Source organism: Chelmon rostratus, chromosome 5 (assembly GCF_017976325.1).
Source record: "Chelmon rostratus isolate fCheRos1 chromosome 5, fCheRos1.pri, whole genome shotgun sequence".
NCBI classification, from domain to species: Eukaryota; Metazoa; Chordata; class Actinopteri; order Chaetodontiformes; family Chaetodontidae; genus Chelmon; species Chelmon rostratus.
Window position 1 is genome coordinate 25853654 of NC_055662.1, and position 140767 is coordinate 25994420.

Sequence of the window (140767 nt, forward strand, 5' to 3'; positions counted from 1 at the left end):
TAGTATTATAGTATTAGTATTATTTAGGGTACAATGAAAACCAACAGGGGAAAAAAAACAGTAGAGCTAGAGTGAAAACTATAAATCTGAAGAGAAGAAAATGCTAAATGTCACACATAGAAGCATTTTGTAAGAACAGTATGTCGGATATCTTGTTGTCATCCACTACCTGGACCACCATCATGCAGAAAGATGACAGCTGCTCTTCCAAATGTCACGCATGGAAATAATGAAACGCATCCATGTGCTGTGGCAGTGCCATCACATCCATTTTGCTGTGGTTATTACTGATCTGTGGCCTCCAGGGAGTCTGAGGTCAGGCCCAAGGACTCCGCTGACTACTCATTACTGTGATACTACAATCCACGGGGGGATTGTTGTCCATTTGATGAATGCAGTCTGTTGTGCCAGGAGGTAGGATGAAAGTGGTTAGGGTATCTGTTCCAGTCACTCTGGGAAACAAGCAGCTGTATTTTCATCTACACTAACTGACATCTGAATACAGTTTGACCTTTCCACAAGAAATATTTGTTTGTTTGTTTGTTTTTTTGCCATCGTATAGAAATAATTTCAGCACTGGGAACGTCTGTAATGAATTGCTGGAGTTAATTTGAACGGCTGGTGTGCTCCCACATAATTTGATGGTAAAAGATAGGAAATCCAATCAGGAAAATTAAAACCATGGATAAAGGAATCGGCAAAGTGCTAATTTTATTTCCTAAACCACTGAAGACATAATAAATGCGGCACCAGTGAATGATACATATTGCATATCCAGCTTCTAATAGCACACATGCATACATCTGTTATTGATGACATGGTATTAAGGCACATTCATCTGATTTGCTCTCATGAATTCTTTATGGATGCAAAGATTTAAAGATTGAATAGATGAGAAAGCTGCTGCAGATAGAGACTGAAGCGGCCTTTGCGTTGACAGTTTGCCCTTTGGGACGGTGAACTCAGGGTCATCTCTATAAACTCTGTTATCACAGAGATGGTCAGCAGTTTCTCACTGATCTGATCAAACATCTGAAAACAATTCAACTCTGGGGTGAAACAGTTAAAAAAGACATAAATTGGTTTCTCTACTTTTCTCTGTGTTGAACTTCTGCGATAATTTAGGTTTTAATTAATTTAGATTTTATAAACTGTTTATCACTTTTAATCAGTTATTATTATTTTATTTTTTTCATGCAGTATCGCCACAGTTATTCTACTTTGCTCAGTTTGACACAGGGTACCACACATGCTTAGTCAAGACAGTTTTATTCATAGAATCCAAAATTACAAATTAAAATCTGCCACAATCGGATTATCTGTCTGCTTAAAACATCACTGTGATCCAGTTCATCAAACAGACCTGCGTATTGCTTCAGCCTCTGACCAATCATTCTTATTTTAAAGACATTTATTTCCTGAATATACCCTGAGTGACAACTTTGAATGTGTAACTTGTAATCAACAGCTGGTTATGTCACATGACAGTTATGATTCACACGGATCTGTTTCTCCACGTGGCGGCAAACTCTGCCCAACGACTATTTTAAATGCACGATGAAATGCACCGTTTAACATAAAACCATCCATCTGACACAGAAGCCAGCGGGTGACTCGTCCTCCGCCAAACGTACTCTGATTTACTCAAAGTCACTTCCCCATTCCTGGAAAAAGTCTTATCTTCCAAAATGACTGTGCCTGTTTACTAACACAGGGAAAGCGTTCTAGCTTAGTGTACTGTGACCAGAAATCATTTAAAAAAAAAGAAATGGGGTAAAATGCTCCCCTCTTCTGTCTGTACGAAGCACTCCACCCTTCACTAGAGAAAAGAGGAACATTCCACAGGAAGTTTACCCGCCGCCTCTTCCCTTCATCCCTCACTCTTCCTGCCTCCACTGATCTTAACTGATTACTGTTGGCTGGGTGGGCTGATAAGAGATGCTAATGAGGAGAGGAGACCCTTAGACATTTAGTGGTGTGAAACCTTTAGATAAGCTATGAAAAAATTGCTAATATACATATTATATAATCAGAGAAAGATAATATATAAAAATGAGGATGGCATTTTATATGCTTGCAAGTCAAACAATTTGAAAACACAAACAGGTCACCAGCCCGTCTCAAAGCCTCATACCACACATCCAGACTCCATCCAAGGGTTAGAGATTTAATTTTTTCCCCACAAAATGACTGTTATAGCAGCTGCCATCATATAGCGTGATCACTCCGGGCAGGTCGGCTGTTTGTCACCACGGCCATCAACGCCATCCACTCCTGGTCAGCACACCTGCTGCCACTACAATCAGAAGACTGATCCAAAAGCTGATGCTGCATTGTCTGTGGCTGACAGAATAGCTGCCTGTCACCACAGACAGGCAGCTATGAGAAGAAGGATGTGAGAAGTGGCACGTCCCAGTGCCACAAACCCTATTCGTGCACTCAGTGCTTTGCTGCAGAGCAGGTGAATGTGTCCTTTACACTGTCGCTGACACACAAACATGCACAGAGTTTAATTCAGGGGAGTGCAGCCATCATCCTGGTGGCTCAGGGGTGCAACGTGTCTGCGTGGCTTCCCTCTGCTAAATCCGTGCATGTCAAACGAGTGATTATCTATCTGCGATGGTGTTAACACAGGGTTTTCCAGCCTGCTGACCCCTGTTAGTCAGGCAGGGCTGTAACCAGGATTTTAGAAATACTACTGCACGTTCACAGTGAAGATGGGCAAGATTCTTGAGTGATTTGCGAGTGTTCACGCAATCAAGACGGTTGTATGATTACACACTCAGTCATGAGAGGATTAAAATACTGTGAAATGACAATTAAACATCAAGTCTGTTAAGTTTAATTACATTGAACAACGGTGGGGAGGGTTTGCTTTGGACTAACCCTATCATATGGACTCATCTAACAGGCAGCTGCTCAATGGCAGCTACGGCGCTGACACCAGTATGCAGTCAGAAGGTTTAGGATTCAGCCACGTTTGATTCTGAATAGAAATGGATTGATCAGATTTATATATCCTCCAGTTTAAAAATATATTTGATCTTAAATTTGCTCTTCAAGGGGAATGAAAAGGGGATTAGCATGTTTTGGCTGATGATAAGGCATTACAAGAGGCTTATACGCATCACAGCCAAACTTAAATGCAAAAAGGAAATCTGCTCCAAATTTTCTGCACTGTTACTTTCCGTGTTTCCTTTTGCAAAATTAAATTGGTGCAACACGGATCAAAAAGGGTGGAAAATTAAGTGAGGACAATTTTCACTCAGTCACACTCAAAGGGCCCCAGCAATGTTGCTGGAATGGGCTCCTCCCTATGTTCCCAGGGCTCTATGCAAATAGCAAGCGGAGAGAGATGGACGTCTCAAATGCAGTTCAAATGATAAAAATCTGTTCAGCCTCTGTGGAGATATCAGTGTCTAGGTCAAGAAAACTTAACCACAAATGAGGGTGTAGGTTTCAAGGAGTATAACATCAGTAGGCTATGAGCTGTAGGTGGAACATACATTTAATATGAGCTATGGAAAAAACATTACTGATGAAATAAAATCATTTGCTCTCCTTAATGTCTCATATTAAGAGGATATTGAGCTGTGTATCTATGCCTCCAGGACCCTGGAGGCATAGATACACTCCCACTGGAACTTCAGGAAATAGACCCAGCCATGACTAAAGTGCTCGAATGTGTGGCTCTAATGAAGGTTAGAAGGTGAAGACTGAAGCAGGGAAAGCAGGGACAGATTGTGTTCATGTTAAAAAAGCAAATATTCTATGATTTGAACCATGATGTGCACCAGGCGGCGGTTTAAAGGAAGTGATCATCTTATTCCTCTAAAATTTTCCTTTTGATACTCAAGATGCACTTCACTGCAGAGTGTCAGTAATTTTTGAGCAGCCAAATTTCTTTCAAAATGCGCCTGTTGGGCTTCCAGAATCTCTATATAATGTCAGAGTTTGGACCATAAGTATAAAAATCTTTACACTTTTGACAAATGGGTTCAAAAATTAAGGCTTGGACTTCTCCATTGCTGAATCCCAAAAAAGTCAGGAGTGTTTGCTCAGGTATGTGATGATTGGCTTTCTCTAACAGGGGGATGAGATCCAGATGTGTGGTGTGTCTGCCACTGGAGTGAAAGAGGGCACTCCAGCTTGCACATTTGGGTATATTATGTCTCACACACTCCAAAAGTCTAATAATCAGCTACTCTAAAATAGTAGCTAGTGCCAAAACAAGCAAGCAGGTAGGAAGGAATCTGATGGTCCCTCTTCTAACAATCGTGTGAGATTTGTTTTCAAAAATAAACTACCATCCATCAGGAACTGGGATCCAGCTGCTTTGATTGGGATTGAATATACATGACGACTTTCTTCTGCTTTCAGCAAGCTTGATGGAATAGCTAATCAAAATCTGGATGCTGGCTGGAGTGGCTTTGATTACCTGCTGTAAATGGCGATGCTATATTTTTCTTGTGTAATGTGATTCTACATTTATGAATAACATTGAAGGTCAAATTACCATCAAGGGAGAGTTATATTTGTATGTACTGACTACATTAACCGTCATGGAGTCACTACACCATTTGGCTGCAACACCCAGTTGTGACAGTTAGACAATGGACAATATACTGTATGACATTACCCTCAGAGCAAGGGAGAGATAATGAAAGGTCATTCAACCTGAAAAAAGGCCATCTTGATGAGAAAGGCTACCTGGAATTGAGGAAAGATAAAGGTCAGGCCATGTCATTAACTGTAAGTGGTTTCATTTTCTTTAGTGTGCTCAGGAGCACAAGCAATTTCAACCAAAGCTTGCAGTATTTGGGGACCGAATCATTCTTATAATTCATTTCAGGAGGCTTTGAGGTGAAGTTGAGGCAAAAGTGTAGAATTAATCATTGTTTTCGCTCTTGTTATTTTGAAATTATTGTAGTAAGAAAGGGGGCAAAGAAATGAAACATGAATACTACTTCAGCCTCCCTCTGAGAAATGTTATTCTGTGTTGAATCATTTAAAGGATGATATCAAGCATGAAGAAGAAAAACCTGCAGTTGGGAGGATTCTTGGCCAATTATTAAAGGGATACTCCACCCAAATCTCTTGCACTATCTTGTGATTCTGCTGGAGCCAGTGGATTTAATCAGATTTTTACAAAACTAGGACTGTGTGGAGCTAAATGAGGGTACAGATCGACACAAGACAAGTGGATAATGGCACAAGAGTGGTTTGAGAAGTTCCTATGTGTGGGTGCAGTGATACTTTTCTTGGAATTCAAGCAGCCCACTGGTCTCCATTGATAATGAAAACTGCAAACTTTTTACAACTTTGACAGAAAGAAAAACCTTCCACTAGCTTTTTCTGAAGAGTTGTACCTCTTACAGAGGGTTTTATACTGAAAAGATAGATCCTGGGTAGAGTGACATTTTAATATTTTGAAATCTTGGATACGTCAGGTGTCAGAGGTTTATTAATGTGACCACAAATCCACTATGACACACAAAAATAGTTTTATATCACAGTTAATGAGACCTTTTCAAAGTGACAGGTCCAACTTCTCTTATGACGTAGCTGCAACTCTACTCAGTTCACAGACACCATTAGACTCTGTTCTAATACTTGCTGGTATGCATATGTAACGCTTGCTTATTTGACCCTGCCCTTTTCACATTATCTAAATCCAGACACCAAATTGTAAGGATGTTTTGGTTCTCAGGGGACCACACAAAATGAGAACAAAGTATGTTTACCTTCAGCTTTTGGGTCAGCGGCGATCTAGCATATTGTAGATGAACACAGAGGAAAGAATGCATCAAAGCTTTGTCATTTATCACCACAGCACTAACAACTCTGCAGCTAAAATGGCTTAATGGCTCAATTATTTTAGCAAAATGGTCACCACATGTTAAAAAGTGTGGCTACACTGATTCCAAGGCATTAGCTGTGCTAGAACAAATGTCCTGTACTCTGCTAACAAATAATCATGCATACATACATGGTCAAACAGAGATATGAGAGCATAATATGAATCAACAGCCATGTTTCTGTAAGAATGCCATTATGCGTTAAGTATGTAAACCATTTACAGCAGAAATGCTAAACACATGTACTTGGCGCTTGATTAATTATCTGTAATGCAAACACTTTAGTTGGCACTGGTAGTCAGGAATTTGGGAATGAATAGTGAGTAATTTAAGTGGCTCCTGTGGAATTTAACATGTCCACCAATTAAGGTTTATGAAAGAGTGAGAAAAGTCTGTTGTCAAACTTTGTCCAAAGCCTAATATGTCTCCCCCAAAGCACACACACAGGCAAACACAGCTCTCCTATGGAGATAAGGAATGATTATAGGTTGCACTCTGTAAAGTTGGTGGAAAGTGAAAAAAAGCAGTCTCTGCACATGTATTTAGTGATGAAACAGTGACCCCTGCAGGAGGAATTCTCACACTGTCATGAAGATGCAGCCAACTAAGGCATCTTACATTTATCATAGTTTCATATGATGAATGTAACTATTTTTTCGTAATTTTGATTATTGATGGAACAAAACAAATGAAAAACAGATGTCAGTCGTTTATTTGAACCCAAAGTTTCTCAGTCTTGGAGCCTCATGTTGGCTCATTGCATATCCACGTTGGCTTGAGGAAGATGACATTTGGATTTTTTTTTTGCTGCATTTTTGCTAAAGTACAAAGCAGATTTCATATACTCATTGTGTGTTTATTGTGTGATAATGCAAAGAAAAGCCAAATGGGAGTCTGTAGGACATTAAAGTGGGGTTGCGCATAAAGTTGCACATTCATAACACACTGCCTCTGCTGCAAGATTGCAAATAATAATATAATTTTACTTGATACAGGCAAGGCAGAGAAGGATTTCTTTAACTATGTCCTACCCTCTGTAGTTATCAAAGGAAAGGAAAAGACAGAAAGAACAGACAGAAAAGAAAAGAAACAGGAATAACAGCAAGGCAGCTCACAATGCAGTACAACTTGAAATATTAGAAATCTTCTTGCTAGAGATTAGATGACACAAAACTGAATTTTAATAACATTGTCAGCCCAAACAACAAGAAAGCACAAGGAAAAAGGAAGGACAACAAAAGGGTGTGGACTGTCAGTTCGTTTCATTTCGCAGACGGCCACAATGACTTGTTATCTCTGAACTCTGAAGTCATATTTGACTCTAATCTGATGATTTATAACACAAGGCTGGTAAACATGATTATTACCATCTACTTACTGTTAATCATTGCTTTCCACCACTGACAATGGAGATCAGCATGATTGCCATTACAGTTTTTCTCATATTCATAAATGTCACATTGTCAAGACTTTTGGTTTTTATAACTTTTTGACATAAATAAAATTTAATCCCCAAAATATGAAATGTGTGTTTCAAAAGCTACAACACAGTAAACAAGGTTAGTATTATAAAGACTCATTGCAGATAACCTGAAGGCACGTTACCTGGTGGAGCTGTCAATATTTATTGTGCCAGTAAAGTTCATTATTCTCTGACATTGCAGCTTGAGTGTTTCATTACCCTCAGTGATAAGCTTACCTCAGCTGCATCATCCATTCATCCATCGTGCTCTTCCTCTCTGGTGGATCCCTGCACTTTAGGTTCAGTGTGACACAGTTCCACTTCAACACTAAGTCAGTCATGGAGGGGCTCAACTTCAAACTGATCAGCGGTCACACAAAGAAAAAGGGAGAGAAGCCGTTCATTGCAGAGAAGTGGCAAAATGTAAATGGGGCAGCTGCAATTTCAAGCATTTATTGTGTTCTTCCTGTCTTAAAGTGCCTGCATTTATATACGAAAATAGCAGATTAAAAGTCCCCACTTTTCTCAATTACATGACTTTTTTTCTCAACAACCCAATGTTTATTAGCCAATGAACTAAATCTAATCTCCTATATACATTAAAATTCAAAACACATTTAGTACCTAACTAATTATTGGCTGTCTTTATTATTGCACTGCAAAAATATGCTTATCATTTTTGTACCTCTCCAGGCAACGTCAAGATTACATCTGATCCGTGCAGCACTGCTGGCTGGGTTGTTACTTTGAAGAGTGGGGGCTCCTTCGGTTGTCGTGTTTAGGGACAAGAGGAGATTAACAGGAAGTCGATGTTCTTTTGACCAATCACAACAAGAGAAGTCCAGCGGGACTGAGTCCGCAGAGGGGAGCCGGAGAGGACTCGTCCCACTAGCATTCACACTGTTTGTAGCTCCGTTAGCTCTGTCATTAAGTTAGTTGACCAGCCTTCTTCCAGCCGGCTGGACGCACAAAAGCAGTGGAGGTCTGTCATTTCTTCTGCGACACAGACGGGCAGAGCAGCGGGTGAACTCAGTAATATTTCGGGTGGAAGATCTAGGTGGAGATGTGTAATAAGCTGCATTGGACACTAAGGACCTACCTGGCTGCCAGACTATCAACTGACAGCTGTCACCGCACCTAGCTGCTTAAGCTAGCTGGCTAGGTGAGCTAACAGCTAACAAGTGTTTTTTCGGGCTCATAGCCTGGCTAATTTAGCCAGCCAGTGCTGCTGTCGGTTCGCGGAGGTAAGCAGCGACTTCTGCTGAACGTTGTATCTTATTATATTCTCAACAACATTCGACTCCACCTGCTGTTCAAACTATGAGTTAGCCAAGGAGCATCGGACAGCAGTGTTTGGAATATTTTGAGGTCCAGCTAGTTGGCTAACATTTAGCTTGAAGCTAGTTGACTGCATTCATTCAATTATTGAAAAACTGCTTAAGCGCAAATACCAGCACCTCAACCAACAGAACCTGGTTATACCCAATCATACTTGTTGTTACGACACAAATACATTTTGGACTCGAGCGTGCTTTTGATAACCTCGGGGGACATGAAGAAATTTTTTGATTCTCGTCGGGAGTTGGTGAGCTCTGGGCCTGGCTCCGGAGTCGGTGGAGGAGGCGCTGGTTCCGGCGGCGGTGGCAGCTTCATCGGACGGGTCTTTACCATTGGACGATATCAAGTGACCGTCGAGGAAATTGTTGCCGAAGGTGAATTATTTGTCTTTCTGTTGTGTGGATTCAAACACATGTCATGAAAACACGTCTAACTAGATCCACAATCTGACCTGCATCACGTCGTTGTGAGGATGGTCCGACAGGTAACACTAGTTACTGAGGGCCTGTTTGTGTTGGGCTATGGCCCTGCTAAGACACACTACAACCTTTTAGTTTATGTTACTGATGGGAAAGACAGTGGTCCTGCTTGCACACAGTACCTCAGGCAGCTCTGTTGATGTTCATTTACTTGCCAGATGTCCTTGCGCTTCAGACTTTTTTCTTTTGTGGCCTGAGCTTGTCTGCTTCTGTGTAATAATCACAAAAGTTGGAAAAAAAACAAGATTTCAAGGCTGGAATTTCATATATGGGAGAGGGTGTGTAATATAATTGACAACTGTTAAGATTGTCTTGCCTGTGCATCACTCTTTACCTTAAGGCTGGGAGGAACATTGTATAACTGGATTTTCTACTGTGTTGTAAAGGACCAATGCCGTGCTGAGTCATCTGTCTTGATATTTACAGAGGGAGTGACAAATCGCAAGTCTAGATTTCAGAAGTTTGGATCAACAATTTATTGTTGGTTAGAAGGGGATAAAGGTTATTTGGATGTCTAGCCACATAAAGCATGACCTCCTGAAGAGGTGCACTTTTCTCTGTTAAAACAATCTTGCATGACTGTAAGCCTGTAGGTTGTAAGGCTGAGAAATGGTTTGTTGGAAGCTGGTCTTAACTTGAAAGGTGGTCTTTACTAGAAAGCAGTTAAACAGGCTTTGTGATGGAGGTTTACAGCTTTTCCCATGGTCATTTGTCTTTGCAATGAGTTTCTGCCCTGCTCTGTTAGCCAAGAGCGCCTGGTACTAAATAATAGATGAAAGAAGACTGATTAATTTATCAGTACTATAGATGGACCCCATCTGTTTGGCCACACTGTGGCTTTATGAATGGGTTAGACGTCTAACCGCAGTGCTACCCTGCACTGAGACATCAGTGAAAACTTTTAGTTTAGAATTTGTTATGTTAATGAGGACTTATTATAGTTTTCTTATGAGTTATAGAAATACTTTGGGCTTAATGCAGACATTAACTTGAGAGAGGCAGCATTGAGATTGGTTGTTTAATAATTTCCCAAATTTTATAAATCTTTTTACAAAATGCTGGTTGGATTTTCTCCTGCACATCATGTTTTTTCTTGCTCATTGCTTTTCTTTCTGCTTGCAATGCAGCTCCCCCAGGTGTCACTGGACCTATTTATTCAGATGGTTTTGGTTGTATTCTGGGCTATTAGTTTCTGTTAGCCCTTTGCTCCATTTGGTAATGGTATTTTTTTCCTCCGTGTACTCCCTTTGTTATCATTGCTGAACTCTGTTGCCTTCAGCTGAAATAAACACACTTTTCACATTACACAGACAAAAGCAGTCAGAGTGACGTACTGGCTTTTGTGGCATCAGGCCCAAAGTTACATGCTTGTTGATTTTATTTTAGACATTTGGGCTTCAGGCAGATGTCTGTGATTTGTTCTCAGCTAGTTGTCTGCGGATTTTCCAGGACACAGCTTTCTATCTTTACTATCAACAACATGTGTTTTTGTCTGTCTATGCAGAGTTGCTGCTGGTAACATTAGACCTGTTCTTGAGATGTATGTAATTTGTTGCACTGTAGCAACCAAAATCATCCAGTTTTCTGTGCATAAATTCACTTAAGCTCAGGCTGGCAGTAAATGCTAATTTTGCCTCCAGTAGGTGAAACCGCTGCTAGTATTTCCTGCTGTTATTGCAGTGTCCTGTGACCTTGCAGCGAGCATGTTTGTAAACAGCATAGTAGTCTTGAGAACATGTGTAGTAGTCCTAAGCCTAAATGCTAGTTATGTAAGTCCCATTACACTGATGACAAACTGTGACCGAACACCATAACCATTCACTGAGCTTTTCATAGCAGTGCCCAAAGGCGTATTTTTGTGTGCGTTTGCTTGAGCGTGTATGCATAAAATAGATCGGTAGAATCCTGACAGACAGTTACGTCAAGAGGCAGTAGCTATTTGTAGCTGTACTTACAATTATTTGTTCACACTGTCTACTGAGATTGTAGACCACTGGCAAGTGTTTCTTAAGAAGGCTGCTAATCCCTCTCATTTCTTACAGGCATGTCAGATTAGACTGTGCGAGTCAGCGGGGGTTCAACCGTCTGAACTCTGACATACCACTGACACACACACACACACACACAGAAAACACACTTAGGGCCTGTGTTTTATGTGCACATGAAATCTGGTTCTCCGTCTTTTTTCTGATTCAGGATCAGGTCTCAGTCATTGTAATTTTGCTTTCATTGAAATCCACTTCACAAGCACATTGCTGCTCAGTGTCTTCACACTAATTACTCAGCCAAGTGCTCTGCCAGTGCCACGTCTCTTGGTGCAGCACTGCGTTCCAAATTTTTGCACTTCATTGTGAAATTTCAAGTATTGAATTTATAGTGGATGATGTCATTTGTTATTGTTAATTTGTTATTATCCAAGATGACCCAGCTCCACCCTGCTGCAGAGCACTGAAACACACATGCTTTCATAGGTGAGAGTTATTGTCTTTTTTTAACTCTTAGGGCAAGCCTGTGGAAAAATAATTCTCATTCCGGTCGCCTTTGTGTACTCCATTCATTTCTTTGGTAATATAGCTCAGAGTATTGTTGCCCAAGGCAGTCTTTATCAAACGACACCCAGACCAGTCACGTGGAGCTGTCCTTGGCTTAGTGATGCCAGCTGGATGAGTCAGCCCAGTGCGTGGCATTAACACAAGCTGTGAGAGAAAAAACTGTGAGTGGAAGAGATGCAGTAGCAACAGAATTCAGACCTTTGCAGTGAAAGCTGCTGCATGCTGTCAACATAAAATTAAGGGAGAACCAAATGCAAGCTGAGGCCTGTTCATATCAAGATGTCAGTGACGACAATAGACTTTCCCACAGTCCACAGTTCAGTGCAGTACTACAAACAAAACTGTCAACAGAATTTTTCTGCGACAATTTATAGAAATAGGAAAAGCTTGAGATGTGACCTTCATGTGTAAATATCATCTTAGCATGGCTTGACTCAGGTATGATTATTCATATCTGTTCAGATTATGTGTTTTATTCATCTGTGGTGGTTTGAGTTGCAATAGATGCATACAACCATCTCATGTTTTCCCCATGTGTCAGCATCACTGCAGCCGACGGTGGTATGATGAATTCTCTCACTTCCTGTGTCCTGTCAGGTTTGTCTGCGTCTTGCATCCTTCCCCTTAGCACAGCCGCTGACTCACACAGTGCTGTTTCAAGCTCCTCTCACCAGTGTGTCAGCCATGCTCTCTTCATAGACAGTCATACCTCGAAGCACCCCATTCTGTACCTCATCACTATAATAAAATGAAAAAAATACATGTAGAAATATATTAGTTTAGCAGAAGTCAACTCCATTGTTCCATCAGTCAGCCTCATTAGCTGCCTGATAAAGAGATGTCTGATCTGTCAGAGTCAGAGCACAGCTGAGGGACATGAAGACCTTCTCTGAAAAGTTAAATTATGGTATCTCGTGCTGCTGCCACAATCACTTCAATTGACATGCAGTACTTGTACAGGAGTTGCTCCTGCTTAAACTGCCGGAGAGCTACAGCATAGCAGCACCTGACAGTCACTACAGTGAAAAGTGAAATTAAAAATGTGTGTGTGTGTGTGGCTGCTATAGCTAAAGGTCCAAAAATGGAGTGGAACAGGATATTTTAACATAGTAATTCTGGATCACAGTGTATTGATTTGGTGCTGTACTTTCGAAATGTGTATATGCTCATTCACTTGTCCCCTCCTCGATCTCTCAACTCATTTGCAGGAGGCTTTGCCATAGTTTTTTTGGTGCGGACTCATCAAGGCCTGCGCTGTGCACTGAAAAGAATGTATGTCAACAATGAGCACGATCTGCAGGTCTGCAAACTTGAGATTCAGATTATGGTGAGTAAGACAGTCCAGTAACTGACTGCTGACTGCAGAAAACCACATTTTCTTTCTGACACCACTAAGAGGTGGTGTTGTAAGAGTGGATGTTCTTGCACTCTGAGGTGGGTGGGATGACTGACATCAGGAAAATGTAGCTAGTGTATCATAACTTTCCGCATATGGAGAAATACAGAATTGACATTTACAATTGGCTTGTTCACATTTTCTGAACATTGTGGTCTGAACATGACTAACCCTGAATGCTTGAAGCCCTGTGAGCTTCATGTACGAACACTGACATTTATGTGAAAATACTCTTTGACCTAAGAATAATGATTGTAATTAATTTCCTTTAACACGTGAAATTCTGCTGAAAATGTTGAATGGCACTTCTAAGTTTACTCAACCACTTCCCAACTAGAGTCCTTTCAGTAAATGGGACTAAGAAGTTGCAGCCACACCCTGGGTGGCGTGACTATTACTGGATAGTTATCATCATTACTTCCTGTCCTTTGGCAGAGAATCAGCACCTCTCAGCAGATAAAAATAGACTGAATTGTTGCAAACACAGATGTTTTGTATTTTGTTTTTTACTAAGCCAAATGTTTTAGGGTGGTAAAATCTCTAAAAACTATATCTCTGTTGTTTGTCATCGTTGCTCTCTGTGTTTGTTTATGCAGAGGGACCTAGTGGGCAACAAAAACATAGTTGGTTTCCTGGACTCCAGCATTACTGCAGTTGGAGCTGGCGATGTGTGGGAAGTCCTAATCTTAATGGACTTCTGTCGAGGTAAATTTGCCCACCCACCCCCATCCCTTTCTGTCTCTGTTGAATTCAAAGCTCCATTACCCTCAGCTCCTCACAGCGTCCTGCTCTGTTCGAAGGCAAATGCTCAACTGATAGCGGTCGTGGTCAATAGAACTTCTGTCTCAGTCAATATATAACTGAGAGTGGTGGTATTTATAGGAAGTTCAATTTTTAACATTACTCTGTAGCTGTAGAAGCATCTGTAGAGTCAAGTTAAGAGTACAGAAAGCAGTTCTGTTGTGTTTCAAATGAACATGCCACAAACACATTATCTGAACAAGCTCCAATGGTAATGCAGTGTTTAAGTAACCAGTTACAGTAACAAAACAATTCTTAGCAAAGCTGATGTCGCAGAGAGTGTATGCTACGTTGTTGGTTGATGTCTTTCAGAGCTTCCATAGGAATTGGCTGTTTTCAAACAATTAGTTAAACATAAGCTTTTGTATGTATTGTAGCTATAGACTAAGTTATACCTTGTTATAACCATCATCATTCATAAACCGTATATACTGCTAGCCATTAGACGGGGACAGTGTTAACTTTGCATCAGCTGACTTGTCATAGACTCTGCGTTGACCTGTTCATTTTATGTAGGTGGTCAGGTGGTTAACCTAATGAACCAGCGGCTGCAGACGGGCTTCACTGAGGCCGAGGTGTTGCAAATCTTCTGTGACACATGCGAAGCGGTCGCTCGTCTCCATCAGTGCAAGAGTCCAATCATCCATCGAGATCTGAAGGCAAGTTTGAAGTCATTTACCAATACGCACACACCGCTCACTGCATGTTCTACATGATTAACGGCCACAATAATTATTTGAAAGTAATTTCTTGCGACATTGTTGTTTACCTCATCTACTATCAGTTCTGACGAGTCTCATCTTGTCTTCCTCATGTAGGTGGAAAATATCCTTCTGCACGACCGGGGACACTACGTGCTCTGTGATTTTGGAAGTGCTACTAATCACTTCCAAAACCCTCAGACAGAGGGGGTGCCAGTCGTGGAGGAGGAAATCAAAAAGTGAGTTTTTGAGCTCTGTATTCCTTCTATCCTTTCTCTTTATTAATATTCAGGTGCTCACTGGTGTGCTCTTTAAACCAGGTACACTACTCTGTCATACCGCGCTCCAGAGATGGTCAACCTCTATGGTGGGAAGGTCATCACAACGAAGGCAGACATTTGGGTGAGAATGACTGTGTTCATTAGCACATTATAATGACTGTATAATAATGACTTGTGCATTAGTAAGTTCTGACATGCAAGAGGTGTGTTGATGCTTGTCTCTACAGGCCATGGGTTGTCTGCTGTATAAGCTGTGCTACTTCACGCTCCCTTTTGGGGAGAGCCAAGTGGCAATCTGTGATGGAAGTTTCACCATCCCAGACAACTCTCGCTACACCCACGACATGCACTGTCTCATCAGTGAGTAACCCTGCTCCTCAGAACATACACACTGCCCTACATACAGCCTGTACATCCTGTGTATGCAGTTTACGGTTGGGCAATATGTTCAAATTTTCCAACCAGCCCCCCTCAGCCCAACAACTGGCTATTGCTTATATGTTCACAGAGATATGTGTGCAGCAGCCACCCACCCTAGTTCTAGCTAATTGAGCAAAATGAACTCACAAAACGTCAAGACAGGAAATTATATTCTTACATCCAATTTTCCATATGAAACAGAAAAATGCAACCTTACACCTTCTGAAATTAAGTTTCTCTCATTCACTGAACTAAGACGAACTTAATTGCCTTGTTAATTCACAGTAAAACACAGCTATTTCAAACAACAGCAACAGCAGCTCTCACTCATTCTTCAGAGGTAGACCATTAAAATAACAAAATAAAATAACAAAAAAGAAGAAAAAACAGCCGGTGATGGATCGCAGGTAGCCAGTATATTCATCCAGTAACCCAACTCGAATGCAGTCACAGTTTGAATGTAAATTTTCATGTGTCTGAACATCCGTTTTTTGATTTCCCAGGATACATGCTGGAACCTGACCCAGAAAAGAGACCTGACATCTACCAAATATCCTACTTTGCCTTTAAACTGGCTCGACGAGAGTGCCCAGTCCAAAATGTACATGTGAGTCATGTTCAGCTCATTTTTCCTAATAATTTATGTGATTTTTATGTATCTTGCATACAGTGGTTTCAGTTGTCTTGTTACTTTTAGGGAAAGCAATCTAGGACATAATGATATTGGAGAGAAGCTATGCTTTGTTGGCTGCTCTCCATTCATCATCCTAATGCATTTACAACTATGATTCCAAAAAAGTTGGCAAAGTTGTGTAACAGGTAAATAAAAACTGTGTTTACCGACAGCAGTTTTCCTGAGTCCATGTATTTATCTCCTTTATACAATCATGTGTTCACAAAGTGGTGAACCTCGCTCAATCCTCGCTGTGAACGACTGAGCCGTTACCGGATGCCCCTTTCGTAGCAAGTTTCGTATCACCTGTTACCAATCAACCTGCTTACCTGTGGAATGTTCCAAACAGGTGTCACTGCATCAAATGCAGAATAAGTATATATTTATAAAAACCAATGAAGCTGATGAGGTCAAACATTAAATATATTGTCTTTGTGCTGTTTTCAGTGTATGTCCAAAAGGATTAGTAATTCATCACATCCTGCTGTATTTGTGTTACACAGCATCCCAACTTTTTTGGAATCAGTTGTACAAATTGGCTCAACATTTGTCTTCTGATTCAGCAAAAATTCTGACCTAATATCTGAGGTATATTTAAAGTAGCCAGTAATGGTGCATTCATGGAAACTGCAAATCAGTACTGTAGTGTAGCTGTGACACTCAAAATGTTTTCTTGATACCTCACAGGTGTACGAGATGTCAGCCTTTGGTTTGATAAGCAATTAAAAATGACGAATATCCTTATTGTTGTAGAATTCACCTATTCCTGCAAAACTTCCTGAGCCTATCAGAGCCAGTGAAGCTGTGGCCAAAAAGAGTCAAACCAAAGCCAGGTGAGTGAAAAGCAAAGCACGTGAGTGTTGTAATCGCTGTCAGAAACATCTGCATCACTAGTCAGTTTCCTCCTTTCCTTCCTTTCCATCAGGCTCACAGACCCCATTCCTACCACGGAAACCTCAATAGCACCTCGGCAACGACCCAAGGCTGGCCAGGCCCAGCCCCAGCCGATATCAGGCATTCTTCCCATCCAGCCAGCTCTCACCCCACGCAAAAGACCCAATGTGGCTGCTGGAGCACCCCAGGCCATAGGTATAAGTAGCTCTGTGATACCTCTTTGTATCAGTGACCATTCTTACTAGGTAACGTGGGCCTGCGGTCATGGTGACAGTTATCCTGCGAACAATATACTTAAATTGGCATCTTGTATTGATTTCAGTATGGTGATCTGCTCAAAAATTTGACTCTAGAGTCTACCAAGGCTCTAGAATTTGTGGTTGCATTTTAAAAAATAATTTTGATGTGATAAATGATATGTCTCTGTTTTCTCACTCTTCTCATCTTTCCTCCTTCCAGGTGTCGGTATCAGTGTCCCACCTCCAGCTGCAGCTGCTGTCCAACCTGCTCAGCAGGCTCCTGCTGCACAGGCTGCACCGCAGCCAGCTCAGACCGCCAACATGCAGCCACAGGCTACACCACAGCATCAGCAGCTCCTCATGAAGCAGCAACAAGCCTCAGGCTTCTTAAGCCCACAGAGTAATCAGCAGGTAGGCTTCCTGGAAGAGCCAGAATGGAAATACCTTTTGGTCACATTGTGTAAATTCAGGGATGCTGACAGATGGTGTGTGACAATGCTGTGCACACGTGTTGACTTGATTTTCAGGCATGACTGTCTAATTTTCATGTAAAAAAAACAGTATTAGAGCTTTTCTAGCGAGTAGTTCCATGAAAAACGGTACTAACTTGGGTTATAAATGTTCATTTATTCACAGAATATTGCTACTGTCTTCAGCACAGTCATACTTGATTTTCCACCACTTCATAAATGAGACCAACAACTGATTAAAAAGGGATGGTTGGTTTGCACAGTATTTGCAGGTAGAGGATGTGAGTCCTTCCTGTTCCCTGAAAGTTTTTTCATGGTTGAAAGCCCTGTATGTTGACCTTTGTGAAAAGACACATTTGGAAAACAGAGGGTGCTTGGCAACACTTAATGGTACATTTATTTTGATTAGCTGTGATTGACCACAATACAGTCACAGTTTGCATTATCAGTTTGCTCAGCTCGTTTTGCTTCAATTCACAATATCACTTTCCATGCAATTACATGCACAAATTGCTGCTTTGAGCAATGTTAATGAGCAATAATATAAAACATACAAGCACATGGTGTGGGCCTGCATGTTTATTTGACTGTGGTATCTGTTTATCTTGTGGTTGAGACTGTAAAAATCAGTTACTCTGATTCCTTTTTAATGTTTTTATTCTAATTTAAGTTTCCATGAATGGACCGTGACACCTCTCAGTATTCCCCATAAGCATTTGGTGGCATTTGGTGGCATGTTATCAACATCCGGCGTCTCTAGGCAACTACCTCTGATGTGGATGATGTCATTACCGAACGCCGGGCGCTGCGAGCAGCCAGCCACAACACGGCTAACTCTGTGGCGGTCGGCTACGAATACGCAATAAGGAACCATAGCTGTGCCAAACTACAGCTAAACTAGCCGACCGCCGGCTCAGAGGGGAATAGCACCAGCATATCATAACAAAATATTGGAATATGAACGAGTTTCACCGCAGATTATGCGTTTATAGAGGCTACGCACGGGTGCCCCAAGTACTCGCATTAATACGGATATACGCGCCGCTCCTCTGGGGCTAATTTCTTCAAAACGACTCCAAATGCCACCAAAGTTGTCTGGGTGAGTAAATGGTCGTATTTAATGCTACAAATAAGGTCCAGGTTGTAAAAAACAAAAGTTATCCTTTAAATGTTGTAAACATCTTCACACCCTCTCTCCCTCCTTCATATCTACCTCTGTGTCTGTCTCCCTCCCTCTGTCCTATATTTTCTCCTGATTTCCATTGTGTGTTGAAAAAAGTATGAAAAGTATTCTTAAAAAGCAGCTGTACTTGTCAAACAGCTGTAAATCATGACAAACTGGGCCTTCCTCATGCTTGGTTGTGTGGTATTCCTATGTAGCATCAACTGGTACTCACCCACCAGCAGCCAACAGCGTCTCAGGCACCTACCCTGCTGCAGTCCAAAGCTAAGCCTGTCCCTCCAGTTGTGCCCTTACAACTGCAACACCAGCAGCTGCAGCAGCATGTAGCCGCTGTCCATGAAACAACAGCTTCTCATCTGACCCCCATCCCCGAATCTGCAGCCATTGGTCCTGCAGCCGACCCAGAGGTCGTGGTAACATCCTACCGCTGTTGCCGTCGGCTGCTCTTTTTGGCCAGGGAGTTGATTACCTGCTCGTCTCTGACCGATCACATCCCGATTTTTACTTTTCCTCTTCTGGGACACAGGGGAAGCAGCAGTGCTCTCACAGAAATTGCTAAATGGGACAGTGTGAATGCCATAGCTAGAAAGTCTTCCTTTAATGTCGTCTTTATTAGAAAGCAATAACATACTGTATATCCTGCGATAACCAAATCATTTCTTTCAACTATCAGCCTTCTTTTTTTCATACTTTGGTGACCCTACTCTATGTATTTTGCATAAAAGCTTAGACTTAGCAGTTTCTTGATTCATGTATCTGTTTCTGTACAGTCTGTGCATTGGGAAAACGTTCTTCCTTTTCTGTAAAATCCGTCTTCTTTTTCAGATTTTCTTTTCCGGTGGATCTTGCTTGCTTGGTTTTTGTTTGTTTGGTGGTTGATTGTTTCCTTCTCTTTATACACTAAACTGAAATTCTCTCTTTTGGCATCAAGGACATTTTCCTCATGTTTCTGCCTCTGTATCTTTTTCTTTTCCTTATAGATGGCTGGCCGAGGGATTCACAAAGTCGGCTCCTTGACGCCCCCCTCGTCGCCAAAGATGGCCCCTAAGAGCGGCCACAGACGCATCCTGAGCGATGTCACTCACAGTGCCGTGTTTGGGGTCCCCGTCAGCAAGTCCACCCAGCTACTCCAGGCAGCCGCAGCTGAGGCCAGCCTCAACAAGTCCAAGTGAGCAGAATTAAGTCCCTTCAGTGATCTGAGGATGAACTGTCCTTTCATGGCACTCAGTGAGCTCAGAAGGCCAATAGACAGTCCATTCATATGACAGAACCCCGAAGGAGGATAAACGACCCTTTTACATCGCAGAGAATCCAGCTTAGGAAGAATCACTCAATTCAGTCTTTAAATAACTCTGTTCACTTGCTCGTATTTGCATACATCAGTAGGCCAGAGTCCACCGACTCAACGCCCATGGTCAAATTTCACTGTGCACTCTTAATCTTGTTTATGTTTTCACCTCTGTGTACTGCAGATCAGCCAGCACTACTCCTTCTGGTTCCCCCTGCTCGTCCCAGCAGAGTGTGTATCATCCGGGTGGTGACGGTGACGCCCAAGCAGGCCATACTGCACCCAACACTCAGCCCAGCTGGAACCCCTTTGGCGACGATAACTTCTCCAAGCTAACAGCAGAGGAGCTGCTTAACAAAGACTTTGCAAAGCTAGCTGAGAGTAAGATCACCTCGTTCACTGCACGCTAACACCTGCAGCACTGATAAATAAATAGTAATGTGATTTAAACTTCTTCCTCCTTCGCTGTTTCATGCACAGCTGCTGCACCAGGAGAAAAGATCACAGGCTCCAGTGAAGATCTCATTCCAGGACTCAATGCTTTTCCAGGTAAGGCTAATTCTTCTCAATATGCTGTGTCATTGCTTGGCATACATTATTTTACGGGAGGCTTCTCTGTGAGTGAAGTGCACTATCAGTCATCAAGTGGACATTTGCAGTCACACATGCTGAGGGAGGTGGAATTAAACTATTAGCTGGATTATGTCGTTGCTCTCTTGACGAATGTCTAGAGTTGTCACAAAAGTTAGCATATGCCCAACCAACGCTCTTCTTTTGTTGTTCATGCTCTCACCTTCCGTTATTTGTTCTCCCCCAAATTTATTCACTGTGTAATGTTAACCCGAAAGATCTGCAGGCATCATGAGTGCAGGTTCAGCGTTGTTGATTCTCCCGGACCATTTTAATACCCTCTCTGACACCACAGGTAATTTTCATGTCGCAACATGATGCAGAACGAGCTGTTTCTTTGATTCTCCCAGGCCGTAGGCTCTTGAACAAATATATTCTTAGAGCTTATGAGTCACCTTTTTATTTCCTGAAGTAGTTTCCTGGATATCACACTTCCCACAGGTCAGTTTATGAGGGCTAGTTTTGTGGTTTGGATTTGTACAAGGTCCTATCTTGTTGACATAGCAAGCAGCCTCACAGTGGCTCCTTGTCAGCTTCCATGAATAGAGACCGTAGCTACATCGCATCTCATTTGCAGATCTGTGCTTTCGCTGTTGCCTGGCAACGTGAAGGACAAATTCTCCTTTGTTAATTGGATTGCCTTACTGCTGGAGGAACCTGCTTACCAGTGGCCCTAAGAACAAGAGAAAGTTTAGCATGTTGCCTTGTTAAAATGATGACCCAGCCTTTTATGTTCTCCTCAGTTTAGCCTTTTGCCCTCTTGGAAGTGCATGCTTCTTAGCTGTGTAACCTCCTTTGTGCCGTTGCTGTTTCAGGCCTGAACCCAGAGGATAAAAATGTCGAGGCTATTACATAATCAGGATGTGGTTAATCTTCTCCACCCAGCCTAAGCTGTCTCTTTGACGCGCTCTGTTTGCTCACTCAAATAGGATGCACACACAAGCAAACAGTCTCCTGCTGGTGGGGCATAGAGCCCCATCTGAGCAGGATAAGGACGGCCTCGTTGGAATTCAGCAAAAAAAAAATATAGCATACTGCATAGTATTTTTAAAATTACATATGGTCTCTATTGCCTTTATTTATAAGAATTAGCTTTTTGTCCTTTAGGATTTATAAAGCTTTTCATCAGTGTTGGTCTCTGTCCTGTAGTGAAGGGGGCAAAAGGTCACATCTGCTGTGCCATTTTCTGAGCCAACACATTCCTTGTCTAAGACCCCCTACCCCATTTTGCCCCGTAGCAGTTTCCTGTAAGTATGAGCCACAGTGAAATGGTAGTAATTTGTCGTTTCATGCATGGACTGTATGTCCACTCACTAGATTTTTTTCTAATAATAGAGGTGCATAGTTTTAAGAAAATAACCTTTTTTTTATGAAGGTTTTGCTAAAGCCCATTAACAAACAAAGATGCCCTTTGCTCATTTGTCTGCACTGGTCCAGACATGAGTCGATCGGGTTGGCACGTGGACAGTGGCAGTGCATCGGTACAGTCTAATGACTTTGCTGTGTCTTGTTTTTGTCTGATTAAATGTTTGGTGTTTTGAGTTTTTATTCTAACAGCTTGACAGTTTCGCAGTGTTTTCTATTGTTACTCTTTGTTACCATAATTCTGCAGCTGAAGGCTAGCAGAGCTCCGTCCTTTGAAAGCATGAGATTTCGCTCAGCTTGCTGGTCTTGGACTGTGTGACAGTGGTGTGCAGAGCTAATGAGTCATACAATAATTTCTTATTATATTATGGTTTAATTGATGTTGCGAACAAGCTGGTGTGAAGTCATGTGTATGTAAAATTAGCTTGAAATGTTAACATAATGGACTTCATGCACCACGTTTCTGGAGTTCCATAACTCTTTAGTTTTTCTACTCCTTTTTATTTGTCTGCAAAAATCCTCCCTCATGGCCTTTTTCCCCATCTTGCCATCTGTTGCCACCGTCTTCTCTTCATCTTCTCTCTCTGGCTCACTCACAGAGAAGCTGATTGAGGGACTGAAGTCCCCTGAAACTTCTCTGCTGCTCCCCGACCTTTTAACCCCGGCTGACCCCTTCAGTAGTTCTGCAGAGAGCTCCACCAATGGTACTGGCTCTGTTTTTGTCCCCTGCCTCGCCTTAAAATTCCCCGTCTGCTCTGCATGTGTCTTCCTTGCCTTCCTTCTCCTCTTTCACTCACATGGTCTCGCTCTCGGGAAAAAAACCCGCTGGGGGAACTAGTAAAGAAGGCTATCAATTTTATCCACACTAAGGCAATCTGTTTTCTTTTAAAGTGCTATTAATGTCCTTGTATCACTGTTTTTTTCCACTCACTGGCTCGGTGTAGCGAAGGCAGAGGTGTGTGTGGACTCACTGATTCCTGGTCTGGAAGCCCCCCAGGCCCAGCGACATTCAGGCCAGCCAGAGCTCATCCCTGCCAGCATGCCAGGTTAGCGTCCTGGACCACAAAACAGGAAATCTTCACATAATTCTTTGCAGCATTTTCACCAGGGAATAATGGTTGCCAGCTGTGGTCGCTGGTCAATGCCCTTGTCGCTTGTTTATATCATCGTGACCTGAGGTTTTTATTGAGAGAACCACAGACACTGTCCTGGCAAAAGCACTAAAACAACTAATCATTTTGGCCTGTTGCAGCTAGCTTCAGGTGAAGCGCCAGGATGTAGACCATGATCCCGAGGTTTTCTAGAGTGTGAAGCAGCCTATTCTGTCTATTTCTGTGTCAGTCTAGTTCGCCCACAGTCTAGAGACTTCTGTAATGATCAGTATTGACTGTGTAGCTTTTCATAGATGTTGCTGAATGTTAAAACTAGCTGCTGTCCCTGACTTTGCAGCATATTTTCTCTGGGATTATGTTCCTCCAGAGATTAAACAGTGAACTGTCTTAACTAACAAAAGGCATTTTCCTCTGCTCTGTGAGCTAACAGTCTTCTTTTTGCTGTGACTCCTTGTCCCTTTGGCTTTGCTTCATCCTGTCTCAGACTCTGTCACTGGGGAGGACTCTCTGCTGGGCTGCCATCTATTATCTCATACTTCTCCTCATGGAAACCAGTCTGTTTCTGCTCTCCCTTCCTCCTGCTCCTCTGCTCCTCCTGGCTCTGGCTCTGGTTCCTGTCTGGAGGAGCTGCCGCCTGGTCAGACACCCTCTGGTAAGACCTCTCCCTTTGCAGCACCACCCAGCTAGCCTTATGTGTGCTGGCTGATTCGGCCCATGAAACCATCACAGACTACAGATCCTTCCAGAAAGAGGAGGGCCTGTTCAACCAGAGAAAACATAAAGTGACACGTGATGTGGAACTGAAACATGACACATTCAGTGACAGCTTCACAGACCCTTGACTCATTTGTAGAAGAGCCAAAAGCCACCTAAAATGCATGGCTTTTAAAAACTGTGACTGCCCTGGTTCCATCTATTTTTAATCTACTTGCATCCTCCTTTCTTTTAGCCCTTTTCTTTGCCTGAGTTAACTTCTTTCCCCCCTCCATCATTCCTTCACTTCCTCTTCCTTCACCGCAGACTCTGCTTTCCTCATGTCGTGTGGGGAGAAGGGCAATGACGACGAGTTTGACCCTATTCCTGTGCTCATCTCCAAAAACTCAAATCAAGGTAAGGTTAACAGAATCCCGAGATGAGCACTCACACACCTGCTGCAGCCCAGACCGCGACCCACACCGATGAATGCCTTAGCACCCAAATTCAGTCACCATAGCTGTTTCCTGTGACTGCTGATGTGAGGAGGCTTGTATGGGTGTGCTTATCACATCAAGGCTTTTTTTTTTTTTTTTTATCCCATCAAGCTCTCACATTAGTCATCTTCCTCTCTCTTGTTTTTACTGTTATACAGCCAGTGGTTGTCCACCTTGCAGGTGTTTGGCTCTTTGTAGCTTACCTTGAAAGTCTCCTCATGTTAGAATGGCATTCCCTTACTCTCCCCCCTGTAATGATGCAGCTGTATAAAGAGTATCCCAGCTCACTCTCTGCCTGTTTCTCTCTCTCTTTCTGCCCCCGTTCACGCACCTCTCTGCTCTGCCATCATCTCCCCTTCATCTCCATCAACTCCTCGCACTTAATTTCTCCATACAATCTCTGTTAATATTACTTTTGCTTGTTTTTCACTTTCTCCCTCGGCTCTTCCATGTCCATCTCTGTCTCTCTCTCTCTCTCTCTCTCTCTTTCTGCCACGTTTCAGGTGGTCACTCGCGCAGCAACAGTGGCAGTTCAGAGTCCAGCATCCCCAACTTGGCCCGCTCCCTTCTGCTGGTGGATCAGCTCATCGACCTCTAGAGGGGGTGGGAGAGGTCGAAGGGGCAGTGTGCAATCCTAACAAAGGGAGGGAGGGTGGGGGATAGAGATGGGGAAAGAGAGGCACTTAATGTAGCACCTTATGAAGTAAAACAGAGGAGCCGGCACAGATCGGTTCAATGGGACCTTTCTTTTTATGTGCCTCCTTGGCCTCAACTCCATCTCTAGTTGCCTGATAAGCTGGTTTCATATATCGCTGCTGGCCGTTGACATTCCCACACTGGTAAAAATCTTCTCATTAACGCCTGAGCATATCGTCTGCTTCTGTCCCGGCTACACCATGGTCTTCCTCATGCTTTCCTCACGTTTGCATTAATAGCCCCCATTCAGTGCACTGCCATGGTGATCGACTGTCATCGTACGCACTCGTTAAGCCGCTTGATCACAGCTGCATTGTGTTCACTTTGTGCACTTGTTCAGGGTTGAAGCTTTAGTTAAACAAGCTACCTTCAGGCATGCTCATTTGCGTCACGGGTCTGACTAAAGAGTGAGGAGTCAGAATGCTGTAGACCTCCAGGATATGCGATGCTCTTTCCTGTGAAAGCTTTGAACTAAACTATTGATCAAACAAAGATGCGCCGCTGAGAGCTGTTTGCGCTGATTGAACCGGTTTGTAAAGGAAAAATGTCAGCTTTGTTTATTCTTTACAGATTTGTGGGTAACTGTTGTACAAGGAGAATTAGGCTGCCTTTCTCAAACGTTTTGCGTCATCCAAGGAAGTCAGATCTGGTCAGTTCTGTGCTGCTATTCCCACAGAGACCAGTTATCCTCGTTTTCAACGGCTATCTATCCAAGCTAACACAGTACACCTATTAAGAGCTGCAGCTTCAGCTTAACTGTATATCGTCACCTCTATATGGATGTTAAGCAGGGTATTATTCTCCTAAAACTGCAGCTGTAAATCTGCCAGTCGTGATGATGTGTTGAAGTCCTTAAACTGGTGAAGTCAGTGTCGACATGGCCGATTCATTCGGCTCCATTGCCACGGCAGGATGCTTTCACTGTCAGCATTATGTACAACACTTCGTATGACCATTCGTGGTTTTTATGATCACGACCTTTTATGTGTAGGCTCATGAACTCACTGTCATATCTTTGACCCACTGTCAAGATGAGCACAGCAGAAACAAAGAGACATTTATTTGACCCGAAGCCATGCCAAAGCTAAAGGAGAGACTTTATTATTATGCTATGTTCACCGTGTGTCACTCTGCTCTCAGGGTCAGTGAAGATGAGCAGATTTTTAGCAGCGTAGTTACAGAGAGGGAAGAGCAGTGTGAGTTAAACTGTAGATACTGTGCTAACAAAGAAGTTTTCCATTGGCATCCCCTCTGTTTGATCTGTCCCTCACGCTGTACATTGAGGTCACCAGTGACAGTCATTTCAGCCAGAGGAGAAATTCAAAAAAACTCCTTTTATATGTACAGAAAATCACTGTTTATTTTTCCCTGATTTTTGCTTGTCAGCACTGGAAAAAGTAGGTTTTTTGTTGTTGCTTTTTTTTTTTAGAGTGTAATATTTAAAGGCATTTCATCTATCATGGTGTGAACAAATGTGACTATTACTGATAGTGCTTTAGAATGAATGTATGAACTGACTACCATTATGAAATATGTAAAATTAAGGATATATAGATAAAGCAAATATTTGTGTATGAAGCTGTATTTAAGAGCGCCGAGTCCCTCTGTCTTCACCCTCCACTCATGTCAAGCATTCAGCTAGTGCTTCTGTTCTAGATGTCATCACCGATACATGAAACAAAGTGCTTATGACTTACCTGAGTGCGTAGTATTTTTATCTCTCCACCGCTGTTCTTTACACAGTACTGGGGTAGATTTTATCCAACAGGCAGCAAAACAGAGCTAATGACGGAATTGATTTCCTGATGATCTCTGCGGCACCTTTCACCTCTGATGATCATAAGAACAGCTTGTGTGACTTGAAGAACAGCTGCGTTGCATCTGATCACAATCACTACAACAGACTTTGCAACACATCTTTTATTTCAAAATGCCACCAAGTGTTACCGTTCAGTCTGCAGTTGAAGATCCACTGCGTAGGCTTACGTCTCTTTTTAGGGTGCATATCACAGAAGATGTGTACATGAAAACAGAAAACTGCATTTTAAAGCTCAGTTTGACATATTGTAAAGGCTACAATAATAAAGTAAAGAAAGAGATCGGCACATCAAATAGCTCCAGTTTAAAAGATGTTAATGAGCTGCTGAAGCAGTCTGAGGAAGAGGAAGCTCTTTTCCATCCAATGTTCAGTTAAGTCATTTGCATTTTTGTGGTTAATCTATGCAATCCTACAATAATGCTTCATGTTCCTGTCAGACGCTACAGCGCTGCGTCCCGTAGAGTTCTCTCCTTGGCCGTAGACTTTTACTTGTGTTGCCGTGTGAAACCGATGTACTCGTTGTGCTGGTTGGGTCGATGTGGTGGCAGGTGTAAAAATGGCTTTGATTATATCAAAATGTTTGACATGATGTGGCAGATGTCCGTGTGTCACAGCAGGACCATTATGGAGTGTGTACTTCTATTTTTATGAATTAACGTTCAAAAACAGAGACAGAATAAAAGTCATTGCTGTGAATGTAAATGAAGTCTTTGGGTCACATTATTTGATTTGTGTTGAAGAAAAAAAGAGCCCAGCTGGCTTAATTGACAGTCTGAAGATTAATTTTTCCATTTCTGTTGTTTTAATTATCAGACAGGTCATTTTTCCTTCTGGGAACCAAATTAGATTGCGGATACTCGAACTCGATCAGAGGCCTTTGCTGCTCACATTTCACTATTGAACCATTTCTAGTGTGTCTTGCATTATGGAGATATGTTTGAACCTTTTAGTACAAGCATCACAGCAGGCACTCGTGTGTCTGACAGCAGTGCGGTGTGGACTGCTTCTATTCTTCCTGGATTTTGGTTGACCTGTATTTTAATATCACATCACAGTTCACTGCTGTTGTGAATCCTTTAGTTAAAAGCTTTGAGTCCCTGAGTTGTGTTCCTTCTTTAGATTGTACCATTGATGGACTGTAAAGTTTGTGAGCTGTTTACATGATTACATGATCAGTCTGTTTGCTGTTGTGTCGTTAGTCAGCTCTGACCGGTGAGATGATCTGTAGGCCAGTTTAAACGATGCAGGAAATAGTGCTCTCTGTGAAGTGGGCTGTGGACAGTTTAAAACAGACGAGTGACGAAGGAAATATCCCAGGAAGTAAAACCAAAAGCCGGTGTTTTCCTTTAATGGCTTCGACTAACATCTTCCCAAGAGCTGCCAGTTAACAGCCGCTGTCGACGCTGCTGAGGTAAGACCGATCTGTCTCTGCTCACCTGTGCAAACCTGTCTGTCCCTACTCACCTCTACCTCTGCTGTGAAGGCTCTTTGTCCTTGTTTCCACAGACCTACGACTCCCTCTGAGTTCGCTCTACCTCAACACAATCACTGCTAACTAAAAGCTAAACTGCTGTCACCGTCTCCCCTAACGCGAGGCACTGTTTTTGAGGATACTGCCGCAGCTGTGGAATAATTTGTGGAAACAAGGTTATTTGATGTTGTGACGGTAGAGCCGGCTAGTCTTGTCTGTGTTATGTGACTTTCAGAGTAGAATGTGTCTGTATCTCTGTAGTCCTGTGCTGGTTTCTCACTGTTGGGTCGTTCCCATTGATTCTTCAGTGGTTACAGATGTTTCATCGGTCATATAGTATGTCGTGTGTGACTGAGGTTTGATGGTCTGGTGGATAAATGGCCAGCTGGACCTGAGATGGTAAAGTTTCTTGTTACAGTATTTATACTGTTGAATGTTCTTGTTCACCTCTGATGTGTTCTTCTCTATCTCTGCTCTCTAATGCAGATGTGCAAGGGGAGAGTAATGGCTACTCTGTGCTTGGAGAGGGACAAGAGACTGAGCCTCCCCAAGGAGATTCTCAGACAAACGACGGATGTGTGCACTCGAGTGATGAAGATGAGGAGAAAGAAGCCCAGAAGGAGCGGCAGCAGCAGGAGGAGGAGGGGGCCGCTGAGACTCATGCAGCAGCCCATGACTGCAGCGGCTCCAGACCGCTGCTGCTGGACTCCGAGGATGAAGAGGAGCAAGGACCTCAGTTAGCCCTCCACTCATCATCGCACTCCGACGCAGCACCATCACAACCGTCCACTACCTTCCATCAACCCAGCACCTTCGCTCAGAATCATTCCCAGCACCTACATGAGCCGGCGGTGGGGGCAGAAGTCGCTGCAGATGTTTTCTCGAAAGCCCCCTTTCGGGTCGGACAAGAAGAAGCTTGCGACGTGTTTGCCAACGCTCCTTTCCCACGTGCCCCCCTTTCAGCTCAGCAGCAGCTCGACGTGTTCTCTCAGGCTCCCTTCGGGAAACGGAAGGAGGCCACGGGAGCTCAGGCCAAGACCTCATATCCTCACGCAGCTGGAGTTCAAGGTGTGACCCCCGAGCAAGGTGTGTTGGGACAAGTTGCCCAGCAACCGTTCCGCCCTCAAGCTCTGGCCAAATACTCCCGGCACTTTGAGGGACCTGTGCCGCAGCAGCCGGTAGCAGCTCACAGAGTCGTGTCTAACGTGAGCAGGCAAGCCGCTGTGGCATCAGTCCCCGTTGGACCTCTCCACTCATGGACCTCAGAAGTGAGCGCTGTGGACCCTTTCGTCTCTGCACCCTTTCACCTCAAGGCCCCGCAAGAAAAGCCCTGAATGCACACTCAGGGGTCAGGGCATCGGCGCCACTCAATTATGCAAACTACAACCGGCGTACTGCATGCTGTCACCAGCGCTGCAGCTGGACTGCAGACCTGCATGGATCTCATTCTTAACTGGCTCCAATTAGTCTGATAGTGCAAGGTCATCCTTATTAGAGGAAGAAAACTGACATCATTCCCAGACTCCCGCTCACCTTTTATTTTTCCTGTCAATCCTTTTGGTACGTTCATCTACACAAAGACAACACGGTGGTCAAGCATTTGATTGTTTTCTTGCCTACCTCAGTTACTTTTTGTGTCAGCACTAAGAAGCCACACAGTGAGGGAGGTGGGAGGTGGTAGATTGTCTGCAGCTTTGGCAGTCTAATTTCCTGTATGTTTGAGCTTTACTGTGAAACTATGATCTGATAACGCCTCACTCCTCCATTGTATTAGTTCTCATAAAGGATGCGTTCAGCTTGAATCACAAGATCATGACTTCACAGAAGCTTGGATGAGGAAAAGACGCTGTTTAGCACCGTGAGCGAGTGAAACACATCCGCAGTCTGACAATACTATTGTGTGTTTTGTTTTTTTGTGACAGGACGTTTCAGAGGAATCCGTAATTGCATCAAACCACATTTTGACCGGCCTTATGTTTCTGCCCTCAAAGTCAACCGTTTTAGGCCCTTTGGTCTTCATGCTTGACCGTTTGCTACGAAGCAGATGCCGGATAATGATGCGTAGACATTTCAATGAACATTTGTTGATATGACGTAACTTTTTTTTTTCCAAAATGTTTGCATTTTTGTCATGTGTATTACGTTTGTGGTCACTGTCCTGTCTGATGGAATATCAGTGTTCATTCCATTTAAACGTATATAAATGTTAGGCATAGAAAATACAGTGTACTAGTTCCTTTCTTATATAAACGTAGCAGATTCACGTTGTTTGTTTTGCCTCATGTTTGTAACAGGACATCTCTGAAGCCTTACACTTTTAAAATACTTCCCTCCTACCACACCAGACAGCGCAAAACACGTTTGCCTTTTGTGCCCTCCTAAAACAAACTGCTGCAATTACATCATTTTATTGCACTTGCATTCATTACCAAATACTTGTGTACAATCATGTACAACTGCTGTCTGCAGAATGCTAACACACCGAGACTCCCAGCCAACTCTTTAGTGCATCTCTATCGTAGACATCTCTATAAACTGCAAATGTGTACTAACTGTGACTCACACTTATGAACATCTGAAGTGAAAACTTACACTGCAACTTTAAGAAATGCTTTCCTGCAGTCACACAAATATCTACAGCACTTACGCCTAGCAGTTCCAGTCAGGGATTGTAATAGTAGTATCTTGTGAGATCAATGATTGATGACATTCCTTTTTGAATTTATTTCCATTGCCATTTAGGAATATTTTATTTTCTTTGTGCTTTGTAAAATCATGGAACACTTTTTGGTTCCCACCATGGCACTTTTGAGAAAGGGGATCCAACCTGTTTCAACCCAAAGTTTAATTCATGTATTCCTCTGTTGCAATGTAAAATCCTCCGTTTTCTTTTTGAAGCGTACAATCTTTTTTTTTTTTTTTTTAAATGCTCACTTTTCTCACCCAACTTGTATACATGAAGGTTGCACATAGTCACTGATACAGAGTCAGGGTTCCCTAAGAATGTGTTTTGATTGTAACACAGCTGTAAAATGTATTTCGACCAGTGTTGTATAGGAAATCTTTGGAAGATTCAACATGTTGGACAAAAAAAAGCACTCGAAATACTTATTATGCTGCACAGCCTGCCTTTGAAAACTATGTTGTAAGTCATAAAAAAAATTAAATGAATGTAAATCAATTTTGCACAACTCTTGCAGTTATTTCTCATCACTGAAACACACACAGTTATGGATGCAACTAGATACTGTACATATACTGAAGCTACTTTAATACAGTTTAATGCACATTTCTGTTTAATGCTAACCTACACTTCTTTGCGACTTAATTTATGTGTGAAACATTGTAGTTTTTGCTCCAGTGTATTTATCAGAAAGCTACTATGCTTTGCAGATTTTGATTTTTCTTACAATGCTGTTATATAACAATAATAATCTAGTCTTATGATAGAAGGTGCTGAAAGGGAGCCTTTTGCTACATAATGTGAATTTTAACTTTTCATGCTTCAAGTTAAATTTTCTGATCTTAGTTTTGTGCTGTTACTAAAGACTGTAGGTCCTCCACCATTTAAAACTGTCCTCAAAAATTTTATTTTCGGTGCAATATGCATAGATTCATTGGATAATAAAATAAATGTAAATTTCCGTATCTTTATGCCACGCATATAAGTACTGTAGAGATAAAACTCATCTTTTTCTTTTTCGAGAGCGACACTTGCGTTTTGCGGTGTGACCTCTGTAATTATTCGCTAGAGGGCGGCAGTACACAGACAAACCGGATGTTCGCCGCCCTTACACATCACGAAGAAGAAGAAGAGGCGGAGCTGATGTAGAGGCTTCATGAGTGGTTGTTGCTTAATACAATAACGACATTGTTTACAAAGTATGCGGTAAGAAGTAAGTAATTGCCAACGCAGAACTTGTATTAAAATATATTAATGCAGTTATAAAGGTATGAAAAACACGTAACTCACGTTTTTTCATCCGTTTCTGTTTTGGAAGCACGCGCCTTTTCATGCTAGCTAGCTACTCGCTCGTGAACGTCTGCGTTTTTGTCTCCGCTGATTCTCACTATTCTAAACTTGGGTTTTTGTGTTCATGTGAACAGGCATCGTACGCTGTGTTGCCTTTTCTGAGCACGATGGCTACTCAGAGAGTGCTCCCTCAGAGCAAAGAGACTCTGCTGCAGAACTACAACAAGAGACTGAAGGACGACATCAGGTCCATCCTGGACAACTTCACAGAAATTGTCAAAACAGCGAAGGTACAAAGATGACGTTACAGTGCCGTGTTGCCCCGTTTGTCTGTTATTTTACCACTTTCTCTACTCCTTTGCATGTGCTCTGTTTATTACTTCTAAAAGAAAGTAGGTAAATGTTAAAAATGTTTTTACTAGTCATCAGCATCACTCTCGTTTCCTGTCCTTTCAGCTAACAATTTGTCCCTTTTCCTTCCAAACACATGAGAAATATGGAATATTCTCACACTGGTTTCTTCCTCCAGATCGAGGATGAGACACAGGTTTCCCGAGCAACGCAAGCAGAGCAGGACCACTATGAGATGCACGTCAGAGCAGCCAACATTGTGAGTAGAAACAGTTACATCTGTTTCAAAAGGAGCTTAATTTATCATTTTGACCGGATCTTAACATCAACACAGTACTTTAAGTAAATATAATTAAAAGTGTAGGCATACACTGATTCTACTGTATTGCGTCTTCATGAAGTTTTTTTTTTAACTGTATCTTAACTTAATTGTTCACCATTTTCATATTGGTTCAGATCCGGGCATGTAAACACAGCATTTCTTTTCTATTTGTTACAGTTTTGCAACTTACACAATTTCTTCTATATTTCTATTCTTATTTTCTTAATTTTTTTTTATTCTTACTCTTATTTGCCGAGTAGCACCTTGGACCTGTGAGTAACAACATCTCGTTCAGCTGTGTACTGTGTATACAGATGAATGACAATAAACTTGAACATGATTTTTTTTAATGTAAATATTGTAGATGTGCATTGTTTATACAAATGGCCCCCAAATTTAGACAGATTCTGTCCAACTGTTAGGAGTTAAGATAAGGTGAAGATTAAGTGAAGTGCATCACAGCTCTGTTGCTGAGGCTTTTTCTAGATTTTTAGGCTTCTTTGAGTTATAATTAATTTCTAATCCCATTTCCACTCTCCTGTGTTGTTGTATCAGGTGCGAGCTGGGGAGTCCCTGATGAAGCTGGTGTCCGATCTGAAGCAGTTCCTGATTCTGAACGACTTTCCCTCCGTGAACGACGCCATCAGCCTGCAGAACCAGCAGCTGCGCTCGCTGCAGGAGGAGTGTGACAAGAAGCTCACCTCGCTCCGTGACGAGATCGCCATCGACCTGTATGAGCTAGAGGAAGAATATTACTCCTCCAGGTACAAGTAGGCTCATACTTGCCCCATCCCACCGCCCCTCTGTCGCCCCATTCCCAGCACCATGTACTGTCTCACTTTACCATTCACTGCTGAGCCCATGGAAGCGTTTATTTCTGCCGGCGTCTAAGCGTGACACCTTTTGGGTTGAATTTATCTCATCGTCATATCAAAACGGCACCATTCATCAACACAAAGCATTGCTGAGGGTCGTTGTGATGGAGCTCATCTCACTAAGTGACTTTACACTGTTACTGGTTAGTAAGTGCCTTGACTTTTTTCTGCTCAATGACATGTGTCATAATTGGTCAAAGTGGAGAGGGCCTCAGCATTAAAGGGGTGTACAACTGAATATCTGCAGTGTAAATGTATGCAGCTCTTGAACTATGAGAGTTCAGCATGTATTTTGGGCATTTGATGCAGTTTACTGATGCCGTATAAAAGCCCGCAGGCTTTTCTGGCATTGACAAGAATACAAGTTAAAATTAAGAGCAGAAAGCATAGGTGTTGATTTTCTACCAGGTTTATTTCTAAATGGTGGTTAGACTCTCAGTTTCCTGGTCTGCAGCAGCCAATCGGCTTGAGAAAGGTTTTAACAAATATTGTCAGGCACATGGGAGAGATGGTTTAGTGGAATGTCAGCAGTGTGGTCTTTGCTAACTTAAATATTTTAATGACCAGTTCATTAAAATCCATGAATTAGAAGAAGATGCTATTTTATCTATGGATGAACTGTTAGATGGTTGTGAAAAGACTTCTGGGTATTGCAACACAAAGCTTTATAGAGAAAATGAACTCCCTTTAGAAGAATTACCCATAAATAAAATTATATCTCAATATAAATTTTAGAAATGTGCCATTCGTGTAAGTTTATTTATATATAATATTTAAATCATAAATGTAATGCTGATGACATAAATGGTAGATTTTAAGGGTGAACTGTGGATGAATGTTTGCTATAGGCTGTAAAAATTAGACATGACTGTTTATTTATTTGAGGTCAAATTTGAAGCTACTGAGAGTTTCTTAAACAGATTTTCTGTCAAAGTAATTAAATATTTTTAATTGATTCCGTCCTTTAGACCATAAGTGACTCAAGCTGTAACCATGCACGCCATCACACGTGGTGTGGTTGTACATGTGTACCGGTTTGTGGCAGCTGTTCCAGTAGACCCAGGATGATTAAGAAATAAAGTAGAGACAAAACACTGCAGTAGTTTGTCTTGTTTTCTGTGAGAAAGCATTAAAGTGTCTCTAAGCCCTGTGTGGAGCATGCTGGGTGTGGGCCTTCCTTCCTCACTGCACTCGCTCTGCTTTCTCCTCCATCAGCAACTAATTGCACCTTTTTGCCGAACTTGAGATGAACAGGTGATAAGTCTAAGTCTCTGACTGCTGCATCTAGCCATAAGCAGCTGTTTTATGCATTGATCCAGTTTCCGGTGCTTCTGCATAACCTCCATGCTTCTATCGTATGTGTGCCCTCATGTGCTCCTCTGTGTGTATGAATGTGCTTGTTCTGACCTGCCGCTCTTGTCTGCTCCTCTCTTTCTGTGCTGCGCTGATTCTTTGCCTCCTACTGGTTTCCGCTCCACAAAGCTACAGTCAGTGGGAGAGCACTGATCTGCCCCTGTGTGAGGCCTACCGCCGACGAGACAGCTGGGCCTCCCCGGGCAGCAGCTGCAGCTCTACCCAGGGTGACCGAGAGGACGTGGAGGGACCTCCTTCACAGGAGACAAACCCCCAGCACCACCTCAACGGACATGGGACCTCCTCTATAGAGAAACCATGAGGAGAACCGTGGACACTAATTGGAACAATTGTGCTTAGTTTGACTTAAGTGGTTTGGCTTATTTAGTTTCCATTAGACATTTGCCTCATTCCATGGCGCGGTATGGCTCGACTCACCTGGAACCCTTCTTGTTGTGGATTGTACCCGGTGCTTTGATCGGACCACCGATTGGTCAGAGAGAATCGTCACTTGTACGACGCGGGACATTCTGCTTCCTCCTGTGTTCGTGTCACGTTAAAGAAGATGGTTTGATGCAGCGTTGCTACGACGATCAGCATAGAGTCCTGTCTAAATCCAGGGGGTAACAAAATGGAAAGAAGTACCTGGTACCAAAAGCAAGTCGAGCCCTACCCTGCAGTGGAAATGAGGCTATTGCGAACTCGTGTCTGATTATGTCTGCCACTGTGTTATGGACTAAAACTTTGGCTTTGAGGATTTCTTTTGTGTAAACAGGTCTAACAGGAAAAAGAGTAAAATGAGCAAACAAGAAGTACATGAAAAGATCATTAGAATCAGAAGAAAAATGTCCTCCAAAACACATCAAATGTAGCAATCCCGTCAATTTCAATGACTTTTCCAAAATGAATTTGATCATTTGCATACACTGGTGTATGTACTGTACATACAATACTGCAGTGATAAAAAAAAATCTGACAACTTTCTGGACTTTTCATGAGCCTTTGCTGTATTTAAATACCAGTAAACACATTTGATATTCTTATGTTGGACTTGGCTTAAGTATTGAATATGTGTGTATATTCTTACATTTATTTAGTATGTTTGTTTGTTTTTTTTTGTAACGTTTTATTTCTGCCTTTTTTTATACTCCTATAAGCACTGGTCACATTAAAGAACAACTCAAATCTTGTTGTTTTATGTTTTTAATGAAATAGTTTTTTTTTTGAAAGCCCTAAAAACTAAATTCTCCAACTAAGGGTCAAGATTGAACAGTTAACTAAGAAGCACATCTCTCACGGATTCTGGCTCGTCTGATTCCCTGGTCATCAGACGACCCTGAACCGCCACATTTCCTCAGTGATGTGGAATTCTCCTTTAACATAATACATCACAAAGCAAATGTACTATATACACATAACCGGGGGAGATATTTACAACCTTTATAAAGCACTGCACTGGCTTGTAAGTCCTCTGACTAACAGTTATTTGAGAAAACCAGTCTGCTAATCTGGAGGCTTCAATCTTTGTAAAGATGGACTTCAAGTTGAGTAATTCATCCTTAAAAAGAAAACATCCAGCTCCTCAATATCGCCGATTCATCTTCTTGAACTTCTCGTAATGGTAGTCATCTGTGGCCTTTTCATTGTTTGGACGTTTGCGGTAGTTTGGTGGTGACGACGCTGTGACACAAGAAGTAAAAAAGAAGAGCAGTAAGCAACTATTAAACTATTTTTATAAATATTCCAAAGCAAATGCACTAACGCCAGAGTTTATACAAGTACAATTTTACACGCTCCTTGGTTTCAGTGTGCTTAACCTGATGACAACATTACTCTGCAGTCTAGTGCTGAGCTGCTGTACTATGAGGAACAGTGCATGGCTGTGCAGTCTCTTACCCTCTGGACCTGGTTTCTCTGTGTCTCCCACACGTAGCGGTCTTGCTTTGGGCTCTTCTCTGTGTCTGTGGTGCCTCTGTGGTGCATTCACATCCTCATGATAGACTGAGAAAAGACATTTACACATTTAACCAACCTTTCACCTCAGTGCCCTCTGGTGTCCTCTCACTGTTTGATTACAGACTGACAGAACTCACAGCGGTTGTGTTGGACGTAGTTGACAGCGATGTTGGTGGGTACAAATGATGTGCCATGGTCCTTTTTCTTGTTCCTCTGTTCTGCCAGAAGCTTGGCTTTCGCCTCCTCTGTGAAGATAATGTTCTTTATCTTTGCGCTGGGAAAGGAATCACAGAAAACAGCAATCAGAGTTGGATCCTTTCTGTCAGCTCGTCACTGCCATGCATCAACGCAGAGAAAGGCAACTCTTGGAGATTCTAAAAAAAACGACTCTACAGGATCATTTTAAGGATCTTCTATACATACTCAATGCCAAGATCAACTTCAGGAATCCCACTCAGCATCTGATTGGATAACATCTCCTCTGTCTTCTTGGCAGAATTGACTCGGATGTTCTCAGGCAGCTCATACAGGTGGTCCTCAGCGTTCTTCACCTTAACTTTCTGTTCCTCGGCTTCCACCAAACCCTTCTTCTTTTTCAGCTCTGTCTCAATATATTTCATCCTGTGAGGACAGATTCATGAAAAAAAACAATATTTTAAAATGTTTCTATGAAGTATAATTGTATGCAAGAATCAACAATTGTGCCAACGATTACAATCTTGTATTTTATGGAATTTTAGATGTGCTACAAAACTACTTCAGGAAATTCACTCATCTCTTAAACTTAAACGGCCGATACAAACCAAGCACTTTGGCCCTCCACAGGTGTTGAATACTACTGTTTATCATGTAGATAAATGCTGTTGCAGTTGGGGACTGAGATGACGATCACATTCACTTTACTGAAATCTGACCAGTGAGTGCACACTAGACTTAAGTTAGCCCATTCTGAATGCCAAAGAGAGTGTGTGTGTGTCACAAATGGAAGAAGAAGACGTACATGTCGGCATCCTCGTCTCTTCTGTTCGTTTCAGCAGAAAAGGATGTGCCCAGGTTGAGGTCTGTCTCGTCTTCTGTCCTGCATGTGGAACAGAGGTCATCTTTGGGTCAAATCAGTTTCATATGTGATGACACATATTTTGCATTTTGAACTAATACATACACAGTATTCTAATAACACTGTCAAAATAATTAAAGCAGTTACAGATTTACTTACATGTCCCTATTCCTGTCTTTGACTTTCTTCATGTCAACAACCCCTCCAGTCTTCAGTTTAAAAGGGTCATTCTGTAAGAAAATGTTTATTTTAATGACTAACATAAAACAAAGAGGAAAGTTAAACACACACCTTCTGGTTAATCCAAATTAATTACAATTATAAAATGTCACTTACATCAATTTCAGCCTCTGGCGGGAGTTTCTCTCCTACCAACAGGGCGGTCACACTAAACATAAGGGAAATCTGAGCATCATTTTAAATCTCATGTGTTTCGTTCATTCTTTGGGAGACTTTCTGAAACGTGTTCACTGTTGGACAAACAGCATCACAGTATATTCACGTTACCTGACTCCGGTCTGTCGTTTCCGCAAACTCTGCAGCTCTTTAGCCTCTTCTACTTTTGATCTAAACAAGCAAGAAATACACATAAATCATAAACGACATTAGCTAAAAATACAACAAAGACCAAAGACACGCAGTTCGTTAACAAATGGGCAGTTATCGTTTTTAACTTTCAGGTAGCTAGCAGTTGGCTACGTTAGCTAACACAACGTTAATGTTCATGTTGCACAGCTTCAATAAAGTACTTTACCTGAGTTCTTCAGTTGTCTCTTCCTCCTCTACATCTGACGAGTCCCTTCTCCTCCTAAAGTTTTTACCACTCGGCATTTTCAACACAGAGTAATGTTAATTCCAAAAGCTTTTAGAAAAAAATGCTCGACTACGGCAGATCGCTCGCTGTAAGGGGACGATTTTAGCAAACGTACAATAATACTATGTCACTTCCGCAAATTGCTCTGGGCACTTCCGTTCTCTTTAGGTAACCACAGTAAACATGGCAACTTACAGACAGGTCGGCAGGTTGTTTGGTATTTCAGCAAGACTTTCGCGTCCGTAAGTTTACCTGTTTGTCAACTGAGATAGTGCGATGTCCTCTCACTTTTCCATTTTAATACTTGTATGAATGGACCAACCTCTTATAATAATAATCTAATACTGACGTTAACTATTAGCGGCTAGCTAGCTAAGTTGCATGGTGACGCAGACTGATTAGAGCAGTGTGATGGGATGTGTGTTTTACTGTTTTGACTCTTCAGATCATAGTCAGTTATTAAAGCTTTTTTTGACACAAACATGGCTCTTTAATGTCGTACTATAAGCATTTCTTCACAAATTTAACCGAAGTACACAAAGTATATTGCCAGCAGTTAACTACAGGCTTGAGTCAATGTGCGCATCTAGACATTGCAATGCTTCATGCTGTCAAATTTCTTTCCAGTGATTTGAACAGTTGCCTTTTCTCAATGGATTTAATATTACTTTGGTATGACTGCACTTCACCATACTCGAGTGATATTTAGTGTCTCTGTGATTTTATGTTGGGTTTGTTTGGAGCTTGCTTCTATTTCATTTAGTAGTTTTTGACAGGAAATTGACCTGCTAGGAACTTTTAGATACAGGTATATTTAACCTACAATAATTAGCCACACCTCAATTACACACAGATGGACTTTAGTCAACTAATTATTTCTGATAACAGTTGACAGTGAAGGCACTGAATTTTGCAAAAGTTTATGGGTTTATGTGTAACTAATTTATATTAAGATATAAATGTAGATATCTGATTTAATTTTTTTGTTGTAAAACTTTTGTTTTGACAAATGAGTACTATATAATAATGTGCTGCATGAGTCATTTGCAAGGCTTCTTTAATCAGTGCCCCATGTAACAATCTGTAATACTTATGCTGCATAGGAATTATGTGTTGTGCACAAAGGGGCTTTAGTCTATTAGTCTTACTCAGCTGGTTCCGTTCTGAATCTGTTACTGCCACATCCACAAGCGGGAGAGAATGAAACAGGCTTGCATAAGAACTGAATATTGAGATTTTTTTAGCAGCATGTCATTGTTAATACTGTGATTTTTGCTGTTGTGACTAGTGGTGGAAAGTAACTAAGTACATTTACTTAATCACTGGACTTAAATACAATTATGAGATACTTGTACTTTACTTGAATATTTCCATTATCTGCTATTTTATACAGCTGCTCCACTACAATTTAGAGGAAAATATTGTACTTCTTGCTCTACTACATTTATATGACAACCTTTGTGACGAATAACTTTGCAGATTCACATTGATAATACAAAATAAATCAAGATACATTATTATAGGTTCAGACTTAAAAGTGGGGTAAGTCATTCTGGAGAAAGATTTTAGACATTTGCTGATTTTGAAAGTCAGCAAATATCTTCTCACAGTCTGATTTCTTTCCACTCTGTGTTTTGTTTTTGTTTTTTGTTAACACAGGCCTGTTTCTGTAAATAGGAAACAAACAAAGTGCCACAGACTGAGCCACATAACACTATTCCAACCAATCAGCAACAGGTGCCGTTCGTGCTCAAGGGGAAGGGGGAGAGGGATGGTAAATCTGATATGCTAATTGTATTTTGAAGAAGGTGAGATGACTATATCAACAGTCTTTGTCAAGAATGACTTACCCCGGCTTTAATTGATCCCCAGGGGTATATTCACAAGCTCCCCATCTGTATAGAAAGTAATTAAATTAAAGCTGCATCTCTACCAGCTGCAACATTAAAGTGATGTGCACAGTAATTATATTACAATAATATCCAAACCATGTAACCTTTTCAGTCTCTTATGTGTTGTTTCAGTCTTGCAGGCAGTGGATATCAGAGCGCTGGATTACACTGGCCTTCACATAACACAGGAGTGTCTCACAGATGGCCACAAAGCCCTCATTGGGTTGTCCCTGGTTTGTATACCTTGTGTATCCTTGTGTCTTTCACTATATAATGACTGATGTGACATTCTGGCTCTTTGTGTTTTGTCTCTGTCCAGGAAGGACTATGTTTGTGCAGACGCAGGACACACCAAACCCAAACAGCATGAAGTTTCTGCCCGGACGCACAGTACTTGAATCAGGAACAATGAATTTTGCCAACCCTCGTGACGCGCACTGCTCTCCCTTAGCCAGGTATATGGCTTCTTAAATTCAAGGTTACTGAATGAAGAGTGATAAATCACTTTTACAGCTGAAATGCAGCCTTTATTATTATTTGTTATCTTATTAGTTTGGAAAGTCACCCATGAGTCACCCATACGAGTGGCATGAGAACCAAAGCAATGTCAGTACTCACAAAATAAGTTTCAGTTCTTGTTAAGTGTGTTCCTCATGTTGTCATTGAGTCTGCAGCCAGTGTCCTTAAAGGAGAGCACACTGCTCCTCTATCTGTCCAATACAGTTCTTATAAATGTGTGAAACAAAGTGTGTCCTCCAGTGCATGATTTCACTCTGTTACTGTAGTTGATTGTCTGAGCTTTAAATCTGAATGAGCTTTAAATCTTTCAGTGTAAACAGTTCTAAATTAAATCCTGTATGTGTTGCAATAGATATGAGATTAGAAGTATGATATGTACAGTATGTAGTACACCTGTGCACAGATATGTTGAATTTTCTTTCCTTTTTAAGCATAATATCAGTTATTGGTTTGGTTTCTATGGCATAGTTTTTTAAATATTTGACAACCAACAAGTGTCAAATTAACTTTAGAGATAACAAAACTTCACTAATGTTTTGTGTTGTCTTTAGACAGCTGTTCAGGATTGATGGTGTCAAGGGTGTGTTCCTGGGCCCAGACTTCATCACCATATCAAAGGTAAAACCACCAAGTCTAAGTTATGTATACCTTCTAGTGTGGCACATTGTAATGTCCTTGCTTGGAGTAACTTTTTTCCTTTCTCTCACCATTTAGTCTGATGCAAATATGGAATGGAAAGTTATCAAGCCTGATGTGTTTGCTGCCATTATGGACTTTTTCACTTCTGGACTTCCTGTTGTCAATGAAAACAGCAAACCTAGTGAGGATACAGGTAAGGATTGCAGACAGCTGTGTTGGGCAAACACTGAAATAAAAGCAACTGGTAGGGCAAGATGTATGTGAATGCCAAGGAATCTCCACTTGTCTTTTCAGCACCATCAGATGATGATGATGAAGTAGTTGCTATGATCAAAGAACTGCTGGATACTCGAATAAGGTAGCTGCCAAGACACTCTCCAGTATCAGCAGCTGTTCCTTATCACCATGTCTTTTTGTCCTTTTTCTGCACTCATTGATGTCCTCCTCCCCCAGGCCAACAGTACAGGAGGATGGAGGGGATGTTCTGTATCGGGGGTTTGAGGATGGCATCGTTAAACTGAAGCTGCAGGGCTCCTGCACCAGTTGTCCCAGTTCCATTATTACTTTGAAGAGTGGAATCCAAAACATGCTGCAGTTTTACGTTCCTGAAGTTGAATCAGTGGAGCAGGTTTGTTCCAGAGGAACATTGTACATGCGCTGTTGAATTTAGCTACAGTAATGCATGCGTCTTCTTTCTGACCTCTTATTCACTATTTTTCATTTTGTTGGTGTAATGTTTTAGGTGATAGTAAGGGCTGGAACAGTAATTGATGTGTAATTGATAACTATGCACCTTGATGAACAGTTATCATGACTTGAAAATGTTGACTGAGCGTATGTTTTTTTCCACAGGTGAAGGACGAGGAGGAGGAGGAGGCCGCTCAAGTTTGAACTACACTGAAACCACATTTTCACATTCCTCGCTCCCCCCGGCCACATAATGCAAGCCATAGTTGCAATAAAGTGAGGTGGTGTATAGCATAGCTGTGTGAGACAACTCATCATCATCATCATCATTCATTCATTCATTCAGATGTTATTATGATTGATTTTTGTAGGTATAGGTATGCAGAGCTGAATTTTTCTGTATTTATTCTTTCATGTTGTTACACCATTTCTGAGTCAGTCTCCTGTCAAAACAGCTTTTATGGCTAAAATATGTATACTATATGTATATAAATAAAGTTTATTGAAATATTTTAAGACTACTGTGGCTCCTAATATGACAGTATGTTGCTTATGTGCAGTGAATAATTTATTAATATTACACAATCGTCCTTTGTTCCAAGCCTCTTCCAGTGTAAGCATATAAGATTACAGTTGCTAGATATCACTCACTTTTTGAAAAACTTTTTAAAAAGATTATTTGTCATTTTCCATAATAATATACTTAAATGAGGAAAGCTGTTCTGTTTCCCAGCAGTACAAATTGAATACTCTCTTTTTCACGCTACTTAAAAAATTTTAGAGATGTACTTGAAGTTGGGCTGTAACTAAGATCACGTACTCTAATCTGTGAGTTTGACATGAAGAGGCATTTATATTCTGATAACACAGATTTTTATTTGTTATCTTTTTAATCCTGGACACATCCTTTTACTGAGGGCTTTACGTGCATTTTTCATTGGACAGTGATAAATGATTACTCAATTAATCTTAGCAGTAACTGACAAGTAGTTATAATGCTGCATTGTTTTCCCAGATTTGACAGTGATTTGCAGTCGACAGGGAGCGCAGGCCCGTTACGCAGTGATGTTATTTTATATCAGCAGCGAGGTCTGCTGGGTATCCTGCCCACGATCTGCCACGTCAGGAATGCCTGCATCGATAGGTACAGCCGACTGACACGCCTCTGGACCAATCAGATGGCGCCATGGAAGAAGCCGGTTGGCTCTGATTCAGTGAAACAAGAAGGGGGCGAAGCTTATGTGACAGGCGTTCCCAGCTACCCGAGTAGCTGCAACTGGCACCCGAACTGTAGACATGTGTGGTGAGTACTGAACACTGAATTCTACATTTATATTATTCTGTGGAAACTATCTTACTACCTCTTTATCAGAACAGCAAGTAAGTCAAATTGGAAACACAGCTGGCATCGTTAGTTCAGGCTAAAGGTGCAATTAGCAGTTGAAATTAGCGAGGTGTGGCTAACCTGACTTCGCGAAGATGAGCTGGTGCTACTGATGCTGTTAGCTTGTCAAATACGAAGCAGCCAGTGTTTGATTTTACTGTACGTGCTAGCAGTGTGATTGTAAGTCAAGAGTGTCTAACGGCAAGTCGACATCTGTCTGTGACGTTAAAATAACGTCCCGCTTTCTTCCTGCTAACATTAGACAGTTTACGTGGTTTGCGGTGACGCTACGTTCATCGCGTAACTTTCCACTAAATCGTAGCGCTAGCCACTCTGGTTTGTTCATTCAGCGTTAAGTTATTGGACCTAACTGTGATTTAACATTGACATTGTGTTTTATCGCGTCTCCCTCGCTCCCTTTAGTCTCCCTCATGCTTTTGTTTTTAAAAATGAAAGTAAGAATAGAGGTGTCCGATGCTTGAACGTAAATAATTAACACGCTGGTGTCCCAGTTTAACTGGTGATATTCACGTGCGTGAGCCAGATGTGTCGAGTTCCACTAAACCAGGTAATAAACATTCCGATTGCTTCGCTTTACTATCGCATTCATTATGAGACAGAAAGATAGAAGAGTTTGCTGGAACCGTAATGTTGGTTGGCCGTAAAGTTTAATGAAAATGTACCAGATCTTCACAAGGAAAGATCCCCCGTCTGGTCACACACCACTGTTTTTTTCCACTGATGGATCATAGAGGAAAGACACAAGTAAACACTTCACAACAGTCAAACCTGAGTGTGAGTGAATTTTGGTGTATTGTAGCCATACTTTATTAAGTTTTACATTATATTCTAGAAGTACTGGCTGTATTGTCTGCCGTGTATGATAAAATCAAATCCTTCACAGAGCCTTAACTATTGAGTACTATTACTACTGTTGAGTTAGTGCCTGGAAAATGATGCCATTGGTCATGCTCAGTTTGGGAAATTCTTTGCTTTTATCTGTCACCTTCTCTCACACACCGACTGATAAGTGATGCCTCGCTCTCTCTTATCGCTGTCACAACAATCTCTGAGTACACTAAGCAGACCGGATTGACTGGTTGGTATTCTTAGGCCACCAAAACAAATGCTGTTCTATTAATATTAATATCTAGTCTCATATTAAGATGTTGCTTTGTTGTGGTCAATTTTTATTCTCTTTAAACCTGCTTCTTAAGCCATGGTGAATCTTGTGATTTCTGCCTTCTTGCTGCAAAACTTTCCCTTCGCGATTTGCCCCTAACTGCCTTCCTTGATCGCCTGCTGTTGTGAATGAATGCTCTGTTGAACCAGGCGGCCCTCTGGCTCTGCATTTGCATTAATCTGTCAGTGCCTAGCTGTATAACAGGGCTGTATTTCAGACCTTCCCTTTGGCTAGTTAAGGTGAGGCCCCTGTCAAGGCCAAAATGAAAGCATCCCGAATGAGGTTGCATTTCTGGGACAGTCACTTCCTTTTCCACACCTTTACTAGGGAGGAGGTATCAGCTTGCCAAACTCCATGTCTATAGATAAACTCCATTGTCTCAAAGCAGGTCTGTGTACCAAGATAGAAGAACATTATCTGTTTTTCTAGTGCGGTAACCTCTCCTGTAAGACTGGTTTCTCAGGCTTTACCCACTATAGAGTTGCTAAGTAGCAGAGGTTGACATCACTAAATAATTCTTGTGCCACTTTGACTTTTCTTACTAACATAATAACCTAACTGCATAATAACTTAATAACATATTAATTCTTGTCTTTAGCGTAGATCAGAAATTTATTGTTATCATATATCGACTATATTCTGACAGAATGATTTTAACGTGTTTTTGTTTTGTTTTTTAAATGTTTATCGAAATTAATGATTCCAAGCATTTTTTTTATTTAAACACTGAACAAAGTGAGTAAAGATTTTTGTTTTTCATGTGTGAAGTTTTGTCTAATGTAATAAATAACAGTAGAGCGCAGATTACTTACCTACATGAAGTGGTGCGCACTTATTTGGATGATACCAGGGCTGCGAACGACAGCTCTGTCACATGGATGTACCATGCTAGCAGGCATTTCCATCGAACTGTGTGTTCAGCCGCACTTCTTTACAGACTTTAAAAGAAGAACACAGCACTGAATCTTGACATGATGTTCCTCTCTCTTGGAAGGAATCTTTGCCTATCTCAACTACCATGTGCCAAGGACTCGCCGTGAGATCCTTGAGATCCTCCTCAAAGGCCTGCAACGTCTGGAGTACCGAGGCTATGACTCAGCGGGTGAGATAGACGGGAAAGGCTGTTATCACCAACACACCTTTTTTTTTCTTTTTTCTTAATCAGGTCTCTTTCCTTCAGTGTCACCTCACTGTTTACCAGAAGGACAGTTATTCTGATAATGGCACCAATTTGCTGATAGTATTTATTGTATGTCAGGCATCAGGTGTCAAGTTCGAGTTTATTTATTACCACATGGCGAGGTGGTAATATAATATTAAAGCAGGATAAGCATATGCTTTATTTGTTAGAACTGTAAATTATTGAGCAGCTGTTATGATGCTGCGGCTGTTAGACTCACTGCACCACCGCTGGAGCCGGTTTGCTGTGTGTTACGTCTATCTTCATTCCATGCAGGTGTTACAGATTTTCTCCATGCATTAGTCGAGTGCGGCAGCATGCTATGTTGGAGATCTGTACTGATCTTGGACAAAAAAAAACACTTGATATTACATGCAAATTGGTGATAGCACCACAATAGTGTTGATACTGCAGGGCTTGTGATCACTGTAATTCTCATGCTATTTCTTATTTTGGAATTTTCTTAGGTGTGGGAATTGATGGCGGTAATGGTAAGGACTGGGAGTCAAATGCCAAGTCTATCCATCTGATCAAGCAACGTGGAAAAGTGAAGGTTCTTGATGAGGAGATCCACAGTAAGCTGAGATGAAGAATCAGTCATTAACAAATGGAGCCTTGATTTGTCGTCCTTTTTACTGTGGTACAACTGGGATGCTTAATATTGTGCGTGCTGTGTGTGTTTGACCTTTAGAACAGCAGGATCTTGACCTGGATGTGGAGTTTGACGTTCACATCGGCATTGCTCACACCCGCTGGGCCACCCACGGTGTGCCGAGCCCGGTTAACAGCCATCCACATAGATCTGACAAGACAAATGGTCAGTTGTGTCAGAAATAAAAGGCTAAGTCACTCCACACAGCTAAACTTTTTACATTGTATTATACAATAGCTCCCTTTTTTACCTGGGTGCAGGTATCTTGATCTTAAAGTTTATGATAATCTTTCTGGTCTGCAGAGTTCATTGTCATTCACAATGGAATTATCACCAACTACAAAGACCTGCGGAAATTCCTGGTGAGCACATATCTTTCATTTACTATTCTAGACGTCTTTCCATCCATCCCGCAGAGAGATGACAGGACTAACTCTCTCTCTGTCTCCACAGGAGAGCAAAGGCTATGAGTTTGAGTCAGAGACTGACACAGAGACCATCGCCAAGCTGGTGAAGTACATGTATGACAACCGGGAGAATGAGGACATCAGTTTCACTACATTGGTGGAGCAGGTGATCCAGCAGCTGGTAAGGGCCTGCTCGTGCACACCTCTGCTCCTGAAGTTTTCAGCAGATTAAAGAGCCTGTCTGATGTGTTTGTTCTTTCACCTGCCAGGAGGGAGCCTTTGCCCTGGTCTTCAAGAGTGTGCACTACCCCGGAGAGGCAGTTGGCACAAGGTACGCTCCCGCCGATGCTGTCAAACTGTTGTCAGTTTTTGCAGATAAAGATATTGTTGACTCATACAAATGTTACTGTGCAGGAGGGGAAGTCCCCTGCTGATGGGAGTGAGGAGTGATCACAAGCTGTCCACAGATCATATTCCTGTGGTCTACTGCTCCTGTAAGTTTTAATTTCTGCTTATAGTCTAAATTGTCCACATGTGATCGCATAAGTGTGACTGAGGCCCGGTTTTCTTTTCGTTTTTTTTCACTCAGCTGGTAAAGACAAGAAGGGCAGCAGTGCCCTACCCAGGACAGACCAGGACACCTCCCTGTTCCCTGTGGATGAGAAAGCTGTGGAGTACTACTTTGCCTCTGATGCAAGGCAAGCCTTTGCATCCACCTTTTGCAGCGTCCAAACACTCCCTATTAAACAAGCTCCCCAGTTCCATACGTCTCAGCTTTCACTGTAGAGTTTGAATCAAATGTTTGATGTTTGTGGTCCACCTCTCTCATCACGACAGTGCAGTGATCGAGCACACTAACCGCGTGATCTTCCTGGAGGACGACGACGTGGCTGCCGTGATGGATGGCCGCTTGTCCATCCACAGGATTAAGCGTACGGCCGGAGACTATCCAGCCCGCGCCGTCCAGACCCTGCAGATGGAGCTACAGCAGATCATGAAGGGTGAGTGGAAGGTCAGCTTTTGTTCAGTGCATGTTCTCACCACCACTTATTTCCCCTGGACATATTTGCTTATAAATCATTGGTGCTCTGCCTTGTAATTTTGTCCTGAACCCTGTTATTATTGTGTAAGTCTTAATGGGAGACCGGCTGCTTATTTAGCTGAACTGGCTTTTAACATCCAGCCCTGAAGCCATCCTTGTTATCATCCAGCTAGTTACAACCCTCCAGAATCAGCTGTAGACCCAGGGAAGCCATTAAAATGACCCCTGAGTTGCAGGACTTTTATCACCCTCACATCTTGTGCAGTCAGTTTGTAAATGGACAATTAAGCATTTTATGGTGTTTTTAGTTTTGTACTCCAACATACCAGATTTTAGATTAAACAAAAATTAATGAAGATAAAGTGTAAATTTCAGATTTTATTTCAGAGTTTTTACAGCAATTATAACTCTTTCTATACAGAGTTTGACAATTACATTTTACAGTTCACCTTTGAAGTGGTAGTTGTGTTGCTGACTGTTTCTTGGCTGGGACCAGTTGACAGGCAACCAGTGGAGACTTTACAAAGTTACTGGTCCCAGCCAAGAACTAGTCAGGCACACGACCGCCCCATAAAACCTGTTGATGTTTGCACAGTTTTTTATACAGATTAAACAAAAGTGTTAACATGTTAATAAGTGAGTTTTTGTTAGAGCCAGATTAGCTGTTCCCTCCTGTTTCCACTCTTTCTGCTAAGCTAAAGTAAGATAGCTAACTGGCTGATGGCTGTAGCCTCATTTAGACTCCAGACATGTTGTGTAACTCTCATCAAGGAAGCAGCTTAAAGGGAACTAGGGCTGTATTTTCATTATCTGACGAATATTTTCTCAATTTATCGTTTAATCTTAAAGTCAAAAAGTAGTGAAAATCATCCATCAGAACTTCCTTCATCCCAAAGTCTTTTAAATGGCTCGTTTTATCCAATCAACAGTCCAAAACAAAAAATATCTTATACGTGATGTATGATCACAAATCCTCTTATTTGAGAAGCTGCAACCAGCAAACATTTGGCATTTTTGCTTGAAAAAAATAACTGAGTCAACAAATTGTTGCAGCTCCAAACGGGACCAAAATGTATTGCTCAAATCAAAATTGTTTGCATTGTCCCACAGCTACATACTTAAATTAGTAGGCTTAATATAAAAAGTGCACTCTGCAGCCTTTAAGCTGACAGGCAGCTTTTCATACAATGAAAAATTTGTCACTGCTGCAGTAGCTTTCATTAATTTGCGTCTCTCCTCCTCCTCCACTGACTCTTCCTCAGTAATCCAGCAGAGGGCAGAGGTAAACTGATGTTGGCTGGTCTCGACATTCCTTTGTGGTCCTGTCATTACTCAGCCTCTCTCCTCCGTTTCAGTTTCTGGAGCCTTTCTGCTGAATAACCTAATTCTCATGACCCAAATTGCTGTCAGAGGCAGGCTGACAAACGCTCGCATATTTCACTGTCACAGTTTATTATTGATGGAAAAACACTATCTCCTTGATGTCTCATGCTTGTTTTTCCGTCATTTAAGGGGGTGAGCTACAACAAGGCTCTGAATATGTTAATAAAGCAACAAAAAGACAGCAAATTCCTACATTTCCAGGAGAGCCTGATTATCAGTGAAACACTGTAATGGTTTTTCTTGCTCCTCCAGGAGGCTGTGGTTTGCATTTTCAGGTCCTTAATGTGTGTCAACAAGACCTTTCTCAGACGGCCTCATGTGGACTCACACTTTATAAAAAGTCCATCACTGTGTTCTTAAGAGGCATTTACCTTTTTTTTTTTTTTTGTTTTTTTTTAAAACTAGTGTTGGAAATGTTCCCCTGATTTCTGATCCTCCCACCACAGGCAACTACAGCTCCTTCATGCAGAAAGAGATCTTTGAGCAGCCAGAGTCTGTGGTCAACACCATGAGAGGGAGAGTCAACTTCGACAATAACACAGGTCAGAGTGGGGTCTGGTTAGTTTTCTCAGTGGAGCATACATGTAATAACACACCTACAAATGCAGCGTTTGTGCCTTCATGCTTTTTGCTCTGCAGGTCAGGATTTCAGAAGAGAAAAGCACATAAGATCACAATGATTATCTCGGTTACCTGCAAACCACTTCATGTCATATTAATCTTAGTTTTGTCTCAGTTGACTTCCAAGCTAAACTTTGTGGTTTTTCCTCACTGTGCTTGAATAGCTTTAACAGAGCTACATGAGTGTAAAAAGTAAAATATGTGACTTGTCAGTGATATTTTTTTTTCTCATGGGCTCTTTTTGGGCCTTTTTTCAATGACGTGGAAAATAAGGCGGCAGAATGATGGATTAGCTGCTCGGTTTGCTTTTCAGTGATCCTAGGTGGACTGAAGGACCACATCAAAGAGATCCAGAGGTGTCGGCGACTTATCCTCATTGCATGCGGCACCAGTTACCATGCTGGGGTGGCGGTGAGTAGCAGCTAACCGAATGCTTTCTCTTCTTTGGTGTCAATGCACATAATGGAAACATGTCTATTGTGGACACAGGTGTGAGGTTTGTGTGCTGCCACATTTTCTGCTCTTCAGCTCGACTTCCTTGTTCTAACGGAATGATGCTGAGCACTGCTCTGTTGCTTTCCCAGACCCGTCAGGTCCTGGAGGAGCTGACCGAGCTGCCTGTCATGGTGGAGCTGGCCAGCGACTTCCTGGACAGGAACACTCCTGTCTTCCGAGACGACGTCTGCTTCTTTATCAGCCAGTCAGGTGGGGAGGCTGGTGCCATTTGGACTTGATCGAGTGCACATTCCCCAGTTGTCTTCCTCTTTCCATCCCTGGGAGCCGTTCTGGCTCTTCCTGATTCTTCTTGCGCTCAGCTTGAGTCTCAGCAAATTGTTAATTCAGACTTGTGCAGTCAAGTTTTCTGTGCATTTACTGCTCTGAAATAGTCTTCTAAATGTTTGTGGGGTCATTTTGGGGCTGATATTATTTTTGCAAGTTCTGTGATATTTCTTTAATGGTTGTTCTGTGAAGCTGTTTCAAATCTGAGGCTTGTGCGTTGCAAAAGCTGTTTCCTAACAAAGTAATAAATTAGCATAATTTTATTGTCAGAATTGTTACACTGCATAAACTGTTATGTTTTTCCATTCCTGCTAATCCTCCAGGGGAGACTGCTGACAGCCTCATGGCCCTGCGCTACTGTAAGGAGAGGGGAGCTCTGACTGTGGGCGTCACCAACACAGTTGGCAGCTCCATCTCCAGGGAGACCGACTGCGGAGTCCACATCAACGCCGGCCCTGAGATCGGAGTAGCCAGCACCAAGGTGAGTCGTTGATGTTTTTACATTAAGACACAAACAGCACACATGTGAATCATTTCTGTGTTAGGTGGGAAATTTCTATGTGGAATGTACCTACATTATCTTACATGACGTAGGACACACACAAACATGCATTTTTCAGATAAAGGGTTAGGTTGCACGAAATGCAATGAATTTATTTTCCTTCTTCACAGACTGCTGCTATGAAATACAATTAACTAACTCTTCTTGCCTGAAGTTATGAGAGTAACTCACAATAGTTCAGACTGTCTGTTTTAATTACAGCTGAAATGATTAGTTAATAAAGAGAAAATGAATCAGCAACAAATTTGATGGTCAGTTGTTCAAGTCAGTTTTTAATGCAAAAATGTGTTTGATCCAGCTTCGCATGTTAATTTTCTGCTTTCTTGCAGTTGGTTGCAGCTCTAGTTTTAACTGATGTACATCTACCATTTGTCTAACTGACATTTGAAGTGGATGCAAACAACCAGCAGACATGTTTATGTACTTTTTCCAGGAACCACTAACTCACCCAGACCCCACTGAACTTATTGTTCTGTTGTCAATGAGAACTGCCACGTTTTCGTCAGGGTTAATCAGTTACCTCACATCAAATTGCACCATGAATATCTGCATAGACAGATGGCTCCTGAGTCAGAAGAATCATGTTTTTCTATATTTCCGGTGAACTGCCTGTTACACTGAGCTCAAAGAAACTGTTCATCGATTTGTTGTATCATCTCATAAATGAACTCGACGCCCACTGACACTGAATGAAACCCAGATGAAAACTCCATTGTGAGTCTGGCCCCGCCTCTTGGAAGCTGACATTTTCCTCCGCTCTGATCCCACGGGAAGTTGAAGAAGCCTGATATTCTCATCTTAACTCATGTAAAGCTAGGATCTTTAGTTTTCTGCCTCTCCCCCCACCGTCTTCTCTAAACCAAAAGTACTTGCCAGTTCGGACTGGGAGCAGAGCGGAGAGGTGGTGGAGCCCCAGTGAGGAGAGAGGGGGAGAGAGTGCAGCAGGTCCCTCCCTGGCCCAGCCCTTGGGCTTGGCTCAGCGACTCTCGCGCTGCTCCAAAGCCCCAGAGCACGCCTCAGAGACGCCATCATTTACTGCTTGGCTGGCTGGGCCACATCCCCACACCCTGACTCCACCAAATGCTGCACAACCGAGCTCATCAAATCACTGGAGAACGCGTATCGCACCCAACTGCTAAATGACTCCAAATTCATCTACTTGGCCTCCATTTCCTCTGTTTCATGATAATTTGAGGGGGGTTTTTTTGTGGACTAGAAGAAAGGAAAAAAGAAAAAGAGAAGTTTTTTTTCCCAATTCCTCTGATCACATTCAGGATTTATGGAATAAATTGAGACTTGAGGCAAAATACTTTGATGCTATCAAAAGGCAAATCCTTCTGGCAGGTCAGCTGACAGTAAATGGAAGAAGACTGCCTTCATGAATTACCATTACCAGTTTTATCCATTGGGAATTTACTGGGTTACAAAGTTTGTCTTCTGATCCACAACTGTTTCTGCGTGACAGAAATCTGTTCGTGTTTCAGCTGTATGTAAGGGTGGTCATCTTTGCAGGATAACAGTTCTGCATGAAAAAAGTTGGTGACATGAACACAGAAAAACACCACAGTTTACTATGTGTGGATTAAATATGTTGCCACATCTGACCCAACAGTGCAGACTGTCAGAGTTCTGAGGGACTGTGGTTAGCGTGCTGTTAGGGGAAAAAAAAAAACAGCGCAATGGTTTTACAGCTATTTTCTTGGCTGTAGACACAGGCATTTCTGAGTCTGGAGGGTCCCGTGAAATGACTTGGCTTCACCCGAGCGCTGATTAAATCCCCCAAATGGGCATGGAAGGCCTCCAAACGTGCTCGCAGATGAAGGAACAGAGAGGGAGTGGGCGGTGATGACGACAGGCATGGAGTCTCAGATGTGCTGGGCTTGTGAGCGGTTACATTTCCAGAGCGATCAGAGAGCGTGCTCTCTGATGGGATGTTGTGCGCTCACAAAGTTTTCCAGGATGAGCAGCGTTAGCTCGACTGAGCTCAGCAGCATGCATTTTAATTCTGCTTGGCGTGTACTAAAACCCACCTCTCCTGCCATGTCTCATCTGGTGCAGATTATTAGCTGGAGTTCTTGGGGAGACAAGAAGCACAGACTCAGGACTCTACTGAAAGAGAGGCTCAAGTCAGGATGTGGTTGCTCCTTTGTATTCATTGTTGTGCTGCAAAGCAGGAAAACTACTGCACCTTTAGCAAACAAGTGACAACAAGTAATATTGCAGTGTCCCGTGGTAGTTTTATAGCATTTCTGCATTGACGCACACGTCATCGAACAGCTGTTAATCAATCCCTGGATAAGAAACATAAAAAGATGACTATGAACACGTACACTTTGCTCTTCTGACTTTGTGCCCTGCAGGCCTACACCAGCCAGTTCGTGGCCCTGATCATGTTTGCACTCTTGATGTGCGATGACAGGATTTCCGTGCAGCCCAGACGCCGTGAGATAATCCAGGGCCTGAGAGTGCTTCCAGGTAAACAAGCCACCAGTATTCTTGTTCAAACAGGAAATCCTGATCACAGGTGAGATTAAAATGTACACGGGTGGAAAACCAGCTTGTCCATCCGAAGCCTGTTTGGTTTTTTTGTAGTTTGTGCAAACAATCCTCTTGAAGAGGAAGCTCAGAAATGAGAGGCAAGAGGAGCTGTTGGCTGTAGGCCCTCGCATGCTTCTCTGGATCTAAAGCATATGATGGCATGTCCATAATGGTAAACTAATGCAGAATGTCTGGCCACTCTGCCTCTCCCTGCCCAACATTATGAGTCCACGTGACAGCAGCAGAATGTTGGAGCAGCATTTTATTCAAGATTATTTAGTTTTGTTCATCCCACTTTTTTAAACATCCTCAATCATATCTGTTTTTCTGTTCTGTCCCTGTTAGATCTGATTAAGGAGGTCCTCAGTTTGGACGATGAGATCCAGAAGCTTGCGACAGAGCTGTACCAGCAGAAGAGTGTACTGATCATGGGCAGAGGCTACCATTATGCTACCTGCCTGGAAGGAGCACTGGTGAGAAACTACAACCTTTTTTTTTTCAGCCAGCTCCACCTGAATGTTTGTTTCTTCTGACGTGAGCAAGATTAACGCTCTTATTTTACATATCACTGATGAGCCTCGTGTCTCTGGAGGGCTTCGTAAAAGTGATACCAGACTGTAAGACATATTTTACCTTTTTATGTTCTGAGAAACCAGACTGGATGGATTTCTGCAGTGAGCCACAGTATATTACAGATAATTCTGACATCTCATTCCTCCTTTGAATAATAAACTTATGTAAACCACAATGAGTACAACATTTACTGAGCTTTTCTTAACCTGTGGCTGTTTTTAATTCCATGTAGAAAATCAAGGAAATCACGTACATGCATTCAGAGGGAATCCTGGCCGGAGAGCTGAAACACGGTCCGCTGGCCCTGGTGGATAAACTCATGCCGGTCATCATGATCATCATGAGGGACCACACCTACACCAAATGTCAGAACGCCCTGCAGCAAGTTGTAGCTCGCCAGGTAAGCCCTATACACATACCCCCCAAAAAATCAAATGTAATGGATACTTTATCATAAATGTTGATATATTTATGATATATTAAAGCGAAATGTTTAAGACTGTAATTCCTACAAAGAGAGATGATATAGTATCATCAGTCCTGTTGTGATGTTCCCCTAAAATTATAATCCGGCTTTAAAAATCCTGCTGCAGCACTAATGAACCCTGCAGATTTTTTCCCTCACTGAAGCTGATCTGTGGCACTAAAAGTGTACAGCGTCCCACTGCAGAAACTCACTTGGTCGACTCATTAGAATTTTGATTTTATAAGTAGGTCTGTTTTACTTCTGTGCTGTCGCTGTGAACGAGAACGTCCAATGTTCAAATCTTCAGTATTTACATTTTAAACTCGCTGAACATTTGATGACAGCAGCACATTTTGCACGTGAGGTTAATTTTCACAGTCCTGTCTGTGCCACACCTCTGATCCTTCACTTCAATAAATACAAGGGAGGGATCACTTCAGCGTGACATCATCCCTGTTAATAATGTGCAGCAGATGTGGGTTTAAGAGGTGTGAAAATCAGATGAGAAGAGCGGCAGCGGGTGGGCAGGTACTTCTTACATTCAGCTTTTTGCGAACGGGATCACGCTGACAGTTGGTTTTCTTTGATTTACAGGGCCGCCCCATTGTGATCTGTGACAAAGACGATTACGAGACCATCAAGAACTCCAGCCGCACCATCAAAGTGCCTCACTGCGTGGACTGCCTGCAGGGCGTCCTGAGCGTCATCCCGCTGCAGCTGCTGTCCTTCCACCTGGCCGTCCTCCGAGGTTACGACGTAAGTGCTGTCCCTTCAGGCTCGGCGGTAACGGACTGCTTTGCCACATGAGATTTATTACCTCATCTGTCAAATACAAGCAGGGTAAAAAAATCAGCTTCTCACCATTTGTGCCTGCAGTCGTCATCCTGACAAAAAACTTTAGCATCGGGTTTACACACACTGTTCAGTTAAGTGAAGTAGACAGAACAAATCCACATTTAGAGGTGAAATCTTCAAAAGATGCTGCACCTCATTATAATGGAGATGTGTTGTTGCACTAAGGTCAGTGGACCCGATTGTCTGGCTGTGCACCCAAGCCAGAAATAAACAACATGCAGTGTTTATATATGCTGGTCATTGTGTTTTTAACTCATCTGATTTTGAGTAAACTTATTATATCAGAACACAGTGATGAAAGTGATAGTGAGGTCTTTAATTACAACCCCATTTCCAAAAAAAGTTGTGACGCTGTGTAAAATGTAAATAATTCAGAATGCAACCGTTAGCAAATGAACTGTGTTTACCGACAACAGATTCATGAAGTGTTCCTGAGCCCATGTATTTATCTCTTTTATCCAATCACGCGTTCACAAAGTGTTGAACCTCGCTCCATCCTCGCTGTGAACCTCTGAGCCTTTCCAGGATGCTCCTTTCACACCCAATCATCATATCATACTATCACCTGTTACCAATCAGCCTGTTTACCTGTTTGCTGCATCAACTTCAGAATAAGTATATATTTACAAAAATCAATGACAATGATGAGGTAAAACATAACGTATATTGTCTTTGTACTGTTTTCAATTGAGTATGTGTCAGAAAGGATTAGCAAATTCCCAACTTTTTGGGGATCGGGTTTGTACGTGTAAACCCCTCAATCTGTGCACAAATTCAAACTTTAGATAACAAAAAAAAAACCTGCTGGCAAAGAACACCAGCTATGACTGTTTTATTGTTTCTTTCTCCATTTTTAGACCGCTGTTTAAATGGGATTGGACTCGCTGTTTCTTTTGTATACTTAACTGGCTTTGCTGTACTACAGCATGACAAAGGTCAAAGTAAACAGCTTAACTGAAGCGCAGCATGAAAGTATAGCCAGTGTTGATGCTTCTTGTGGAGCACTTCACTTCAGAGAGATGTCCTGACAACGCAGCCCAGATAGCTCGTGTTTTTAAGTCAATAGCTGTTCACAGCCGTGCTAGATTGCACTGCTGCTCTGGCAGAGAAGCAAACATTTATGTGCACACAGCTCCATTGCACGCCCACCTCTTTTTTTTGTTTGTTTGTTTGTTTGTTTTTTGAATACGTCCAGTTATCCGAAATGATGAGAAGTGTTCTGGCTGAGGGTTTGCTGCCATATCTGCGGTGCGTTTGTCCGATCAGTGTGGTTGTTTTGGGCTGGTGTGAAAGCTGTCAATCGAGCCCTTGTGAGGGGGAGGTTGGTCTCGGCCTGGACCCAAGCGAACTGTGGAGCAGTTTGTTTGTGGTGGGAACGTGGTCTGACCTCGATCCAATCCAGCTACTAGGCGTACTCTGCAAGTTTGAGTGAAAAGGCTCCTGTAGTAGGTGTGCTTTTTTGGTAGCAGGATGCGGATGAGTGAATTTTAAGTTGCCAGCAAATAGATGGAGAATGAGCTAAGGTCAGGTTTGGTCTAGTCGTGTCCGGATTAGTGCAATGTAGTATGTTGTATTTGACCAATGGACCTCCTGCAGGACCTTCTTCCTATATTTACGTTCTTGTTCCCACATCTGACCATTAAGTGAACGTTCTCACGTGACTTTAGTTCTACAGTTGGGTTTGCTTGGATTTTTCTCTGCATGAAAAGAAACAGAGTCAAGGGGAAAACGCACCAACTCGTCAACTAATTCAGACCACAGCAAATAAACTATAGATGTGAAAACCTTTAGTCAGCAGCACGACTCCTTCATTACTTGCTGACCATCCATACAGCCGTTGTTTGTCATGTAGTAAACGACCTCTTCTGTTTAAATACAGGTGGACTGTCCAAGAAACCTGGCCAAGTCTGTGACAGTAGAGTGAGCCGCACCATTCATCACCGAACAACAAAAGCCTGGCAGACACACATTCAAAGAGACGGCGAGGGAGCGTCGCTATGCAGAAATCAAGAGAAGACGATGTTCCATTTATGTGTCTAGTGTCACGGCTCTTTTTAATCTTTTACCCAACAGTCGTGTATCTCACTGTTGTATACTATCTGTATCTCACTGTCTCTTTTGTCAGAACCCTTTGGCATCATTGTCGTATTATTGTTGGAGAAGTTGTTTGTCTGAGATGGCACGGTTTGGGCTGGCGCTGACATTATCTTCATTACTCTGACCGTTTGGGAATAATCACATTCATGCTCATAACTTGCGAGCAAGCCCTCCTTGTATATTTGTGCTTATTAGTCTCACTGGGAGCGTCTCGGGGCTGATGTTAAAGCTGTTGACTGACAGAAATTAGGATTTAAAGACCTTACTGGCTCTTTTTTTTGTCTTTAGTGCAATGATTTGTAGTTTAGTTGGGATATTTTTCTTTGGCAGCTAATCATCTGAAGTGTCTTCACTCCACAGTTGAAGTAAACGAGTCTTAAATCATTCCAAGCCACAGGTCACCGCTTCATAATTGCAGTGCAGTTTGCCAGTTTTGACTCAGTTTCTCTCTTGGACTTTCTTCTGAGGACACAGAATTTACAGCAGGAGCAGCAGCAGTTAGATCACAGAAAAGCTTGTGAATACACTACTGTGTAAAGTCTTCTTGGGTAGGTTGCAAAAGCTTGCTCTTGTGTTTAAACTGACTGTTTCGGATTTCAAACTCTGGTCTTGGTCAGCTCAGTTAACGAGAATACACCTCGTTTAGTGAGCCACTTGCACCAGAGCGTGACATTTTGTTTACCATACACTGTTTCTACTTCTTAGTATGTGCTTTAAAGCTATTTGTGCACAATTTAGTTTTTGATTCTTATGTTTAACCTGCTCGCCTCACACCTCAAAAGAGAGACTCCATGTCTCCAGTTTACATTTAAACTAAAAACTGAAGTAATTAAAGCGAGATGAAGAGTTTATCTGTAGAGTAGAAGTTGCACCCAGCTGCCAGCCCGCACCCTGCCACCATGACTTCTGCAATATTGGGACCATTTGAAGCAAGTTTTTTTTTTCTTTTGTTATATTTGTTTGTCTTTTAAAAAAAAAAAAAAGATTGTTATATTACTGAAGTTACTCTTTGATTTGAAATGTGAACATTACTGTAATTTGAACCAAAAATCTCTACAGTGGCTTTGGCAGATGTAAACCAAAACATATATTTTATATGTTGATTCTGTGTTTTTGTAGCCAAACCTGTAGTGATGCCTGTAGATTGTGTGCTGTGAAGAGGGGGCATATACATAGTTTTATGGCAGTGTGTCAGACTGTAGATGTTTATTTAGATCAAAACTCAGATGCCAGCTGTGTGTGTGTGTGTGTACGATCTCAAATGTGTTTCAAAAGCCAAGGAAAACGTGCCATTGTACACACACACACACACACACACAGTAGTGAAGAAATAGGAGCTGCTTGTTTTGTCCTTTAGTCCATCGCATATTTTCAGTTTATCATATTTATCTTGCTTTTGCAATCAAGCCTTAACTCGATTTTTGCATTTGTGTTCCCAAACATTGAGCTTCTTCTGAGCCAGTGAAAGGGTTTGAAAACTGGACAATGTTGGTACTTCTGTAGCCCACATATATTAGCAGATTCATGACTGGAGGCACTGACAAAGGAAGCTGCACTGAATCCTAGCAACACCTGTTGGGTTACTGAGAGAGTGGGGGCACTATGTGTTAGTGGAACTGATGCAATAAAGTGTCATGTACTTCCCTTTTTGAGTGTCCGAGCTCATTCGATGAAAAGGTGCAGTTGTTCATGCTCGTCGTAGTCTCACACATCCCGACAATGATGCCAAATATTGTGCTTGATTAGAGTGGGCTGCAAAAATCGTACAATTATTTTATTCAGATAAAAACAGTAGAGTCGTAGAATTACATTTGGAATGATATTAAAAGTTTGCAAATCATTTTCGGTTAGTTTCATGTTTTCTGTACGTTATATAGAAAGAGTTCAGGTACAGGAGACATTCAGAGGCTGCTTATAAGCGATGACACATCCCAAACAATTCCAAGTACCTGTGCAGAGTAACCGGTCACAGTCTGTAAGGTGGACAGTAATGATCTGATGCAGACACATAAAGTCCTAATGGTGGAGACGCTGGGCCTGGAGTCACTCCGCAGAGCTGATAGTGCCACATGGATAAGGGTCCTGCAGACAGACAGCGAACACCTGCAGAGTGCAGGCACGCCATGCAGCGCCGACTTCAACCACCTCACACTTCTCCCTCCTCCACAGCGCAGAGGAGAGCAGCTGCTGCTTCTGGAGGTCTGTGATGAAGGCCAGGTGGAGCGGCTCGAGAGTCCGTGCTGGTTCAGCTCCTCACGTGAGAGGCGCACACCTGCCAGCGTAAGCCTGAGGAATGCATTCAGCCTCAGCATGGTTGAAAGGTAGAAAGCTAAACTGTTGGTGAAAGCAAGTGCGACGCTCAGAAGGATTTCATTGCACTGACTAACCACAACGATGGCTTCAATCGCAGCTGCAGAGTAATTAGAGAAGGCGGCCGCAGCTTTGAACAAAGGCACCCTCCATTCTCCAAACACGGGGAGCATTGTGGGTAGTTTTTCATCTATAAAGAGCATCATCTGAAGCATTTCAGGTAAGATGTGTGCTGCAGCTGTCACCATGTGTACCAACCAACAGCTGCTTTATGCTGTCTGGGTGGGATTGAACTATCAGCAGGTGTCTAAATCATGACCTGTTGTGAAGTGATTCTGGATCCTTTGATTAATCACAAACATTTAGACTTGTCACAGCAGGGAGAGCACAGATGCAACGAATAACACTAACGATGTATTTATGCATCCCAGTCAGCGTGTCAGCGATCCGGCACAGACAAACACCGCAGGGAGAGACGTGTGGTGTTTCTTCCTCATTTTTGACGCACTTTTTTAGGATTTAGAACAATCTGTGAGGGTCTCTCCAAAGCCACAAGACTTTAGATTCAATACCAAGAGATGGAGCTGGTGAAATTAATACTTTGTCCTGTGTGGCTCTCATGATGATACTATAGAGTCATGAATTCAAACATCTGATATGATGAAACTTTCTGCTGAGTTGGACTTTGAGAGACAACTATTGAAGTGGTCTAAAAGCATCTGTGGACGTGACGTCGACAGCAATGACAACCTGTGTTTTTAGTTAAAAACTTTCCCTGATGATGAACCGTTTAAAGCCAGAGATAAGCGCACAGATTTGTGTTTGAATACTGAATGATCTCAGTGCACAACCTGAACACAAATGAGCTGATTTTTGATTTAATCTAATCTACCACGAAAGCTGCATGCAGGCCAGCCGCCAGTTAGTGTTGGTTTAACACAAAGCTGGCCTCTCTTATGGAGCTGACAGCAGAAAAATCTCTCTGATAAACTGTCAGTCCCTAATTAAGGTCAAGGGTTCATACTGATGAAGAACGCAACTCAAATTCCTCCCCAAACAAACACGCAGCACAACACCAGAGGAAATTGTTGAACCTTTATCATATGGGACAAGTCTGAGTGATCGTTCTAATCTGTGATGCAATGTTTACACATGTACGTTACATCTGTGCTGTCGTGCTTCAGACAGAGTGGAAACAAAAGCTGACAGCAGACGCGAGACATCTTGCATCGAGTTCGCCTGACATGGAAAATTCATTGAAAACAGCCGCAGCGTAAAAACCTGCTTGCGTGCTGTCAACTTCACGTGACAAAAGAGAAAACATCAAATCTCAAAGCTCGTCGGTCCACTCTGTCCTCTGTCCCCAAATTATGTCGCTTACGATGTGCACCGGCGCACCTTTCCTGCAGCCTGCCCACGTTTCCTGAGGATTAGATGGTGTCTAATATTTTCCAAGATAGCTCACTCCATTCGTGCATGTGACATAATGCAGCATATGAACATCTGGAATTAGTTAGCTGTGCTGTGCATACTCTTTTCTCTTTTTTTCCTCCCATCACAGGGAGTGAGTGAGGTGCTCTGAGCCTTTTGCAAATGCATCAGTTCTTTACCTTACTGTAAAAGAAAACAGAGTAAAATGTACCTGCAGCAAGTTAGCGAATGTTGTAATGTATTAACTCGCTGTAGAATAACGTGGGATGTGGGAGACATTCTGCAGAGTTTGAGAAAGGAGGAGCACCTTGTGATAAAAAGTGACTTAGGGAAACACGAGAGACAACCCATTAAAGTCTTAACAGGCCTTTGATGAAAGCTTCAGAGAGCGAAGCAGAGCTCAGTGGCTGTTTTCGCATCGTCAGCGAGTAAATCACAGCGCTTTACAGGTCAGTAACTGTATGTGAAGACAAATACAGGAAGACAAACGGCCCAACTTAATACACTTAAACTGTTTACTTTCAATTTGAATGAAACAAACATACATGTCTACATACTGTATTGGTGGAAAGTTACATACAGCCTTATCAGTTATGTCATGACATTTATATAAGACTCTTTGCTTAAGGATGAGCATGTGATGTGCATTCTGCTGAGACACTTCTGATCACCATCAAAGAACAGCTTCATATGAACCTTTTATTTAACTGAGTGACCCATGAAACAATGCAATGTCCCAGAGGTCATTTTGTTGGAGTTGATGAAACTGGCATACTGGCCCAGGTCGGTTTACTGCGGGAGCGCTGTCACAAATACATATAGTAGACTAGTCTTTCTTCCTGACGCACACACACTCACACACACACACAGATATCTGAACACACATGGTTATATCAAATGATTATTTACACATATTGCTAGAGGCCGGGGGCGGATGAGCGAGACGATGTGCAAAGCTTTTCCCTGACTCTGACATGTTTTTGTCCACATTTTGTCCACAGCTGTCGCTGCGATTGCAGTCATCTCGGTCAGGTCAGTCACAGTAATAAGGCTAATTTAGTGTCTAAACCCCAATTTAGTGTTTTCTCTGGTGTGCACAAAAACTAGGCCAGCTATGACTCGCTTCAGTCTGGTTTCATACAGAAGTCAAAAGTTCAGATACATTGCATCGCTGTTTCAATACACTTTCTGTACATGTGTTTACCAGAAAATATCTAACCGCAAAAAATGAAAACTCAGAAAATGTGATCTACTTGATGCTAAAAGTACAAATAAAAAATATGTTGTATAAAACAAGGTAGAAACGTTATAAAAAGAACAAAATGCTGACTCAAACGCTACTGCATGCAATTGCTCAACAAGAGTACAAAAACGGGGCTTTTCAGATTCGTCCAGATCTGCTGTGTGTGGAACATTTGCAATACGAGTCTTTTGTCTCTGATCGGGAAAAGATACGACTGTTGCAGATGCACGTACTTTAGTGTCATGATCGTTTCGAACACATCTGTGCTCCTTGTTGAGGGCCTTCATACAGAGGCGTTAGCACTGCTCGGTCCTCTGCTTGGCCGGGATTCATCCAATCTTGTGAGCTCATGGAGGGGACAACAGGGCCTGAGGCAGCTCTGAGGACCACGGAGGCGAATGTTTTTGAGCCGGCCCGCATGACCTCATTTGTAGGGAATGTCTGTGTAATTCAAGCATCAGAGCAATTGCACTGTCGGGCTAAATGTGTACAAAAGTCAGTGTAGACAAATAGCTGGAAACAAGTCCTCACTGCTCCACTTCACAGGGCAGAAAGGCCTCGGCCCACCGAGCGCCGCACGAGGCACTTGCGTGTCCTCGCTTGCAGGTACAATCAAGGATGGTCATGTGCTGATTGCTGGGGGGGGGCTCTGAGTTGCCTTTTTAAATCCTGTTAAACTCTCTCCTGCCTGCTCTACAGGCCAGGGCGAGGCGGCGGGCGGGCAGGTGGAGGGGCCCGTCCCGGAGGAGGTCCCTGCGGTGGAGGAGGCAGGGAGCAGGTGGGGGAGGCAGAGGGCGGAGGGGTGGGCGGGAGCGCCGGCGGGGCAGGTATGTGCAGGGTCGGGGGAAGAGCTCGGTTTGGAGGTGGCGTGTAGGGGGGAGGCGTGAGGGGAGGGGAGGGACTGTTAGAGGTGGGAGGAGGTGTCGGAGGCAGCAGTGGAAGGTTGGAGGTGGAGAATGATGGAGACGATGGAGGGCTGCCGGGGGTCGGTGGGAGGGTGCCCTTTGGTGGAGGTGGAGGGTTGTAGATGGGAGACGGTTGGTGGTTGTAGTGTGGGTAGTGAGGAGGTGGAGACTTGATGCGAGTGAAGTTCATGCATCTGCCCTGAAATTTGAAAACAGAGCAGATTTTAGAGGATGAAGATAAACAACGCAGCACATTGCATTGTGGGATTGTTAGCAGAAAGTGGTGAGCAGGCAGTGAACTTCCTGTTCATACATACAACACCTCATGGAGAATGAAAGGCTCAGATGAAACAGCAGGCAGCCCGGTAGCTAAACGCACTCATGACTAGCTTCTTGGCTAGCAACCTAGCTGAAGCTAACTTCGCTCATAAACTACAACAGTCAAGATACGTAGCGTTAATCATCTACACGCAGTCTGGCATACTGCTGCAGCTCCACTACATAAACTCTTTTAACAGCAGCTAAAAAAAATGTATCTAACAAGCTAATGCTAGCAAAGTTAGCTAGCTAGCTAAATGAGTGAGTAGTCATGAGGAAAAGGAATCAAGTCTTTATCTGTTTTGTCAATTTTGCTTTTTTTAACCAACAAATTAGAGGTTGAATGAAAAGTAAGTTTAACATTAACACTCTATTTTAGTGATTCAAGGATCATTTATTTGTGCATTGGGGGGCAGCCGTGGCCTAGAGGTTGGAGAAGCGGCTTGTGACCGGAGGGTCGCCAGTTCTATTCACCGGACTGCAGAGAAACTTGGGTGTGGTGGAGTATTCACTCCCCCCCTCCCTTAGCCGGCTGATGTGCCCTTGAGCAAGGCCCCCTAATATGCTCCCCGGGCGCCTGATGCGGCAGCCCACTGCTCCTGTGTGTCTCACTGCATGTTGCATGTGCATGTGTGTGTTTCAGTAAATCAGCGATGGGTGAAATGCAGAGACTAATTTCCCGGTTTGGGATTACTAGAGTGAAAAAAATTAAAATTAAATTCTATTTTCTGATAAACTTGTGCGACACTTTCGTGGCTCCGTATGTTAGCAGTCATAGAGCAGAAAAATGTTTATCGAACTAACAAACTACACTTGGCTTAAAAACTCAGAGCAAAGCTGATGCAACTGTTTTGAGACGTTTTCTGAAATGTCCAGTTGGACCATCTCGAGTGTGGTTCGCCTTCTGACGACTGTGATGACTACGACATTTCTCCACTGCTGTGTTTGGTTCTCATTACGCCTCTTTGGTCTGATCTATTAGTTTGGTAGTCTGCAGTTGGAAAATGACATCCTTGCTTCAAAGACTTTGCTTTCTAAACCTAATTTCTTTGACAAAACGCACGACTTCCCGGCTTTGACAGCTGAATTAGCCCAACATATAAAATTGTCCCTTGTTGCTTTCTCTGATTACAGCTGATGGTGCCGTGACTCCCGTGTTCGTGTTTTAACGCCCACAAACCTCCATATATGCTGGAATTGCCTATCGCAGCTTTAGTTTAGGGCAGTTATGTGTATTCTCTGCTCAGCTGGACAGAACGGCCTGTCACCGCTCTCCCCCGGTCCAAACCAAAGTGAGGTCATGCAAAAGAGACGATCATATTCCAGAAACAAGCTACGCCCCGGGAGCAGCTGCACTGAGGGGATCAGCGAGCTTCAGTGGACTGATAAGGGATGACAGTGCCGCCTGGTGCCTCTCATTTACCAGCGGGGCGACATGACCTCCAGGCAAAATGTTGCATGTACACATATACAGCAGGGATGGAGAGATAAACTTTTTCCTTTTGTGCCCGAGCCACTGTGGAAGTCTTAATGTCTCTTAGACCATGCACTGCATTGTAGGTTCAGCGAGCCTTCAAAGTTTTTTTTATGATTAGGTTTTTAACCGGCTGCATTGTGCCGTGTGTTTGATTCCTTCGCTAATTCCTAAAAACACACAGCAGTGGTTAGAGCTCAGAAACATATGACACGTTACAGGAACCTGACTCTCAGGCAGGCCCCCTCCCTCCCACCACTGCCTTCGTTTAGGGGAAGTTATAAAAGCAAAGCTTTGACAAGACACTCTTAATTGCAACCAGAACAAGCTTGTTTACTGCAAATCATGAAGGATGCGAGAGCCGAGCTTTTTTTTTCCAGTGCACTAATGAAGAGCTTTATAGTGTGGAGGGCTCGCTCGTACACTTCTAATTACACAGTTGTGTGCTAGCTGTACTTACTGTACTGGAAAAAAAGCAGGCAATGTGACCCTCTGCTATTGTTTGACTGTGAGCAAGTCAGGCTTAAAGACTGCTTCACCTTCAAGGCTGATTAGTTTCCAATTGGCCCCAGGGGCCTCATTAATAAAAATGTTCTTAGATTTATACTTGAAGTAAGTCTTAAGATCATTTCCGCTGTTGGAAAACTGCTTCCAGGGTGAACACACACGTGCAGAGAGAGAAAACTGGCCTTTCTGGCTTGCAACGACAGATTGTGCTTCTTTGTTTACTATGGCGGAGGCGGGTGATGCCCTTGCCATGGTAGGATCGTACGTCTACTTGCAGATAACCTACCGGTAATCGCCTTTTTACAGGCTTCTGATTGGCCAACATGGCGTTGGGGTTTGGGTTATATCTCTGCCTGTTGGTTTTCATGCTCTTGACAGCACTTCAGTTGTGTTTCTGCTTTTTCATATAGGTGGAGATGTCTTTTAAGACAGGACTTGTGTGAACAGGAAAAAACACTGTTTTAAGAAATACCCGTGCACATGTGGACTAGGTATAAATAAATAGGTTCCAAGAGTCCCATCTGTAACATACAAAGCTTTGATCTGTAAATCTGAAATCAACTGAAAGTAGCAGCACCTGCCTCGTGATTTCTCCGTATGTAATGTCAGCCATGGACCAAAAAAGAAAAGCAAGTTTTTTGCCTCACACATTCCTTTTTCATCATCTAATCCAATGCACAAGGGCATGGTATGCTTCAGCAAGTGGTCAGCTCTGAAGTATACGGTATATACTTTTTACACACTATATACTCATAGTCTCTGCGGAGTGCTTTGCTCTCGCTGTCCAGGACTGCGGTGTTTTGCTAGAGTCTCAGTCTGCTGCATTAGGGTCTCATCATGTCGACACAGGGTCTGCTTGTTGCTGCAGACTTTGTTGTTGCAGGCTGTGACGGGCTTGCCGGAGGCGTTCATACGCCTCCAGTGACTGTGGGACTCACTTTGTCAGCCTCTTCATGAGATGGAAAACTCCTTTTTCAATAGTTGTTTCATGTAAGTCCTTGCTTTTACTTGCTTTCCTTCACGAGTTTACTTTCTGAATGTTTTTGAGCCACATCAAAGACAAATTTCACTTTGCAACGGACAATAAACTGTTTCTACTTGTGACCTAAAAGGATGTTGAAGAAATCTCTGCAGGGTTAATTATGATGATGATCAGTCATCATAATTAACATCTGATGATCAGATGTAGTTTTTCTTTATGCTGCATACGTTAGTACAGCACTGTCCAAATACACCTGCTGTGGAGATTTCATCACCTGAAGGTGAAGGTTTTTATGCAGCCTATCTATCTATCTATAGCTGTTTTACACTTTTAATGTCAATAATTGTGTCTGCTTGTTGGAGAATGTTTAATAAGTGTTTAGTCGCATTATTCTGCAGCTGTAAAATACATTTCTTGACGCTTTCTGTTTGAACTGTATTTTAACTAAACCACTAAATGTCCTGACAGCAGATTAAATCCTGTTCTGATTCTCAATCACAGATTTTACAGGCTGAATTTGAGACTGATTTCACTACAAATAGTTAATAATTTTGTATTTGCAGGATCTACAGTGGTTTAAATATGATATATATATACTGTGTGTGTGTGTGTGTGTGTAACTGTGGTTTAGCACTGTGGCTTTAATATCTGACTTTCTGCTGGTGAGATGTGTCGACAGCTGGTCCATAAAACGCTTTAAAATAAACTGTCAGACTTCTTAATAACTCTATGATTATAAGAAATTCAACTTGTTGCAACACATCACATGTCACTTGCAGCTACAGGAAATGATGCTTGAACTGAGGGAAATATTTATTATTTTGATGGCAGCACCATCAGATCAGATGGAAATAATTTATTGCATTTATTGCATAATTTGACATACATTTCTGCCTGACGTACTGAAATTGGTATCTTCACCACAAGTCTCAAATAAATCGTGTTTTTCCCTGGAAACTGAGCCCCTGTTATTCCTTCTCTGCATGTGTTGCTATGGGTGGAAACAGCAGCACTTGATGGTGATGATGATGATGGCATTCCTAAATCGTGGCCACGTGAGAATTGTTTCATCCTCCTATTTAACAAAACTATACTATATATATACTGTATGTACTGTATATAAGTCTTGAGTGTCAAAACAGTTGTGTGCCACCATATAGAGCTTTATGACAATAAAGCTATCTACTGCAGACTATAGACTAGACTATATACTGCACAAAGGCGTGTGTTTAACAGCAGACACGGTTTAATATGCTATAAATGACACAAAATAAAGTAACCTTGACTACAAATTATACTAAATACTTGTTAAACTGTAGAACGGAAAACACTGAGGAGTAAACATAAAAGTTTCTGCATTTTTTTTTTTTTTTTTGAATTTTGATGCTAATTTCTGCTCTTAGATCAACATTTCTTACTCAGGGAAAGATGCAGCATTACATAAACTCCTGCGGGTGAGGCACTGTCATATACAGACTTCCCTCAGACTCATTTTTCAACACTTGTAGATCCCACAGTCTCAGACTACATGTTAGCTGCCAACAGCAGAGGTCATCGCGCTGTTATCCCCCCCACTACAGCTGGCCTTTGAGGAATTACATTTGCCCTTCGTAACGACTTCTCCAGACGTCTTTACATCGCAGCGCGCTGCTGCCAGACGCTGCAGTCTAAATCCCAACTCACCACAAGTTCTCCCATGAGTCTCTCTGTGCACACTTCATTGCTCGCAGCTGGTTCATTCTCTCAGCATTTTCAGATACAAAAGAATCTTCTTCTTTGCCAAAGGGGAATGCACAGCCAAGGCCTTACGTCAGCTGGTAAAATACAGTCTGACTGACGGTGCTGATGAAGTTTAATGCCTACCTGTGCAGCTGTGAGGTACTCTTACCTTGTCGCCTGGGTGAGGTCTCATTACAGACACACGGTCATAGCCTTTTCTTAAAAGCACCCACAGTGCGTCCAGTTTGCTCTGTGAAAACACAGACAGGAGTCACACTTTGAAACCATTCCACTAATGAGAAACTACACTTGTTGTTAAGGAAAAAACAATGGCTTTTTTTTTTCTAAAGCTCGATCAGGTGTCTGGTATCTCTCCTGGGGACACAAATACACAGTTCCCACACTGTGCACCTAATCCTGCAGCCATTTGAAATGAAATTGTTTCAGTCCATTGTGAACTGACTCGTCATAGTTTTTAAACAGCAAATACTTTAAGGATAAGGGCAGAAAATGCAGCTGTTTTTCTTCACAAAACTGCTGGCTGTGCAGCCCTGCTCCCTGGAGGTCAGTCCAACGGGAGTCTGGTTTCTATTAACAATCCCCCGCTGACTGAGGATACGGAACGACTCCTTTAACCCCATGCTGGCCCTGGAGGAAGGGACTGTGTGCCAGTAGTCACCTAAGCATTACTACCTTAACACACCTCATGCTATTTTCACTACGACATTTTAACAAAGCTGTAACTGACGTATCCACGGCCAGATTAGCATGCAATAATTTGTAACAGATGTTGTGCTTCATGCAGTACACATGCAAACAGCTGAAGAAAGCACGTCCCAGCAGAGCTTTTAAACGATCGTGAATGGTTTTATTAATTAAATATAAGCTATATTCACAGACTTGTTGGACAAATATCTCACGAATCCTACATCATTTCTCATTTTTTCTAATGTTGAACTGAAAATTCCTACTTGCTTGCACTTTTAGTTGATCTGCATCTGCAGTCCAAACACATTCCCCAGACAGTTTTTTGCTTCTGTTGGTGCTATACCTTGATGGGTGAGTACCACTTGCGCGGCCCCGGGGGTTTGTGCATGCCGTTGTTGAGAACCCGCATGGGCGGCGGCATGTACTCCTGCTCTGGCATCTTCACTTTGGCATTTTTGGCCTTTTCCAGCTTTGCTCCTTCTTCAGTGGAGCCTTTCTCGCCCCAGCGAACCTAATAATGGCGATAATGGAGAGGCAGAGAGCCACATGCTGCATTTAAAGCTTTACACTACTGGCAAATGTTGAAAAAGATGGTCAGGAGCGTATATCTGTAAGGCTTCAAATTCATAAATGAGATGTTCCTTTGATGCACTTAAAGGTTTTAGTGTTGTTTGAACTTTCTGAAAGTGCTGTGGTCTTCAGTGATCCAAAGGTCCTTCATTAGAAGGCTGCTTTCAAGCCCCTCATCCTCGTTAATTAGCACAAAAGACAGGTTAGAGATTTACTTGATCTCACCTCCATCCTTTTGATTCCCCCAACTCCTCTTCCTCCGTAGTAGGAGGCATCAACAGTCGGCCATTTCTTCTTGGGGGCTTCAAAGTCTTCATCATCCTGTGGGAGCGCAACAGGAAGTAGGTTTTATTGTGATATATTTATTAATGAGCCATTTAACCAGCTACAGTTAAGGGACAATAAAAGGGTGAATTAACCTTTTATTGTTTCTACATAAATGAACACGTTGGAGCTACCTGGCATAAATGTCTTCTCACCGGTCACCAGGCAAGTAAATAGCTCCCCACTCCAAACCCAACCCTAATATTTGTCCCCTCTGTGCTGGCTGTAAGATCAGAGGAAATTGCAAAGCCCACTGGCCAAACTTGTGATGTTTCAGGCCTTTAATACACCCTGTCTGACTCATAATCTACCAGGATGTCAGACAGAGGAAGCCATAATCGAGGCTGAAAGTTGTCTTTGAGGGCCACGGTTGTCACTGGAGTCTGTTTTTGAGATAAATCCACCAATTAAACCTAATTTTCAGTTTAACTGGTGCAAATAAATGCAGCCCGACGTTTCCTGCAGTTGCATGTCGGCTTGCTGTTATTGCATTGTGATTTCGGGCAGTCAAAATGTATTTTACTAGCATGAATTTGCTGATCAAAGCCATGAGAAATAACCTTATTAGTGCGTTTAATTTCACATCATATTCCATGAAGATCCAAAAGAAGTCCAGAGGAAGCGATTTGAAAAACATGAAGTCTTGAAAACAAAACTGTCCTCTTTGAAACAGGAGAGGGGGAAAAAAACAGTAAAAGTCAGGATTTCATTGTTATTTGAAGAGGGCGTTAACACACATCATATTTGATGATTTACTCAACAAGTGAATCAGAGTTTTATGTCAGGGAGCGAGTGAATGATGCCGCATGGCCAAATAAACTACAACAATTACACAACCTAAACACTGGCAACAGTCTGAAACTTAAATAACAAGCTTTTTTTTTTTTCTTTTTTTAGGGTCATAAGAAGCAGATCAGGCGGAGGCAGTGCAGCCCATACCGAACTCTCCTCCACAGCCGGCGGCGGGGGTTCATGGATGATCTGTGAGGAGGGGGAAAAAAAGATGCCATGAGAGGAGAAGTGCGGAAGGTGACAACACAAAAGTCACAAACTCGCGCATCGAAATGGCTTTTTTATATAATCCGCACGTCACAGCGATGTGTTCTCTGTGTGCAACAAGGAGGTTACACAACAACACATGGCTGAGGAATTGTTTTTTCCTCTGAGTCTCTACTACTTTACAAGAGCAATGCACTGACCTAGAAATCTGCTATCCAGATTTTCTGGCCTGAAGTTGTTGATTAGGAGAAAGGAAGAGTAACAGGCTCATAAATACTGTATTATTTGCTCTTACATTCTGTATGGAGCGATGTTATCCATAAAATTTTATAGTATTTATGCTTTTTGTTTTTCCTTTTTATCTGATAATGCCTTTTTATCAATGTAGTTCTATTTTCAGAGTGTGTTGTACAGCTGCTGCGCTGCTGCACACAGACAGACTTTAGTTTGTGTCTTGTGTCTTTTCTCGTACGTATGTCACCACACGAGCTGCCGCTGTGCTTTTTCACCAGCGTAATAACGACAGCTTTTCTACATTAAATCCACTTGGCAAATTAAGCGATGCTGATTCTTATTTGTCATTTTCCTCCATGCTTCTCCAGATCCTGGAACACGAAGCCATTCCCCATGGTAACCCAGCATCGCTTTCCTAAACACACTCGCTGCACAGACCTGAATTCGCAACTTAATGGACAAGAACAGAAAAAGCGAAGGGAGGGACAGCCATGTTGTAAAAGCTGACATCTCCCTCTGGCAATCCTCAGCTTTCCTGTTTCCAGCGCTGGAAACATTGGAGTGGATTTTGAAGAGACAATACGCTCTTCATTTGAGGGGAGAAATAGAGATTTTGACAGAGTGGCTGGTAACAGGAGAGTCTGCTGAAAGGTTGTGATGCTGGCAGTTTGATCACTGCCTAAATAATGGCACATACAGTAGGTGTTTTTCCTTTTTTTGCTGTAGCCAGAGCAGATTAGTCTCTTTCTTCCTAATTTCTGGTGACGTATCTTGCTTCAAAAACCTTCAACTCTGAAACAGCCTCTTTGAGCTTTTGCTTCCATGCCACTAGCTGGACATTACTCAGCCCCTTTACTGATGGAAGAGTTTGCTGATCTGAGTCTGATTACACTCAGGACGTGTTGAGAAGTAGGACTCAGAAGTCACCTGCTGTGACCTCTGGAAAAACAAATCATTTCACCAGCAGCATAATTACTTCAACACACGTCCACCCGGTGGCCTTGACCTCTTCTGGTTGTGGACTACATTCAGCTGCAGGGATCCAAAAGAGCCATACGCCCTTATTGACTCATAGACCCTGACCTTCTCGCCATGGGAATGTTGTTTGGGGCTAATAAGGTGCCTTAGGGGTTGCTAGCCAGACGAGACGGGCCTGGAAAAGACATTTCTCTCTAACTTATTGTCCGCAAGCATTATCGCTGCATTCCAGAAGTGTTTGAAGCCATCTACAGTTTTGAAGAGAGCGAACCAGAAGCTATCTGTAACGCAGCATGTGTGCATGCTATTATTGCACGAGTGTTTTAGAGAGCTCACCACAGTGCAGCAGAGAGGCCAGAACCACCAGAGGAGAGCCAAGACCAGGAGCAGCATCAGGATGAGCAGAGCGATGGCCAGGATGGTCCCATCAGACTGTGACAGAGACAGACACGTCAACACACGCTGTCTGAATGTGTCGAGCACTAAAAGAGATATAAACCACTTCTCCAGGCTTAATGCTTTGTGCAGGAAAGAGGCTCTTTTGGTTTTATCATCCTTTGAATCAGTGTTTAAAGACTGCAATTCTGCTGATGCTGGAATGCTTTAATTAATCTGCATCCATCACTTAGACATCTTAAGTTTTTATTGCACTGCTTGGACTGGTTTGCTATCTGTTAGTGCTAGCCTGTGATTTTTACAGCTGGAACGCACCATCACCCAGATCAGTACAGTTCTGAAGCTAAATGCCGGTACATTAGACTGTACTCACACAGCCCACAGTGGTAATGGTGACCGAGCTGGAGATGAAACTGAGACCCTCGTTCATACTGACATAAAGGTTTGCTGCCCTGGAAGAGAAAAAGAAAAATGTCTCGGCTGCTGTGGATGAAACCCCACATTTACTGAATTGAAATAAATTGCAGGACTTACATCCCCTCATCTTGAAGCACTGGTGCAGGGCAGAGGAGATACGTATCTTCCACAACCAAAGGCTTCACCACTAGAGAAGAAGAGGGACAGAGTCATTCCAGTCCTGTGTTGTGGTAACAGTCAGTAGTTTTCACTGACATACAATCAAACTCTTCCAAACAGGAGGTTTTATGAACTGAATCACCTTTCAGATAAAGTCACAGTTTGACCTGATTACAGTGAGATTATTGACTGAATAACATCACAAGACTTTGTTTCAATTCAGTAAGAGAGGAGGAACCATGCACATGTCCACAGAAGTTACATGATGTCACATCTTTCACTGCGAGTCCATTAACAGACTGTCTGAGAGGAGCGTTTCTTCAAAACAAGAGCTTTGTTGTCTGCTGTCTGAAGACATCTGTATCCCTCTTAGAAACACCAACTATTTCACCCCAGCTTTTGTTTTTCAGGCAAATCTAGGTCCTCTCCCCGTCCAGCTGGCTTTTAGGAACCCGGCTCCAACAAGCATCGTCGCCCAAGCCTGTCTGTTTATCCTGGCAGGAGGAGAGCATACCGCAGAACTGAGGAAATCAACAGACCCGCATGGGTCGCGGCTGCTCCTCTCTAGAAACACCATGCAGGACAGAGGGGATGGGGGAGCGACGCTGCCAAAAACAGCCCAGCGCCAATACAAACTGGCCCAGATTTGGTCCCACTCAGAGTTCATCTCTGCACCCACCTTGCACTCAGGATGGCCTCACCATATCAAAACATGACGAAAAGGACTGAGAGCCACAGAAAGGACGAATCACAGCAAAGTCCTGTAAAGAGCTGATGGGACCTGATTCTGCACATTTCCACTGTTTCACTCCCTTGAGGAGAAAGATGCAGGGAGTCCATATCCTGACCTTTTATTGGACTATTTGCCCCCAAATGTAGAGGTCATGTTTTACTGTGCCCAGAGTTCAACTTTATGCAGTCAATTATTTGGAACAATGCTTAAGATGACGGTAGATGTAACATTATAATATCTGAGAGGCTACTGACTTGGCTGCACTGTCTGGTCAAAGGTCAGATTACAGATGATTACAGCGAAACAGCAGCATCTTTGAGCTGTTGAAGAAATTTACTTAAAGTATTTCAATTTGGCAGATTGTACTTAAAAATTGTACTTAGGAAGGAATAATTCAACGATTGGGGAAACACGCTAATTCGCTTTGGATGCTACTGTACAGTAAATATGAAGCTCCAGCCTGGAGATGGTTAGCCTAGCATAGCATAACAACTGGAAACGGCGAGCCTGGCTCGGACCAAAGGTAACGAAATCTGCAGACAGCATTTCTGAAGTTCAGAAATAGTTCATGTTATATCTCGTTTGTTTAATCTGTACAAGAAAAGAAGTCTAACAGCAAAAAATTTTGTTCTTTTTCATGTTGCCATGTGCCAAACTATTTCCCGGTCAGGAGCAGGAACTTCCTGGAGTTTTGTCCTGACAGCAGACAGAAAGTAAAACAAACTGATTCATTTGTTCTTTGTGCACATTAAAAAAATGAGATATGATAACTTGTTACTTAATGAGCTTTACAGGTGTTGGTAGGCAGATTTTGTTACCTTTGCAAAGAACTAAACTAGCTGTTTCCCCATGTTTTCAGTCTTCATGCTAAGCTAAGCTACCCAGCTGGCTTTCTGACTCTGGGCAAGAAAGGGTTTTTCCCAAAAAGTCAAGCTATTTCTTTAAAGCCTTGTCTGCCATCATTCACCCACTTCAATAACGTCCATGGCACCATAGCTGCAACATCTGTCACCGAAACAATGGATAGCTCAGGACTGGACCTGCCAAACCCCACGCCGCCTGCCTGTATTTGCTGCTACTTTTTCCTGGAGACAGACACTCAAACACTGGTTCATCTGCTCAACACATGCAGGTACATGTTGCTGCTTTCCTTTTTGCCGTTTCACCATATCTGGGAAGTATGCAGAGGGCTGGAGCGTGGGAGTCAGCGAGGGCAAGTAAAGATGCATTAGAGAGAAGAGAAATGTTTTTTCTTTTAGCTGATCACATATCGATCTCCAGGCGAGCAAACTGTGGCCTAATCATTTTCATTTTGAGTTAACCCCCGATGTGAAGTAAGCAAGCTCCAGAGGATTGTGTATAAACGATATAGAGAAGTGAATATATTTGGAGGAGTATACAAGTATTATGGGATAAACATAAGGAGATGATTTTAGTCAAATTATTTCCATGTCCGCTGTTTGTCTGCCGGAAATTAGATGTTGTATCACACAGAAAAATGTTATGATTCTGAGAAAATGTTAATGCTTGACTGATACTTGGAAAACATTTTTTTTTTTTAACTTTGTTGCAAGAGTTTGATTTAAAGAGCGAGATGCCAGTGCTGAATGTTGGTCACCAAAGCAATGGCCATTAAAGTGAAGAAAACAGTCTCTCTGGGGGGTTGCTAATAAGTCCTGCATGTGTGCTATCATGCATATGATATGCAGTATATACATGAGGAAGCAGAAAATATGGTTAATCATCATGCACCGTGGTGCTAAACACGAAAACAATGGCACAGAAGAAACCTCAGAGAGAGTTGACAGCAGGACATTTTCCAATAAGACATTCCTCTATCAGAGAATATGGAAGATGATGAATTCCAGCGGAGCGATTGAGACATGGAGACGCACTGACACGAGCTCCGACATGCCATCAGGTCAGAGTGGAAACCACCGCTTCTCCTTCAGAGGAGCACACATTTTGTTTGTACCTCAGTGCTGGGAATATCTCGCTTTGTAATTAAACCAGCACCTCCCGCAGCGACTGTGGGATGCCTGGTAGGAAGTGGTTTTAACAACTATTACAGTAGGCCACCAGTAAAGGCAGTGGGGAAACTGGTTGCATCCCAGAGGCCTTTTCTTCCTTCTGCCTCGTGTGTGGTACTCCTTCTCCTTTATCTCTTGTTTCTGGTTCCTTTCCAGGCTGTAAAATTACCCGACCTGTTGTTTAAAACGAAGAGCCATGATACCAGTAACACCAGCATGGCTGCGTGTTTGATCGCAGAGGACTCCAGCTGGGCGGCTGACTGAAGCTCGACTCGCTGTAATTTCGGTGGATATCACCAAGGCCTGCACGCTCATCTGTTTATTCCAGCTGTTTTTATTGTAAATGAACTGAGCGATCAGCTTTGATGCTTTGACTCAATGTGTGCTCAGTTAAAACACTTGTGTGATAAACCAGTGCACAGGCCACATGTTCACTATTAATTAGTTGTTCACTAGCACGCATATTAGCCGCATATTGCGTCTTTATCAGTCATTATAAAGCATTTATTAATGCCTTATTTTGGGGTTTAGGGTTATTTAGATAGTAATTAATGTTCTTAGTTGCAGAAAATGCTTTATAATGATAATTAATAATTAATAAAGAGCCAGTATGCTGCTCATATGTATGCTAATAAGCAGCCTGTTAATGGTGAATATGTGTACCTTGATATAAAGTGTTAGCAGTGTGTGTAGTGAATCGGGGACAGTGAGGAGATGCTCAGTGATGTTTCACTCACTCTTCGTCACGGTGTCGTTGATGCGGAAGCTGCACAGGACCTTATCGACGTTGCGGGCGTGGAGGAAGCCATTTCCTCTCACCACCACTTGGAAGGACTCTGAGTGAGGGGAGGAGAAACGCAAACTCGATCATTTAAAATCAGTTTTACCATATGAAGAAAAGCTGTTTGCAAAGAGTGCTGCTAAAAGAAAAAAGTGCTTTCTGGTGCTCTTCATTTTTTAGATCTGAATAGTTTAGAATTGGCAAATATGTCTGAGGCACTCAAGAGGATAGTGAATTAAAAAGCCGTTCATAATGCATGTCTCTTGATTTAAAATACAGGTGATGAAGGTACGCATAGGCGTGTGTTTACCTGTGTTAGGTTAAGCTTTTTAATTCTCTTTATTCCTGTGTGCCTCAGCCTTTTTATTATTATAAATCTGACTGAGGCTTTAAAGCAACCCCCAAATGTCTCATCATGTTATGTGACAGGTAGAGACGAAACACATGCCACAATAAAACTGTGTTGCAATTACCAAAGCAGTGCTATGAATGAAACAATAGCATTGCTTATGTTGCCAGCCTTTGTTGGCATAAAGTCATTATCAGCTCTAATGTTCCATTTGGAGTCCTCGAGAAGCCCCCGGCCCATTTAATATTGTTTTATTAAAGTGATTCTTTATGACAGAAAATTATGAGTTTCTGTTTGGGGCGCAGGAGTCCAGCTGTAAAACACTGTTAAATACAAAGGGGTTTTTTTATCTGCTATAAATCTGTGATTGATGGTGACAGTATGCAGCATTATCCCTCTAAAATATTCTGTCGTAATCTGTTCAGTTATTGAAGTTTTAAAGCTCTTTGTTCGTAAAACATCCAGCAGTTCGGCCTCTCTGGGCTCCAACTGACCCAAAACCGAGATAACGTCACTGTACGTGGGATAATATACTGTTCATTTCTTTGTCTGTACACGACTTTTAGGTAAAGATTTGCTCATTTATGAAATAACTTGTTATGTAACGATGTTTTTATGGTGATTTTTAAAGGGAAGGATAAGCATTTCATTACTTTTCTAAATATCAGGTTTTAATAAGGTCAGAAAAAAATACTGAAAATAAATTTCCCAATAATTGTTAGTTTTAGAGGAACAGCTGGAAGCCAGTGTCAGCAAGGGTTAAATCACGTAAGGTCAGCTACGATGCGCTACTGTCTGAGTTCATTCATCGAGTGGCCTGACGAGGACGAACGGGAGGTAAACCTTACCTCCTGCGCAGATACTCGAGGGCTCTGCCGCCAGGATCTCGATGCAAGACTTCTTCAGGATCTGCAGAGACGAGCAGAAGGACATTACGAGGCTCACCAGTGCAACACTTTTCAGCAGCCGGCCAAAAAATATCAGATGTTGGAGCGTTCTTAAAAGCACAATCAAGGAGGCTTTAAAAACAGTCTCTGCTTACAGCTTCATTACCATTTGAGGAAAATCTTTTGGTGCCGTCACTCGGTTGCACTGTCTCTTTCAGACTGTAGTAATCTCTTCTCTTTTAAACCGAATGACTGTTTCTGGGCTTTGAGCTTTATTCTTATTTGAGCTCTGCAGATGCATCTCTATTAGCTGCTCTTTAGGAACATACAAACTGTGACCCTGAAGACCAAAGAAGACTGATTCATGACCCGGTGCCCCCGCTCACATGAATAAGAAGCAACAGCTTTTGGTTTGCTGCTAATCTGCTCCAGACGACAGTCAGCTGCGAGACCTCCGGCTCTGCTCGGCAAACCTCGTATCCCAGTGACAGCAGGCCTTTCACGACAAACTGTTTTTCATTTCTCGCCAGCTAGAATGTACAAAAATTTAAGGCACCACTGAGGTGGGTCTTGAGAGATACAGCACGCACTTTGATCGTGTTTGGCCACACGTCAGCTGTGATGATCAAAAGCAGGAAAGTCACAGTCGCAGCAGGTTTTCCTGGAATTCTTTCCCTGGCCGGGCTCCATGGATGGAATAACGCACTATGTTGTGCTTTAAAACTATTTTGTCTTGTTTCCCATGTGCTATTTGATCAGCGTGTTGATGGATTAAAGAAGAAGTGATGGGGGAGATTTCATGAAGTCCATGCGAGCGAGGTGATATCCTGTGTGCCGATAAACTCAACATGAGAGCGCCTCGAAGGTGTTTGTGGGCAGAACTGAGATGCTTACCGAGTCGATGACCCCCTGCAAGGCCTCAAATCCGTCGTTTACAGGGAAGACATGGTCCTTACTGTCAGCAATCTTTGCCAGCTAGAGAGGAAAACAAGTTGTTGCAATCAAACGTCACAAGTGCTCATTCATCCATCCAAGAGAATTAGTTAAGCTTACAACACAGCTGATTACAGGAGTGGCTCATAGGAACACAGTCAACAATATCGCCATATTCCCTTGGTTTGGAGGACGAACTAAAACAGCTTTAACGCTACATAATGGAGGAAAAGGGCTTCTTGACTCATACTGTGATTGTTAGGCCACCAAACACTTGGATAGTTCTGTATAAACTGTTTAGAGTCGTTTGATGTAAATCTCGTGTCCTCGCTGGAACTTTTAAGCCACATTTACTTCAGTCTGCTGGGAAGAGAGTTGACGAGGTGTCATTTTAAGTAATGTAAAGCACTTCATAACTGCTTAAAAACACTGGTGTCGGTGTTTTTTTAAATAATAGCTTGATTTACGAAGCTTTGCATTTACAAGCTCACTGTGTGTTTCACTCCCTGAAGCTTAGACGCCATGTGACATTAACACTAAAAACACACACACACACAAAAAACAAACCTGTGTCTCATTGAAGTCCTTCACCCCCACGCAGTAAACTGAGGCACCCAGGCTTCGGGAGCGGTTGGCCTGTCAGATATGCACAGATTCACAGCAAAAACAGGAAGAAGCTCAGCACCTGGGTTCAATTACACCTCTGCATTTCATAACACCATCCAAAGCACAGTCAAAAAAGGCTCATGTTTGTCTGGCTGCTAATAAGATTTTACAAGAAGTTGGGCAACACCATGTTCCTGGTGAAGAGATTCAGATTAAGACTGTGCTGTCCAAGTGAGAGATTTACGTCTCGATAATGTTATTCAGACGTCATCTAACAAAAGAAATGTCACACAGATGCCTGAATGTCAAACAAAACACACAAGCCTTTATTTCTAAGTAACAATGCCTGTGGATTTCTGTGTTGACACAAAATGACAACCTAAAGCAGCCCGCAGCTGTCAAGAGAGACATATCCAGCTACTGGAAACGTCAGCCCCAGTTCATCCCCGCAGTCAGCACGTGTCTAGGGGCACTCAAAGCTGATTGAGGCCTCAGGCTTTTGTACACCTTCACCTGTAGCGCCTGAATAGTCTGAGGAGCAAATAAAACATTAGATCCCAGCGCAGATGTGATGGGACGTATAAATCTGACAGACGCTCTGACCCCATTTTTGCAGCCTAGAGAAAGAGGATCAAAGTGGTGATGTATAGCGTGGTGGTGTTTGATCTGGTCCGTCACAAGCTCAGTCACACGTTTCATCTGGTTGCAATTTGTGTGGCCCATTTAACCTCTCTTCATCTCGCTCACCTCCCTCTCAGCGTAGTAGAAAAGATCCTCGTGCAGCTCTCCGTCTGTGAGAGCGATGATAACGCTGGCAGTGCGATAACCTGCAGACAGAAAGAACTGGTCACCCCTGCTGCAATTTCACTCTAATCTTATCACCCACTGCACAAAACCACACAGCGCTGTTAAGACTGCTGCCACTTTGTGATAATGCAAACTCTAAAAGGCTTTTCTGATAGCTCACATTATAATTTATTGTTATTGGAATTGCACAATTTTGATTTGTGCCTCTATTAAGAAATGAACATACTAATTCTGAGCTGTCATTAAGTCAAGGAGCAAATCCAAACTGCAGATAAGTTTGTCACTAGTGACTAAACTGATATAAAGTCCACTCAGAAACCTTCATTCAGGGAAACATATTTGATTAAGCCGTGAGCAGGTTGTCTAATCTGAATCATATGTAAGCCTGAAGCCATAAAAACATCCAGTTTTCAAAAACAGAGCAGAGCTCCCCAACCTTAAAAATCACTTCACGACCCCTCAGAAGTATCTTGTGACTCTCTTCGATGATCCCATGCTTACGAACCACTGACTTCATGCAAAGACCCACAGAAAAAACTGGCTTACAAATAATTTACCATGTAAGAAAAGTAATACACACCTTCAGTGTTTCCATAGTATATCTGCTCGCTGGCCTGTGAAAAAAGAAGAGCTGGTTTGAATCAGCTGACTCTCTATGGTAGCATGCAGTGAATACAGGAACATAATAGCCATTTAGCTCTCTGGACCGGGCGGTGTGTGTTTTGGTGCCAGAGCACACATAAAGCAGATGGCATCCCGGAGCTGGACACACAGAGGCTGCTCACCCTGAGGATGCCCTCATGCATGAAGGTGTCTCCCCCGGGACGTACCCTCTGGAGCTCCTCCAGACCTTTGCGAATGCGTTCCCTGAGCAGACGTACAGAAGACGAGGTGAGCCACATTGTTGATAATCTAATCAAATTGAAAATATTTATTTTGTCAGGTTCATTTGTGAACATTCTTCTGACTAATGCCAGACACTGGGAGGCGTGGTAACAGGATAATAGTTTCCATAAGGGCAGCATTTGCAGAAAATATCAGCAATGTGTTGCAGATGAATGAATTGAAACAGTATTGGTGCAAATTGGCTTGAGAAACTGTCACGCAGATAGACAGGAAATGAGCCTTTTGTAGGATAAGATATGAGTGAAACAGTGAAAAGACTTTGTGGCTGCTGAGGAAAGATTAGACGCACAAGCTGCCCACAATGTGTCAAAGACTACACGATGAAGTAGTTGTCCAGACCGACGACAGTATGGACAGATCACAGTGAAGGAAAGTATCTGTCTGGAATCTTCTCTTGGTCATAAAAAGAGGGAATTAAATGTGTGTGACCTGTCCAAATCTGGTATTACACTCACTCCTTTCAGCTGGATGATAAAAAAAAGGAAAGGATTAAAAGCGGTTTTGAGGGGATCTGCACCCACCTGTCTTCTGTCAGGCTCATTAAGATCCTTCCCTCAGTGGAAAACACAATGAAGGACATTCGCAACTGTGGACTGAGGCAAGGAGAGAAAAATATTCTCTGTTAGATCAGTAATCATTTCTTGTTGCATGTTTTCCCACAGACACTCGATGAAACAATTGTGTTTTTTTTTCGTTTACCTTATGAATTTATGAGCTAGATGTTCAACAAAGTGGTAGATTTCGGTCCAGTGATTCTGTACACTCCCAGATCTGAGAAGAGAAAAGCCGAATGAATGTGAGGATGTCTTGTCTGCTGCTGTGCATCTGGACCTTTTGCTGTACTAGAACTGAAACAATGGATCCCAGAAGAGGCAAAAATGACTACAAATAGTGCACCTCTCTGCATTCATTTAGGATCTCTTTGTAATCATTTTGTATCTCTTTGTTGCCATTTTGCACCACTTTGTGGTTGTTTTGGGTCTTGTTGTAGCATTTTTGTGCCTCTCTGTAGTCATTTTGTGCCTTTTTGTGGTAGTTTTGTGTCTCTTCGTAGTTGCTTGTGTCTCCTTGTGGTTGTTTAGTGTTATTTTTCATCACTTTATGGTTTTGCACCTCTTCATAGTCATTTTGAACCGTCATTGTAGTAGTTTTGCATCTAAACTTTTCATTTTGCATCTCTGCCCTGACCTCTTGCGCCCCCGGGCTTGTGCCCAGTAGGTCAGTAATCCATCCATGGAACAGACTTCTACAGTGAAAAGGAGAACAGAGAGAGCCTGAAGAACAGCTTTGCATGAGTAAATGTTTTGGGCAGCACAGCTGGTTTACTCCGAGAAGTAGCAATGATGTTGTACTCCTCAGATTATTGTTAACGTCTTTTTAATGCACCTGCAATTATACCAGTGTTTCTGGAGTCAGATGAATGTACGCTCATTAAGCCTTCATGCAACCTTCTCTGTGATCACAACTTGGTCCATGTTTATCGTCTTGCACTCTATTCCCTCTTTGCTAATGAACTCAAAACTAAGCTGGTGTCATTCACATTTTTACTTGATGTTTACTGGAACACAAAGTTTTCTGTGTCCTGATCTGTTGTTGGGAAATTAGGAGCAGAGTTATCTATCATCTAATCTAATTATCAAAAGATATCAATACACAGTTGCATCAAGTTAATAAAGAACAGTTTCGAGCTTGCATGTTTCATTGTTGATGCTTATCAAAATGTCTTTCATTGAAATTGTGTTTTTATAACCCCACACCCCCCTCCATCATTCCTTAAAACACCTATGTTTCCATTGTTACCATGACACAAGTCCCAGCACAAACAGCCCAGCCAACAGGCTGAAACACTGGAACATCTGGACATAATGGAGAAAGGGCAGTGCAGCCATGGAGGAGAGAGAAGAGAGGAGAAGAGACGTGAGATCGGGCAAGAGGACAGTGAGGGCAGGTGGAGGACGTCACTGCTGAAAAGCAGCGGAGCAAAGATCCCACCTGGAGCGATGACAATAAGAGAAAAGCAAAAGGAACAGCTAGTGCCGTGAACCGATGCCCGACAATAAATGCTGTCACATCACACATGCAATATAAATGTGTCGTTAAAACATGGCGCACGCTAACAATTACTCTCTATTACACGCAACTGCCTTATTTCCCCTCAGAGAAACAGCAGCGTGCCTGGAGTTGGCAATGACATGTTGTAGGACAACTGGAAAATCCATCACCATCTCTGGAGGGAGAGCGAGAGGGCAGCGGTAGACTGCAAGCCTCGTCTTCCAGATTAGGACAATGAGTTGAATGATAAATGTTGTTGACCTAGTTGGCAAACATTTTGGTTTGCTCAAAAAAAAAGTAATAAAAACAAGTAGTTTCAGTCAACTTCGCAAAACACAAATGTCATTAGGTAAGTACTCTGCTACAGTCCAAAGGAAACAGCCTGGGTAAGTTAGCTGTCAGTGCCAGAGGAGCTGTGCGCACATTTATCGACAGTATAAAGCACGAGTATACAGTATAAAGTGAGGAAAGCTCAGGTAAACACTACTCATGTGTGACGCTGACCCGTTCTGAGGACCTTAAACCGTTTTCACATGACTGGCTTTGCTAACGACACTGCCCAATTCCTATTTGTCTAAATTTGAAGAGCCTGGAAATGAAAGTCTTACTTAACAAATGCATCACACATATCCTCCAAACAACTGCAAAAAAAATCCTCAGAAATTAAAAGAACCGTATCATGCTTCATCAAAACGTTCCTGATACGATCGAGTAAATATTCAATTTGGTGTCTTTGATCAGGTGCCCATGTTGGCCGAAGGGAAACACAGAGATCACTGAAAACCAGGTTAGATAAACATGGAAATTGTTTCTAAATCAAGACCAATGTATCCAAAAGACTTTGCAGGAAGTCCAAACATCCTGTGCCCTACTTGAGATGCACTGACTATGCTCGAACTCGAAGAAGATGAGAGAGGCTGCAGATAATTTATGCACTTGCTGGCCAGCAATTCTGGATAAAAGCTGCCCGCACGGTGTATGTTATGGTAATGGAGATGAACACCAAACACAACAGTCAGCTACAGCACTTATTGTCTGTGCAGCCTGTGGCAGACTGATGAATGGGGTGACACCTAACACAGAGCTAATCATTACCAGCTGTAGACGTAAGCCAAGCTGAAACGTACAAACCAACTCCAAAAAGGGTGAAGGCTGTGATTTCCCTAATAAAACAGAATGGGATAACTTGCTAATCCTTTTTGACGTATACTCAACTGAAAACAGCACAAAGAAAATATATTTAATGCTTGACCTCATCAGCTGCATTGATTTTTATAACTATGTGCTTATTCTGAATTTGATGCAGCAACATGTCTCACATAAGTTGGAACAGGAGCAACAAAAGACTGGAAAGATGTGGAGCACTCCAAAAACACCTGTTTGGAACATTCCACAGGTAAACAGGTTGATTGGTGACAGGTGATAGCATCATGATTGGGTATGAAATGAGCATCCTGGAAAGGCTCAGTGGTTCACAAGCGAGGATGGAGCGAGGTTCGCCTCTTTGTGAACACATGGTTGGGTAAAGGTGATTACGACATGGACTAGATCAAGGCCTATCAGAGCAATGCATCACAATTCCATCCATCCGTTTTCCTGCATGACATGACACCAGGAGGCGTAATGCTAACAGAATGGAGATGACATCATGAAACATTTTGGCAGACCGTAATGGGAGAAGCACAAGAACAACATAAAATAATGCAAATTCACTTTATGCATTGATATGCTTTGATCATAATGCATGAGGTCATATGTCATTATACCTGTATTAAGGCCATCGGCAGACAGGCGAAATATTCAAATCAAGCTCAGTCACTGGACTGGACATAAACACAATGCAAGAATACAAAACACCTAATTAAGAAAGAATATATTGTTTAAATGTTTCTCATAGACTTTAATATAAATGGGTTTCACTTGTCAGCATGAACCATCCAGCTAGTCCATCCACTCTAAGTGTGTCTGGTAATGTGTGTCAGGTAACTCACTTGTCCAAAACAAAGTAAAGATCAAAGCCTCCAAAGCATGAGGACGACCCAGCCTGCCTCCTGTCCTGGTTCGGTCCAGCGTTACCAGCAGCAAGAACAACCAGCGCAGCACCAATCACCACAGGAAACCAGGAGCTTCTACTCCAGCACAAAGGCATTATTCCAGCTGAAGGAAACCTCATACAGATGAGATGATAAATAAAACCAACTTCAATAAAAATGTTGGTTCAAAAAAATGTTGCAGAGTTAATCCTCCTTGCAGATTCTCCTCTCAATCGTCCACATGTGTCTTCAGCATCGGAACAAAGCAATAATCCAAAGGAGAGCAGTGAGTGTAAGTCAGAGGGTGAAGTGGAGGGGAGAGAGAAAGCATGAGTGCTGTGGGTCTCACTGTTGTTGGGACTGTCTCATCCCTGGGTCCAAAACAGTGTGCACAAAGATGAGAAGAGGTCCACAACCTCCCACTCCTGCTGCTTTTTCTTAATGACAAGGCTATGCAACGGAGAGATCCACAGACTCTGGATGTCTAACTTTTTGCAAAACTCCTTGTATTTTCAGCTCTCTTTCTCTCTCTCTCTCTCTCTCTCTCTCTCTCTCTCTCTCTCTCTCTGGAAAGGAAGAGAGTGATGCAGACACAATGGTGAAAACACCAGGATCTGCTGGCTTGTGCTGCCACCTGGTGGTCATATTGGCTGGTGGCTGCTTTTCAACCACTGGACCACAATAAATATAAACTCAGTGACCTCGGAATACCGTGAAAATACGTCCCAGAGCAAAACACAATGGAGAACTGTGTCAAAGTGCTGCTGACTCATTTCTAGTTTCAACTTTTAGGCTGTTAGCTTGCTGTGGGGTTGTGTTGGATTACACTGAGGGATGTTTCTGAAGTATTGATCACTTCTATGTGCAGACACGGGGAACAGAATATTGGAAACACAAAAACAAGATGAACTATTGCTCTTTAGTTCCTTTAAGGGCAAAGTATGTAATTTCTGTCATCGTGGGTCTCTGCTTATGTTTTAAAATGGGAGAGTAAACTTGGAAAGATGCATAATTAGCAGGAGGCCTGGGAGACCTCCCTGCAAAAAAACCCCAAATGATTGAGGGTGCTACAAAAACCAAGAATGCATCAAGAACAGTATATAATTTGATGCATCAGGACAGGAAAAGATTATTAGGAGAATGGCTGCTTCATATTTGAAATTATATTTCTAAAAACATTACGCAGGCTAAAAGTCGGAGGCTACTCTATTCCAGCTGATCGAGGTCAGTCTGCTGTTGTGCAGACGCTGTTGTCACACCGCAGTGAGGTCTGTCTTGTCATGGGGTTTTTGTCTTGTCATTTCTTGTTTTATTTTGAAGGTATAACTCTCCTCTCGCTTCAGAGCACTTGCCCTTGCTCATGTGTCCCGTGTGTCCGCCCTGACTACCTATTGTCTCCACCTGTTCCCGATTACCCTCCATGTGTTAAATAGTCTGTGTCTCCCTTGTCTTGTGCCAGTGTGTCTTTGTCCGTCGGCGATTCACCCGAGCCTGTCTGCTCCCTTGCCCGTACCACAGCCAGTTATTGTCCGTAAGCTCTTGTTTCCTCTGCGTGAGTGTTTTTTGTTTATAACTTTGATAACATTGGTTTATTTTCTCTGTTTATATCATAGCCGAATTGTTTTCCTCTTGATAGAGTGATTTTCTGTTGTATTGGTTTTGTTTTTTAGTTTCCAGTTCCTCCATTATATAGGAGTGTATTTTGAGTTTATTGTTTTCATTACCTAGTCTCGTTTAGTCATTTCCGTTTTCATAGCCTTTTGAGTTTTCCACCTTCGGGAGCGCCTTTTGTTTCTTAGTTTTCAAAGCCGTAGAGTTTCATAGTTATTCCTCTGAGTGAGTGTTTTCTGTTCTTTATTTTTCTTATTATAGATATTATTATTGATATAGCTATTTGCCTAGAATAATTTCATAGCCGGTTTGTTTAACACTCCGCGAATTGGTTCTTGAGTGTTACAATAAACAACTGTGTGAACTGATCTCTGCGTCTGAGTCCCGGCCTGACAGCTGTGGCAGCAAATTAGCCTGAGATATTAACATTAATTGCACAAAGTCACAGGGAGGATGTGTGACCCACATGGAATGTGTTCACATTGATTTAATTTTTTTATTTATTTGTAATACTGTATAATGCTGTTTGAAGGGAGTATCAAAAGTACAAGGGAGTATCAAAAGTACAAGTTACCACCTTGTGGCCCCTTTGTGTCATGTTATGACACAAAGGGGCCACAAGGTGGCGGTAGCAGAATGTTGAGTGGCCGGGAGCGTCTCTTTCTCGGTGGAGCGGAAACTCCTCATTCATACGAGTGCTGCCATGGTGACAAGAACTTCTGCTCCTCGTTTCTTCTGTTATATACAGGTTGGTCCAATGTGAAACAAGTCATAACAAGTAACAAACATGATTATTAGTGTGATTAACATGATTAGAACGTCGTAAAATAAGGTCCGTAGCCTTAGCGTGTGTAGGTTGTGGAAACAGTCTGTTTATCTGCGCTAGCATCGGAGGGCTAACGGCGGCTGCCCAGTGTAGTGCTAAATGTGTACTCCCTTCTGTATGAGGTATCCCGCGCACAGAATATTCTTCTCTTCTGTGTTTAAATTAAGTATATTGCATTTCTGGTGTTTCAGAGTGTCCTGTGTTGAGTTGAACTGTTGTTTACTACTGCGGAAGTTAAATGGGTGCCTCATTGGTTGAGATGTTGTGAACAATGTGAAATGAATGACAGAGTAATGTCAGTAATGGGAAAGGATTTGTATTCCTGGTTAAACATGGTTTAATTTTGAATAAATTCATACGAGAGCTGCCATGGTGACAACAACTTCTGCTCCTCGTTTCTTCTATTGTATACAGTAATCTGCCTGCTGGCCCCATCACCTGGGACCTGCAACAGATGCGGTGATAAAATAAAAGGTGGGTAAACTATGATGATGTGTTGTTCACAAACGAGTTGGCTCCTTTAAGTGAGAGTCGGCTCCCGTCTGAGAGCAGATTTCTTTTGTCTTTCTTCTTTGTGCATTAACACAAGACAAAATCACAAGATCTATGTTCACTTTGGTAATAAGAGCCAAGCGAAGATATAATGGTTTGTCTAGTTTATTCACCAACGTATTGCTTTGTATTCAGGTTTTAAGACAATCCAGTAGTGTGACTAAATTAGCACAATACCTGCAAAAATATGTGTAAGTCATCATCATCCTGCTATTACCTGTCAGTACTGGTGGAGCTGACAGTTCCTTTTATGATGTCATTTGTTATGCAAGAATCAAGCACAGGTAAATAATGCATGAGTGCACTAATCAATCATTTAATTCTGACAATGTATACAGCAAAGCTATGAGCTTCATAACCAAACAAGTTGATTATCCATCATATGACATGGTAGACTTTAATCAGTCAAAAAATTATGAAGTGATGATACAATAGGCAGCTGTTATTTAGCCCTATAAATCACTGATCAAAGTAACATCCACAGTTCCTCCATGAGGAACCTTCATTTTTAAGGCAAAGTCTGAGAACACCATCACTTTCCGACTGAAGCATGAAAAGGACAGAGTACAGATGGGTCGCCCTTCTTGTGCACAATGAATTCACATGCCTCCGGGTCAAACACTTCCACACAGTCGTCAGGAAACCCTCTGGGGGTTGAATACCTGCATTCACACAGCAACAGTATAATATATATAGACACCAACGTGATTAATTCAGTTTCTTTCATTTATTGTGTATTTACCCCTGGCAGCATCCACTGCAAGTACAGTCCCAGCATCGACTGTTTCTCCATTTCGATCCGACAGCGTGCCATGTTTTATCCACATCATCCTGACAATGGGTCATGCCTGTGGGGGGAGAGGAGCTGCTAAATCATTTTCTAAACACCACAGTTGTTGATAATATTGTAGTGAAGACAGAAGGTGTGTGGGTATACAGGCCCATCCACTACTGTCACCTGTGGAATGTTCCAAACAGGTGTTTTTGGAGCGTTCCACAACTTTCCCAGTCTTGATCCCATTCTGTTTATGTTTTACACAGCGTCCAGGCTTTTTTGGAACCTGGGTTGTATGTTTGTGTGTTATTCTGATTTTTTGCTGTTGTTGTGATATTTACCGAATGCGATGGGCTTCTGGCCACATGCTGCGTTTGAAAGTGACGGCAGAGCCAAATACGTCTTCACAGAAACAAAGAGCATCACAGTTTTAGTTTCTAGTCTTTCTTAAAATGTAAGAGCAAAATATGCTATAATCATATTCTGGATTATTCATTGATGGGTGCAGTGAGTTCCTGGAGGCACAGACAGATTTTCTGAAGTAAAAATCAAGGAAATTTCTACTTGGAATCAACATTTAAACCAAATGCTTGTTGTGTCAACATGAATGAAAAGTCTCTGTATTAAAATGTGTTTTGAAACTGGAAATGAACGTTGCTTCTGGATGAGTTTTATATTTGCACAGTCAGAAGCCTTTAACAGCCTTTAACAAGAACATCACCGCTATTAAAAACATTGTTCTTGAAAATTAAAATACACCAAAATAAAACAGCAAAGTGCTGTTTTGGAAAAAGACTCTACCCCCAGCCTAAAGATTTAGACAAACAGCCACCAACGATTACAGCCCCAATTTATTGAAGAAACAACAATAAAAACTCACCATGATACAACCAGACTTGTCAGATTTGAATGGAGCTCAAGTAAGAAAATAGACCGTGCTTTTAAAGGAAAGTCTGACTGAGTGTACAGGAACCTTTGGAAATGAACAAGAGGGAGGCGTGGTCTGTCCTATCAGCTTCTAACTTCCAGTAAACCAGCGTGAATGTCTGTTTGTATTTGAGACAGATGAGCCACTCCAGGTCATCTAATAACTGCACGTTACATAAAACACAATGACTTTACTCTCCAAAGACAGAGACATCTTTTCAATTTAGGGTTGATGCCATGATACAGGCATGTGAAAAAATTAGGACACCTCATGAAATCCTGTGTATTTTAAAATATATTTGGACATATGGGTATTTAATGTCAATTTTAATTAAACTGAGGGATCCAAGTAATATAACTAAACAATAAAAAAATAAGAAAAGCCTGTTTAAAACTTTCTATAAAATTCAATTAAAAAATAATGCAATTTCTGGTGAGGAATAAATTAGGACACCCCCCTATATTATCCCTCTTAAAATGTTGCAAATCCCAAACAGGTGCATCACGTCAGGTGCACATGATTAGTACATCGTTACCCAGCATTTGAATGGAGCCTTGCCCTATCTAAACCTCAAATTTAGTTTGGTGTGGCCCTGACAGTTGGTATGTTGAGGTGAGTGCCATGGTGAGGTCTAAAGAGCTTCCTGATGCCCTCAGAAAGAAGATTGTGGCCGCTTACGAGTCTGGTAAAGGATTTAAAAAGATTCCAAAAGAATTTAACATCAGCCATTCCACCATTCGCAAAATTATTTACAAGTGGAGGACATTTAAAACAACTGCCACCATGCCAAGATCTGGCCGTCCGAGCAAGTTTACCCCCAGAGCAGAACGCAAGATGCTCAAAGAGGTCCTGAAAAATCCTAAAGTGTCATCAAGGGAATTACAGCAGGTTCTGGCAACTGTCGATGTGAAAGTGCACGACTCTACCATCAGAAAGAGACTGCACAAGTGTGACTTGCATGGGAGGTGTGCAAGGAAGAAACCTTTGCTCTCTAAAAAAACATCAAGGCCAGACTGAAGTTTGCCAGAGAGAACATAGACAAAGACCACGACTTCTGGAATAAGGTTCTTTGGACAGATGAGTCTAAAATTGAATTATTTGGACACCAGAACAGAAGACATGTTTGGCGTAAACCAAATACAGCCTTCCAAGAAAAGAACCTCATACCAACTGTAAAGCATGGAGGGGGCAGTGTCATGGTTTGGGGATGCTTTGCTGCAGCAGGACCTGGCCAACTCACCATCATAGAATCCACCATGAATTCTACTGTGTATCAGAGGGTGCTTGAAGAAAATGTGAAACCATCTGTCAAAAAATTAAAGCTGAAGCGTAACTGGATACTGCAACAAGACAATGACCCAAAGCATACCAGCAAATCCACCAAGGACTGGCTAAAAAGGAAGAAGTGGAGAGTCCTGGAATGGCCAAGTCAAAGCCCTGATCTTAATCCCATCGAAATGCTGTGGGGTGACTTGAAACGGGCTGTACATGCAAGACACCCCTCAAACATCTCACAGCTGAAAGAATTCTGCATTGAGGAGTGGGCCAAACTTTCTCCTGATCGATGTCAGAGACTGGTAAAAGGCTACAAAAAGCGTCTCGTTGAAGTCATATCAGCCAAAGGGGGCAACACTAGCTACTAGGGGGTAGGGTGTCCTAACTTTTTCCTCCATTGAAATACATACTTTATTTTTTTTTCTTTTTTTGGATTTGTCAAACAATGTTCATTTTTGTTGTTAAATTGCAATCAAATCACTTTCTTTTTGAAAAATACATAAAAACATGACTGGATATTGGTATGTGTACCATTTCTAAATAAAGAGCTGATTATTTAATGGGGTGTCCTAATTTTCTCACATGCCTGTATATGTGTATATGAAAATTCTACAGTCTTTTGCAAAATTGTTCCCTTATTATTTTTAGCCTTGCTGGTGGCTCTACAGACCACCTGCTGGTTGGTCAGTCCACCACACGGGTCCAGACTGAAATATCTCAACTATGATGGATCACCTTGCTTATTATTATCTGAATCTGATGCAGCAACATGTTTCAAACAAGTTGAGACAGCAGCAACAAAAGACTGGGAAAGTTGTGGAGCGCTCCAAAAACCCCTGTCTGGAACATTCCACAGGTGAACAGGTTGATTGGTAACAGGTGATAGTATCATTGGGTATGAAAGGAGCATCCTGGAAAGGCTCAGTGGTTCACAAGCGAGGATGGAGCGAGGTTCACCACTTTGTGAACACATGAATGGATAAAGGAGACTAACACATGGACTCAGGAACACTTTGTAAAAGAGTTGTTGGTAGATACAGTTTGTTTGAGAATGATTGCATTCTGGTTTTATTTATGTTTTGTTTATGGGATTCAGGGTTGTCGACTGTATTTCTAAGGGAAGTCCGACCACTCCATCACTTCCGAACTCCACCATAAACAGGACAGAGTACAGATGGGTCGTCCCTCTTGTGCACTATGAATTCACATGCCTCCGGGTCGAACACTTTCACACAGTTGTCAGGAAACCTTGTGGGGGTTGAATACCTGCAATCACACAGTGAGATAAGATAAAGATAACACTTTATTAATCTGATGCTGCGGAAATTAAATTGTTCCTTGCAGCAAGCAATAAAAGACATCAGAGGATCAAAATAATAGAAAAGGTATACAGAATACAAAAAAGAACAAATGGTCATGTATATGCACATTATATACAGGATTATGAGAATACTGCAGCCACAAGAGTATAAACAAAATATATATGTTAGCTACTGATAATAATTACATTGTTAATAGTATTGCACAATAGATGAAAAAATACAAAAACATTAAGAAATATTTAATATTGCACAGTAAGTGAAGGATTCGGGATGAATAGCGTAAGTACATCAGTGCAAAACAATAGGTTTATGATGTTGTAATGTAATGTGAAGAGACAGTTAACAGTAGAAGATACAGAAACCACAGTGATTAATTATTTTTCTTTTATTTACTGTTAGGTTCGATCTGTGTACTAACCCAATGCAACATCCACCACAAGTACAGTCCCAGCATCGACTGTTTCTCCAATTCGATCCGACAGCGTGCCATGTTTTATCCACATCATCCTGACAATGGGTCATGCCTGTGGGGGGAGAGGAGCTGCTAAATCATTTTCTAAACACCACAGTTGTTGATAATATTGTAGTGAAGACTGAAGGTGTGTGTGTATACAAGCCCATCCCCTACTGTCACCTGTCACCAATCAACCTGTTCACCTGTGGAATGTTCCAAACAGGTGTTTTTGGAGCGTTCCACAACTTTCCCAGTCTTGATCACATTCTGTTTAATTTATGTTTTACACAGCGTCCAGGCTTTTTTGGAACCTGGGTTGTATGTTTGTGTGTTATTCTGATTTTTTGTTGTGATATTTACCCACTGTGATGGGCCTCCCGTAACATGCTGCGTTTGAAAGTGACGGCAGAGCACACAGCAGCAAAGTCAGAGCCAAATACGTCTTTGCAGAAACAAAGAGCATCACAGTTTTAGTTTCTAGTCTTTCTTAAAATGTAAGAGCAAAATATGCTATAATCATATTCTGGATTATTCATTGATGGGTGCAGTGAGTTCCTGGAGGCACAGACAGATTTTCTGAAGTAAAAATCAAGGAAATTTCTACTTGGAATCAACATTTAAACCAAATGCTTGTTGTGTCAACATGAATGAAAAGTCTCTGTATTAAAATGTGTTTTGAAACTGGAAATGAACGTTGCTTCTGGATGAGTTTTATATTTGCACAGTCAGAAGCCTTTAACGGCCTTTAACAAGAACATCACCGCTATTAAAAACATTGTTCTTGAAAATTAAAATACACCAAAATAAAACAGCAAAGTGCTGTTTTGGAAAAAGACTCTACCCCCAGCCTAAAGATTCAGACAAACAGCCACCAACGATTACAGCCCCAATTTATTGAAGAAACAACAATAAAAACTCACCATGATACAACCAGACTTGTCAGATTTGAATGGAGCTCAAGTAAGAAAATAGACCGTGCTTCTAAAGGAAAGTCTGACTGAGTGTACAGGAACCTTTGGAAATAAACAAGAGGGAGGCGTGGTCTGTCCTATCAGCCTCTAACTTCCAGTAAACCAGCGTGAATGTCTGTTTGTATTTGAGACAGATGAGCCACTCCAGGTCATTTAATAACTGCACGTTACATAAAACACAATGACTTTACTCTCCAAAGACAGAGACATCTTTTCAGTTTAGGGTTGATGCCATGATATATGTGTATATGAAAATTCTGCAGTCTTTTGCAAAATTGTTCCCTTATTATCTTTAGCCTTGCTGGTGGCTCTACAGATGGAAACATCCACCTGCTGGTTGGTCAGTCCACCACACGGGTCCAGACTGAAATATCTCAACTATGATGGATCACCGTGCTTATTATTATCTGAATCTGATGCAGCAACATGTTTCAAACAAGTTGAGACAGCAGCAACAAAAGACTGGGAAAGTTGTGGAGCGCTCCAAAAACCCCTGTCTGGAACATTCCACAGGTGAACAGGTTGATTGTCAACAGGTGATAGTATCATTGGGTATGAAAGGAGCATCCTGGAAAGGCTCAGTGGTTCACAAGCGAGGATGGAGCGAGGTTCACCACTTTGTGAACACATGAATGGATAAAGGAGACTAACACATGGACTCAGGAACACTTTGTAAAAGAGTTGTTGGTAGATACAGTTTGTTTGAGAATGATTGCATTCTGGTTTTATTTATGTTTTGTTTATGGGATTCAGGGTTGTCGACTGTATTTCTAAGGGAAGTCCGACCACTCCATCACTTCCCAACTCCACCATAAACAGGACAGAGTACAGATGGGTCGTCCCTCTTGTGCACTATGAATTCACATGCCTCCGGGTCAAACACTTTCACACAGTTGTCAGGAAACCCTGTGGGGGTTGAATACCTGCAATCACACAGTGAGATAAGATTAAGATAACACTTTATTAATCTGATGCTGCGGAAATTAAATTGTTCCATGCAGCAAGCAATAAAAGACATCAGAGGATCAAAATAATAGAAAAGGTATACAGAATACAAAAAAGAACAAATGGTCATGTATATGCACATTATATACAGGATTATGAGAATACTGCAGCCACAAGAGTATAAACAAAATATATATGTTAGCAACAGATAAAAACTGATAATAATTACATTGTTAATAGTGAAACAATACAAAAACATTAAGAGATATGTAATATTGCACAGTAAGTGAAGGATTCGGGATGAATAGCGTAAGTACATCAGTGCAAAACAATAGGTTTATGATGTTGTAATGTAATGTGAAGAGACAGTTAACAGTAGAAGATACAGAAACCACAGTGATTAATTATTTTTCTTTTATTTACTGTTAGGTTCGATCTGTGTACTAACCCAGTGCAACATCTACTGCAAGTACAGTCCCAGCATTGACTGTTTCTCCATTTCGATCCGACAGCGTGCCATGTTTTATCCACATCATCCTGACAATGGGTCATGCCTGTGGGGGGAGAGGAGCTGCTAAATCATTTTCTAAACACCACAGTTGTTGATTATATTGTAGTGAAGACAGAAGGTGTGTGTGTATACAAGCCCATCCACTACTGTCACCTGTCACCAATCAACCTGTTCACCTGTGGAATGTTCCAAACAGGTGTTTTTGGAGCGTTCCACAACTTTCCCAGTCTTGATCCCATTCTGTTTATGTTTTACACAGCGTCCAGGCTTTTTTGGAACCTGGGTTGTATGTTTGTGTGTAATTCTGATTTTTTGCTGTTGTTGTGATATTTACCCACTGTGATGGGCTTCTGGCCACATGCTGCGTTTGAAAGTGACGGCAGAGCACACAGCAGCAAAGTCAGAGCCAAATACGTCTTTGCAGAAACAAAGAGCATCACAGTTTTAGTTTCTAGTCTTTCTTAAAATGTAAGAGCAAAATATGCTATAATCATATTCTGGATTATTCATTGATGGGTGCAGTGAGTTCCTGGAGGCACAGACAGGTTTTCTGAAGTAAAAAACAAGGAAATTTCTACTTGGAATCAACATTTAAACCAAATGCTTGTTGTGTCAACATGAATGAAAAGTCTCTGTATTAAAATGTGTTTTGAAACTGGAAATGAACGTTGCTTCTGGATGAGTTTTATATTTGCACAGTCAGAAGCATTCAGTCATAGCAGTGTGAAGGAAGGCCTTTAACAAGAACATCACCGCTATTAAAAACATTGTTCTTGAAAATTAAAATACACCAAAATAAAACAGCAAAGTGCTGTTTTGGAAAAAGACTCTACCCCCAGCCTAAAGATTCAGACAAACAGCCACCAACGATTACAGCCCCAATTTATTGAAGAAACAACAATAAAAACTCACCATGATACAACCAGACTTGTCAGATTTGAATGGAGCTCAAGTAAGAAAATAGACCGTGCTTCTAAAGGAAAGTCTGACTGAGTGTACAGGAACCTTTGGAAATAAACAAGAGGGAGGCGTGGTCTGTCCTATCAGCCTCTACCTTCCAGTAAACCAGCGTGAATGTCTGTTTGTATTTGAGACAGATGAGCCACTCCAGGTCATCTAATAACTGCACGTTACATAAAACGTGGTAGCTGTGTTGATTTCATCATTCCACTTTCAGCCTGGCATGTTTTTACCCTTCTGTCTTGGTTTTTTTTTTTTTTTTACTTAAAAGGCAGCAAACTCAGAGTAGTGGTGTGGTGTTAATCTGCACTTCAATATTCAGAGTCTTACAGTACTGACTGGTACACTGAACATGATGTAGTGAAAGTAACAAAATAAACCAGCAGACAACACATTTACTGTAGACAGAAACACTTTAATTGGTTTTGATTATTTTTTAAATTGCAACATGCAAAAGTGCAGATCAGCCAACTATAATTACATACTACCAATCAAATAACTTAAACAGTATCTTCCTCAGTAAAGTTTCCTTCTTACATAAAAAACAAATGCAAATGTAAAACACACAATATTAAATTACTCCATTAATATTGTGTTTTTGTATGATCGGCACTGAAATGACATTACATCTGAAAACGGCAATGTTTAATTAAAAGGATGCACAGGACAAATCACTCTTTTTTTTTTTTTTAGTTCCAACCCACTTCTACTTGGCTGCGTTTTGTTTTTAGTAAAATAAAAGCACTCAGTCGACTTACTGACAGTTGCAGACGATATTTTTGTTGAAAACCATTGAACAAAAGAAAAGTGTGTCAGGGAGGTGGGGTTTCAGGAGAACTATGGGGTTGAACCCAAATGCAGACACGAGGGGGAGCTGATTCAATTTAACAATTTTATTTAACTAAGGGAAACCAAAATCCAAAATTCAGGGAACTACGGAAAACACTTACACAGGTAGATGGGCTTAACACAGGGAATGAAGACAACACTGGGATACACTGGACAAACACAAGAAACTTGGCATGGGGCATGGACATAAGACAACACTATAAAAACACTTACTAGGAACAGGGACTAAGACAACACAAAAGAAACACAAGGAGCATGGCATGGCAAACATACACTGATAACACTAAGAGACACTGGACAAACACTTACTTGGAATATGGCATATCTAAAGAACAAAGACAAGACTAGAAAAACAACAGGACAGGTGGCGGCGATGAGGCAATAGGACAGGAGGCCAGCGACGGGGAAGGACTGTGGCTCTGGCTGAGGTGGTCGCTGCAGTTCTGGCACTGGGAATGAGGGAAGCTCGGGCACAGGAGACAACGGCAGCAGCAGCAGCTCGTGCTCAGGCGGCGGCAGCAGCAGCTGGGGCTCAGGAGGTGACAGCAGCTCGGCCACTGGAGACGACGGGAGGCTAGCAGGCCGATGGCTAACCAATACCTTCAGTCGTCGGGACCTCTGCTTCCTCCTTACAGGGGCTGGCTTGATGGCCCACCTTGTTCCCCTAAATGGGGAGCTTTGGGGCATTTCATCAGTGGAGAGGATGATAGTGTCTGCTGGGTACTTGGCTTTAGGCTGGCGTTTCTTCCGGGTGGAGGGTGGCTTCATGGCGAGCCGCGTTCCTCGAATAGGGATCTCAGGGGGTCGTCATTGTCGTAGCTGATATCGAGGTCTGCTGAGTACTTGGCTTTAGGCTGGCGCTTCTTCCGGGTGGAGCGTGGTTTAATGGCCAGCCGTGTTCCCAGGAATGGGGAACACAGACATTTGTCTGCTGGGTTCATGTTTTGGTCAGGTCGTTCTGTCAGGGAGATGGGGTTTCAGGAGGCTATGGGGTTGAACCCAAATGCAGACACGAGGGAGAGCTGATTCAATTTAACAAGTTTAACTAAGGGAAACCAAAATCCAAAATTCAGGGAACTACGGAAAACACTTACACAGGTAGATGGCCTTAACACAGGGAATGAAGACAACACTGGGATACACTGGACAAACACAAGAAGCTTGGCATGGGGCATGGACATAAGACAACACTATAAAAACACTTACTAGGAACAGGGCTTGGCAAAAGACAAACATACACTGACAACACTAGAGGACGGAGGACAAACACTTACATAAACTCTTGGCATGGCGAGGAAACAGCAACAACACTAAGAGACGCTGGGCAAACACTTACTTGGAATATGGCATATCTAAAGAACAAAGACAAGACTAGGAAAACACTCACGAGGTACATGACGTAGGGTGACCAGATCCCAATTTACCACATGTGGGACAGGGACTACATCTGAGTGGGACAATGTGGGACACCAAGATGTCGTGGTTGTCTTCAGTAATTTATTTTTAAAATTCTACCGGTATTCTGCTCAAGTATATGATATTTTATTTTCATGCAACTTTCCCAGGTTCATGTAAGATAACAACAAAACCTTAGCTCAACTCCAAACACCACAACATTAAAGTGTTTGTTCTGAACAATAATGAACCACATATTCAAGTACAAGATGTAGTCTACTGAAGAAGGCTCCATTTTCCTACAGGCTCAACAAATCAAATCCAACAATCTGAACAAAAAAATGCTGCCAGGAGCTCACCTCACTCATGCAGTTCAGAATAACAAACTAATTAGACCTACACCAAATGCATTTTAAATTATGTATTAATTATGTGGCTTATTGCCACAGTCTTCTGACCTGTATGACAGGGAGTGTTGCACAGTGTGGTCGACGCTCGTTTGTTCAGATGCTGTCACCTTATCTGTGTTGGAGTCTTGTTTGGGCTTCACGTTTTTTGTGAGTCTCGGACTGTTTGTGTCGTCTCACATCATATTCACCTCCGTGTGAAACGGAAAACTTGCTCTGACAAACATCACAAAAAACTTTGGTGCAGTCACCCTACACTGGTCTTACCCAGGAGGGGTAAATGGTTTCCCACTCTTTGTTGTAGCTGCATTTCCTTCTTTTTACGAGTCGTGCCTTCATCTTTTTCCTCCATGTCTCCTGCTGCATGCCGAAGCGATGCTGTTGTTGTGTGAGCGGGCAGCGCCGGGCGCGCGCACCTGCGTCTAGCTTGATTGACAGCTTATCCCAGAGCCCACCCCGCCCCCTGATGACAGCTCTCCCGTCTCCGGACCACATACACACAGCTGTTTGATAAGCGCCAGATTATAGCCTACGGTGAGACTAAATTTAAAAAAAAATCAAGTGCCACTGTCAATAAATGCAGGACATTATCTCAATTTGCGGGACGTGTGAAAAGTATTTAAAATGCGGGACTGTCCCGCACAAAGCGGGACATCTGGTCACCCTAACATGACGTGGCAGGAAAGCACAGGCAAAGACAAGACTAGATAACACTTACAAGATAGATGGCATGGGAAGGTAACGCAGACAACACTAAAGAACACTTACATGAAACAGGGCACGGACAAGAACAAAGACAACACCAGGAAAAAACACTCACAAGGCATAGGGCATGGCATGGATTCACAGACAACGACCTGACAAAGACTGGGGGGAAGACATGAACTTAAATACACAAGGGGGGACAACTAATGGCACACAAGTGAAACAGATGAGACAATCACAAGGGCGGGAAAACACAGGAAGTCAAGCAAACAAAGAAACATAACATGAACCTTCAAAATAACAAACAGGGATCAAAACAAAAAGAAAACCTTCAACATAAATCGGACGTGGCAAGCACGGATCATGACAATGTGCACAAACGCTATTACTTTCTTGCCATCAGTCCACACTTTATTCATCTCAGCCCTTGAGATATAAAATTATAGTCTCTCCATTTAATTATACGGACTAATATGTTTGCTGCTAAACTTCACAGATCATCGTTTAATATCACACTAACTTAAATATCTACCATAATGGACATTTCCAACCTAAATACTAAAGCCAACGCCTCTCTGATCAACATTAATCATTTCATTTCATATCAGGTGTATCTTTTGGTTGAATCTTGAGCTGAACACTCAAATACTGTTTTTTGTTCCTCTCGTTTCCGACGTAACAGCTCTGCAAGGAAACTGAAGATAAAACTTCCGTTCCAGTTGACATGTTTTTTCACACTTCATATGGTTCTACATTAACAATGATTTCCTCCTATCTTCATCACATGTACTTCTTTCTGTTATTTGAGTATCTCAGTTTTAACTCCACAGACATATCACAAAAACAAATTTCAACCTCTCTTGGGGGCCCCCTGGTGGCCATGGGGACCCTAAACAGGCGCTTTGTTCGCTCGTGAGCCAGACTTAGCTAATTAGCATAACATTATTTTGCCTGCTAAACATCAGCATTTTAGCATGATATTGCCAGTATTTTTCTCATCATGGCCTTAACATTTAGCTTAAAGCAAAAAAGTAAACTTGTTTAATTAAAATGTTGTGCCTTTCACAGCCTTTTTTTCCATCAGGACACCATGAAACTTATCATTTTTGATGAAGTTCTAGCTCGCGTTTGAGGTTCTACGCTTTAACACTAATAGTAACACTATTTATTGTTATTTTTAATCGGAAGGCCGCTGACATTGGTTTTTTTTTACACAGCTACTGGGGCTATACACACTTTTTACATATTTCTTATATTTTTTCAACATATTGTATTTTTCTTTTATATAGTCAATTCCATTTTGCTTGTATAATATGTACATATACAGTCTACTTTTTTCTCTACCCCTGCTGCTATTTTTTTCTTCACGCTGCTTTCAATGCTGCTGTAATGCCCAAATTTCCCCGACTGGGGAAAAATAAAGTTTTATCTTATCTTTCTGCACCTGTCAGTAGCCTAGCATTTGGCTTCAACAGAAATACATGTCAGCTTTCTTATTGAGTTCAACTGATTTTAATATTTAGAATCGGTGGGATGTTTCCTGTCACAGAAATTCTCTTCTTTCACATACAAGCAAAGTTATGCAAAGAGGAGCAAGCCATGAAGAAATGTGCGATGTATTTATTCATTCATTTGAAATTTCATTTGTAGCAGTATTTCATTTTCCAGCAGCTGTGTTTCATGTCTGTTCAGCAAACACAACAGGCAATGTTTCCCTGTGGGAAGCCAGTGAGGGATCACGTCCTGCCCATCACTTTCCTACTGCAGCATAAATTGGACATTGTACACTTGGGTCGCCCTTCTTGTGCACTTTGTATTCACATGCCTTTGAGTCAAACACTGCCACACAGTCTTCAGGGAACTGTGTGGGGGTTGAATACCTGCCATCACACATTAAACACACAGTTAACAGTAGAATATGTGAATACAGAGATAAATAAATCTAATTTCCATTTAAAAAATGAAAATGTGATCTGTGTACTTACGCTGTACAACATCCACTGCAAGTGCAGTCCATACATTTACTGTTTCTCCATGTAGATCCAACGGCATGCCATGTTTTATCCACTTTGTCCTGACAACGGGTCATGCCTATGGGGGAGGAAGGTAAAGCAGAAAGCATTTTTCAGCACAGTCACAGTGTTTGACCGTGTGAATCGTTGATATTGTTCTAATGAATAAACATTATGTGCATACATCATAAATATCCTCTGTTAGTGTTGTTTTTTTCTTTTCTTTTACCTGGTTTCACAGCCATAGTGAAGCAATAAGCGTTTGCCATGGACACCAGAGCACAGAGCAGCAAAGTCACAGCCAAATATTTCTTCACAGGAAAACAGAAACAAACATCATCGTTTTAATATTTGATCTGAGCATACTGAATCCAGGTACGTGTCCTAGCATGTATTTGGTGAAAAGGCAGGAAAACACTGTTGAGAACGTAGGCAAGAGGAGGATTTATTGTCATTTTTCAATATGTTTCAATACTCTCCATTAGCAATATATTTTATAGTCTTTTGTATAAAATGTACATGCATATATTCAACTTCTTATTTTGTATGTTTTATTTTCCATTGCCTTTGCTATTGCTATTTTTATTTATGCTGCCTTTAACATCAAATTTCCCCTGCTGGGGATTAATAAAGTTGATTTTATCTTGATACTTAAACAGTGTATCAAACCTCTACAGCACAGATGAATCATTCTGTAAAGTGCTACCATTTTGACAAAAATGAATTGAGGTCCAGAAATGAGTCAAACCGAATTATTATTACTTTTACTCACTAGTAAACATCACATTTTACAGCCACTCTCTTCATACGCATGATTTGCATAACTTTATCCTGTCAAAACACAAAAAGCAATTTCATAAGTCACATTTTTTTAAACTCACCATGATGGCAGTCAAAATTCTCAATTTTTCGTGTGTTTTTCGCAAGATGTTACAATATTCCTGATGAAGGGCACTGTCTTTTAAACAGCGTATCTGCGGGGACCTTTCCACTTAAATAAGGGAGGGTAGGAGTGGTCAGTATCCTGCTGTCACCACCAGGTGTATTTGTCTTAACAGAAAAAACAGCAATGATGAAAGTGTGTTTGTTTTTTTTGTTTTTTTTTTACAGTTCAGGTACTTAAGGACATTTTTAGATTTGACGAAATATGTTTCCTCTCAGTCACATGTACTTTTACTTTTTGGAGTATAAATGTCTAAACATTTTTATTGGCTTAATTTAGGGTGTTATGTGAGTCACATGACCTGAAGAGACAATTTATGCTCTGTCCAAATTTTTATTTCCATTCTCTTTAAAGTAAAGCTAATTCTGGTCAGTGTTTGCTTTTGGAAATTTGTAATCTGAAGCAAGCACTAAATGTTTATCAGCTGGGCTTCCACCTCCTGTAACATTCTTAAATATATGTTAACATTCGCATCTTTGAACAAACTATAACCAAAATCTGAAGCATAAAAAATAAACAAAAACAAGCGTGTTTTGAATGGAAGTACTGAAAATTAAAAGTGTGTCAGGGAGATGGGGTTTCAGTAGAACTATGGGGTTGAACCCAAATGCAGACATCAATTTAACAAGTTTAACTAAGGGAAACCAAAATCCAAAATTCAGGGAACTACGGAAAACACTTACACAGGTAGATGGCCTTAACACAGGGAATGAAGACAACACTGGGATACACTGGACAAACACAAGAAACTTGGCATGGGGCATGGACATAAGACAACACTATAAAAACACTTACTAGGAACAGGGCTTGGCAAAAGACAAACATACACTGACAACACTAGAGGACGGAGGACAAACACTTACATAAACTCTTGGCATGGCGAGGAAACAGCAACAACACTAAGAGACGCTGGGCAAACACTTACTTGGAATATGGCATATCTAAAGAACAAAGACAAGACTAGGAAAACACTCACGAGGTACATGACGTGGCAGGAAAGCCCCGGCAAAGACAAGACTAGATAACACTTACAAGATGCATGGCAAGGTAACGCAGACAACACTAAAGAACACTTACATGAAACAGGGCACTGACAAGAACAGAGACAACACCAGAAAAAACACTCACAAGGCATAGGGCATGGCATGGATTCACAGACAACGACCTGACAAAGACTGGAGGGAAGACATGAACTTAAATACACAAGGGGGGACAACTAATGACACACAAGTGAAATAGATGAGACAATGTGCACAAATGCTATTACTTTCTTGCCATCAGTCCACACTTTATTTATCTCAGCCCTTGAGATATAAAATTATATTCTCTCCATTTAATTATACGGACTAATTGTCATGACCCGTGCTCTGCACGCCTTTTTTTTTTGTTAAGTTTCCCATTGTGTCTTGTCTTTGCCTGGTTTTTGTTACTTCCTGTTTTATTTTGAAGGTTCATGTTATGTGTCTTTGGTTTACTTTACTTCCTGTGTTTTCCCTCCCGTCTGATTGTTTACACCTGTGTGTCATTAGCATTCCCTCCTTTGTGTATTTAAGTCTGTGTCTTCTCCGCTGTCTTTGTCGGGTCGTTGTCTGCGTCACCTTGTTGTCTGCATCACCACCATGAAACTTATCATTTTTGGTGACGTTCTAGATCGATTTGAGGTTCTACGCTTTAACACTAATAGTAACACTATTGCTATTTTTAATCGGAAAGCAGCTGACATTGTTTTTTTCTACAGCTACTGGGGCTATACACACTTTTTACATATTTCTTATATATACATTTTATTCTACATATTTTATTTTTCTTTTATATATATATCTTATATATATAATGTGCATATATAGTTTACTTTTTATTTTGTATTTTGTTTTTTTCGAATGTTCTCTACCCCTGCTGCTATTTTTTTCCTTCACGCTGCTTTCAATGCTGCTGTAATGCCCAAATTTCCCTATCTTATCTTATCTTTCTGCACCTGTCAGTAGCCTAACATTTGGCTTCAACAGAAATACATGTCAGCTTTCTAATTGAGTTCAACTGATTTTAATATTTAGAATCGGTGGGATGTTTCCTGTCACAGAAATTCTCTTCTTTCACATACAAGCAAAGTTATGCAAAGAGGAGCAAGCCATGAAGAAATGTGTGATGTATTTATTCATTCATTTGAAATTTCATTTGTAGCAGTATTTCATTTTCCAGCAGCTGTGTTTCATGTCTGTTCAGCAAACACAACAGGCAATGTTTCCCTGTGGGAAGCCAGCCATCATGTCTTGGTCGCTTACTCTCCAGTTCAAAAACAACAAAGTACACCAGACCTGCCCATCACTTTCCTACTGCAGCATAAATTGGACATTGTACACTTGGGTCGCCCTTCTTGTGCACTTTGTATTCACATGCCTCTGAGTCAAACACTGACACACAGTCTTCAGGGAACTGTCTGGGGGTTGAATACCTGCCGTCACACATTAAACACACAGTTAACAGAATATGTGAATACAGAGATAAATAAATCTAATTTCCATTTAAAAAATGAAAATGTGATCTGTGTACTTACGCTGTACAACATCCACTGCAAGTGCAGTCCATACATTCACTGTTTCTCCATGTAGATCCAACGGCATGCCATGTTTCATCCACTTTGTCCTGACAATGGGTCATGCCTATGGGGGAGGAAGGTAAAGCAGAAAGCATTTTTCAGCACAGTCACAGTGTTTGACCGTGTGAATTGTTGATATTGTTCTAATGAATAAACATTATGTGCATACATCATAAATATCCTCTGTTAGTGTTGTTTTTTTCTTTTCTTTTACCTGGTTTCACAGCCATAGTGAAGCAATAAGCGTTTGCCATGGACACCAGAGCACAGAGCAGCAAAGTCACAGCCAAATATTTCTTCACAGGAAAACAGAAACAAATACGTAGTTTTAATATTTGATCTGAGCATACTGAATCCAGGTACGTGTCCTAGCATGTATTTGGTGAAAAGGCAGGAAAACACTGTTGAGAATGTAGGCAAGAGGAGGATTTATTGTATTGTAATTTTTCAGTATGTTTCAATACTCTCCATTAGCAATATATTTTTTATAGTCTTTTGTATAAAATGTACATGCATATATTCAACTTCTTATTTTGTATGTTTTATTTTCCATTGCCTTTGCTATTGCTATTTTTATTTATGCTGCCTTTAACATCAAATTTCCCCTGCTGGGGATTAATAAAGTTGATTTTATCTTGATACTTAAACAGTGTATCAAACCTCTACAGCACAGATGAATCATTCTGTAAAGTGCTACCATTTTGACAACCATGAATCGAGGTCCAGAAATGAGTCAAACCGAATTATTATTACTTTTACTCACTAGTAAACATCACATTTTACAGCCACTCTCTTCATACGCATGATTTGCTTACTTTATCCTGTCAAAACACAAAAAAGCAATTTCATGAGTCACATTTTTTTTAAAACTTACCATGATGGCAGTCAAAATTCTCAATTTTTCGTGTGTTTTTCGTAAGATGTTAAAATATTCCCGATGTAGGGCACTGTCTTTTAAATAGTGTATCTGCGGGGACCTTTGGACTTAAATATGGGAGGGTAGGAGTGGTCAGTGTGTTCATATTCACATCTTTGAACAAACTATAACCAAAATCTGAAGCATAAAAAATAAACCAAAACAAGCTTGTTTTGAATGGAAGTACTGAAAATTAGGATCAGATATACTCTTCTTATAGCTGGTGGTGTATGAAATAGCTCGAAACGCCATCTCGTGACAAACACGCGAGAGGCACAAACTGGGACGAGGTTTCAAATACTAACAAACTAACCCTAGTTATTATGTAATGAACTCTTTCAGTATTGTAAAAAAAAAAGAACACCTCAATTAATAAAACAGCAACAAACTTAATGGAAAAGGCCCTAGGTTCTTTATTTTTAAATAATTCATATCTAATATTTTTGCAGAAGGAATAAATGATCCAGACTCTGCGGAAATCCAGTCCATGTTTTGCGTCACTCACTGACGCGCCACAGACTGGGTTGCCAGTTTAAGGCTCCGACTGTCCTGTTGTTTTTAGCTCAGTGAAAAGGAGGGATGTGGAGCTAGCATGGCAACAAACCACACAACAAAAGGAAGTGAAGCTTGTATGCGCACTAAACATATGCGTTTATATAACCTCTAGAACTTCTCGAGAAAAACGTACTTCCTTGTTCTCATTTGGCTCGAAAGAGATTTTAAACCATCTCGGCAACCATGGAGTAAAAGAGCGAAAAGGTGAGTAGCGGGACACAGCGATACGACATTCGGTTAGCTTTTAGCTTGCTATGCTAACGTTAGCATGACAGGCCAGCCCACAGCCGTCTGTCCCTTTACTCAGCGTTAACATTAAAGATAAATATCGAGCTAACAGTGAAGTAAACGAGGTATCATGTGTAGTCCGTACGATAATGTTTGGTTTAGAAATTAACGCTATTTTCACATCGAAGATCAATATTATATAAGCTAACAATATCCAGTATATGGCAGTAATGGGTGGTGCTCGCTGTGGACAAAGCACCTGCATGTTTGAACGTCACATTATGGTAGAGCTGTAACTGAATGTTACTTCTCTTATCAATCACTCTGCCGGTTATTCCCTCGATCAGTGCTTTAACTTTCCACAATATTGATTAATTATATACGTCACACTCCCAGAGCCTAAGGCAGCATCTTCAAATGTTGTGAACAGTCCAAAATGGAGCTGCAACGATTATTGAATTCATCGATTAGTTAGTCAACTATTAAATTAATGAGCATTTTGATGATTGCTGTGTAAAAATCATTTTTAAACAGTCAGTTCTCTGATTCCAGCTTCTGGATTGATGTTTTTGATCATGTTCTGACATTTGATAGACCTAACAATTAATCAATTGACAATGAAAATAATTGTTAGTTTCTTGCTGCCTTAGTCCAAAACTTAATAATATTTCATTTACTGTTTGTAGAGTTTAGTACACAAGCATATATTTGCATTTAAGAAGCTGGAACCAGTAATTTGGCATTTTGCTGTAAACAATTATGTAAATGATCAATCGAGGATTAATCAGTTATAGAAATTGTCACCCCTTAACTCTTCAGCTCTAGATTTTGTTCAACATTATAAATTGCTGCCTTGTATTATAATCCAGCCCTAAATTCTTGGTGGCAGGAATTTGTTGTTTCAGCCTGTCTCACATGTCCTCTTCACCAGTTGGGTCTGAATCCACACAAGTTGTCGAGCCCTTCCCAGGGCCCTTTGGGGCCCAGGAAGAGGATGCATCGTGGTGGGGACAAGGACTTCCAGATATCAGCACGAACGATGGGCACATCCTTGCTTTTCCAGCTGTCAGCTCATGAAAGAGAGCTGGATTTGGTGTTTTTGGACCACAGCTATGCCAAGCCATGGAATGCCCACCCAGATGCCAGCAGTGCCCGGCCCACAAGGACGCTGTTTGTTACCTCTCGTCGCCAACCTGAAGCCTTGTCGTGAGTCAAAAAGCTCCTCGTTGTAATATGCAACTGAACTAGATATCATACTACATCTTGGGATCATCATCAGCCTTTTTAGCTCAACAAATTGAATCTCTCTGTGATCAAACTAATCACTCGACAGTTTTTCTGCCTTGCAGTAACTTGATCTTTTCTTTGTCTGCAGAGACTCTGATTCTGTTATAGATGTGGAAACAGTCACACCGACACCTGTTCCTCTGTATGACAATCAGAAAGCTCTTAGTGTGATGAAGGAGTGTGAGCGGCATGTTCTGTTTGCTCGCACGGTTGCTGAGAGCCCTCCACCCCCCGACGACTGGGAGGAACATGTAAACAAGTATGGAGAAATCTACTGTTCATTTATTGTCTGCTGTTTTACTGGATACCCGTACCCATCAAGAATAGAAGTAACAACTGAAATCTCTGTTACACTGCATTGTTTTGACATTATCATTATTCTGTTTCAGGACTGGATGGTCAGTGACCCAGAACAAACTGTTCAATAAAGTCCTTAAAGCTCTGCAAGCTGAAAGACTAGCTCGCCTGGCCAATGAAAATGTAAGTTGTGCTCATTTATCTAATTCTGTTCTCAAGAGCTTTAAATTTTAAGACATTGTCCAATGCAAGAAATGTCCTGGCCTAAATGGATGCCATGGGATGTGGCTGCAATAACGTGTTTGACGTGCCCTGATTTAAACTGGCCATTGTGCCCTTAAAAAGTAAGTTCTCCTTTAAAAGTACATGCAACGCAGCAAATAGCAAACTCATGTTTCCCATTGTGTCCATCATCAGCTGGACATCAACAGGAGCACACGCATTCTCCCACTTTGTAAACATTAACAGCTAATCGGCTAGCTAACCGTTCAGTAAAACGGCTTAAAGTGATGTTCATAGCTGTGCACCCTTGTTAAAATTGTAAAGTAAACTCATTATGTACGTGTTCACGGGATCATGGTGAGTTAACAGTGTTAACCTGGAGTGTATCTGATCCACCAACCAGCCTATGGTTTTTCTGAGAAATCTCAATTTTTTTTTACTCTGCCACGAGCGTCTTCCACAAAAAAAAAAAAAATCCAAAATCTGTAAGAGATTATTTTATTTTTATGGATTATATTGGTGCCAAATTGACAAGAAGACTACTGTTGATGTATGACTGTGTTGATGTGTTCCTGGAGGAATGCGTTTTTATGGACACCTAAGGAATTGTTAATATGTCGTATTTCTTGTATGAATTTTTGTGTAATATTTTTCAAAGAGAGTCATTTGTGTGACTGCTCCTGTAAACTCAGACTCAAATGCAGTAGTTGCATGTGTGTTGAAACTTGTTCAGTTTAATCTTGATCAACTTTAGCCTGTTTATAGACATTATATCATTAAAATGTAACAATAACACTTAATATGATTTGTTCACATTTTTTAAAAAAGTGAGTCAGACAACATTTTGTGGAAAAGTCAAACTATATAAATACCGTTTACCGTTTCTTCATAACATATTATATCACTTGCTGTTATTGCACCATTGGTTTTGGCCTTGGTGGCCGACATTTTGGCTGCAAGGCCACAATAAATTGTACTTGACAAAGACCGAAGTGGCTTTGCCCTTAGATTGTCTTAATTCCAGGCCTGGTTGTGTAATTTCTTCTGCACCATTTGTGAGCGCTGGATTGAAACAGTTGAAATCACCTGTTATTGCACAGTGACCATGCAGTGCTTAGTGTGGAGATTTAACAGTGTGCATGCTTTTCCCCTTGTTTGATTACATGGGCACTGTAAAAAAGGTATTCAATGTGTCAATCTATGACTGTTGTATTATATAGTATATTGTATATCTTTCGTCACCGGTCTATTGGATTGCCATTAAAGACGTGGATGGTTTTCATCCGTTATACACTCAACAAATCAATGCAGCTGTATCTCGAAAGCTGTTACAAAACAGTGTACTCTGCTGGGAGTAAACATAACATTTTGCCAGAGAAAGACTTTGCCAAACAGCACAACAACGTGACTGAAAGCACTGTGTTTGGGTTTGGTCTTGTGACGGACCCCCACCTAAGAGAGTAGATCAATAAGGTGATTATAAAACGGTAACACGACTGGCTAAAATCAGTATCGTAGTCTGCATTTTGGTTTGTTGTTTGGTTTTGTTGAGTACGTGGACTCGATGCTCAACCAAAGTAATTTCCCATGTGTAAGTTATTGATGATCATGACAGAACTTATTTTTGTTTTGAATTAAAGCAAAGCTCTGAATCATTTTTCATTATTCGGGTATTAAATTATTGAAATATTACTGGGTCTCTTGTATGATCTTGCTTCCCTCAGGCTTCCAATGAGCCAATTTTACGGAGGATAGCCGTGGACAAGTGTGCCAGGAAGGTGCGGCATGCGTTAGCCGGTGTGAACTGGGACATCAAACTGACGCAGTGGTTACACACCACCATGATTGAATCCTTAAGCCTCGCCATGCTTGCTGCTTACCTGGATGTGCTGCAGACTCTCAAAAGCAAGGTATGACGTGTGTCATTGAATGAAGAGTAAAAAATTGTCTATTTCCTGTCAGATGTCTAAACCAGTATCTGGAAGGTCTCGGATTCTTAATTCCTTACTTTTTCTCTTTTTGTCGTGGAAGTTGCCGTTGCTGATTGACAGAATGTTGCTGACATCGGCAAAGACTGGCGCTCCGAGTGCAGAGGCTTTGTCATTGCTACTGAAACGGCCCTGGGACCCAGCTGTTGGAGTCCTGTCCCAAAACAAACCGGTAACACTTAACCACCCTCAGTCTGTAATACAAAACATTTTATAAGCAACTGTTTGTTTTTTTTGTAGCAGCAAAGACCAGATCCCTGTTTGTCGTCTTTTCAGAGCAAGCTTCCTGGATCCCCACTCATCCTAATTGCACCATCAAGCCCAACCAATCCTGCCCTCTCTACCTCGCGGCGAATGAGATTCTGGCAGTCGCAGCTCTCCTGCCTGGGAAAGGTCTGAACTCTCGCTCAGTTAAATCTATGTGTTTCAAGAAAGAATTTGAGCCTTTATAAATCTCAGAAATGTGCCTGTAACAGGTTTTTCTCTTTGTCAGGTCATCCCAGTGCACAGCCATGTCAATAGCAGCGCAAATATTGGCATCACACAGTGCCTAGAACACATGTTAGGCACTGTCAGGGCCAAGGTCATGGAGGTAGGATGTCCTGTTTTTTGTTACTTACATGACTGTAAAATTCAAGTTATTGAATATACTTTGTTTTTAATATGCACATTTGAAATGGGACTCTTGCTTAGACTCTTACTTGTGTAGAGTAAGTAATTATTTTATATTTATAATGAGTCACCTCTGTGGTCTTATTAGTAAGCAGCATTTGTTTTTATCAGGTTGGGCTCAGGATAAAGTCAGAGTTATAACATTAATTTTCTTTATTTTGACCTTTATTGATTTAGCTTTTTTGCTAACAGTGTACTTTATTATTTGGTGTGTATTATTAAAATGCGTGCACATTAAAATACACTAACTCATCAGACATTTTTGTGTTGAAATGTCTCTTATTGAAATTAATTTCAGCGATAATAAAAAAATAAAAAAAATAGAAAAATTAAAACAGTGTAAAATTCTGTTTTGCCTCATGTTTGATTTTGTACGCCATGTGTCTGCAATTATATTCATTATGTGTTATAAATCTGACCGCCAGGTTCACAGCCACTTCCCTCACAAACCCATTATTCTGGTCGGCTGGAACGCTGGTGCTCTCATCGCTTGTCATGTGAGACTTCTAATAAAATCACAGTGATTGAGTTTGAGGGCAAACAATTTTCTCCCCTGAAAAAGTGCAAATGATTTTACTAATTAGTACTGATTAATTACAGGTATCCCTTATGGAGTATCTGACCGCTGTGGTGTGTCTCGGCTTCCCTTTGCTAACAGTCAACGGGCCAAGAGGGGTACGAACTAAGGCATCATCTTCCAAATGATATTTTTCCTTTTTTATGTTAATACTTAACTGTTATTACTTTTATTATTTCTGAGAAAACTGAGCTTTGCCTTCAAGTCAGTAGTTGTAATGAATGTGAATGTGTGGCTGGTTTGTAGGATGTGGATGACCCACTGCTGGACATGAAGACCCCGGTGTTGTTTGTGATCGGCCAGAATGCTCTGCAGTGCAGCATAGAAGGCATGGAGGAGTTCAGGGAGAAGCTGAGGGCAGACAACAGCATGGTGATGGTGGGCGGAGCAGACGACAACCTCAGGTCAGTCACAACCTCTCGTCAGCAGTTTAAAGGGCCAGTGTGTAGGATTTAGTGGCTCCCTCTGTAGCTATAAAGAGCTCATTGTAAGGTAACAAAAAACAATTATTCTTATTTTAATGAAAACGTGCTTATGAATATTTTCTTATTCATTTTCTGTCACTAGATCCTTCAATTTTGCACACTGGCCCTTTAAGGAGAAAGGAATCATGCAATATCATATCTAGCTGAGTGAAAGGATTTTAATCTCATTGTCTAGTAATAATAGCGTGAAATGTTCTCCCTTCAGAATCAATTCAGCAAAGATGAAATCAGAGGGACTGACACAGACCATGGTGGACCGCTGCATTCAGGTTGGTCCTTGTAATTGTAAATGCTCAATTTACATAGTTTTCTCTGGAGTGTTTCTCATCCTCTGCAGTACCTTTTGAGAACAAAACTGTGTATGATGTTGATTTTTTTTTGTCTTTTATCACTGATCTGCAGGATGAGATAGCTGACTTCTTGTCAGGCGTCCTCACACGGGCAGAGGGCCATGGCCATGGCTCAGGGGAGATGAGGGACCTGGACACAGAGAAGAAGAAAAGGCCTAGACGGGAGCTTCCCTTTGAGATGGAGAGAGGACGGCCTTCCTCCCCTGCGCTCAGAGTTCCCATCTCACCATCAGGTTCAGAGGTCAGTTAACATCTGCTGCAATTACCAACATTTTTCAAAGGTTGTCACTAATTTTTAGCCTTTAGATGAACCACCAGGGCTGCATCTGATGACTACTGTTCTATAAGAATACTTCAAATAGTGTTTATATTTCTACATGGAATAATACAGTCACATCATATCTAATGACTGCTTTGTTTGCTTAGTATACCCAAAATTTGGGTAGTTATAGACTAGCTGTCCAGTCATGATGGGAAATAAGAGGTTAATGTTTTGAAAATCATTGTCTACCCCAAAATAAAACTGACACTGTCACATTTCTTCATTTTTGCTGAGTGCAAATAATCCCAGATCTGCAAGATAATGTAAAATGTGTAATCTGCCAGACAGCAGAGTGTTGACGGCCACGTCAGGTGTTTTCACATCCTCCGCTCATTAGAGTTACAGAACTCAGGATTAACATCTGCAAAGTGGCTTTTTGAGTGAAACTTGTGAGTGCTGCCAGACCAACTCTGCATCACTGAAAATGTCTCAGATATACTAGAAAGTGATTTAAGAAAATGGGAACCTGAATTCCTTTCTATTTCATGTGTTGTTGTTGTCGTCTCTTTGGTTCACGGCACAGTGATACAAATGTATAATACATGTATGTACGTGTATATTCTATGATTTTTGTTTAGAATAATCTACATACAGACTTTGGTCGGGCTGCCGGCAGCCATGTTCACATTTGCACTGTCTTCATATTCAGTGACTGACACTGATGCATTGTGTGTCCTCAGGATCTGTCCAGTGTCTGCAGCAGCCCCACTTCAAGTCCCAAACCCAAGACGTGTGGTCTCTCTCCAGCACAGAAGTCCAGTCTGATCACAGCCACGCAGCTCCTCAAGACACACATGCAGCGCTCTGGGACAGTGCTCACTCACAAGCAGGCTCAAGGTCAGTTGACCGCCGCACTCGACTTTGAGAGCGTTCACCTGCTCGTGCACAGCGATCCTTAGTACCTGAGCGTACACAGCTCTCACATCCTCCCCGCTTGTTTGTATAATCTTGTTCAAATGAGTCATTCACTCAAACTTCTGCTGAATTCTGCAAAAAGCTGCGCCATCTGGGCAGACGGGGTGGTATGTGAGATGTGAAGCTGATTGCAAATAAAATTTATCACGTTTATTATCACGTCACGACATCTGATGGGGCAAGATGGAACGTGACTGAAATACTCTCCTCTCATCCTCTGTCTCTTCTCTTCCTACAACTTTCCTTTCCGTCTTTTTTCCAATTCATTCCAGCTCAGTTTGCTGCTTTTATGAAACAAAACATGCTTGTGAGGAAAAATCTTCCTCCTGGCACCCCTCCTTGTATTTTTGGTAAGTGTCTGTCCCTCTTCCTTTCTCTTTCCTCTTTGTCTTTTCACTTCTTTCCTTGTTCCCATTGCCCTAATTTTATATTAATGTCACATCCTGACATACTGATTTTGAACTAAAATTTGCTTCTAACCAGGTTTATTTTACAGACAGTAGAAAAATTAGTTAAGAAATGTAAGATTTAAGATCAGTGGTAGGGTTACAGGGGGACAAAACAGCCCAGCAGGTGATCTCACCAGTCTAATGAACATCTGTGTGTCTGTGTTTGCGTGATGCAGTGCCAGTGACCAGCGATCAGATGGAGGGCCTGGACAGAGATGAGCTGAGGCCCCATGGCAAGAGGAGGCAGGCGCCTAGTCCCACACCAAGCAAAGCCTCCAAGAGAGCGAAGATCAAGGTCACCATTGTTTCCCAGAACGAGTCAGTAGGGGGCACCATGAGCCCTGCTGCACAGGAAGGTACAAAACCTGGTCTTCTGATTTCATTACTTACACATGAGACTCTATAAGCAGCGGTCTGTTTTCATTAAACATGGAGAAAACCTGCCTGAGCTTGTTCTGCCTTTGGCCTCGCTCTGGCCACAGGCAGGAAGTTTCCTGGTTGTCCATACATGCCATTCTTGTGAATGTGATGTATCGGCAACAGTTTGAGGGAGTTTCCTTAAATCTGGCCCAACGTCCACTTTGGCTCAAGGATGAACTGATTAGATTTTGGTAGTCAACGGTCACTGTGACCTCACAAAACATTTGGCCATAACTCAAGAATTCACACAATAATTCTGACAGATTTCACACAACTGTCTCGTGGGGTGAAATTATAACAGTTTATATCCAAAAAGTCACCTTCTTGGTGACGTAATGTTCTGCAAAAAGACTCTTCTGGCCATTATTCAACACCATAACTCAGGAATAATAGAAGGAGAGACTGTGACGATATTTCACATCTGGGCAGATACTGAATTGGTGACACTAATCTTGGGTGTCCACCTGGAAACCTTGGTGATTTTATCAATCTTCTGTGCTGCCGGGTTGAATATGTGTTTTAGAATTTGTAGCTTCTTTGCAGCAACATCCGTAATCAAAGCATTGGAGTCCACCACAAGCTCATTTGTTTTGCTGATATTGAGCTCCACTTTGACAGAAAAAGTACTATTAATACTTTTTGTACCTTCAAAGTCTTCAGTATATTACACATGAGTCTGGACATGGATGTAAACTGCAACGTGTCTGGTTGATGGAGGAACTACAACCAGTAATTCTTGTTTGTTAGTGTGATCAGAGTAAGCAGATGCTGTTCTTTGTTGTCTTGTGGATTGATAAAATCAGTAGTGGCCAGACAGGATGGGAATATCTGAAATTGTGAGCAGCTTGTCTTCATACAGATCTCTAGCTGGAAAGATAAGAAGAGAAACATGTTTTTGTTTTCTACACGGTGTTACTAAAGTGAAAGTAGAGTTTTTGAAACCATTTATTCCTGAAAAACTGTGGTACCTGTAATGCATGTCTACCTAGTTGTGCATGGTTATTGTTTTAGCCTTTTTCTGAAGAACGGTGATTGAACTTTTTTTTTTTTTTTTTCTCCCCCGAGTTAAATAACCGACCGTCATGACGTGATTCTTTTTCCATGCAGTGGGTGTTTCTGGGAAGCCCTTAACAGTGACAGTGGGACAGACTGTGGCTGGAGCCAAGGAGCTCTCTGGACTGCTCACAGGCCAGCGGTAAGCTAGCCTGCCCTGCTACACACAGGCACATTCAGTATAGAGCGCTTAAACCCCAAATCATGCCTGCACCCACGCCCACTCCCATCCTATTGGACAAAAGTGTGACTGGTGCAGAGGGATTGATGAGTGTACTCGGAGTTTGGGAATGATGGCCGAACACCACTTGCTGGGTTAGTTCCTGAGTAGATTGGTGGTTATGTGTGTCACTGCAGGTCTGGTAGTCTCTCAGAGATGTCTGGTGCCCTGTCCCCAGGCGCCAGCTCATTCAACAGCGTGCAGCCTTGCATGGTGTCAGGGTCCTCCACACCAGTCCAGGCGCAAGCTCCGGCTACTGCCCAAGGTATCTCTGTCCCGTCCTGCCCTGCACGCCTGTTTGCACTCTCAACTGTGCAGCTGATCTATGCGCAGCAGCCTCAACACACAGTGCCGTTCTAACCGCTTTGTAGTGTGAGGTTAAAGTTTTGGGCACTGGATGAGAACAGTGTGTGAGGACAACATATTTAAGCAAACATCATTGATCACCTCTTGCGCCATCGCTGTCTGTCACTGTCCCAAACCTTACCCTTTGGACGTGATTCTCATATGGTGTGTTTGTGCTTGTGTCCATCTAGTTTGGTCCTGTTGGGGGGGATGGGTGGGAGCAGTTGCAAAAGTAGGATTTGTTGGGTTAATATATCTTTGGCATTACTTTCGCCCAAATTTCAGCCCTGTTGATTCACTGTCTTAATGTTTGTGTGCAGCGCCGTCCGCCAGCAGTCTGCTACAAGGCCTAAGTTTCAGTCTTCAGGAGATCGTCACCAAAGCTCCTAGTCTGCCGTCCACTGCAGCCAACGCAGGCAGCACCCAGGTACACAGTTACATACATCAAATGAATTTGAATGAAACAATTGATTATTTTCTTCTTTTATTTGGAACTTTCATGCAAATAAAAACAACTCCCTCACATGACACAACCCTTTAGTTAAAAACAAAATACACTGTCATACCATCCAACCCTACTGACAACAACTTTCCGAAGTTTGCACAGTTTTTTAGTTGGTTAAAACATGGAAAACCAGCAGTTAGAGCCTGTAAATAGTGTGTGTGGGTGAATGAACACATAGAATTAGTAGTTAAATATATCTCCATTGATAGATACACGGTTAAAACTGAGTTAATTTCTTACCTTTCATGTTAACAGGTGTTGTGTACTGAAAAATGCACCCTGATCAGATAATCAAATTAGTTTGGTACTCACATCACCAGATTCACAGACACATTCCTGGTTGTCCATACATGCCATTCTTGTGAATGTGATGTATCTGGAACAGTTTGAGAGAGTTTCCTTAAATCTGGCCCAACGTCCACTTTGGCTCAAGGATGAACTGATTAGATTTTGGTAGTCAACGGTCACTGTGACCTCACAAAACATTTGGCCATAACTCAAGAATTCACACACTAATTCTGACAGATTTCACACAACTGTCTCATGGGGTGAAATTAGATGTATATAGCACTATCAGTTTATTAGGTCCACCTAGCATAAGCTAATATAGCAGTCCTGCAAAAAAAACTTTATTCCTGAATCTTATCATGTTCAGTTTTTGTTTAAGCTGTTGATTGTTTGAAAGGTGTTGATTCCACTTTGTTTTTGAGGTTGTAGTTTGTGTTGCTGTTGAATTGTGTCATTTCAAATATTATGTCCACCGCATTTATATCAGTGAGGGTTACCATAATATCAAAAACCTAATAAAATAGCAGCTGAATGTCAACTGTATGGGATGAGATGAGTGAAAGATGACCGTCTTCAGTTTGTTGTTGTTGTTCGTACATGTATGACTGAACCTTACACATGTGTTTGTCTTGTCCTCCACCCTCAGGCGGTCTGTGGGAAGCCCCAGGGTCAGGTCCTGAGCTCCATCGGTACCAGCAGCAGTACTCTGCTCCGGGCGGTGCCTGTGGTCACCACAGGAGGAGTGACTAAAACCACTGCCATCCACCAGCTGCTCACCAATGGCGGGCTGGCCAAACTTGCCAGCAGCTTGCCCGGCTTGGCGCACATCACCAATCAGACCGCTGGTATGTCTCGAACTGCCAAAACACGACGGCCACGTTGAATGGCCAGTTCATTCATCCCTTGTTTTGGAAACAGTAGATCGGGATGTCTGTAGGCCAGGGAGGATTGCCGCAGTAGAGGACCGTAGAGGACAGCTCTGTCGACGTGTTTGTAGGTAGTTTGGCTGGAAGAACTTGACTGTTATAAGGTTAAAGTCAGATGTGCAGCTATACAGCACCAGAGGACAGATCAGTGGCGTACAACATGTTCTGTTTTCATGTTCAGAAAGAGCCATATGGGAAATGTTAGGTCGAAATTCCCAGCTTATGCTTGACACATTATGTTTATGTAGAGATGGATGCAAATGTAGAATATACGTAAATGTATGAAGATACATTGATACTCAAGAATTGTGAGTAAAGTTAAAGCCGATGTTGATAAGGTTGACCAAATTTAATAAGATGCCCAAAAGTTCAATCCAGGCCGCTTTTGTTTGTCAGATTTGTTTGTTAGTTGTAGAGTCATTTCATGTTTGTGTTGATTTTGTTTGCCTCGTCGTGCAGTAACATTTTGTAAACCCTTCCATTAAATCACCTGCTTATAATATCCATAAGTATGAACGCTGACTTTCACAGAGACGTGTTGAAAAGCAAACATGGTCTCACCCAAGCTCTGTTCCTGTTACAATAAAGACTGGAATCAAACTCATGTTTTCGTTGCTCCTGTTCCTCTTCCAGTGTGAATCCGTTGTATGTCTCACCCCTCTTACTTAACAAAAACTTTGCTTTTAGTCCTCATTATGTTCATTGTCCAACACCCTGCTCTCGTTTAAATTTGCTTATCGAACTGAGTAAAAACTTAATTCTGCTGATTTTATGGCAAAAGTCAAATGCTAAAGCCCTTTTTTTAGTGTATTTTCAGGATTAGCATGTGTAGCTGTTAGTGCTCAGTAGTTTTGTTTGTGTGTCAGTAGGGCAGAAAGCCCCCACTTCGATAACGGTGACCCTTCGAGGAGCACAGCCGAGTCGAGTGGGATCTCTCAGCCAAGCTGGTGAGGTTGTGACGCCGACTCGTACCCATGAGCCAAAGGTGTGTCTCATTTACTGTAATGACTCTGGTTGTGAGCACATTTTCCTGGTTACTTATTATCTCTCATGAAATAGCACATGTGGCTTCTACTTGTTGATTCATGCATCTACCTTTTTAATATGACTTGGATTTTCTTTTTTCAATATACAAAATGATCAGTGTACAACAATCCAACGAACAAATCTGTCCTCTGTCGTCCTTCATTGCTCCCTCTCTACCTGTGTAAACAACAGGGACAAACAATTCAATAAATCAACGTGATCTCATAAAGAAACTAAGCACATTAATCCTCACCACAGATGGAGGATTTTTACGAACACACAATCCACCTGAATATGCTTTTATTTTCATGTGCTTCCCTTGTGCACTTATATTCTTCTGACCCGTGTGAAATGGTTCATACGCAACTTTTCCTGTTTCAGTCACCTGGTCCTGAAAAGCAGGCACTCAGGTGCTTTCCAGTTCCTGAGAATATTTTACCACCTAATTATTACTGCAGTCAGGATCCATTTCTCCATACATCGAGGGAGTGCTGACAGAGCCCTAAAATGTGAACCTATAACTCCTATAATACAGCTATGAAACTTCATCCAGAAGTTGTGTTGCTGGGTGCAGCCATAGTGCATGTATGCGAGTGCATTTGCATTTTGTGCTTTCACACTGCCCACATTGTTATCTATACAGCTCAAGGAAATGTTCCTTTTTGGGTAGCTTAGGAATATCTCCACTGTCATGGCAACCACAATGCCATGAAATAGTTTTGCAGCTTGTAACTATGTTTTTTTTTTTTTAAGTTACCCAATTTATCATCGTATTCTGTTTAATGTGCATTTAAGTTAAATGCACATACTTGGGGTTTTTTTTTCTAAACAAAAGCACACTGATATGTTTTCCTTTTAAATGATGGTGACTACACTTTAATTAAAGACCTTGTTTTACAGAACAGCTGTTTCCACAGATTCCCTCTTCCTCAGCTAAGTGTTATCTTAATTTAAATGGGAGGCTGTGCATAAAGCAGAGCTGCACTTCTAAAAATGCTCTGATATGGCTGAAAATATCCTCACATGCTGAAGATACTGTGCATGCTCTGAAGTTGTTGTCAGCCGGTTCTGGAGCCGATGAAGTAAATGCCAAACATTTCTTTGTCCTGAAGACTTATATAAACAGGTTTATAATTACATTTTCTGTTCTGTGTGTTCATTCATCTCGCTTTGCCCTTTTACAGCAGTGAAAATCTCAGCTCTCGGTTTCCATGTGGGGATTAAGCTGGTGCTGTGCCAGAGGCGTCTGGGAGCCACAGCCTGCTGAAAAGCCTGTACCCTCCCTGCAGTGATGAACGCAACACCCCACAACACGCAGAACACCTGCCTCACATCCTCCAGAGGGCTCCCCAGGCGAGATGGTTGGAAAAGGCCAGGCAGCCACCGTCGGCTGTGGCTGAGCCGCGACGATGCTTAACCTCCCTGCACGGAGCGCTGACTCTACTAACACTGCAGTGCTGCTCTTCATGCTACAGCCTGTGCTCTCTTCTTGCACCTTTAACTTTAATGAACAAATTCTGACAGCCTGATATACAACATCATCCCATGTCCTCCTCTAGGGAGGAAATTACATCGTGTGGGGATAAACTGCAACCTACTGGACTGTGATAATGCCAGTGTGCAGGCTACAAAAGGACAGATGTGCAACTCTTGATGCTGCACACATACCACACGGCAATTAAAAAAAAAAAAAAAAAAAAAAAAAAAACTTTTACTAGAGTGTATATTAAAATCCTTTTCGTATCCCATGTATCAGGCCATCATAGACAAGTATGATTACAGGAAAGTAAGCATTTTGATGTCACGACTGGATATCTCCATATTTGTGAGATAACTAAATTTGAATGTTGGTCATGGCTTTCATATTATTCATCACAGTAATTATATTCACATCATGACAGTATTTCATCATATTTACTGCTTGTCGTGCAGCAGTTTTCTTCCACCATATGACATGCTTGAAATATGTCAAGAGCTAAATTTCTACACCAATTAAATGCCAATATTGGTCATAATCATGTGACTGCAAAAGCTACAGTATATTGTCAAAGACGTCCGCTGCCGGCTGTGCTCCTGTGCAGGACTCACTTTGAACAATATGCACTGTGCACTCAAAAAGATGCAATACATGAACAGGTCATGTCTGTTGGTATTTATGATAAACAGTATTTGTTAGTCTGTATAAGGCAATATTTCCCATCTGCACTGTGTCATCACTTATATGGACCTTTTGCTTGAAACTGCCACAGTAAAAACAACTGATTTGCCTGAAGACACTCAACTGTGTTCCCTGTTTACTAATCTAAATATTTGCTCCTGTGTGTTCAACACTTGTAGCATTAAGCAAGCTAAGAAACTCCACTTATTCAAAATATAATGAAGGCGCTTACTCTCGTGCGTGATGGTTATACTGCTGTGTTTACAGCAGCAGCATAAATACAGCCCACTCATCTCAGCAGACATCCTGTCTTAAATTCCACACATAGGCCATCAGATAAGATAAAGAGAGGAGTGTGTTTCTTCCCTCTTCTATAAACCAGGCTTTGTGTGTAATAGGCGAGGACAGGATAACTGATGCCAGTCAGACAGAGAACAGCAGAGCTGCTGGCGTAGCCTCCCATCATCAGCAGCAGTGGATATTCAAGCAATCCATCTGAGGTCTCTCCATCTAATCTCCACATTAAGGGCAAGAAATTGGCTGCAGTGTGATAAATGAAGAAACTGAGCGCGTCTTCGTTTCTCTCCTGTCTGAAGACATTTTGGTTGATGTTTCAGCCCCAGCTCGATTGATTAAAATCAGAATTGGCCACTTGCATAAGACCAGTGAGAAGTGCAAGAGAAAATCAAACAGTTTGGGAGGGAAAGATGAACAAATGAATCAGTAGTTTAGATGATTAACTGATGTTATAAATAAATTTAGGCTTTAAGTCAAGGAGAGCAGTCTGTGCGTGCTGAACCTGAGGCGTCGCTGCCAGAGACGCCCCAGTTTAAATAATGAGTTTATTCAATTATAAATTGATAAAGCTAGGATTTTTTTTTGGCCAAACTCTGGCTATCACGATTCACCAAACTGCCTCTCATGTTTGTTCGCTATTGATTCACAGCCTCTTCGTGTGGTGTTCCGTTAAGTACCAACAGGCGGCGCTCTAATCTCTCCCATTTGCTCGTGACTCCTCATAGGTGAGTGAGCCTCCCCCAGGAAGGTCAAGCTCAGTCTGTTTGTTTGTTTTTGTTTGTTTCTGCGCGTGCGATAACGCGAGTGGGCGTCTGGACTGCGCACGTGTGAATAATGTGCGTGCGTAAACCGTGCGCGGGGGCCGTCTCCTGCGCGTGCGTGCGTGCGTGTGCGTGTGGGGATGGCGGTGGGGGGTTACAGGAAACGAAATGAGAGCAGAGGTGGGAGTTGAGGCGAGTTGAATTCATCAGATACGGAAATGATCAGCGTCTACCGCTTCAGGTGAGGACGGTTTTATTTCAACTTTTGAATTTTACGCACTTTTATAAACAGCGCGAGAGCAAAACTTTCACGCAAAGGGCCCCCCCCCCTTTTTTTTTACAAGCTCGTTCTCCAAGGAGGCAAATATGATGATATCTCTACTCTGCTCCATTTAACACCGAATTAATGTCTGCAACTACAAACAGGGCTGTGGAGAAACTACCGCAAGATAATATCTCGGGGACCAGATTATGGTCCCTCGCAGGCTCTTCAAGGACCCCTGATGGACCGACGAGGCAGCAGTAAAAACGTACAGGGGCATCACCGAGTAAAAGGCCCTTTTCACCGCCCCTGTGGAGCTGCCATATCATCAAAGTTTGTCGGGCAGGACTGTGCGCCAGCCCGAAGCTCCGGCTGGAGGAGAGAAATCACTGCCCCCAGAGCCAAGAAGACACCGGAGAGAGGCTGGATTTAAAACCCGCCCTCCGGAGGGATCTCGTTTCCCCCCCAAAAAAACCTCCCATTTTCTCTCTCTCTCTTTCTCTCCCACTCTTCTCTCTCTGTCTCTCTCTCCCTCTCTCTTCCTTTACCTTTATCCCTCGCCTTTCGCCGTTTCCCCCACCACAATAATGGATCTCACGGCGAGATGTTGGTTTCTCCTATCCTGTCTCGGCGTGACATTGGCGATCGATTTGGACGCGATTGATCCGGGCTACTATGTGGACCCCACTGCCACATCAGAGGCGATCGACTATAAGGATCCCTGTAAAGCTGGTGAGATTTTTCCCCCTTTTTCCCCCCTGTTCTTCGCTGTGTGATTTACCTTTTACGTGGAGGTAGAAACATGCCACGAATGTGTTTGCGGAGCTCGCAGAGATCGGCCGGAGAGACCGCTTTCAGAGAGATGACAGTGCGTGGATGTAGTTTGGGGAAAGCTCGAGGGAACATTGTGTGCATTTGTTTTGCACAGAGTGACATAGTTTGTGCAGTTTGAAACATTTGCAGCGCACACTGGGTCGCCTCGGATAACCCAGCTCGCGGAGCGGCTGCACGGATCGTGAGGTTGAGAATAAAAAGGATGAGTCTCTCAATGCGTTTAACCACACTTGAAAAGTTTTCACTGAAGTGCTCGTTGAAAAGTTGCAGCCTGCTTTTTCCCACTTTTATTCTCTAAAAATGGGACCGTGTAGTTCCTGCAGGCTGTCTTTTATATATATAAAAAAGAAGCTTTTGGGCAAACAAAGGAAGTCTGCACTTTGATTTTAAAGACTTCTGCTCCCTTTCTGCTGTTTTTTTTTTTCCTTCACTGTACAAATAGTCTTTTTTTTTTTCCACCGGCTGTTCACACAGCCACTAAAACAAAGTGGAGAAGGGGAGAGAGGAGAGTACAGTGGAGCTTAGAAATTATGCACACATAATTCTGCTGGCTGTTGTGGCTCAAGGTATAAATATGTCCGCTTCCTTTCTGCTCTGGTGAGACCTGCACATTTTGCCGTCATTCGGCCAAAGCATGTCTGACTTGTCATTGTAATCTTTATGTGTGTGTGTGTGTGTGTGCTGTGAGCTCACTGTCTTGCCAAATCCCTTTGGGGGAATTTGAACAGATTGTGTTTTCCATCTGGTGAAAGTATTCAGGTTACAGATACAGAGAGTTGGCTTCAGCCGAATGACCTCTAAAGTCCTGGAAGTGCTCACTGATTTGGCGTTTGACAATTTCTGATGTGGCGGTGGAGGAGGAAACACAGTTTAACCCCCGGGCCTCTCTGCTATCCCGCCTGTCTGTTTTCTTCACCCTTCCCCTGAGAAGAGGAGCGAGAGTCGAGGGGGACGTAAAGATGGTGCTTTAGGAGTGTTGTGGCTGTTTGCACAAACACGGCAAAGGTCAGGCTGCAGATGAACCGCGTACAAGTCAGCAAAGACGTCGCTTCCTGTTTTTGCTTAATATGAGTCATTCAAGTGGTCGCGCCAGATTGTTTTTGCATCACACGTATGGACGTGGCGTCCACATAAGCCTGAAAGGTAAACTGACGAAGGGCTGCTGATGCTGTGTTTACACTTGGCCTTTGTTTACAGGAGATTGTTGATATCTGATGTCTCGGTGGTGACATCTCAGCTTGTTAATCCCCCCTCGTGTTTGGTGTTTAGCTTGTTTGTGAGGATGTTATCATTATTATTCATCCAGTCTGAAGTGTGATTTGAACGGAGTGCCGTTTTTGTTTGTGGTTTCCTCTGGGCACGTCTGCAGACAGGTGGTTGGGAGACGGTCACAAGTACAAACTCCCACTCCCGTAACCCTCCCGGTCTCCAGCTCTTCCAACACCCACCTGCTTTTCTCCTTCCCACCAAGCAGCGAAATGTCCAGGATCTCTCAGCTCTCCCTTTTTACTCCCAACTCCTCCTCACTCAGATGCATTACACCAGAGACAGCATTTTTCACCGTAGTCACACTAGTATCAAGCACGGACTAGGTGATTTTTGGATTATTGATTTTCTTAGTTTTTTTCTCCCTCTCATTTTTCAAGCACACCGCTGCACTGAGTGTATTTGATCGCTTTCCGTGGCCTCGAGGTCAGCATTTTTATGTCATGCTGCTTCCGCCCAGGAAAATGCTTACGGCCGTGTGAAGTTTCTTATGCAGGAATGCTCTGCGAGGAGTTCATTTTCATGCTGTCCTTGCTTAGCGCTCTTCCTCGATGTCAGGATTTTCACTAATTGACTGGGGGACACTGGTGTGTTGAAAGTGAACGCAGTCATGACTCTTGTTCGGGTGTTTTTGATGGTTGGTCAAGCGGCGACCTTTAATTACCTCTGATTATTTAAAATGCCCTCAGTTGAGTCCTTATTTCTTGCCACAGTGCATGTGTGCCACTCCTTTGCAGTTAAGCCAATAAAAATCCCTAAAAAATGTTCACATTTACAAAGGATTAAATAACTCATCGCTATACCAGACGAGACAGAAATGTGCATTGATTGAAGCGAGCAGTGCAATAACACTGAAGTAATGCCATCTATTTAGGAAGTTAACCAGTGGAAAATTCCTTAGTTTGCAGAACTCCAAACTTGGCAGCATCCCAGGAAGTCATTTAAGACTCTAACAACCCACTGAGATTAGATCCACTCATTTTAAAAACATGAAAAATGGATGTGAACCAGTCACGCTCGTTGTCTGCTCTGCCTTAATGATCATCGTGAAAAGAGTGACGTGCACGTATGCAGACATCTTAATCTATGTAAGACTCCTGTGACAGCAGTGTGCATGTTCGAGCTGTGGATGAGTGCTTTCGTGCTTGAGCTCCTGTCCCGCAGACAACCTGAACACCCCCTTCTTGTCTTGTCGTCTCTTATGCAAGTGGTTTTTCTCGTCTCCCTTGCCCTCCCCCCCGTCCTCCCCGGCTCTCTCCTCCGACTGGCTCTAACACTTCACACAGACTGTAGGTCATTCACCTCGTGCCAGGGGGAGAGTGCGGCTGGAAGGTGGAGGGCAGGCCAGTCGCACTGTGCCACCCCGGCCCAGGTGAGGTGAGTGCAGGCCATTCACGATGGGGCTGGTAGGTTATCCACCATCTACCTGCCGCCTCTGAAGAATTTGTCGCTGTCAGCAGAGACTTCTGCTGGCTGTGATTTGGCCATTTAAAAAACAACAGCTGGATTGTTTTAGATTGCAGTGTTTCGGGGTTTTTATTTTCTCATAAGTGTGGTTTTTATTCACCCATTTGCTGTTTAAGGCCTGTAAAAAGCCACTATGACCTACTGCATGATGATTACACATCAGGAGGCCACTGTGCATGAGAGATCATAATCTGCTGTTAAATGTTGTGAAACAATCTTCTGCTAAAAAGCATCAACATGAATTTTTCACATGAAATCGTGGGTCGTGTTGACCGGGTTTTTTGTGAATGGGTTTTAGCGTCGGAGCAGCTGAAAATGGCAGCTTGTTACCCAGCTCCATCCCTCAGTCCTGCTCCGGTAATGTGATGGGGCTGTTGAACTTCATGATTGGGCCTTTAAGCAACACTTAAGCAGATGCTTTTCTTTTATCATGGTATTCAGGCTATATAGCCGAGCCCACACTGGGTGTTTTTTTACATTACAGGACCCCTGCTACTTCCCTCTCTGCAGGGTTCGGGTGATTAGGGAGCCAATCTACTGGCACGATCTCGGTGCGTTAGTTGGAACAATATGTTTGTTGTCAGAGCTAAGTAATAACTAATCTTGCATTACATTAATACCAAGTCTGGGTACGGAGCCTAAGTAACAACAAATGCTTTGGAAGAGCTCATTTAAATGGCTCAAAGGATGCCCAATTAGCCTGCCATAATGAACAGCTTAGCAGTCACTTCTTCATTACTCACAGTTTGTTTTTTGTAAATAATTTAGCTGTGCTACGTTGCTGCTCATCTGGAAGAATTGTTTTCCTGTTCCCTCCACCTGTAGTGAATACTTAAGGTGTTTTCTCCTGGTATTATTTATGGAAAGTGTTCAGGGTTGAGGATATCTTCCGGATTTAGTTCATCCACAAACCCATTTAAACTTTGCTTTGGACATCTGTTCTGAGAAAACCTGCTCTTTCCTCACGCCAGACTGTGTGAGTATGTGTTAGTCTGCCGTCTAAACCACAAATATGAAGTCTGGATGGTCAAAATAAGTTTTGTGAAAGGTGAAAATCGCTGCCGTGTGGCGATGAATTATTCATCCATGTAAGGAGCTCGAATGCTGTGTATTGTTGACATTAAAAAAGACAAATGGCCGGCGAGCTGATGAGTCATTAGAGGAGGTTCGACTGGCAGTAGGTTATATCAGTAATCAGTGGCAGGGATGAGCTGGGAAATCCAATCTGCTAATGGGCTTGATGGAGTGTGAAATGTTAAAGGAGGAGGCAGCTTCTTGCTGTGTGCCCTTTGCATCTGAAGCCGCTCTCATTTTGTCAATAAGACCGAAGCCGCAGCGCGGTGACAGCAACGCTGATGAGACCTCAGGCTTTTATTGGAAAATAATTACTCGAATCTCAGGCTGTAGCTTGACTTCGCCCGAATCTCTCGTCTAATTATACCTTGGATAACTTTTTGAAATGAGCCGAGTGCAGATAAGTAGACTTTTTTTTTTTTTCCCCTCTCCCGCCTTGAGCTCAAATTGCAGTGTTAGGAAATGTCAAGGTAAGCATTTGCTGAAGAATAACAGCTGGTGTGTTTTTTACAGAGGAGAGAGGCACCAAATTTACACAACAACAGACCTGCATAATATAATGCATCATTCCTCTGTTGGGAATAGGCTTTATTTTTCTCATTTTTGTCTTATATATTCACATTTCACAGGTGACTTCTCCTTTTTCCGTGCAGTGTTTGGAGGCACAGCGGCCAGCATGTGGCGGAAAGGGCTGGTACAGAATGAAACCTGAAAAGTGATACTTACACTGTCATCAGATGGTAATCACCTTAACGCAATACACTATTGGCCTCCATTGGAATTCAAATGCGGCGTTTGTTACCAAACAGGGGCCGTGAAAGGCGGTGCCAGGGCATTGTGATGCATTCCAGGCTTACATATTGGCCAGGCTTTCTCATCCCTCATCATTAGGTCTCCTATAGGGATGGACTGCCTTAACGTCTCTGCGAGCACAGCGAGGAGCGGCCGTGGCCTCGCAGCGGAGCTGGCCTTCTAAATATAGGCTGGTGTCGGTGTCTGTTTAGGCTTAGTATTGATGTTTGTGCAGGTTTCAGCGGCAGATGTCGTGGTCTGGCATTCGCGGAAGGAGATTTATGGGAATAGTCGAGGAGTGTTTGACACCGCAGAGGTCGAGGCTAGGGCATTACGCGAATCAATGGGATTAATTTGATTGAGTTCTCACGCGTAATCTGACTGGATACGCCGATTGATGGGGGCAGTCTGAGATGAGACGGATTATGATGGGTTAGATTAACTAAAAATTTCAATGACGGGGGGAGGAGTTTGGAGGTTATCACACATTAAATATGTTCAATCCAGCATTTCAATGTAAATCATTAGTTTGTGTGATATACACACACACAGGTTTGCAGTTAAATTCCTTCTTTTTTTTGTTTTTTCCATCTCTAAAGATGCATATGAACTATAAAAGCAGCAAAAATCTTCCTAAAATCTATTCTGCATAGATATTAGTATTATAACTGCAGCTGTTGTCATTTAGGTAATGAGTGTTTGGACAGAGATGCAGCACTGTACTCTACGGTGATCACTTGCCATCTGCCACATTCACCGGGTTTTAATCTACAGTACAACACACTCGCCTCTCTGTGTTTGTTCTCCACATCATGACAGCGCTCTGTATCTCGATGAGTTTATCACCTTTCTCCACGGCCTGCCCTCAATCCAAGCCATGAGTTGCGTACAAAAGATTCCTAAAACCGTGTGTCTGTGGATAATTAAAGCCAGGAGACAAGGGGATTAATTCCCAATCCCTGCGAGTCTTTCCATAAACCTGCAACAGCGTCTCCAGGACGACTGCTGCGCCCGGGGGAAATGAGCCCTAATGCCGCCTGGCCGTGCATTTGCTCACTTCAATCTCCACTGTTGTCTGAGAACAATGACGCTGCGGATTAACCGGCCTGTCTTCAGCACGGTGGTGGATGATTGGGCAGAGAGCGCAGCCCTCTGTGAACCTCACGGGGGTGGAGGGGGTGCACCTCGTTATTTGGTCACAGCCTGCTAATATTTGCCAGTTGTTGTTGTTTGATTTTCTTCAGTCAACACGGAATGAAAAGCAGTTTCATAGAATTGTTTTGAATACTTTTTCTCGGTGCTTTGGGTCTTTTATGACAGCGACTTGGCAGTAGTTGTTCTCATACTGCCTGTTCTTCGCAGCGCTCAGCCAGTTCTGGGAATCATCTAAAAAAATGTGAAGATAAAAGAGAAAAATAGCGTAGTCAGCCTATCCATCCTGTACAGCACGACATCTGGTAGCTTCCCCTTATCACTGCTGTTCTTGGCACTGCCTGTCAGCGGGAGTGCTGATTGCAAGTTGTCTGTTTTGTGTCTCAGGGATTTTAGAGTGAATTAGTGTGTTTTTTGCGAGCACAAATTAGAGGATCCCTTTGACCTCTGGAATTTAAACCTGTCCTCTGTGCATGCCCCGTCTTGCCGGCGGCGATTGACACCTTTTATTATTGCTATCATTAACCTCTCATCCCAAACACAGTCATTCTGTGGTGCATCCTCTACGACCTGCAGGGTGGAAGACTGGCTCGCAACTCCAGATTGTTCCAATAATCCTCTTCTGCTGAATAGGGACGAGAGCCAAGTGTGTTTTCATCTTTGGTTCTATTGTGCTTTTCATCCCTTTTTCTCTTGTGTCAAACTTTAATAGGAGTGCAGGGGATGAGAGACCTTCCTGTGAATGTTTTTGGTGTGGAAAAGGAAAGGAAAAAAAGCTTTGAGCTGCCTGAAAACAAAATAAAATCAAGTTTTTCCACACACGATGGATTTTCTTGTGTATTTCACAGTACGAGCTTTAGTGTGGTTTGCAGCGCGCGGCAGGTGTGGAAAGAGATTGATAACACTATAAAAATGTCATTATCTGTGGCAGCTGAGGACTCCTGCACCATCCGTTTAAATGTTTCTGTTATTTTCACTTCACTGTGTGGCTGTGTGTTGTTTCTTGCCTATTTAAGCAATGTTTAAACTCATGAAATAAATGTCTTTGAACCATTTAGTTGTTTTTTTTTGGTTTGGTTAGTCTTAAGTGTTTGGTAGGTTGTAAAATGTTACTGTGTTACTGGTTATTAGGTTGCCAGGTTGTAATGATACATGCCCTTTTCACATGTTCATAAATATATATTTTAGATACTATCTGCTTAGTGTCGGGGCCAAGCTTCACATAGCTTATCAGGGTGTCCCATTGCACATATCTCCATCCTGTCTTATATGTTTGTACCTGCATTTGAACTGTGAATAACTGGGCTGGAACAGTAAGGGCAGCTTGTATCGTGTTGAAGATTTACAGACGCAGATGTTTGACAAACACAAGCACTGTAAATCACTCCCATTAACTCTACAGTTTAGTGGTTCTCCCAGCGTCTTACCCCTCTGGGTTGGTCTCCCGTCCACCACACTAACCTCCAAACACACATCCAGAAGGCTGTCATTTTCCCTCTGCTGCACATCCGTGTCCCTATTCAGAGCTGCGGTTTGGGCAGAGGGGAGATGCCTTCCTCCTCTCTTCCCTTCCCATCTCGTTGTCATCTCCTGTTCAGACATGGATTGCAGCGCCACACCTTTGCCCTTCTCTCCCAACAAAACACCCCAACAACCCCCCCTCTAACTTTTGCATACAAGCTGGGCCATAAATTCTAGAGACGTGCTGGTGTTAAAAGCCTGTAAAACTGAGTGCCCTGTCTCTGTGGAGAGGACTCCTAGCATATCCACCGCAGAAATGGGGCATTTAGTAAGGAATCCCATAAAGCACATTCCTCATAAAGTGGGACTATTCGGTTATTTTTCCCTCTCCTTGGCCTCATTAAGGAGCTATTACTTGTTCAAGGTGCCCCATATTACTCCACTGAGGCAGTGTCAGTGTGTCATATCTGATAGCTCTCATTAGCTGTCCAAGGACGCCAAAGCGCACAGTGTGAATTTTGTTGTTTGGTAACATCTGGATTGAAGATGTCTCAATTGATCACATCAGCGATCAGGTTGAGAGAGTTCAAACTCTCTCTTCATTGCAGGAACCGTCCCGAGCCATGTGCAATATGTTGCTTACATTTCCATCCTGTAATTTGGAGACCAGAGAAGGCGGCGTTCCTGTTATCCAAACAGACATGCTGTTGTTTCACAATTCTGTTTCTATTTCACTGCAAGGAAAGGGTAAACAGAACAGACCCAAGGAAGGAATGGAGTATATATTTTTATTTGTGTGTGCTACATGCTCCAGGCCTTCCACGAGAGCTTTCCCTGGGCCTCCGTGCATCCTACTCAGTCTGAGCGGCAGGAAGCGCTTGAGGCAACTGGGCGGCTCAGACTGATGCTTTGTATTGTCGAGTTGCCTTACAGTCGTCTGACATGTGCCTTCTCTGTTTGTCTGTTTCAGCTGCCTTTCTGGGAGACATTGCTCTGGACGAGGAGGACCTGCGAATGTTTAAAGTGGACAGAATAATAGATGTGGCCCAGAGAACCGTCCAGATTGTTAATCACACAGACACAGGTAAAGCACCGCTTGAAAGATTACAGCTTGAGGTGAAAAGTCCTCATTAGAGCACGGCGGCGAAGTCTTTTGGCTTGTCACTCCAGATAAAATTGCAATAAAACACCCGAAATGAAAGTTTTTCCCACATTTTGTTTCTCGCTGGGGAATAACTCTATACACGGACATTTCACTCTCCAACACTAAAACTCAAACCACTCACACCCTCTGAAACTGGGAGTCTGAAGCAGCACCTGTCGAATATCAGCTGTGTGTGTTTCATGAGCTCTCTTTAAAGGTTTTCGCCTACAACTGTCATGTTACCACGACACGTTGCTACACCTGCACCGCTGTGTTCGACAGTAATTGCCGGGCTTTGCCAGGTTAAATGTTGTTCTTAAAATGAAAACCGTGTTTAAGCAACAGCTGTGAGTCAACAGGGACCGATAGGCTTCACAATCCTATAAACTATAGGTGAGCGTGAACCGACAGGCACGCACATGTTGCCGTCTGTGCTGGAATGGTGTCAGTTTTCTGTTTTTCATTCAGATTAATGAGCATTTGGGGGAAAAGAAACATTTTGTAGGATTAAAAACACATTTCAGCTGTTGTTTGATTGATTTTCAGACTAAATAGTGACCTCTGGAGCAGGGAGGTCAGAGGAGGCTCGTGTCTCCAGATAGAGGCTGTGTGCACACTCATCTCTGAAAAGCCATTTGTCAACTTGAGCGGATAAGTCCTTGCACATCTAATTGTTGGGTAGTGGAAAGACTCTAGTGTTCAGAGTTACAAAGTGCTCTACAAAACTAAACCAGGATTAAGACATCAGGCAAATAAGAATACAGATGACTAGTTAGAATGAAATTGATAAGACGTGTTGGCAAGGGACCATCACTGCAACAGCCTGTGCACCTTTGGTCCCGAGCCGGGGCTCAGGAAGAGCCAGCAGAGCCCTGGCCGAGGATCTGAGGCCACCCTGGCTCACAGGGGAGCTAAACCATGAAGTGCTCTGAAGGTGATCAGTAAAATCCTAAAATCAATTCCAAAACTGACTGGTTACCAGCGAAGAGAGGCTGAAACAGGGCTGATGTGACCTTGTCTACGGGTATTTGTCAAAAGCAGAGCAGCTGCGTTTTGTCCTAGCTGAAGGGGTGAGATGGCTTCTTGGCTCAACCCTGAATGCAATGAATCACAGTAATCCAACAGAGATGGAAAAAAAGGCATGGACGAGCATCTCGCGGTCAGGCCGAGAGAGAAAAGACTTGATCTCTGCAGTGCTCCTTAATGACTGAACAACATTAGTAATTTGTTTCTCAAAAGAAAGGTCAGATATCACACCCAGGTTTCACTGTCAGCTCTCATGCACCTTTCTTGGGCTGCACACACACACACACACACACAGTAAAGTGTCTAGACCAGATCACCTTACACAGATGTGCATCGTAATTATTAATCAAGATACCTTTAAACATTATTGCAATATTTTTTGTTTATTCCATACCGCGTCAGTGAATTCAGTTTCCCTCATGCACCTGAACGCACCAGCTTTATGGTTAATTTCATCTCTGTTACAGGTGTGGTCGTGCCCCTTCACCCGATCCAAACTGTTGCCTTCCCCACATCAATCGAAGAGCAGGAATAAATAACACGATCAGAATAATAATAACACCTTTGACCTAAAAGCCTTCCCTCTCTAACTATGAATGAAGGAGGCAGATGCAATCATATTATTGTAATTAACACATCTTCCACAAGTTCCGTCTCCCCGGCACGCTTTCTTATCAGTTAACCGAGCAGATTTGGCTGTTATCGGACTTTTCCTCAACACATGCACAAGTGTACGTGCTAATTGATCTCGCCAGGCTGCTAGGATTTACTCCTGCAGACTGAAATTCAACAGAACACATTTTTCCAGCAAATTAAAAAACACTTGCTGCAAACTGTGGCTTGCATGTTAATCACATTTCATTAGACGAGATGAGGGCTTGCAGTAGCACAGCTTCGTGTATTGCTATGGAACAACAGCCCTTGTTGTGCAGGATGCACGGAAACCAGATGTACTTGTTTTCGTCTCTACCGCGATACTTATAGTATAAAGAACAACCTTTTTGTGAGACAAAGTTTAAACACGTTCCAGCTTGTGGCCTTCATCAGGGTCATCAGGTAATGTCTCACAATAAAGATCTTCTTTACACTAGAAGCGTTGCTGGAGTTATGACATCCTCAGACTGTTTCCTTCTCCATTAACCAACTAACTAGGTACCAGAAGTCTAAGAAATCACCTAAACCTCCACAATGGATAGAGGTCAACATGTTAACTAATTGTTTAATAGTGTTAACCATTATAACCAATAGTGATTCTGCAGGCTTTCATTAAAGACAGATTTAACTTACACGAGCACCTTCACCCAAATATGAGAAAATGAGTGAAATAAGCTGTTGGAGTCTTTTTGTGGAAAGAAAACCTCCAGTTATTTCTGTCCTAAACATTTGGTTGAATGAAAATAATTAGAAGCGATGTAAAGACACAGCAGCACGTTGTCTTTTTATAGAAATGTTAATTGTATGACTTCTTCTCAACACGCCCATTAAATTGTTCCACTGCATGAACTGTATCTCAAGGGGTTTTTCAATAGTCTGTCAGTCTTGTGCTGAAGGACGTCACTGATCCTCCTTTTAAGGGAAAGATTCTACTTTTTAAACAAAGGATGTATTTTTGTATAATGATGTAATGCAGCATACATTATCAAAAGTCTGCATTTATTTCCTTTAAAGGTGTTTAAAAACACAGTCTTTCTCTGTGGTTCACCACAGAGAAAGACTGCTGAAAAGGGTTGAACGTTGCTGCAGAATATGATGCACTAAAGCATAATTTTACTTCCATAATTAGGTTGTCTAGATACAAAATTGTTTGACATTTCAGCTTAATTCACATAATAAGAAGATGATCACTGTGACACTTTAGTCTGCCTGTATTCGTTCATTTATTGCCGTAATGACTAATACCAAAACATAAGATACCAATTAAAACCAAAGTAATTATGTCACTGGAAAAAAACCTTTCCATTCTTTTGCCACAAAGCTGCATCATTCAGTAGATTAAACAAAAGCACATGTACTTTCCATAATTTATTAATTTTATCTGCAGGATACACGCTTTTTTCTATAACTGAGAAGAGCTGAAGAAGTCAAAGGAAAGTGACGTCTGTTCTGCAGCATAATGAAGTCCAGTAGGCAGATTACGCTATAGGTGGTTCACATATGGATGTTTCTCACTGTAACCATCAGGTTTAGGTGGGAGCTTAGTCTCCATGGTTACTCTGCATTTATGTGTGTTTGAGTGACATTAAACCGGTGAAATTAATTTTGAAAGAAGAAAGCTCAGTAAGCTTCAGTAAAATCCATTTAGTGCAAAACAGGAAGAACAATGTTATTTGAACAAATGTCTCTCTTAAGGGAGCAAATGTAATTTCCTAAATGAGAAATAGTAATTAGAATTTTCTGAATGGCATCAAACCTCCATTAATGCTCTGTAGTTTCAGACCTCTTTTGTAATCTGAGGGTAAAGCTTTCTTTGCTCTTAATAAGGACGTTGGAGAAACGTTTCCTCCGTCAGACCCACAAGTGCATTGAAATGCTTTTGTTGTCTTGATTTGAAATCTTCAGGAGCCACCAATCAGAGCAGCCAGAATAGGCAAGGCTCGCACCGCAGGAAAAGGGCCGCCACCTCCAGACCTGAACGTGTTTGGCCTGAAGGTGTTATTCCCTATGTCATCAGTGGTAACTTTAGTGGTAAGTAACAGTCATTTACTAATCAAAACAACTCCTGCATGCCGTTGTTTATGGAGTCTCGCTTCTGTAATTCACTGATAAAGAGATTCGACCTTTTTTGGCTTGTTTCGTTTTGTTTTGAAAGGATGAATGGCGACATGAACTGTGCTACACCGTGTGGGTGAACACAGTATTTTAGAGCTTCCTGTAACTGTTTCCCAGTCTCCTCTTGACTATATGTGCAGGACCAGATTATAGTAGTCTAGAGAAATTGCCTTTGTAATTATTATTCTTAACATTAATTATCTTCTATAATAATAAATATATTCACTGTTATGTTATTTGTCTCGTTACTGCAGGAAATGAAGTACTGATGCATCATCTTTAAATGACTAATTCCTAAATCCTCATAATGAATAAAGAGATAAAGAAATGCACTGCTGTAGCATGTCATGTAGTCATGTCGCCTTAAAAAAAAGCTATATAATGGGATTGTGCTGGGTAATTGTTCAAAGCAAAATAAGTAGTGTAATTTTTCTCTAATAAATACATGATTATAAAGCTTTGGAAGTATTATAATACAGGTTTATAGAATGATGGTATGCATATAGCTGTGATTTCATTTCCAGAAGCTTAGATACACTTCATGTCCTGAAGCAGTTCCCAGCTGCCTCCTTCTCCATTCATCTCCTCTTTTCTATGAAACACTGTGTGTGTTATAGTGTGTGAGTGTGTGTGTGTCAGCTTTACTGATCTCACCCTCTCTGTCGTCCTATTCAGGCAGCCAGCGGGCTATATTCCGCCAAGCCATGCGGCACTGGGAGAAGCACACCTGTGTGACCTTTATTGAGAGGACGCAGGAGGAGAGCTATATTGTCTTCACCTACCGACCATGTGGGTGAGTCAGTGGGGTTTTTTAGCCCCCACATGAAGGAACTGAACAATGGCCGTCCTCTGTTGAGCCTTCGTTATCTCCTGCTAATTATTTAGCGCCGAAGCACTTCTCCTCACCTCCTGCTCGGCGGCCTTTGGCCATTGTTCATCCTCCCTGTTCGCAGTCTCTGTGCGAGTTGTTATTTCAGCCCCCTGCCAGTCCTGAGAGAGACGGCCATTCACTGACCAGGAATGTTTCCTGTGCCTCATCATCGCGCTGCGTCCGTCGCTGAGCACTTGTGTCACGCATGGCGTACTCAATCACACCCAAGAGCGAGACTTCCTCAGCCTCTATAACGCTGTTTACTCCACTGAAGTCGGGCTCAGTGTCCACTCAGCATTTCTCCATAAACAGAAGTGCTGGTTGTGGCTCTTGTCGTTGCTAAGCGACTATGACAACCTGTTTGGACGTGCAGGCCTGTTTTATTTAACGACGAAATGTTTTTGAATTAAAGCACTTGCTGCTGTTGGGAACGCAAACCAGTGCAACCGTTTAATTTGAGAATTTGAGAGAAAGAGGCCAAAGCTGTAAGAACTATTAGAGAGGTTCCCAGAGGACACACAAACCCAAAATGCTGCCATTTCCCGTGTTTTAACCTCACACAGATTCAGAAAACAAGCTGGAACCATTATGTCATTACACACAATGGACCTCTCCCACTGATATGTATCATTCAGCACAAACAGCTTAACAGAAAGCGGATGCAGCTCATGAAACCGAAGTTTTTCCAGCCAACTGTTGATAGCCATTTTTAGCCCGGTAACTGGCCTCGGGAGCAACAGGGATGACATTATCCACGCAGGCGGCAGCGGTTAGCAGTGGGAACGCTTGACTCTGCTGCATATTCAGCAGGCCCCCATCTGTCCTGTGCAAAGTTCAAGGCGTGTCTCAGGAGAGCCTGGCTGGCCTCGCAGTAATTAGAGAGCGGCTGTCTGGCCCACAGGGCCGTGATGTGTGTGCCCGTCCTCCAGACTCCCACACTGAACCTTTCATGTCACGCTGAGATGGAGCGCTGCAGCCAGCCAGCTCCCACCGTCGCTCTCAGCATTTGCATTGGCATACGGATGAATGAATGTCACTGCTGTATGTGGGGATGACGGGTCGCCTCGTAAGGCTCTCCTGTTAAACAGACCAGAGGTTGTTAAGATAATGTCGCTCTCATTACGAGCTTCGTTATATATGAACTGAGCCGCTTGAAATATAGGCGCTGGTAGGCGTTATAGAGCCAGAGGCACATTCCGTCTTCTCTCCTGGGAAACATGACTTTTTTTGGCCTCCCTCTGTAGTTTCCTCTTGCTTGTTAGTATTTTTTTTTATTCATTAAGTCCAGTCACTATATTTTGGCTTTGTTAACACTGCTTCTGTGTGTGTGTCTGGCTGCTGATTCATAGGTGCTGCTCCTATGTGGGTCGTCGCGGAGGGGGCCCCCAGGCCATCTCCATTGGGAAAAACTGCGACAAGTTTGGCATCGTGGTGCACGAGTTGGGTCATGTGATCGGATTCTGGCACGAACACACGCGGCCTGACCGAGACGAACACGTCAGCATTATCAGGGACAACATTCAGCCAGGTAGGAGCACAGGTCTCTCAGCAATAATGTTGGAAAGGAGCAGTAAGAGACCGACTAATAAAAGCAACACATCTGTACTCACAGAAAGTCTGGGATCAGGTGGTAAAAACACCAGTAGGGTACACTGGTATCATGCTCAGCATGCAGGTTTCTATTAAATCGAGTGTTTCTTGTCTGTAGCCTCATTGTTTGACACTCAGACGAAGTAGAACTGTACCTTTGACATACAGTCATGGCCCGAAAGATTGGAACTCTTTAATTTTGTTTTCAATAAGGCACTATTTCTTCCAGAAAACTGAGAAATTAAAGCATCTTTCATTATCTACACATGTGTTTCTTTGGTTTGCAGAGGAAAAAACAGCAGAATCCTAACTTATTTAGCAGAAATCCAACAATAAGTTGGACAATATTCTTGCCACCTTTTTAGAAGTTGCAAGAAATAATAGGATTTCAAGCAGGTGATTCACCTTGTGATCACCACAGGTGAGTGCAATCTGATAATCACTCGTTCAACCAGGTGCACCACACTGACTGTGGGCCAGAGAGAGTCTGAGGATACCAGAAAGAAAATAATAAGTAAATAAGTAATGGCTACAAGACCAGGTCCAAGTTTTCTGTTCCTGTGACAACACTTTCAAATATTATTACGGAGTTTAACATCCATGCAACTGGAGCCAGCCTCCCAGAGCGTGGTGGCCAGCGGAAAATCGACCCCAGATTGAGCAGGAGGATAATGTAGATGAAGCATAACTGCCAAAGAGATGCAAGATGAACTCTAAGCTCAAGATACGTCAGTGTCTGATTGCATAATCGCTTTTTGTGAAAGTGGGCTCCATGGAAGAAGACAAGGGAGACTCTGCTTTTGAAAGAAAAACCTAGAAAAGCCAGACTGGAATTTGCTAAAATGCACATTGACAAACCACAGTCCTTTTGGGAGAAGGTCTTCTGGACAGTTGGGTCAGAACTGGAGCTTTTGGTCACATCGGCTCAGAAAAGCCTGTACACAGTGAAACATGGAGGCTCAGTTTTGTGTTGCTTTGCTGCACCTAACACAGGGTGCCTTTAATCCATGTCGGGAGAAGTCTCAGTCGCAGGTCATGGGTCGTCTAACAGGATAATGACCCAAAAGTCACAGCTAAAAGCACCCAAGAACAGCTATTCTGAAGTGGCCTCCTATGAGTCCTGATCTGAATCTTCGCAACATTGATGAAAAGAGCTGAAGCTCTGCAGAAGGCATTAAACCTGAGACAGCTGGAGCAGTTTGGTCAGGGCCAAGCGACCTGCTAACAGGTGCAGTGATTGCCTCCAAAGGTTGTGCAACAAAGTCATTTTTGTCCATGCAGTTTTCATTGGGTTTTATTTAAAGTGTTAAAAAAAATCAAAAGCAAAGTCTGATTTCTTTTCAATGTGGAATAAACAATGGTGGATGCTAATTACTTTAGCTGGTTTCGAGTTATTTCAGGGAAAGTTGTGCATGCTTTTTACGTAAGGTTGCACACGGAGTGACCCAGCTTCATATTCCAACTGCTTTTCTCTTTTTCCTCTCACAGGA

General features: G+C 42.2%; 9 protein-coding genes and 1 long non-coding RNA gene across 26 annotated transcripts in view; 6 read left to right on the plus strand and 4 right to left on the minus strand.

Annotated features, from left to right (window-relative positions):
- The first annotated feature begins 8181 nt into the window (after positions 1-8181).
- On the plus strand, positions 8182-30716 carry LOC121606341 (AP2-associated protein kinase 1-like). Of its 9 annotated transcripts, XM_041936596.1 has the most exons (20): positions 8182-9032; positions 12898-13016; positions 13682-13790; positions 14403-14545; positions 14705-14826; positions 14908-14989; positions 15096-15228; positions 15792-15895; positions 16715-16794; positions 16887-17050; positions 17315-17505; positions 18945-19160; positions 19728-19915; positions 20220-20416; positions 20516-20584; positions 22975-23076; positions 23627-23794; positions 24163-24252; positions 24836-24935; positions 28805-28937. In XM_041936596.1, exons 1-19 carry the CDS (start codon positions 8873-8875, stop codon positions 24928-24930), a joined length of 2532 nt encoding a protein of 843 aa, XP_041792530.1. In that variant the 5' UTR covers positions 8182-8872; the 3' UTR covers positions 24931-24935; positions 28805-28937. The 9 variants fall into 9 exon arrangements, with proteins under 9 accessions (XP_041792530.1, XP_041792522.1, XP_041792523.1 ...); XM_041936588.1 differs by lacking the exon at positions 24836-24935 and having other exon boundaries at positions 28805-30716; XM_041936589.1 differs by lacking the exon at positions 24836-24935 and having other exon boundaries at positions 18945-19154; positions 28805-30716.
- Positions 30717-32125: 1409 nt separating this feature from the next.
- On the plus strand, positions 32126-35293 carry med22 (mediator complex subunit 22). 2 transcript variants are annotated; one of them, XM_041936867.1, is made up of 4 exons: positions 32126-32214; positions 32426-32581; positions 32821-32901; positions 33520-35291. In XM_041936867.1, the coding sequence occupies exons 2-4, from the start codon at positions 32459-32461 to the stop codon at positions 33736-33738; spliced, it is 423 nt and encodes a 140-aa protein (XP_041792801.1). In that variant the 5' UTR covers positions 32126-32214; positions 32426-32458; the 3' UTR covers positions 33739-35291. The 2 variants fall into 2 exon arrangements, with proteins under 2 accessions (XP_041792801.1, XP_041792802.1); XM_041936868.1 differs by having other exon boundaries at positions 32129-32207; positions 33520-35293.
- A 940-nt stretch (positions 35294-36233) lies between these two features.
- Positions 36234-39152, minus strand: c5h9orf78 (chromosome 5 C9orf78 homolog). The gene is made up of 9 exons (XM_041936863.1): positions 38960-39152; positions 38713-38772; positions 38542-38593; positions 38365-38435; positions 38149-38226; positions 37572-37769; positions 37286-37422; positions 37089-37193; positions 36234-36872 (listed from the first exon to the last, which is right to left on the minus strand). The coding sequence occupies exons 1-9, from the start codon at positions 39034-39036 to the stop codon at positions 36775-36777; spliced, it is 876 nt and encodes a 291-aa protein (XP_041792797.1). The 5' UTR covers positions 39037-39152; the 3' UTR covers positions 36234-36774.
- A 13-nt stretch (positions 39153-39165) lies between these two features.
- nfu1 (NFU1 iron-sulfur cluster scaffold homolog (S. cerevisiae)) lies at positions 39166-43266 on the plus strand. Of its 2 annotated transcripts, XM_041936864.1 has the most exons (9): positions 39198-39261; positions 40679-40756; positions 41044-41144; positions 41231-41366; positions 41982-42048; positions 42145-42262; positions 42364-42427; positions 42523-42697; positions 42922-43266. In XM_041936864.1, the coding sequence occupies exons 1-9, from the start codon at positions 39203-39205 to the stop codon at positions 42958-42960; spliced, it is 837 nt and encodes a 278-aa protein (XP_041792798.1). In that variant the 5' UTR covers positions 39198-39202; the 3' UTR covers positions 42961-43266. The 2 variants fall into 2 exon arrangements, with proteins under 2 accessions (XP_041792799.1, XP_041792798.1); XM_041936865.1 differs by lacking the exon at positions 40679-40756 and having other exon boundaries at positions 39166-39261.
- Positions 43267-43990: 724 nt separating this feature from the next.
- Positions 43991-60319, plus strand: gfpt1 (glutamine--fructose-6-phosphate transaminase 1). The gene is made up of 19 exons (XM_041937082.1): positions 43991-44059; positions 46318-46425; positions 46971-47078; positions 47195-47320; positions 47459-47517; positions 47609-47743; positions 47832-47893; positions 47977-48056; positions 48152-48260; positions 48400-48563; positions 50434-50529; positions 50922-51019; positions 51193-51313; positions 51712-51869; positions 54311-54425; positions 54834-54961; positions 55294-55461; positions 56122-56283; positions 58262-60319. The coding sequence occupies exons 1-19, from the start codon at positions 44053-44055 to the stop codon at positions 58304-58306; spliced, it is 2049 nt and encodes a 682-aa protein (XP_041793016.1). The 5' UTR covers positions 43991-44052; the 3' UTR covers positions 58307-60319.
- A 2454-nt stretch (positions 60320-62773) lies between these two features.
- Positions 62774-86732, minus strand: LOC121606502 (anthrax toxin receptor 1-like). The gene is made up of 18 exons (XM_041936847.1): positions 86229-86732; positions 82885-82956; positions 82707-82778; positions 82065-82146; positions 81860-81893; positions 81220-81299; positions 80434-80502; positions 79828-79908; positions 78895-78955; positions 77654-77752; positions 74112-74181; positions 73951-74029; positions 73518-73613; positions 71910-71951; positions 70872-70967; positions 70420-70587; positions 69538-69618; positions 62774-64567 (listed from the first exon to the last, which is right to left on the minus strand). Exons 1-18 carry the CDS (start codon positions 86408-86410, stop codon positions 64157-64159), a joined length of 1875 nt encoding a protein of 624 aa, XP_041792781.1. The 5' UTR covers positions 86411-86732; the 3' UTR covers positions 62774-64156.
- Positions 86733-93468: 6736 nt separating this feature from the next.
- On the minus strand, positions 93469-95763 carry LOC121606246. The gene is made up of 3 exons (XR_006006836.1): positions 94934-95763; positions 93978-94083; positions 93469-93503 (listed from the first exon to the last, which is right to left on the minus strand). It is a non-coding gene; the product is annotated as an uncharacterized LOC121606246 (long non-coding RNA).
- A 10133-nt stretch (positions 95764-105896) lies between these two features.
- Positions 105897-107273, minus strand: LOC121607307 (beta-microseminoprotein-like). Its single transcript, XM_041938078.1, has 4 exons — positions 107182-107273; positions 106522-106603; positions 106266-106371; positions 105897-106163 (listed from the first exon to the last, which is right to left on the minus strand). The coding sequence occupies exons 1-4, from the start codon at positions 107182-107184 to the stop codon at positions 106034-106036; spliced, it is 321 nt and encodes a 106-aa protein (XP_041794012.1). The 5' UTR covers positions 107185-107273; the 3' UTR covers positions 105897-106033.
- Positions 107274-107805: 532 nt separating this feature from the next.
- Positions 107806-122061, plus strand: kansl3 (KAT8 regulatory NSL complex subunit 3). Of its 6 annotated transcripts, none has more exons than XM_041938072.1 (22): positions 107806-107982; positions 108938-109212; positions 109382-109552; positions 109683-109773; positions 111537-111722; positions 111844-111972; positions 112077-112193; positions 112294-112392; positions 112898-112969; positions 113073-113147; positions 113296-113453; positions 113740-113803; positions 113937-114125; positions 114887-115043; positions 115394-115471; positions 115747-115926; positions 117098-117185; positions 117401-117528; positions 117929-118035; positions 119048-119246; positions 120194-120312; positions 121538-122061. In XM_041938072.1, exons 2-22 carry the CDS (start codon positions 109001-109003, stop codon positions 121541-121543), a joined length of 2625 nt encoding a protein of 874 aa, XP_041794006.1. In that variant the 5' UTR covers positions 107806-107982; positions 108938-109000; the 3' UTR covers positions 121544-122061. The 6 variants fall into 6 exon arrangements, with proteins under 6 accessions (XP_041794006.1, XP_041794007.1, XP_041794008.1 ...); XM_041938073.1 differs by having other exon boundaries at positions 120197-120312; XM_041938074.1 differs by lacking the exon at positions 115394-115471.
- Positions 122062-123758: 1697 nt separating this feature from the next.
- The window catches only part of bmp1a (bone morphogenetic protein 1a), a 33011-nt gene continuing 16002 nt past the window's right edge, over positions 123759-140767 (plus strand). Inside the window, exons 1-7 of one of the 2 annotated variants that reach the window (XM_041938070.1) lie at positions 123759-123810; positions 123996-124563; positions 132848-132961; positions 136607-136732; positions 137492-137609; positions 139037-139215; positions 140766-140767. The exon at positions 140766-140767 is cut by the window's right edge and continues 104 nt beyond it. In XM_041938070.1, the coding sequence (XP_041794004.1) occupies positions 124419-124563; positions 132848-132961; positions 136607-136732; positions 137492-137609; positions 139037-139215; positions 140766-140767 (684 nt within the window). In that variant the 5' untranslated portion in view covers positions 123759-123810; positions 123996-124418. Of the gene's footprint in view, positions 123811-123919; positions 124564-132847; positions 132962-136606; positions 136733-137491; positions 137610-139036; positions 139216-140765 lie in introns of those variants that run through there. The other variant, XM_041938071.1, reaches the window with a different exon arrangement.

What these genes read in the sequence shown, in the direction of transcription:
- LOC121607307 (XM_041938078.1), bottom strand. An exon ending in CACTATGGCTGTGAAACCAG is followed by an intron (nt 106,372 to 106,521) that starts GTAAAAGAAAAG and finishes CCTCCCCCATAG; the next exon opens with GCATGACCCATTGTCAGGAC. An exon ending in TGCAGTGGATGTTGTACAGC is followed by an intron (nt 106,164 to 106,265) that starts GTAAGTACACAG and finishes GTGTGACGGCAG; the next exon opens with GTATTCAACCCCCAGACAGT.
- med22 (XM_041936867.1), top strand. Translation starts at nt 32,459, where the DNA reads ATGGCTACTCAGAGAGTGCTCCCTCAGAGCAAAGAGACTCTGCTGCAG. An exon ending in AAATTGTCAAAACAGCGAAG is followed by an intron (nt 32,582 to 32,820) that starts GTACAAAGATGA and finishes TTCTTCCTCCAG; the next exon opens with ATCGAGGATGAGACACAGGT. An exon ending in ACGTCAGAGCAGCCAACATT is followed by an intron (nt 32,902 to 33,519) that starts GTGAGTAGAAAC and finishes TTGTTGTATCAG; the next exon opens with GTGCGAGCTGGGGAGTCCCT.
- kansl3 (XM_041938072.1), top strand. Translation starts at nt 109,001, where the DNA reads ATGCATCGTGGTGGGGACAAGGACTTCCAGATATCAGCACGAACGATG. An exon ending in AGCTCTCCTGCCTGGGAAAG is followed by an intron (nt 112,194 to 112,293) that starts GTCTGAACTCTC and finishes TCTCTTTGTCAG; the next exon opens with GTCATCCCAGTGCACAGCCA. An exon ending in CCAACGCAGGCAGCACCCAG is followed by an intron (nt 118,036 to 119,047) that starts GTACACAGTTAC and finishes CTCCACCCTCAG; the next exon opens with GCGGTCTGTGGGAAGCCCCA.
- gfpt1 (XM_041937082.1), top strand. An exon ending in CCGAGGCTATGACTCAGCGG is followed by an intron (nt 46,426 to 46,970) that starts GTGAGATAGACG and finishes GAATTTTCTTAG; the next exon opens with GTGTGGGAATTGATGGCGGT. An exon ending in GTTACCATGCTGGGGTGGCG is followed by an intron (nt 51,020 to 51,192) that starts GTGAGTAGCAGC and finishes TTGCTTTCCCAG; the next exon opens with ACCCGTCAGGTCCTGGAGGA.
- nfu1 (XM_041936864.1), top strand. Translation starts at nt 39,203, where the DNA reads ATGGCAACTTACAGACAGGTCGGCAGGTTGTTTGGTATTTCAGCAAGA. An exon ending in TTCCAACCAATCAGCAACAG is followed by an intron (nt 40,757 to 41,043) that starts GTGCCGTTCGTG and finishes GTGTTGTTTCAG; the next exon opens with TCTTGCAGGCAGTGGATATC. An exon ending in CCCTCATTGGGTTGTCCCTG is followed by an intron (nt 41,145 to 41,230) that starts GTTTGTATACCT and finishes GTCTCTGTCCAG; the next exon opens with GAAGGACTATGTTTGTGCAG.
- LOC121606341 (XM_041936588.1), top strand. Translation starts at nt 8,873, where the DNA reads ATGAAGAAATTTTTTGATTCTCGTCGGGAGTTGGTGAGCTCTGGGCCT. An exon ending in AACTTGAGATTCAGATTATG is followed by an intron (nt 13,017 to 13,681) that starts GTGAGTAAGACA and finishes TTGTTTATGCAG; the next exon opens with AGGGACCTAGTGGGCAACAA. An exon ending in AAGAGTCAAACCAAAGCCAG is followed by an intron (nt 16,795 to 16,886) that starts GTGAGTGAAAAG and finishes CCTTTCCATCAG; the next exon opens with GCTCACAGACCCCATTCCTA.
- c5h9orf78 (XM_041936863.1), bottom strand. Translation starts at nt 39,036, where the DNA reads ATGCCGAGTGGTAAAAACTTTAGGAGGAGAAGGGACTCGTCAGATGTA. An exon ending in GAGACAACTGAAGAACTCAG is followed by an intron (nt 38,773 to 38,959) that starts GTAAAGTACTTT and finishes TTGCTTGTTTAG; the next exon opens with ATCAAAAGTAGAAGAGGCTA. An exon ending in AAACGACAGACCGGAGTCAG is followed by an intron (nt 38,594 to 38,712) that starts GTAACGTGAATA and finishes CCTTATGTTTAG; the next exon opens with TGTGACCGCCCTGTTGGTAG.
- LOC121606502 (XM_041936847.1), bottom strand. Translation starts at nt 86,410, where the DNA reads ATGAGGTTTCCTTCAGCTGGAATAATGCCTTTGTGCTGGAGTAGAAGC. An exon ending in CTCGAGTATCTGCGCAGGAG is followed by an intron (nt 77,753 to 78,894) that starts GTAAGGTTTACC and finishes CCCCTCACTCAG; the next exon opens with AGTCCTTCCAAGTGGTGGTG. An exon ending in CGGCTGTGGAGGAGAGTTCG is followed by an intron (nt 70,968 to 71,909) that starts GTATGGGCTGCA and finishes GCGCTCCCACAG; the next exon opens with GATGATGAAGACTTTGAAGC.